The 124,897-nt window shown below is 38.2% G+C and overlaps 2 protein-coding genes across 4 annotated transcripts; both read left to right on the forward strand.

Annotated features, from left to right (window-relative positions):
- The first annotated feature begins 919 nt into the window (after positions 1–919).
- LOC109438087 (uncharacterized) lies at positions 920–83,497 on the forward strand. The gene is given in 7 exon segments (XM_088793421.1): positions 920–1,337; positions 38,837–39,039; positions 39,209–39,346; positions 50,556–50,682; positions 73,128–73,223; positions 79,015–80,965; positions 80,967–83,497. Coding segments are annotated over 7 exon segments (3,024 nt in total). The 3' UTR covers positions 81,058–83,497.
- A 14,912-nt stretch (positions 83,498–98,409) lies between these two features.
- Positions 98,410–119,483, forward strand: LOC109438088 (zinc finger protein 510). Of its 3 annotated transcripts, XM_074330272.2 has the most exons (7): positions 98,410–98,546; positions 100,704–100,994; positions 101,793–101,851; positions 113,895–114,021; positions 114,308–114,403; positions 116,366–116,383; positions 116,598–119,483. In XM_074330272.2, exons 2-7 carry the CDS (start codon positions 100,925–100,927, stop codon positions 118,295–118,297), a joined length of 2,070 nt encoding a protein of 689 aa, XP_074186373.1. In that variant the 5' UTR covers positions 98,410–98,546; positions 100,704–100,924; the 3' UTR covers positions 118,298–119,483. The 3 variants fall into 3 exon arrangements, with proteins under 3 accessions (XP_074186373.1, XP_074186376.1, XP_074186375.1); XM_074330275.2 differs by lacking the exon at positions 116,366–116,383 and having other exon boundaries at positions 113,879–114,021; XM_074330274.2 differs by lacking the exon at positions 116,366–116,383.
- Positions 119,484–124,897: the final 5,414 nt, after the last annotated feature.

Genomic DNA, 124,897 nt, shown 5'->3' on the forward strand with positions numbered 1-124,897 from the left:
ATTTTGAAGATGGATGGAGAGTAAGAGGTGTGTCCACTGTCCCATCAGGCACTGCTTCATTTTGATCATATTAAGCATGTATTTAAATTTTTAAATAAACATTTTTATTTATTTATTTATTTATTTATTTATTTATTGGGGTGACAATTGTTAGTAAAATTACATAGATTTCAGGTGTACAATTCTGTATTACATCATCTATAAATCCCATTGTGTGTTCACCACCCAGAGTCAGTTCTCCTTCCATCACCATATATTTGATCCCCATTACTAAATAAACATTTAAATATATTTTCATCAAAAAAATAAACATGGGGCGGCGGGATGGCTCAGTTAGTTAGACCCCGAACTCTTAACAACAGGGTTGCTGGTGACTGGACTTGGACCTGAGCTGCGCCCTCCACAACTAGATTGAAGGACAATGACTGATGTGTTCTGGAAAAACACACTGCCCCCAACAACAACAAAATTTTCTTTTTAATAAAAACTGAAAAAAAATAAATAAATAAACAGGAACAACTCAAGTGTTTAAAAAATGACAAGGCTTATTTAACAGTCTTGTTCAGCACAGAACTTAAAGGCAATAAAATATCAAGTTGCAAAGCTTATTACAAAACTAACATAGTTGGTTTTACCATTTATTATACAGTCACATTTAGCTTCGCATTATAAATTCAAGGATTTCTATATAGAAAGCTGCATCTAATGAAAAAGAAAGGTATTTTATTATTAATAAACCAATTACGTTTTTTGCCCTTCCGAAAAAGAGCCCACATGCCACAGAATAGAGTCCATTTTTACAAAGATGGAGAATTCAGTCTGATTAAGGAGACATATCCATGATCATCGGGAACTGACCAACACAGAAGACTCCTTTCCCAGCTGGGGCAAACCCAGAATCCTTTCATATTGGCTGGAAATGTGCCCAGGACCGGAGGTAAGGGGGTCGTCTCAAGACTCTGGACCAGGGGAGACGCGCCCAGACCCGGTCGAGCGAGGCGTGAGAACGCTTCGAGACGCGCGCCCCCAAAGCCGCCGAGCTAGGTGGGAGGACGCCCCCAGACTCCGCGGAGTGAGGCGGGAGGACGCCTCCAGATCTGGTCGAGCGAGGTGGGAGGACGCGCCCAAATGCAGGAGTGCGGAGGATGCTCCCAAAGGCGGCGGACCGAGGGTGGAGGGCACGCCACGCGAGCCCCAGCAGCGGGGCTGGAGAGCAGTCTGCAGACCTCGTCACCACCGGCTGAGCTCCGCCAACCGTCCCCTCTGCAGGCTTGGGCCACCGCGTCCACACCCGCAGCACGTGAGCGCAGCGCGCGCCAATGGCGGGGTCCCAAGAGGCGCGGGGGGGCGGGGGGGGGCGGGGGGGGGAGATGAGTGTTTTCTAGGAAAGCTGCCTCAGAGCAAAAAGCTTTACGCGTCTTTTCACGTAGATTGCTCTAACATCTTGATTACTCTATTCCTTTTTTCCCCCCGTATCAATAGGATTCAATTTTAAAATTCATTGTCATAGAAGAAATGATTGCTGCAAAACAATATTGGCCAGATACATGCTTAATATATGTAGTTTAGTAAAAAAAAGATGTTCCCATAATATTATGCCTGTATGTCCCTGATTTGGCTTAAAAGAAAAATCAACAAGGTACTCACGTAAGGTTTAAGTAGTGCCTTCTCTGGGAAATGCGCCATTTGTTTGATAACCATTTTTTTATTTTGCATTGTATTTTCGTATGTTATGTATTTTTGAAACTTGCTTTTTAACCTCTGTTGGTCACAGATACTTTCTTTTATAATACTGTTGTGCTCCTTGTTCACGTGTCTTATTTACATTCCAAGGCCTTATATTCCCAAGAGATATTTGTACCTTGGTTTTTCTCAGCAGCTTTGAGATTAAAAGGCTTTATGATGGAGAGAGAATTCCTATTTTTTTCTTTGTATTACAAAAAACTGACAAACATAGAAAAGTAGAAAATGGTAAAATGAGCATCCACGGGTAGTCATGCCCTCAATTTAAGAGACCTTAGCCTTTTATCATATTTGCTTTGTTAGTTTTTGCCGAAATTTTGTAAAGTTAATTAACAAAGATAATTTCCGTGCAGGGGCAACAGAAGGAACCAGGGTAAGAGTCAAGTTTCTCATTTGACAATGGAGTTGTTTTGAAACTTATCTTAAGTCATCATCTGTCAATCATATAGGCTAGTGCAGGGTACTAAGCCCAGAATAAGTGACAAATGTTATTATATTTAGAAGACACTTTGTTCTTTTCATTAGATGGCTTATGTAAACCTCACAACCATTCTGTGAGGTCCGTATCACCATCTGCATTAAAAATAACCGAATCTGGGGCAACCAAATGGCTCAGTTAGTTACAGCGTGAGCTCTCAACAACAATGTTGTCAATTCAATTCCCACATGAGATGGTGGGCTGTGCCCCCTGCAACTAAAGATTGAAAATGGAGACCGGACTTAGAGCTGAGTTGTGCCTTCCACAGCTAGACTGAAGGACAACAACTTGGAGTTGATGGGCCCTGGAGAAACACACTGTTCCCCAATATTCCCCAATAAAGTTTATAAAATAAATAAAAATAGCCAAAGCTCAGGTTGGTGTAGCTGTGTGCTCAGGTCACAAGCTAGCTGTGAGGGAGTTTAGATTCAAGGGCAGGTATGCTTTACTTCCAATTTCAGGCTTTGTCTAAATATCACACCTACCTAGAACCAGCATCACAGCCTTCACAGCACTTAGCAGAGTAACCTGTTCCCAAGCCCCCAGGGATACAATAGGAAGAGAATGTAGATGGAATCCTGCCAAATGTTACATGTATTCTGGGATTTCTGTTATCTCCAGACACCTAGAGTCAGACAGGATCTAGTCCCCCATGGACTGGCAGGCTGTATTTTCAATCTGAGATTATAGTTGTCCCTTGAACAATGGTGGTTAGTGGTGCCAACCTCACATAGTTAAAAAATCTGTGTATAACTTTTGAGTTCCTCAAAACTTAACTATAGTTGTACCTTAATATCCGCGGGGGATTGGTTCCAGGACCCCTGCAGATACCAAAATCTGCAGATAATCAAGACCCCTGTATAAAAATGATGTAGAACAATGCCTACAGTCAGCCCTCCATATCCACAGATTCCTAACCTGGGATTGAAAATACTGTTGTGATCCACAGTTAGGTGAATCTGGTGATGCAAAACCCAGGGATAGAAAGGGCTGACTGCATTTATTGAAAAAAAATCCATGTATAAATTGACCCATGCAATTCAAACCCACGCTGTTCAAGGATCAACTGTGTAGTGAATTCCAAGAGGGTCAGCTCTGTGGCCTTAAAATTAGTTGCCAAGGCCTGGATCTTAGCTCCTGGGAAATTCATTTGAGAGCAAAGCAGCTCTTGTGACATAGGAAGCAGGGACCTCCAGTAACAGGAATCTTACCTGGAAGAGAACCTTCCCTCACCCCCATCCTAAACCTCTCTTTGGAGCTTCAGAGCAGAGGCAGAAAAGCCTAGGAAGGAGCAGGTCTGCACAGCCAGAAGCAGCTCTTGATCCCCCTGCCCAGAAGGAGCCAAATTGGTGGTGACACCACCACGTTTAGAAGCCACCACACTGTGTGACAGTGGGGAGTTTGAGCCAGCCTTGAGAAGAGTGAGGTGAATTGGGGTGGCCCAAGGTCAGGCTGCCCAAGAAAAGCCACTTCACAGGACAGGTTGTGAGGGCAAGCTCTGTGCATAATGAGGCAGAGGGAGGAAATTCTGTCTCCACTCTCCCTAAACAGCCCCCATGCATTACAGATGGTGTGCAGCTCTTATGTGTCCATCACCACATGTTATCATGACCTCACAGGATCCCTCATTGATGGTTCATGAAGGGTTTCCAAGGTCATCTACTTCTGATTCATTTAAAAACTTTAGAGAAATTGGACCTAAGAATGTCAGTGAATTGTCCAGGGCCAATGGTATGTTTAGAAAATATAAAAGTACATTAGAACCAAAAAACAAACCTTCAATAAATTCCATAGTAGAAACGTCACATTTCCATAAAACTAGAAATTGCAAATAATATGAACAAAATTAAAATCAGATCATTGAAAAACCTTTAAAAATCTGTTCAGATATTTGAGTAAAGTGTGGAGTAGGAATTTCTAAGCTCATGTTTTCTCACAGAAATGTCAAGGAAGAGAAAACACAAAAACACACACACAAGGAGAAACTGTCTGAACCGTCTGAATCAACTTTGCATAGCTGTGGGAAACAGTCAAAGGTTTTTAGCAATAAAGCAAACATCTGACCAAGAAAGAAACCACCTTCGGACTAATAGGAAAGCCTTGTGACATTTTTACTTATTTCTTCCCAAAACCCTCTGGGGCATAATGGGGAGGACTGAATCATCCTTGTGCCCCTGGAATGAACCCCACTTGATCATGATGTATAATCTTTTTAATGTAATGTTGTATTAGATTTGCTAGTATTTTGCATCTGTATTTATTTAGGGTTTTTGCATTTGCAAAAGAGATGTTTTTGCAAAGAGATGTTGGTGTGTAGTTGACTTTTTTGTGTTATCCTTACTATGTTTTGGTATCGGTAATGTTGGCCTCATAAAATGAGTTACAAAATATTGCCTCTTGTTCAATTTTTTGGAAGACTTTGAGAAGGAAAGATATTAAATCATCTTTGAATGTTTGGTAGAATTCACTAGTGATGCCATCTGGTCCTGGACTTTTGCTTTTGGGGAGGTTTTCGATGATTATTTCAATTTTCTTGCTGTTTATTGGTCTATGTAGATTGTATGCCAGTTCTTCATGATTCAATCTAGGAAAGTTATATGTTCCTAAGAACTTATCCATTTCTTCTAGGTTATTGAATTTGGTGGCATATAGTCCTTTATAGTATTCATGTATGATCCTTTGTATTTTTGTGGTATCCATTGTAACCTCCTCTTTCATTTCTGATTTTATTTGTGTCTTTTTTCTTTCTTCCTTAGTGAGTCTAGCCAGGAGTTTTTCAGTTTTATTAATCTTGTCAAAGAACCAGCTCTTTGTTGAATTAATTTTTTTCTACTGTTTTTTGTTCTCTATTTCATTTAATTCTTCTCTAATTTTTATTATTTCCTTCCTTCTGCTGACTTTGGGTTTCATTGGTTCCTATTTTTCTAGTTTTTTAAGATGTAATATTAGGTTGTTTATTTAGGATTTTTCTTGTTTCTTGAGATAGGCCTGTAATAATGTAAACTTCCCTCTTATTACCGCTTTCACAGCATCCCAAAAGTTTTGATATATTGTATATTCATTCTCATTTGTTTCCATGTATCTTTTGATTTCTCCTTTTAGTTCTTCTTTGACCCACTCGTCCTTTAGTAATATGTTGCTCAATCTCCACATATTTGTAGTTTTTCCGTCTTTCTTTTTGCACTTGATCTCTAATTTCAAAGCATTGTGGTTAGAGAATATGGTTGGTATGACTTCAATCTTCTCAAATTTGTTGAGGCTAGTTTTGTGCCCCAACATATGGTCTGTCCTGGAGAATGTTCCATGTGCACTAGAAAAGAATGTATAATCTGGTGTTCTGTGATGAAAGGCTCTGTAAATGTCAATTATGTTCATTTGTTCTAATGTGTCATATAGGACCAATATTTCCTTATTGGTTTTCTGTTTGGATGATCTACCCATAGCTGTCAATGGGATATTTAGGTCCCCTACTATAATTGTGTTTTTGCCCCGACCAGCGGGGCATTCAACAGGGACCGAAGGGAGACACCCTGAAAAGAGAAAATAGGAGGCGCGAAGAAATGGAGGCAAGACAAAGTTCTGATCAAGCCTCAAATTTTTTATTGCAGCTACAAGATTATATGGGTTAGGGTAAACTGGGCGGGGAGTGAATGAGGAAGGAGAGAGCGGAATGAGGAAGGGGCTTTACTTATCAGAGACGTGACCTTCTAAGGGCAAACTGACGGTTCCAGGAATTAGGTCATGTGCTGCCGGATAGCATAGTTTCTCTGAGTCAGGCTCCTACATCTCCTCTCTCTTTATCTTTTTAAGAGAGTGAGCCTTAACCAAGACGGGAACTCAGGGGTCTCAGACGGCCCGAATAACGCGCAAGGCGTAGCCTCTGGTGTCTTTTTGGACCAGGGGTGAGGCAATTGTTTTGACTTAGGCACCAACCCCTATGCAGTCTGGACATGAGTTCAGGGAGAGCTGAAATTGGGTCAATCGGGACCCTCCCTTGCAGTACCCAGTCGCTGCAGCCGTCTGGTGCTCAAGCCCTTTAGATCGGGCCGACACGTTTTCAGCCACCGTGTCTGCTATATGTTTATATAGCTGGAGCCTGTTTGTAACTGGTTGTAATTACCTTCCGGATGGTCCATCGTGGCCAGGCGTTGATAATGAATATGGATAGGTTTGGCCAGAATGTTATCTATTTGTTGTTTGATGAATCCTGTCAGTTTATTAAATGCCCAAGGTCCGAGGGAGACAAGTAGGAGTAATCCTAGAATGGGGCCAAGGATGGGGAGGAGGACAGGCAAGAGACCATTAAAACTGGTTAGAAAGGGGTTGTCAAGAAGTTGTTTTTTGCATTGAAGAAGATCTTCTTGGAGTCTCTTGACCTTGTCTCGCACTATGCCGGATTTGTTGGCATAGAAGCAGCATCGTTCCTGTAAAGCTAAACAGATCCCCCCTTGTTCCGCTGTTAGAAGATCAAGCCCTCGTCTGTTTTGGAGTACTACTTCTGCTAGGGAATCGACCTGGTCTTGAAGGTCATTAATAGTATCTGATAGTGTGGTAACATCATCAATAAGTTGGAGAGAAAGCCGTTGATAAGTGTCTACGGACACTCCTACCCCGGCAGCACCTGTGGCCATAGCGGCGGTTATACCTAGTCCTGCCATAAGGGGAATAAATGCGAGGGCCCGTTTCTGTCGTCCAGGGAAAAGATCAAGGGCTGGTATAGGAAGTGACTGATCTCCGGGTAGAATATCTATATCTGGTAAGAGAAAAGCCAGCGCACAGAGGCCAGTTCAATTGGTGGGGAGGGCCGTGAAGGCCAGGCCGTTGCCGCAGATGAAAACATGATTAGGAGCGGGGCAGGCAGGAGCAGTGGAATTAACAATAGCGGTGCAGTTTAAGGGGAAGAAGCCTACATCAAGGGCATTCCCGGACAAAATGACCAGGCTGTTTACAATTGTAACAGGATTTTTGATTGTCCTGTGTGAAGCTTTTTAGTGCGGCTCCAATGGCTAGACCGATGGCGTGAGACGCCCCGACACCAGAACAAAGTTTAATATAGTCTGAGAGGGAGCCATTGCGATGGGGGCGGATGGCATTTTGGCATGTGGCATTGGCATTTTCAAATGCAAGATGTTTAATAAAGGCGCTATCTGACTCTTCTTTTCCAATTAAACGCTCGGCAGCCTCAGTTAGGCGGCTGATGAAATCGCAATAGGATTTGTCAGGCCCTTGATGGATTTTGGCCAAGGAGGTGCTGGCGGGCCCTTTGGGTGGGAGTTTACGCCAGGCCTTGAGGCCGGCATTTTGGACTTGAGCTAATAAGCCTGGGGGAAAGGCGGCCTGAACCTCATTGGTGTTATAGGGCGGTCGGCCGAGAAGGCGATCTCTAGTCCAGGAGTGGGAGGACTGGCTCTGAGTATTTCGTTCAGCCATTTTTCGTGCGTTTTCCGCATACTCTGTGCGCCATAAAACAAAATCACCGCCAGACAGGGCGGCGTGAGCTAAAGTGAACCAATCATTTGGCGTTAGCCAACGGTCGGTGAGGCTTTCCAGCAAGGCTACCGTGAAGGGAGCCACAGGGCCATAAGCGTGGACCGCAGCCTTTAAGTCTTTTAAATATTTAATGTTTAAAGGGCGGTAGCGCTGTCTGTCTCTTGGGGGTTCCGTTTCTTCCTCTGAGGGGGGGTTATCTTGTTCCTCAGCCTCATTATCGGACTCCTCTGCGGTATCCTCCTCTTGGGGGTCCTCAGGGGTCTGAGTATCGGGACCTACTTCTGCAGCCTGTCTGCGAGTGACCGGAAAGGCGAGGACAGGTTTTTGTTTAGGAGCTCATTTTAGGGGTAGACGGGGGGAAAAGGGCAGCCCAGAGAGTGCAGCGAGTTCAGCCTCGAGGGCACGGAGTTCTTTGAGAAGACTAATGTGTTGGCGTTTTTCCTGGAGGGCCTCTCGAAGAGAGGCAATCTGTTGTGTTAGGGAAGCAGCTGTTTGAGTAGGGGGATTGGAGTGAGGAATAGTAGAAGGGGGACCATGGACGATGGGAGCGAGGAATGGAGGGTGTTGAGGGATGATATAAGGAGGTGGCCGGAAGGGTGGAGGAGACGATACAGAGGGGTCCTCCTGATGGTAATGAGCGGCCGCATCCTTAAGGGTAGCCTGGTCCTCGGGAGGGAGGGTTGTGTCCGAATCTTGGGGAAGGTTTTTAAGGCAGGGATAAAGTCTTAATGAGGGATGACTAGGGGGTTCAGCCGAATTTTAGGTAGGGCCTTCCTCGAGACAGGGTTTGGGCTTAGGGTCAGTAATAGGGATATCTATAGACACGGAGTTATTTTCTGACGGGGGATGGGACGATTCCTTTAAGAGGCTCTCCCCCTTTTTTATAACCTCTCTAACGTCCGGGTCACGAGAGTGAACCCTGAGGACGTCATTTATAAGATTCCAGTAAGTAAAAGTAGAAACGGGGACCTTTTCAGGCCCAAAGGCTTTATAAAAATCTTGGAACGCATCGCCGACGCGCTTCCAAATCCTAATATCAATCGTTCCTTCTTGGGGGAACCAGGGACAAATATCTGTCAGAAACTCGAAAAATTCACGGAGATCCTTTTTTCTAGCCTTAATTCCACGCACCTTGAGGGAACTCTTTAACCCAGAAATGAACAGTTCATGAGAACTTAATGTCTGACCCATGGTCCCCTTCTCGGCCCTTCAATCAACAAGCGAAACAATCAGATGCCCATCTGGCCGTGACCCTCGTGGGACTAAATCTGTCTTAGCTAAGGCGCTTCGGTATAAACCCCCGAACTGGTGGACCGGAGTCCAGTCACCGTTATGCCGTGTGACAGAACCGGAACCACAGATTAGGGCCCAAGCAAGCTCCGTGACGAGAAGTCGTGGAACTATCACTCATTCACACATTCATTCGACCGAGGGGTAATATTACATCTAAATTCATCCCAAAACATCTATTTTCGTATGTCTGCTTACCTCTATCAGATCAGGCTCACGGATCGGCTTGTATCCGCGGAGATCAGGAAACGAGTCAGGCTCGCGCGGTAAAATCGCACGGAGACTCAGCAACGCGTCCGGCCGGACTTAAGGCAGACAGTTTTTCAAGGGGTCTGGGATCTTCGGGCCCCACGTTGGGCGCCAGAAATGCCCCGACCAGCGGGGCATTCAACAGGGACTGAAGGGAGACACCCTGAAAAGAGAAAATAGGAGGCGCGAAGAAATGGAGGCAAGACAAAGTTCTGATCAAGCCTCAAATTTTTTATTGCAGCTACAAGATTATATGGGTTAGGGTAAACTGGGCGGGGAGTGAATGAGGAAGGAGAGAGCGGAATGAGGAAGGGGCTTTACTTATCAGAGACGTGACCTTCTAAGGGCAAACTGACGGTTCCAGGAATTAGGTCATGTGCTGCCGGATAGCATAGTTTCTCTGAGTCAGGCTCCTACATGTTTTGTCAGTTCCTCTCTTTAATTCTGATAGTACCTGTTTCCCCGAAAATAAAATCTAGCAAAACAATCAGCTCTAATGCGTCTTTGGAGCAAAAATTAATATAAGACCTGGTCTTTATAATATAATATAATATAATATAATATAATATAATATAATATAATACCCAGTATAATATAATATAATACAATACCAGGTCTTATATAATATAATGTCAGGCCGGGTCTTATATTAATTTTTGCTCCAAAAGACACATTAGAGCTGATTGTCCAGTTAGGTCTTATTTTTAGGAATACACGGTAGTTGCTTTATATATTTTAGTGCTACCTGATTGGGAGCATATATATATTGATAAGTGCTATGTCTTCTTGATGTATTGTTGTCTTTATGATTATGAAATGTCCATCTTTGTCTCTTTTTTTTTTAATTCTTTCTTTTTTATTTTTTTTATTTTATTATTTTTTTAAATTTTATTAAATTTATTGGGGTGACAATTGTTAGTAAAATTACATAGATTTCAGGTGTACAATTCTGTATTACATCATCTATAAATCCCATTGTGTGTTCATCACCCAGAGTCAGTTCTCCTTCCATCACCATATATTCGATCCCCCTTACCCTCATCTCCCACCCCCCACCCCCCGCCCCCCTTACCCTCTGGCAACCACTAAACTATTGTCTGTGTCTATGAGTTTCTGTTTCTCATTTGTTTGTCTTGTTCTTTTGTTGTTTTTGGTTTATATACCACATATCAGTGAAATCACATGGTTCTCTGCTTTTTCTGTCTGACTTGTTTCGCTCAGCATTACTCTCTCAAGATCCATCCATGTTGTCACAAATGTTCCTATATCATCTTTTCTTACTGCCGAATAGTATTCCATTGTGTATATATACCACAACTTCTTTATCCATTCATCTATCGAAGGACATTTTGGTTGTTTCCATGTCTTGGCCACCGTAATGAACATTGGAGCACACGTGTCTTTATGTATAAATGTTTTCAGATTTTTTGGGTAGATACCCAGAAGAGGGATTGCTGGGTCATATGGCAATTCTATTCGTAATTTTTTGAAAACCTCCACACTGCCTTCCATAATGGCTGCACCACTCTGCATTCCCACCAACAGTGTATGAGGGTTCCTTTTTCTCCACAGCCTCTCCAACATTTGTTACTATTTGTCTTGTTGATGATAGCCATTCTGACTGGGGTGAGGTGATATCTCATTGTGGTTTTGATTTGCATTTCTCTGATGATTAGTGATGTTGAGCATTTTTTCATATGTCTATTTGCCATTTGTATGTCCTCTTTGGAGAAATGTCTCTTCAAGTCCTCTGCCCATTTTTCAATTGGGTTGTTTGTTTTTTTGTTGTTGAGTTGCATGAGTTCCTTGTATATTCTGGATACTAGCCCCTTATCGGAGGCACTGTTTGCAAAAATCTTCTCCCATTCAGTTGGTGGCCTCTTTATTTTGTCAATGGTTTCTTTTGCTGTGCAGAAGCTTTTAAGTTTCATATAGTCCCATTCGTTTATTTTAGCTTTTACTTCCATTGCCTTTGGAGTCAAGTTCATAAAATGCTCTTTGAACCCAAGGTCCATAAGTTTAGTACCTATGTTTTCTTCTATGCAGTTTATTGTGTCAGGTCTTATGCTTAAGTCTTTGATCCATTTTGAATTAACTTTGGTACATGGTGACAAATAGCAGTCCAGTTTCATTCTTTTGCATGTGGCTATCCAATTCTCCCAGCACCATTTATTGAAGAGGCTGTCTTTGCTCCATTGTATGTTTTTGGCTTCTTTGTCGAAAATTATCTGTCCATATTTATGTGGTTTTATTTCTGGGTTCTCAATTCTATTCCATTGGTCTCTGTGTCTGTTTTTCTGCCAATACCATGCTGTTTTGATTATTGTAGCCCTGTAGTACAAGCCAAAGTCAGGAAGTGTGATACCTCCATTATTGTTCTTTTTTCTTAAGATTGCTTTGGCTATTCGGGGTCTTTTGTGGTTCCAAACAAATCTGATGATTTTTTGTTCTATTTCTTTAAAATATGCCATTGGGATTTTGATGGGGATTGCATTGAATCTGTATATTGCTTTGGGTAATATGGCCATTTTAACTATGTTGATTCTTCCAATCCATGAGCACGGAATGTCTTTCCATTTCTTTGTGTCTTCTTCAATTTCTTTCAAAAATGTCTGATAGTTTGCAGCATATAGGTCTTTCACATCCTTGGTTAAGTTTATTCCTAGGTATTTTATTCTTTTTGCTGCAATTGCAAAAGGAATTGTTTTTTTGTATTTCTTTTTCTGAGATTTCATTGTTAGTATATAGGAAGGCAATGGACTTTTGTGCGTTGATTTTGTAGCCGGCAACTTTACTGTATTCGTTGATTGTTTCTAATAGCTTTTTGGTGGAGTCTTTAGGGTTTTCTATATATAGCATCATGTCATCTGCAAAGAGTGATAATTTAACTTCTTCATTCCCAATTTGGATGCCTTTTATTTCTTTCTCTTGCCTGATTGCTCTGGCAAGGACTTCCAACACTATGTTGAAAAGCAGAGGTGATAGGGGACATCCCTGTCGTGTTCCTGAACGTAGAGCAAAGGGCTTAAGTTTTTCTCCATTAATTATGAGATTAGCCGAGGGCTTCTCATATATGGCCTTTATTATGTTAAGGTATTTTCCTTCTATACCCATTTTATTAAGAGTTTTAATCATAAATGGATGTTGTATCTTGTCAAATGCTTTTTCTGCATCTATTGATATAATCATATGATCTTTGTTCTTTATTTTGTTTATGTGATGTATTACATTGATGGATTTGCGTATGTTGAACCATCCTTGTGCCCCGGGGATGAACCCCACTTGGTCGTGATGAATAATCTTTTTAATGCATTGTTGTATTCGATTTGCTAGAATTTTATTTAGGATTTTTGCGTCGGTATTCATCAGAGATATTGGTCTGTAGTTTCTTTTTTTGTGCTGTCCTTACCAGGTTTTGGTATCAGGGTAATGTTGGCCTCATAGAATGAGTTAGGGAGTACTGTCTCTTCTTCAATTTTTTGGAAGAGTTTGTGCAAGATTGGTATTAGATCCTCTTTGAAGGTTTGGTAGAATTCACTAGTGAAGCCATCTGGTCCCGGACTTTTACTTTTGGGAAGGTTTTGGATGACTGATTCAATTTCGTTACTGGTGATTGGTCTGTTTAGATTTTCTAGTTCTTCATGGTTCAGCCTTGGAAGGCTATATGTTTCCAAGAACTTGTCCATTTCATCTAGGTTGTTGAATTTGGTGGCATATAGTCCTTCACAGTATTCTTGGATGATCCTTTGTATTTCTGTGGTGTCCGTGATAACTTCCCCTTTTACGTTTCTGATTTTGTTAATCAGTGTCTTCTCTCTTTTTATCTTAGTAAGTCTAGCCAAGGGTTTGTCAATTTTGTTAATCTTTTCAAAGAACCAGCTCTTTGTCACATTAATTTTTTCTATTGTCTTTTTGTTCTCTATTTCATTAAGTTCTGCTCTAATTTTTGTTATTTCTTTTCTTCTGCTGACCTTGGGTTTCACTTGTTCTTCTTTTTCTAGTTCTTTAAGGTGTAACATGAGGTTATTTATTTGGGAGTTTTCTTGTTTCTTGAGATAGGCCTGTAATGAGATAAATTTCCCTCTTAAAACTGCTTTCGCTGCATCCCAAAAATTTTGGTAGGATGTATTTTCATTGTCATTTGTTTCTATGTATCTTTTGATCTCTCCCTCTAACTTCTTCTTTGACCCAGTCCTTCTTTAAAAGTATGTTGTTTAATCTCCATGTATTTGTGTTTTTCCCTGCTTTCTTTTTACAGTTGATATCCAATTTCAAAGCCTTGTGATCAGAGAATATGCATGGTATGATTTCAATCTTCTTAAATTTGTTGAGACTGATTTTATGTCCCAATATATGGTCTATCCTTGAGAATGTTCCATGTACACTAGAAAAGAATGTGTCGTCTGATGTTTTAGGATGAAGTGCTCTATAAATGTCAATTATGTCCATTTCATCTAATGTGTCATTTAGGGCTACTATTTCGTTATTTATTTTCTGTTTGGATGATCTATCCATAGCTGTCAATGATGTATTTAAGTCCCCTAGTATAATTGTGTTTTGGTCACTTTCTCCCTTTAGTTCTGTTAGTAGTTGCTTGGTGTATTTCGGTGCTCCCTGATTGGGGGCATAAATATTGATGACTGTTATGTCTTCTTGTTGTACAGTCCCCTTCACCATTATGAAATGTCCATCTTTGTCTCTTGTTATCTTTTTCACCTTGAAGTCTGTTTCATCTGATATCATTATGGCTACACCTGATTTTCTCTGGGTACCATTTGCTTGGAGTGTCAATTTCCACCCTTTCACTTTGAGTCTATGCTTGACCTTGTAGCTGAGATGTGTCTCTTGGAGACAGCATATGGTTGGGTTTAGTTTTTTGATCCAATCTGCTACTCTGTGCCTTTTTATTGGTGAGTTCCGTCCATTTACATTTAGGGAGATTATTGATATGTGAGGATTTCCTGTCATTCTATCCTTAGTTTTCTGGTAAGGCTGTGTCTCCATTGTTTCTTTGCCTTTTTGTTGTTGTCTATTATTTCTGTGTGGTGGTATTCTATGATGTTTACCTCTGTTTCTTCTTTTATTTCAGTATATATTTCAGTTCTGGATTTTTTTTGAGTGGTTACCCTTAAGTTATGTAAAAGAAAGTTTGATAATTAGAGTATTCCATTTTCTTCAGCACGCTTACTTTCTCCATTCCCATATTCCGGTTCAGGCCTTTACTCTCCCCCTTTTTGAGTTTTGGTTGCCACAAATTGTCCCTGTTGATGGTGGTCGAATAGCCTCCTTTAGTATTTCTTGTAGTGCAGGTCGTGTATTAGAAAATTCCCTCAGCTTCTGTATGTCTGGAAAGGTCTTTATTCCTCCTTCATATCTAAAGGATATCTTTGCTGGATATATTATTCTTGGCTCATGATTTCTCTCTTTCAATAGTTTGAATATTTGGTTCCACTCCCTCCTGGCTTTTAGAGTTTCTGCTGAAAAATCTGATGATATTCTAATGGGCTTTCCTTTGTAAGTTACCGTCTTCTTTTCCCTGGCTGCCTTGAGGATTCTTTCTTTGCCGTCGATTTTAGACAGCTTCAATACAATGTGCCTTGGAGAAGGCCTGTTGGGATTGAGGTAACTAGGTGTTCTATTTGCTTCTTGGATTCGAGGGTCCAGTTCTGTCCACAAATTTGGGAAGTTCTCATCGACAATTTGTTTGAATATATTCTCTGTTCCCTTCTCTCTTTCTTCTCCTTCTGGTATGCCCATTATTCTTATATTGCTCTTTCTGATGGAGTCAGAAAGTTCTTGTAGAGTTCTTTCATTCCTTTTAAGTCTCAAGTCTCTTTCTTCTTCCATCTGTGTCATTTCCAGGTTTCTATCTTCGATGTCACTGATTCTTACTTCCATCTGGTCAACTCTACTACCTAAGCTGGTTATTTCATTCTTAATTTCTTCTATTGAGTTCTTAATCTCCAGAAATTCTATTTGGTTCTTTTTTAAAATTTCAATCTCTTTCGTAAAATGCTCATGCTGTTCTTTGATTGTGTTTCTGAGTTCATTTAACTGCCTATCTGTGTTTTCTTGTCTCTCGTTGAGTTTTTTCAGAACTGCAATCTTGAATTCTCTGTCACTTAAGTCACATATTTCTGTATCTTTAAGTGCCTTCTCTGGAGATTTTTCACTTTCTTTCTGAGCTATATTGTTACCTTGGTTATTCATGGAGATTACTGGTTTACTATTTCTCTTCCTAGACATCTACAGGAGTGACTTCTGCAACAGGTTGATAGGAAGAGGTCTTTCTTTTGTTTTCCAGTACTTGTTGGTAGAATGTTTTATTATTTCTCCAACTGCAATTTATTTTTCTTTTCCCACACGGTAGTGCTATGTTTTCTCTGCACTATTCCTGCTTCTCACACAATGGGGGGATTCCCTGGGAGACGGGCTTCTCCTCTGTTAATAGTTCGTCTAGGTCACAGGGCGCAGTGTCCCGGTGGGTATGCAGAGAGCTTTTGATGTTCCAAAGCTCTTCCAGCTCCTGATTCAGAGCCCGTATGTTTCAGCAGTTCTGTTTACTCCTGCAGGGATTCGCCCAGATAGGTGGGGTCAGGGGCGGGGTGAGTTGTGAGAGGTGGCCCAGAGCAATGGCAGCGACCACCACCATAGCCGGTCCTGCTTCCACAGCTCCCTCCCCTTTGCCGGAACTAGTTGGGTTGTGAATTTGTGTCTGCGGTCCACAGTTCTCAAAACAGCAAATTTTCTGTTGTTTTAATCTGACACTGCTACTGTTTCGCTTCTAGCACCGGGCAAGTGGGGGCGGGGCGAGCTCTGGGAGGGGAGGGACGGGGCGGCTAGTCTCAGTCCCTAAGGCTCCGAGGTCTCTGCCGTGAGCGTTGGGTTCAGCCATGTTATATGCTGTCCCCTCAGCCCTGTGGGCCATAAGCGGAGCCCTAGCAGTCCGAGTTCTTCCCTCACTCGCAGCTGCGGTAGTTCCGGGAAGCAGCGAGCTCGGAGCACTGAGCCAGGTCTGCGTCCTGCGCCCGCGGGGCTCCGTCTCCGCGCGCTTCTCCCTTTCCTCCTCCCTCCACCCACGTGAATCTTCCACCTGTAGGTGATTTCAGTCGGTAGTGGGCCTCTTCGTCTTGCCTGTCTGCTGTGCAGGGAGTCCTTTGTGGAGTTTTTGTTGTTCGATTCTTTGTAAATTCCCCATCTTTGTCTCTTGTTACCTTTTTTATCTTGAAGTCTATTTCGTCAGATGTGAGTATGGCTACACCCCTTTTCCTCTGGATGCCATTTGTCTGGAGTATCGTTTTCGACCCTTTCACTTCGAGTCTATATTTGTCCTTGCAGCTAAGATGTGTCTCTTATAGGCAGCATATGGTTGGGTTTTTGTTGTTGTTGTTTGTCAATCTGCTACTCTGTGCCTTTTTATTGATGAGTTCAGTCCCTTTACATTTAGAGTGATTATTGATATATGATGATTTCCTATAGTCGTTTTATTTTTTGTTTTTCTGGTAGCTCAGTATCTCCATTGTTTCTTTACTCTTGTGTTTCTGTCTGTTATTTTAATTTGGTGGTATTCTGTGATTTTTTCCCCCTCTGTTTCCTCTTTGTTATGTTATGTGTCTCAGTTTTGGATTTTTTTGAGTGGTTACCATTAACTTTGTGTAAAAGAAAGTTTCATGTATACAGTAGTCCTTTTTCTCTTGCATGTATCTTATCTCCATTCCCCTTTGCATATTCAGACCTTTACCTCCTCCTTTTTTATGTTTTTTGTTGTCACAAATTATTCCTACTTATGCTGTGAGTTCATTTCTGAGTTGCAGTAGCTATTGTCTTCTTCTCTTTTCCTTTTTTATGTTTCTGCCTCCTTAACCTTTATGTTATATTTAAGTATATAGTACCGTATTCTAAATAAGGGTTGCAATTTCTTGCTGTTGTCTTTCGGTTAGTCATCTTACTCATAATTTTTTGTATCCTTTTGCCTTTTTGTTTCAGGTAGAAAACCACCTTCAGTATTTCCTCTAATATAGGCCTTGTGGCGAAAAATTCCCTCAGCTTCTGTATGTCTGGAAAGGTTTTTATTACTCCTTCATACCTTAAGTGTCACTTTACCGGATATATTACTCTTGGCTGGTAATTTGTCTCTTTCAGTAGTTTGAATATTCAATTCCACTTCATCCTCGCTTGTAAAATTTCTGCTGAAAAATCTCATGATAATCTAATGGCTATCCTTTGTAGGTTACAATCTTGTTTTCCTTGGCTGCCTTGAGAAGGGTTTTTTGTGTGTTTTTTTTGTCATTAATTTTTGACAGTTTTATTTTGTTTTGGAGGAGACCTTTTTGGATTGAGATACTTGGGTGTTCTGTTTGCTTTTTGGATTCAATGATCCAGTTCTTTCCATAGGTTTGGGAATTTCTCATTGACTATTTGTTTGAATAGACTCTCTGTTCCATTTTCTCTCTCTTCTCCTTCTGGTTTACCTGTTATTTTTATATTGCTCTTTCTGATGGAGTCAAATAGTTCTTGTAGAGTTCTTTCATTTCTTTTAACACTCAAGTCTCCCTCTTATTCCATTGTGTCATTTCCAGACTTTAATCTTTGATATTACTAACTCCTCCATCTGGTCAGCTCTATTTCCTAAACTTGCTAGTTCATTCTTCTTCTCTTTTAGTGAGTTCTTCAGCTCCAGAATTTCTATTTGGTTCTTTTTAAAAATTTCAGTCTCTTTGGTAAAGTATTCATTTTGTTTGTTGATTTTATTTCTGAGTTAATTAAGCTGCCTATATGAGTTTTCTTGCCTCTCATTGAGTTTTTCCAGAACTGCAATCTTGAATTCTCTATCATTTAAGTCACATATCTCTATGCCTTTAAATCCATTTTCTGGAGATTTTTCATTTTCTTTTTGAGCTGCCTTGTTTTGTTCACGGTATTTGATGGAATCTTTCTCTGCCTAGTGGGAGTGAACTCTGCAGCAGGTTGATAAGAAGAGGTCTTTCTTTTGTTTTCCAGTAGGTGGTGCTGGTGTGTTTTATTTTCTCTTACAGTGCTCAGGCTTCTGGGATCTCTTCTGGGCGGTGAAAAATGCCTTGCATTCCTGGGGGAAGTGGGTGTCTCCTAGGTGACCAGGTCCCCTTGGTCTCAGGGCACCACCCCTGTGGGAGAATGTGGTGGGTGATGGGATTCTGAGCCTCTGAAATCCTGGTGTTGCCCCTGCAGCCAGACTCAGTGCTGTGTTGCATGAGGTGTCTCAGGTTCCCCTGCTGGGATCAGCCAGAAAGGATGGGGGCAGGGTAGACTGCAAAGGATGGGGGTGGGGTAGACTGCAAGAGGCCCCTGGTGTGTTTGTGGCTTTGTTCTCCCAGTAAATGTGACTGCCAGACCTCAGCTGCCTTGCCTCTGTATCTCCACCCTTGTCACTGAGATTAACCACAGTGTGTTTGCTGCTCAGGAACTGTCCTCTCCAGTTCTCAGAGATGTAGGTATTCTGCCTTGTAAGCCAACACTCACTGCTACAGTTTTTTCTGGGGCCTTCTGCTAGCTCTGGGTAGATGCGTGGTGGTGAGGTCTCCGGGTGGGGGGTGGCCACACTCCAAGGCTTTGTTTTCTGCCTGGCAATGATGGCTGCTAGGACACAGCTGTCGCACTTCTCTATTTGGTCTCTACCTCGAGGTCTTTGTCCAGATTCTATCCCTTGGTTCAGCCATGTTATATGCTGATCACTCAGGCAGGAGTGCTGGGGGTCCACAGAGAGTGCACCTGCAGACTCAATCCTTCCCTCTCCCAGAACCAGCAGTGAACTCTGGGCTATGTCCGTGCCACCTTTTCTCTGCTCTTCTCCCTTCCTCTTCCCCTGTTTGCCCCAATTCTCCCACCTTCAGATGATTCCATGCACAGATCTCTCAGATGGTTTTGTGTGTTGCACAGGGAATCCTTTGCTGAAGTATAGCTATTCAAATTCTTGTAACTTCAAGGGGAGAAGTCAAGGGGACCCCTCATGCTGTCATGCTTCTGATGTTCATCCCTCATATTTTGATATATTGTATTTTATTTTTCATTTTAATTCAAAATATTTTTTAATATCCCTTGAAACATCCTCTTTAACCCATAGGTTATTTGAATTTTCAAATATTTACTAATTTCCTGATATCTTTCTGTTATTGACTTCTAGTTTAATTCCATTATAGTTGAATAATATATATTGCATGATTTCTATTCTTTTAAATTATTTAAGGTTTATTTTATGCCCCAAAATACGGTCTGTCTTCATTAATGTTCTATATGCACTTGAGAAGACTGTTCTATATGCACCGTTGTTGATGGAGTGTTCTATGAATATCAATAAACTCACATTAGTCGATAGTGCTGTTCAGATCATTTATATCCTTACTTATTTTCTACTTATTCTATCAATTATTGAGAGAGAGAGGAATGGCAAATTCTGCAACTCTAATTGTGAATTTATCTATTTCCTCTTCAGATCTACTGGTTTGTGCCTCGTGTATTTTGCAATTCTGCTATGTGCATACACGTTTACGATATTTATGTTTTCTTGTAGAAGTGACACTTTACCATTACATAATGTCCCTCTTTATTCCTAAATAATCTTCATTTTCCTCAAGTCTACTTTGTCTAAAATTAATATAATTAGTCCAATTTTCTTTTGGTTAGTGTTTACATGGCATACCTTCCTCCATCTCTTTAATCTATCTGAGTTTCTTACTTATGTCATATTTCTTCTGCCTGAGATCTCCCTTTAAGTATTAGTGTATGCAAGTACCCAGGCAGTTTTTCCTCATTTTCATCTTTTTGGAGTGTGGAGGGATCTAAAGGTATTTATTTCTCCTTTAGTTTCGAAGGATGTTTTTAATGAGCATAGATTTCAAGTTTGATGGATGTCACTCCACTGTCTTCTTGCTTGCTTAGTTTCTGATGAAAAGTCTATGATAATTCTAATACTTGTTAAGTAATGTGCTTTTTCTTCTGGCTGTCTTTAAGATATTTTCATTGTCTGGTTTTTCCCAGTTTGGATATGATATGCATAAGTGTATTGCTTGGGTTAGGGATTTTGTTGTTGTTGTTTTTTATTCTTTATGTTCTCTGAAATTTTTGGATCTGTGGTTTGGTGTAATAAATAATTTTGAAAAATTATTAGCCATTGTTTTTCAAATATGTTTTTTGCCCTCTTCTCTCATTCTTCTCCTTCTGGGATTTTAATTATATGTATATATTAGACCATTTGATATTGCCCTCCAGTTCTTGAATGATCTGTTCTGCTCCGCCCCCGCCAGCTGTTTGTGCTTTTTGTGTTTTAGTTTCTATTCTTTTTAATTTCCAATCTTCAAATTGACAGAAGCTTTTGCTTGGCTGTATGATGAGAACATTGTACTTATTTTTCATCTTTGCTACTGTTTTTTAAAAAACACTTCCAAACATTTTCATTTGCTTTTTTTTTTTTTTTGTAGCTTCATCACTCTGTTGAAATTACCCATTGCAGAGTTGCATGCTGTCTACATTTTCCATTAGAGCTTTTAACATGTTGATCATAGTTATTTTAAATTGAATGTCCAATAGTTCCAACTTCTGAATAATATCTGAGTCTACTTCTGATTATTTTGTCTTCAGGCGGTGTTTTTTCTTTTTCTTTTTTCTTTTTTTGTTTTCTTTTTTTGCTTAAGCAACAAACATTTATTCCTCACAGTCTGGTGTTGGGAATTCTGAGATTAGGCAGCCAGCATGGTCAGATTCTGGTGATGACCCTCTTCCTGGTTTCCAGATAGTTACCTTCTTGCTGTATCCTCACATGGTGGAGAACAGAGAGATGAAGCAAGCTCTCTCATGTCGCTTTTTTTTATATTAAAGTTTATTGGGGTGACAATTGTTAGTAAAGTTACATAAATTTCAGGTGTACAATTCTGTATTGCATCCTCTATAAATCACATTGTATGTTTACCACCTAGAGTCAGTTCTTCTTCCATCACCATATATTTGATCCCCTTTACCCTCGTCTACCACCCCCCAGCCCACTAACACTCTGGTAACCACTAAACTATTGTCTGTGTCTATGAGTTTTTGTTTCTCACTTGCTTGTCTTGTTCTTTTGTTGTTTCTGGTTTATATATCACGTATCAGTGAAATCATATGGTTCTCTACTTTTTCTGTCTGATTTATTTCGCTTAGCTTTATAATCTCAAGATCCATCCATGTTGTCACAAATGGTCCTATTTCATCTTTTCTTACCACCGAATAGTATTCCATTGTGTATATATACCACAACTTCTTTATCCATTCATCTATCGAAGGACATTTTGGTTGTTTCCATGTCTTGGCCACTGTAAACAAAGCTGCAATGAACATTGGAGTACACTTGTCCTTATGGATAATGTTTTCAGATTTTTTTTGGTAAATACCCAGGAGAGGGATTGCTGGGTCATATGGTAATTCTATTCATAATTTTTTGAGGAACATCCACACTGCCTTCCATAGCGGCTGCACCAATCTGCATTCCCACCAACAGTATATGAGGATTCCTTTTTCTCCACAGCCTCTCCAACATTTGTTACTATGTGTCTTGTTGATGATAGCCATTCTAACTGGGGTGAGGTGATATCTCATTGTGGTTTTTATTTGCATTTCTCTAATGATTAGTGATGTTGAGCATTTTTTCATATGTCTATTGGCCATTTGTATGTCCTCTTTGGAGAAATGTCTCTTCAGGTCCTCTGCCAATTTTTCAATTGGGTTGCTTGTTTTTTTGTTCTTGAGTTGTATGAGTTCCTTGTATATTTTGAATTTACCCCTTTATCAGAGGCACTGTTTGCAAAAATCTTCTTCCATTCAGTTGGTTGCCTCTTTATTTTGTCGATGGTTTCTTTTGCTGTGCAGAAGCTTTTAAGTTTGATATAGTCCCATTCATTTATTTCAGCTTTTACTTCCCTTGCCTTTGGAGTCAAATTCATAAAATGCTCTTCGAACCTAAGGTCCATAAGTTTAGTACCTATGTTTTCTTCTATGCAGTTTATTGTTTTAGGTCTTTTGCTTAGGTCTTTGATCCATTTTGAATTAATTTTGGTACATGATGACAGATAGCAGTCCAATTTCATTCTTTTGCACATGACTTTCCAATTCTACCAGCACCATTTATTGAAGAAGCTGTCTTTTCTCAATTGTATGTTTTTTGCTTCTTTGTCAAAAATTATCTGTCCATTTTTATGTGTGTTTATTTCTGTGTTCTCAATTCTATTCCATTGGTCTGTGTGTCTGTTTTTCTGCCAATACCATGCTGTTTTGACTATTGTTGCCCTGTAGTACAAGCTAAAGTCAGGGAGCGTGATACCTCCAGCGTTGTTCTTTTTCCTTAGGATTGCTTTGGCTATTCGGGGTCTTTTGTGGTTCCATACAAATCTGATGATTTTTTGTTTTATTTCTTTAAAAAATGCCATTGGGATTTTGATGAGGATTACATTAAATTTGTATATTGCTTTGGGTAATACAGCCGTTTTAACTATGTTGATTCTTCCAATCCATGAGCATGGAATGTCTTTCCATTTCTTTGTGTTTTCTTCAATTTCTTTTAAAACTGACTTATAGTTTTCAGCATATATGTCTTTCACATCCTTGGTTAAGTTTATTCCTAGGTATTTTACTCTTTTTGTTGCAGTTGCAAAAGGAATTGTGTTTTTTTATATTTCTTTTTCTGAGATTTCATTGTTAGTACATAGGAATGCAACGGACTTTTGTACGTTGATTTTGTAGCTGGCAACTTAACTGTATTTGTTGATTGTTTCTAATAGCTTTTTGGTGGAGTCTTTAGGGTTTTCTATATATCGCATCATGTTACCTACAAAGAGTGACAATTTAACTTCTTCATTCCCAATTTGGATGCCTTTTATTTCTTTGTCTTGCCTGATTGCTCTGGTGAGGACTTCCAACACTATGCTGAAAAGCAGAGGTGGTAGAGGACAGCCCTGCTGTGTGCCTGAACATAGAGCAAAGGGTTTCAGTTTTTCACCATTAATTATGAGATTAGCTGAGGATTTGTCATATATGGCCTTTATTATATTAAGGTATTTTCCTTCTATATCTATTTTATTAAGTGTTTTAATGATAAATGGATGTTGTATCTTGTCAAATGCTTTTTCTGCATCAATTGACATAATCATATGATTTTTGTCCTTTATTTTGTTTATGTGATGTATCACATTGATGGATTTGCATATGTTGAACCATCCTTGTGCCCATGGGATAAACCCCACTTGGTCGTGATGAATAATCTTTTTAATGTATTGTTGCATTCAATGTGTTAAAATTTTGTTTAGGATTTTTGCATCTGTACTCATCAGAGTATTGGTCTATAGTTTTCTTTTTTTGTGTTATCCTTACCAGGTTTTGGTATCAGGGTAATGTTGGCCTCATAAAATGAGTAGGGAGTACTCTCTCTTCTTTAATTTTTCGGAAGAGTTTGAGCAGGGTTGGTATTAGATCCTCTTTGAAAGTTTGGTAGAATTCACCAGTGAAGCCATCTGGTCCTGGACTTTTGCTTTTGGGAAGGTTTTGGATGACTGAGATTCAATTTACACAGAACATTCTCAAGGATACACCATATATTGGGACATAAAACTAGCCTCAGCAAACAGCAAATTTAAGAAGACTGAAATCATACCAAGCATATTCTCTTATCACAAGGCTTTGAAATCGGATATCAACTGCAAAAAGAAAGCAGGGATAACCACAAATACATAGAGATTAAACAACATACTTTTAAAGAATGACTGGGTCAAAGAAGAAAAAAGAGGAGAGATCAAAAGGTACATAGAAACAAATGAGAATGAAAATACATCCTACCAAAATTTTTGGGATGCAGCGAAAGCAGTTTTAAGAGGGAAATTTATATTATTACAGGCCTATCTTAAAAAACAAGAAAAATCCCAGATAAATAACCTCACATTATCCCCTAAAGAACTAGAAAAAGAAGAACAAACGAAACCCAAGCTCAGCAGAAGAAAGGAAATAAGAAAACTCAGAGTAGAACTAAATGAAATAGAGAACAAAAAGACACTAGAAAAAATTAATGTGACAAAGAGCTGATTCTTTGAAAAGATTAACAAATTTGACAAACCCTTGGCTAGACTCACTAAGATAAAAAGAGAAAAGACATTAATAAACAACATCAGAAATGAAAGAGGGAAAGTTATCACAGATGCCACAGAAATACAAAGGATCATCCAAGAATACTATGAAGGACTATATGCCACCAAATTCAATAACCTAGAAGAAATGGACAAGTTCTTAGAAACATATAGCCTTCCTAGGCTGAATCATGAAGAATTGGAAAATCTAAATAGACAGATCACTAGTAAGGAAACAAACTGTGTTTTTCTTGCCTTTTGTTATACCTTTTAATTTTTTGTTGAAAGCCAGACATGTTCCATAGGACAATGGATACTGAGGAAAATATTCTTTAGTGTTAAACTAGGCAGGACTTGGGCCATGTTTGAAATAAGTTGTTACTATTGTTATCTGCATTGTGCTTTGTGGTTACTATGGATCCACCCTCCCATCGCCTGCCCAGGGAGGTCAGATTCCCTATAGTGACTTTGTTTTTCTTTCCTCCCTTGGCTTTTGGTCTTCCTTTTTGTGATACTCTCCCAGAAAAAGTCTGTCACTTGCAGCTCTATCAGTTGTGATCCATTGTTGTTATTACTGGTGTTCTTATGAGCATGGTGGTGGGGTGACAAAGGGGGCATTTTCTAATTTTCTGATTGGCTTTCGGCCTTTGGAATGGACAGTGAGCTTGTGTCTCAGAGGTATGGCCTTCACAAGTGTTCCTGTCCCTCCTCTAGTGGTAGAGTGTACAGTGCATTTCTTTCCCCAGCTGCAGGGAATATCAAATATCAATTAGTCTCATTTGTTAAAGATAAACTGAAGCATATTAAAATTTTTAAGTTTATTTAAGCAAAACGTGATTCAAATCAGGCAGCATCTAATCTAGCAGATAAAAAGGAGTTCTGAGGAGCTACACAAAATGACAGGCAGGAGGGAGCCAGAACAAGGAAGTTATACAAGGTAAAAAATAGGTTGATTATTACAAGGTTACTTTCCTTAGGGGATGGCAGGGGTCTATCAGGCAGATTACCTAACTAGTGCTAATCAGGCAATTTCTGGTCCACTGGCTTATAAGACTTTATTTCTGTGAGAGCCAAAATTAAGTTATGTCTATAATTAAGTTAAATCTCAGTTTGGTGACCTGGGGCTTAGGATAAGCAATTCCATTTTGGGCCTCTTTGAGGTAGAGGGACTAAGTCTGGGCAATTCTCTTCCCCCAGCTGCTATTGTAATACATCTGTTCTCTTAGGCTGTAGGTCAGATGTCATTCCTCTTGCTATTTAATTCTTTTGTTTGGTAAGGGGAATGATCTGGGTGGAGTTCACAGAGATTCTGTTCTCCTTCCCTAGACAGCACATTGAGGATGCTTTCTCCTGATTCTCTTTTATCTTTCCTGTGAAATCCTGATGCAGTTCGTGGAGAGAAAGCCTGTAATGGAAACTTTAATGGCTGCAACCTCAGGAGCTTCAGATTCTCACACCAGCCCACACTCACCCGCCAGCAATTTGTTGAATTTTCTTGTTTAATCAGTCTACCAACTCTGATTTCGCAGTGGCTTTTGTCTCAGTTAAGCAAATATTTGTATGTGTAAGAACTTCCAAACTTCTAGAGAAATGTTTGTAAAAGCTTATTTGAGCCAGAGGATATGCCTGCAAGCAAGATCTCAACAGACTGAGAAAAATGCTTTTAGAATGACAGTTTGCAGTTTCTTTTATGCATTTGGATTATCGAGGGGAGGAAGGAAAATTGAATGAAGGTGGGGATTGGATTATAGGATAGCTAACAAGATTATATGCTCCGTTGAAGGTGGTTTTGCCTCTGAGAGAACTGTATAGAGGCATTTCAAAGATGTATGCCCAAGGCTTGCTTAAGGCAAATATAAACCTTTTACTGGTGACATTATATGCCAGGTCACGACTGTCCACCATGACCTGCCCAGTTAGGAATTTATGATTAAATCACCCAGTGAGGTTACTTTCCATAGATCCCATTTTCATCCACATGTTTGAGTCCAATGTCTCCCTGAAGGTGTCTGTCTCCAGATTTTAAAAAGATGATTGTTTGTCCTTTATTCTCAGTTCTATCACGTATTCATAAAAAGTTGTTAATTTACTGTCTGTCCAGCTTTATCTTGTAAGGGTAGAAAGGAAGTCTTTCCAGCTCTCTACATCCCTGACCTGGAATTAGAAGTATTTATCACTTTTTAATGTGTATCAATCCAGTGGGTGTGATGGCTTATTACTTTAATTAATATCCTTGATTAATAGTGATTAATATCCTTGATTAATAGTGATGATGATTGTGTTTTAATGAGCTTTATTGATAATTTGAATTAGCTCTTTTATGAATTTCCTAGTTACATAATTGTCAATTTTTTTAATGGATCTTTTTTTTTACCTTTTATTTTCAATTTGGAAGAGCTCTTTTCATCTGTCATACATGTGAACTGTGAATTGAATACATTTTTTCAGTCTACCTGAGTTGTTTTAGTCCCTCAAAGGTATATCATTATTGTACAGCTAAATCTTTTTCCTTTTATATTTTTTGTCTTCATATGAAAGTTTCCATGATCTCAACATTGTACATAGGTTTTTATTTTTTATTTTCTTTCTCACTCACTAAAATGTAATCTTCATGTGGAAAGGGACTCCACCTATCTTGTTTATCATTGAATCACCAGTATCTACAAAGGTGTCTAGTATATGGCAACAGCTTAATAAGTATTTTCAAATAAGTAAAATTTTTATTTCTGTAAAGTCTATATATATGTACCATAATGGAGTCAACTAAAATGATCTGAAGTAGAGAAAGGACATTTTCACTTCACAATATGGCATATGACCTTTAACCTAACAGTGTAACAACCACCAGCCATTTAAGTATCTCAAAACGTGAACCTCATGAATAGATCCAATAAGGTCCAGATTTTTTCTTTAATCGGGGAATATTGGGGAACAGTGTGTTTTTCCAGGACCTATCAGCTCCAACTCAAGTCGTTGTCCTTCAATCTAGTTGTGGAGGGCACAGTTCAGCTCCAAGTCCAGTCACCATGTTCAATCTTTAGTTGCAGGGGGCCCAGCCCACCATCCCATGCTGGAATTGAACCGGCAACCTTGTTGAGAGCTCACGTTCTAACCAACTCAGCCATCCGGCCGCCCCAAAGTCCAGATTTTTTTTAATGATTTACTCACTGATGATTGGTCTACTAAAATTTTACATTAGACATCTTCTATATATCACCTGAATATCATCACCCTAAAACTCTTGCTGTCCAAGTGGATGCCTCATCTGGTAATTCTTCACCTGACCAAATTGGCTCCTGCTGGTCTAATAGATTCTTCCATGGATTTATTCCCTGTCTACACTAGATGGACCAATCATGAATACTTCTCCATAAGGGACCAATCAGAATTTTTTTCCTGGGATTTTTAAACATTGTATCATTGGAAAAAATGTGCCAGAAACAAAAATGACAGGAGTAAAGCTAGGGGATAACAATTGATGTCTAGTTCTTCTTTTAGCCAAGCCAAATTTCTACAATATGAATTTTCTGTCCTTTTCCTGATTTTGTTAGTGAACAAATTCATCTTTTCCTCAAGCTACTTCAAGTTGCGTTTCTGACAGTAGAATTAAGATACTGAAATATCACAGAAATAGACTAAAAATTTCATCTCTCTCTCTCTCTCTCTCCTGCCCCCACCCCGACCCCAAGAGTCCTAGTTCTCAAATTCTGAGATTCAATTCTCTAACTCTCAGGCAGCTACCACATCATCTTTTATCCTCTGACTTGGTATGCAAGTATGTGTACAAGATGGAGGGATTGTTTACACAGCAGTTTGGAAACCAAAATTATACAGATATTTTGATGAACCAAGAGCATTTCTATCTTAGTATGATACCAGGACACACTGCTAAATTAAGTTACATGTTCATCACAAATTTTAGCTCAAACTCAATCTCTTCTGTCTCTAGTTGCTGAAATATGACTTCATTTGTGACACTTCCAACTCCTCAGCCATGTTAGTTTTGGAAAGAGTTCAAAGAATTTTTTTTTAAAAACTGGGCTTTGGACAAATGTTTTTGAGTCTGGGAAATTAATTCTTAGAAAGTTTTAGCATATTAAGTAAAAGCCTATATTATTTTTTTCTACATGTTTGAGAGTTTGAATATTTATCCAGAATTTAATTTTGTGTTTATTATTATGTGAAGTGTGTAACACCTCATTTAGTGCTTAGCAAAGAAGGACCTATACACAGATATTTTTTATCAAGCCAGGTATTTTTCTGATCTGAATCTTATTGAAGGGCCAAATTAAAAAAAAAAAAATTATAGATTGCTGTTTGTAACACACAAATACATACTTACGTTTAAATTAGTGCCATAAGATTATAAACATCAAACCTGAGATCTATTCACAGTAGGATCTCAGGTAAATCTTAAAATGTGAGGAACTCATATGTCGTGCAGGGCGGCCTGCGGGGTTTCTGCTCCCGCTCCCCACAAAAGAATGCAGGATATGGCTAGGCCAAAAAGGAACACCCACGGAGCCATAGGTATGGGAGTCATACCACTATGGTCTCACTGGAGGCTGGGTTCACACGACGTGCGACCTGCTGTCCGCTTTGCTGCCAACCGACCGACTCTCCTCCTCTCTCCTCCATAGCCACGGCAGTTATATTAGTGGCCAATGGCTCAATGGCTACAGCTGACGGCCGACTAGCCACAGTTGACGGCCATCTACTACCCGAGCCAGCACCTTTCCACATGAGACCGAGAGCCTGGAAACTGCTCTCTGGGGCTCTGTCTCCACATCATACTTTAGGCAAGGAAAATTTTTCTTTCTTCAAATTTAAGTGAGTATGTTTCCTAACTTCCTTATTTTTAAGTAAACTATTTATTTTAGAACAAGCTTAGATTTACAGAAAAGTTGCAAAGATAATACAGAGAATTTCCATATACCCTACACACAGTTTCTCCCATTTTTCATCTTACATTGCTATGGTACAGTTGTCATAATAAATGAGTCAATATTGATACATTATTATTAAACGTACACTTTTTTTGGATTTCCCTAGTTTTTACTTAATGTCCTTTTTCTGTTCCAGGATCTCACCAAGATACCACATACTCAATCATCTTGCCTCCTTAGGTTCCTCCTGTCTGTGATAGCTTCTCAGACTTTCATTGTTTATAATGACCTTGACAGTTTTGAGGAGTGCTAGTCAGTTAGGTGTTTTGGAAAAATGTCCTTTGACGGCAGTTTGACTGATGTTTTTCTGATGATTAGGCTGGAGTTATAAGTTTGGGGGAGGAAGACTACAGAAGTAAAGTATCATTCCATCATATAGTATCAAGGATATGTGCTATCAACTTGACTTAATCATTATTGATGTTGACCTTGATCACCTGGCTGAAATGGTGTTTTTCAGGTTCCTCCATTGTAAAGTTATTCTTTCCCCCCTCTTTCCATACTAGGCTCTTTAATAGGAAGTCATTGTGCCCACATTTAAGGAATGGAGAGTTATGTTCTGCCTGATTGAGGATCTAATTTGTTTCTGAAATGTGTTTTCATATTGAATGCATAGAAATAATGTGAGGAAAATAAAGGTATTGAGTGATTTGTTGCAAATCCCATCATGACATCTGACATTTAAAAATTATTTATCTATATACATACATGTATATTAAATGATTATGTATATAAATAAAAGCTGTATTAAAAATAATGTATACAATATGATTGTCTTTATTGAGGGTGAAGATTTTTAGATATGTCATGCTGTGGACTAAGAAATATCTTATTTTTGAGAATTAAATCCTATTATTTCTTCTTTTTTTTCTTTTTTTTTTAAAGATTTTTATTGGGGAAGGGGAGCAGGACTTTATTGGGGAACAGTGTGTACTTCCAGGACTTTTCTCCAAGTCAAGTTGTTGTCCTTTCGATCTTAGTTGTGGAGGGTGCCGTTCAGCTTCAAGTTGTTGTCCTTTCAGTCTTAGTTGTGGAGGGTGCAGCTCAGCTCCAGGTCCAGTTGCCGTTGCTAGTTGCAGGGGGCGCAGCCCACCATCCCTTGCAGGACTCGAGGAATCGAACTGGCAACCTTGTGGTTGAAAGCCCACTGGCCCATGTGGGAATCAAACCGGCAGCATTCAGAGTTAGGAGCACAGAGCTCCAACCACGTGAGCCACCGAGCCGGCCCCCCTATGATTTCTTCTGAATGCCAACTCTTCCCAGAAAATTGGGTTTGGAAGAAGAATCTAGGTGAAAGTTTGCTTTGACATGTCTTTGGGATGAGATGACTTTCTGTACTTCATAAAGATAGTTTGGACTCCGAATATGACTTTCTCTACCAATAAGCAAAAATAGACACAAAACAGGGTAACATGAAGAAAACATGTTCAAAATATTCTCCAAAACTCATGCTTTTTCTTCACTGTACTTAAGTAAAGGCTATAGCATGAGTTGCTTAAGTAAAAGACCATGAAAAAGATCATAAGGAGTGAAACGGTTCTAATAGCTCTGAGGCTCTAGATGAAAAGTTACTGCTGTGAAGATGTTCAGTATTTTTCCTGTTTCTGTAAAGGAAAATCACAATGTAGCCTCTGGACCAACTCATGAGAATGAGAAAAATTAAGTCTTGAATTGTGATAACACTCATATTAATGAATGTCATTGTATTTTCTATGTGTAATACAGCTAAACACATTTTTACTGAAACATTTTTGGTGGTAACAACATGTTTGATAGTGTAAATGAATGGCACAAGCCTGACATAGATGAGACTATTGATGACCCAGAATGAAAGAAGAAATGCCATAGTATTCATGTACATTCTGTCTTTCAGACAAGTCCACCTGGATTTGCTGGGGCTGATGGTAAGGGCCTGGACCATGCTTGGGAGACATGTTGTACAAAGTGAAAGTCTCTGAGATACTCTGTATAAAAATTCAAATACTTTACAACCAGTATAATTTAAAAGATTTTTAATACCAAAAGACTTTACTATCAAGGGAAAGACGTTGCTGAAAATTGTCATATTATTAGTAACAGACAAATGAAAGAAAATCATTTCCTTGGGCTTCAAAAAGATGTAAATAGACACCAGAAGTAGCAAGTTCCCCCAAATCCCAATGCCACTATGAGAGAGGAAAAAAATTCCCATAATCATATCATCGGAAAGCGTGGTGTTACAGGTTCTGAAAAAGGTACAAATATTATACAGGTCAGCCTAAAAAGACTTCAAAATTAAAATATAAATTGAAAGCCTTTTTAGAAAGAACGTAACGATGCAGCCTTTTGGTTTTACTATTTTTTAATTTCCCTGTATATTTATAATCAACAGTAGGAGTTGTAAAGTTTTGTGCAAAAATATGTAAATATCACAGAACAATTACAATTTTTCTTATTGATTATTAAGAATGTTTTGCAGTTTCACCTTGCACAATAATTTTTATAATCTTGTACTTCCTTATAAAGCAAAAATTGCCTGTAATTATAGATTAACAAGAAGTTGCAAAAATAGTACAGAAGGCCCTAGTGAACACATCACCCAGCTTCCCTCAATGGTAACATCTTTCATAACATTATATCATCAAACCTTGAAATTGACATTGGTTAATACAGTTAACTAGACTACAGACCTTACTAGTTTTTTCATGCATTCATTTGTGTATAGACTGTGACATTTTTATGACAACTATAATATGACCACCACCAAAATCAAGATGCAGAGCTGTTAATCATCACTAAAGAACTCTTGCTTGCTACTCCTTTTATAGTCGCACTCTTCGCCATCCCTTCCCCCAACCTCTCGCAAACCACTGATCTCTTTTCCATCTTTATAATTTTGTCATTTGAGAAATCTTATAATGTGTGACTCTTTGAGACCAGCTTTTCAAAAATCAGCATAATTCTTTTAAGATACTTCCAAATTATGTGTATCAATAGTTTATTTTTTATAGCCTAGAAGTATTCCATTGTATGAATGTGCTAGTTTGTTTAACCATTTGTGCGTTGAAGCATGGATTTCTAGGATTTTGCAGTAAAGATTTTTATGGGAGTGTGTGTGTGTGTGTGTGTACATAAATTTTATTTCTCTAGCATAAATACCCAGGGTTACTGAGTTGTATGGTGTATGTTTAATTTTTAAGAAACTACCGAACTGTTTTCCAGAGTAGCTGTGTTATTGTACATTCCTGCCAGCAATATAGGAGATCCATTTTCTCCACTGAAGTAACATCAGTACTGTTTTTTATTTTGTCCATTCTAATATATGTGTAATGATACATCTTTTTGAAATTTAAATCTATACTAAAGACAGTACATGTCAGACTGTTATTTCCAGAATTTGCTTGTTAGTTTGAACAAATTTTAAGTTGTATAGTAGTTTTACAAAAATGCTGATGTCATAAAGCACCATGGAAACATTATGTATGTCGTGTGAGTGCCTGACATTAAGCTTTAGACTGCTGAAGAATCCATTTCAAAGACTTCCATCTCAAATAAGCATATTGCCACCTGCATGACAGCTACTAGCAAAACAATTACATAAGAAACCAGCTCGCCCCTACCCAGGAAGTTCCCTTTTTAGAAGACCCTAGATAACTGACTGCCTGAGTGACTCCACTTTTGCTTTCCTGAACCATAATTCCCACTTTTGTGCTTTAAATTAGCCAACAAAATGTGAACCCGCAATACCTTAGGTACCCACCCTGTGGTCCCCAATAAAGGCAGAGCCCGGGGTCTGCACTCCCTCCTTCTTTATCTCTCTACCCAAGACCTAGCTGTGTGGTCCTGAGCATCCTGTGTACCCTGCAGGACCTGTGAATAATAAATCTTGCTCTTCAAAGTTCCCTGATGGTTTTCTGTGAAGTGCGTCTTAAAATCACAATAAGAATTATAAGGGCCAGTCCAGCCATAACATTGGCTCCAGTTGGGGAAATATCTGTGGGTGCTTGCCACAGTAGTATAAGCTCAGGTGAGTGCCTCAGGCATTCCTAACCTATTGCATCACTATCAATAGGCTGCAATCCACAGAACAGTGTATTACTTGAAGTACTTGATTTAGATTTCAGATTTATCAATAACCTAATTCTCTACTCCAGGATATTTGGATGTCATTAATAGTTGCTTTTTAAAATGTGATAAAATATCCATAACATAAAATTTACCTTTTTAACCATTTTTTGTGTGTGTACAGTTCACTGGTATTAAGTACATGCATATTGTTGTGCAACCATCACCACCATCCATCTCCAGTATTTTTTCATCTTCCCAAACTGAAACTCCACATTTGTTCAACAATAATTCCCCTCCTCTTCCCACACAAGCCCCTAGCAACCACTATTGTACTTTTCCATCTCTATGATTTGACTAATATTCTAGGGGTGCCTCATATAAGTAGGATCATACGAGTACAATATTTGTCCTTTTGTGTCTGGCTTATTTCACTTGGCATATGTCTTCAAGGTCCATCAATGTTGTAGCATATATTAGAATCTCATGCTTTCTAAAGAGCTGAATAATATTCCATTGTATGTATATATCATATTTTGTTTACCAATTCATCCACTGATGAACATTTGGGTTGTTTCCACTTTTTTGTCTATCGTGAATAATGCTGCTATTAACATTGATGTACAAATATCTATTTAACTCCCTGATTTCAGTTATTTTGGGTATATACCTAGGAGTAGAATGGCTGGATTATATTCTAATATTTAATTTTTGAGAAACTGCCATATTGTGTTTCATATGGCTTCACAATTTCATATTCCCACCAACAGTGCACAAGGTTTCCAATTTCTCCACATCTTCACCACCACTTTTCTGTTTTGTTTGTTTGTTTTTAATAATAGTCATCCTAATGGATGTGAAGTGGTATTTCCTTGTGCTTTTTATTTATATTTCCTTAATGATTTGTGGTGTTAGGCATCTTTGCATGTATAATTGTACATTTGTATATCTTTTTTTGTGAAATGTCTATTTAAGTCTTTTGTCCATTTTTTGGATTTGGTTGTGTTGTTGCTGAGTTGTAGGAGATCTTTATATATTCTGGATATTAATCCCTTGTCAGAAATAAAATTTGTAAATATTTTCTTCCATTCTGTGGGTTGCCTTTTCAGTGGATAGTGACTTTTGATGCACATAGTTTTTGATTTTGATAAAGTCCAATTTACCTACTTTTTCTTTTGTTACCTATGCTTTTCGTGTCATGTGCATGAAATCATTGTGAAATCCAATATCATGAAGATATACCCCTATGCTTTCTTCTAAGAGTTTTATGGTTTTAGATCTTGTGTTTAGGTTAATTCTGGTATATTGCATGGTAAGTGACTAACTTTTTTTTTTTTAATGTGGATATTATTGTGGTTTGAATTCATGTTTCCCTAATGGCTAGTTATGTTGAATATCTTTTCATGCTCTTATTGCCATCTGTATGTCTTCTTTAATGAAGTGTCTGTTGAAGTCTTTTGTCCATTTTTTAATTAGATTTTTTTTTGTTTTCTTACTGTTTAGTTTAGAGGGTTCAATTCAATTCTGAATATCAGTCCTTTGTTGATTATGCGAATTGCTGATTATTTGAATAGGGCCAAATTTATCAATATGAGTATACGCACCAGGAACTCAGGAGCAGCCATGCTTCATTTCATACCAATGAAATATATTTTTCTCCAATGGGATCCTGACAAATATTTTTTAACTCTTTGGGTGTTTCTGATATGCAGTCATCTTTTGTAGTGACATGAAGGGATCTGTGGTGGTGGCTCTTTGATCATGAAATCCATTGAAATGAAATAGATAGACACCTTACTAAGATACTTCTTGATATATATGTGAAATTCTAGGTCTATCGGTAGAAAACTAACACAATCATCAAAACAAATCATCCTCTTTCCCAGTCCTTGATATATCCTATTTTATAGACAGGAGGCTTTAACTGAAGGGGAGGCTGAGTCCCTTCAACAAAACTTCTAATAACTTAATCACAAGATTATACCACAAGTCCTGCCCATATACTGGTTGAATCTCCAAACTGAATCTACAATGTATGGTGGTATCATTAGAAGTTATGAGTACTGCAATTACAGTCTCACTTAGAGTTGGTTCTGAAATGTATGGTAAAAAGAAATCTTCCCAGTAGACAGAGTTTAAGAAGGTATATTTACTTGTTTACTTTGTGAATAGACATGTTCTGAGTTTAGATCTATACTGATTTGTGTCCAATCGTTTAATGAATTAACCAGAAGTACAGGGATTAATGAGAATAAGACTGGAAAACTGATGACAAAGAGGTCTGGAGGAGACACATATGAATGGTATACTAGGAATAAGTACTGAATGGGGTTTACAAATGCTTAACAGAGGATAGGACATCAGAAGGAAGAAAGGGAGGCTTGGCTCTCTGTGCTAAGCCATGTAATGGCCATTACAATGTTTCTCTTCCTAAATTCTTCTAAGGGTGGTCTTTTCTTACAAGTTCTGGTAATACTCCCTATCCTTACTATAAACCTAGTGGTGATAATGTCTCCTTACCATTGTTAAGGGTGTAGGCTGTGAAAAAGAATAAAAAGCATTTATTTGAGCAAAGGATTGCAATCTGAGAGATTTGAATTCAGTTAGCAACCCATACTGCTGCTCTGGAGAAAACAAAGAAAAACAGGGTTTATAAAGGAAAAGACACAAAGTGTAACTCTTTCATGCAAATGAAGGATTGCTGGCTAGGGTAACAGGGATTGGTTAGTTCCAATATGAAAACACAGGAGACAAAAGCTACAAGGAAGTAAGTAAAGTCCATATATGTCCATGTAGCAGTTGTTGTTCCAGGGTGCTTATGGCCCCAGGATGTCTATAGCTACAGGGTGTTTTGAGGTGAGTTTAGCAATACAGTATAGCAACTTAATAGCAGCTCTGTGAAGTGAGGCATAGGCCCCACTTCCTTAATAGCCTCCTGACTGTTTTAAGTGACTCTCTTAGCAATGCGTATTTCATTTTATTGCCTCCATTATCACATGCCTAGTTACAGGATGCTTCACCAATCCTACTCACGTTTTTAAAGACCCATTTATTAGACTTCCTTCAACTGTCCCATTTTTTCTTTTTTAACAATTGACATCTGTTTCTTGAAGGGTCCCTAATAAGTATACACTACAAGCCGGATGTAAAACTCCACGGGGGTTTAGGGAATTTAATCTTATTTGTTGTTGCTTTCCCAGCATCTAGAATGGTGTTTATTACACAGTGTCGTGCCGGGAGGCCTGCGGGGTCTCTGCTCCCACTCCTCACATAAGAACGCAGGACATGGTGAGGCCAAAAAGGAACACCCACGGAGCCATAGATGGGGGAGTCATACTACTATATTCTCGCTGGCGGCATCCGCCTTTCTGCAGTCCGCTCTTGCTAGCTCACTATATTCTCGCTGGCGGCATCCGCCTCTCTGCAATCTGCTCTTGCTAGCCCAGCCACCATCTTCTTGCTAGCCTCCATTCTTTTCTCTTTCTGCTAGCGTAGCCACAGCAGTTATATTAGTGGCCAATGGCTCACTGGTTACAGCTGACGGCCAACTAGCCACAGCTGATGGCCATGCAATCACAGTTGATGGCCATTTACTACCTGAGCCAGCACCTTTCTATGTGAGGCCAAGAGCCTGGAAACTGCTTTCTGGGGCTCTCCCCACACACACAGCAAGTTTTCAGTAAATGTTTGTTGAATATGTTGCAGAATCCAAGACCGGAAAGAACCCAAGCGGCACTCACAGACTTAGGAGAGTCAGCTTTATGCCAGTGGGCTCAGCGGGATCCTTCCCAAAAGACTGAGCCCCTAGCAAGGTTTTGAGCAGGGTTTTATGGGTTGGGGACTTCTTTGAGTTGGGGAAGGGGTAGGTGTCATCTGGTGATTAGCTCAAGGTGTGGCTTGGAGGGGGTTATGTGGAAGTGGGCTAGGGCTTAGGCTGGGGACTTCTCTCTCCACTCGGGTCACCATTTTAGCTCAGTTCCATGTGGCAGGGAACCATTTTAAGGTCAATTTTCCCATCAAATATACATGCAGTGACCACTTTCTCTCCATTTGTGATCTTTATGTTATAGTTGTCAACGAAAAACATCCAGACTAAGAGAAAGCTTATAAGAGTTTGAGCCAAACTGTTGATAATTGCTGGGAAGCAAAATCTCAATGGATTGAGAAAATGCTCCATAAAATGGCGGTTTGCAGTTTATTTTATACATAGAATCAAAGGAGGAGGGTTACATAAAATCCATTGGTGGTAGATTAAGTGGGTGGGAGAAAGCTGTTGTCTGCCAAAATAATTCTCCGGATGATCCACCAAAAGAAAAAGTTTATTCGGAGAAGAAAAAAAAAGAAAAGAAAACTGAACTGCCAAGAGAAGGCACACACACCTGCACACACACAGGGCAGTCCTCGGTAGCCAGGAAAAAGGAGGGTCGAGCCCAACACTGCTCCCTCCTATAGCGACCTCCCCCCCTACCCCCCACTCCCAGGTTACCAGAGTTCAACAGGAAGTCAAGACTAAAGAGTCAGCAAGGGGCCCAACTCCAACAGCAGTCCTCCCATCTCCATGGTTAAGCATCCCAAGGTGTCAATTTACTTTCAACAAAGAAAAGTGGGAAAATCCCTGCGATTGGATAGAGGTAAATTGGAGAGACTACTTCTTTCACAAAAGTGGGTACAGGATAGTTAATAGTTCACATAGAGATGCTAATCAAGGGACAAGAATAATAATGAAGCATTCTGTACTTTCCTGCCCTGGTCTGGAAAAAAGGATTACTGACATTCCAAGGATGTCATCTTAGGTGCAAAAAGACAATAGACAGGCCCACTTAAAGTGAAGATTGACTTTTTGAAGGAAGCTTCAGGCTAAAGATGTGACTTCCTGCTATGGCCCACCTTGGTTATGGATTTTTTTAATGCTCATGCTGTCTTATGTGGTTATTTTCAGTCTCTTGTCAGGTACAACCTGTGGCTCCTTTTCCGTCTTCAAAGTGTATTATAATTGACTTAATATAGTTTGACCAGCCTCCACGCTGGGCGCCCTGGTCACCAGGATGGTGCTAAGGGATTGGTGGGTCCATGGGTTGTAAAGGAACAGAGTGGCGGTCCCAGATTGAAATATTATAGAATTACAATTTTACAGCTATAAAATTTAAATCCTAAATATTTCCGTCGTTATGCCTGTTTTTACAAAGTCAATTTTTCTAAAACACTGCAGCAGAATTTTTTTCATACTTCACTTAAATAACGGTAATTTTCCTTAATATTTTCAATATCCAATCCTAATTCAAATTTCCCCAATTTTCTTCAAATTACTTGTGGGGCGAAAAATGCTGTTGTTTCAGTAGGGAGCCACTAGAGGACCACCTTTGCATTTGCCAGAAGAGTTCGAGTTTAAAGCTTAACCTCCTCTGGCTCTGAAAGAACCTGGGCAGGAGACTTTTTTAAAAACCATTCTCCCGGCTCTCAAAATGCAGAAAGGCCTTAAGTAACTTCAGAAGTGGACGCGGAGGTCTATGGGAAATGTAGTCTTCAATCATTCTGGTTCACCGCGCGGCACTCTGGGAAGGGAATTCTGGGCTTCTTCTGCGCAAGTGCGGCTGTAGGTCTACCTCTTTGCTCTACTCTGGGCCTTGGGAAGCTTTTTGGTAACCTTTATGTCTCCTCGGAAAGCAAAGGGCCTGCGTTTGGGGTGAGAGCGCGGGGACCAGTTGAGAGGGGAGCGCTTGTGCCTAGGGTTGGAAGAGGGAAGGACCCCACACCCCCAAGCACCAGGTGTATGCGCACGGGCGGGCCCTCGGCCTCGGGGAGGCCGGGTGGGGTGTGGGGGTTACCCCGGCTCTTCAGCTTCCTGGTCACAGGTCGGGCTGAACCCGGTCTGGAGCAGGTGTTCGGTGCGGGCCGGGGTGCAGGGACCTTGTGCCCGGCCCCGACTGCCGCCGGGCCGAAGAAAAGCCCGTGCGGACGGCGGAGGGGAAAGCGCGTTTTTAATATTGGCGGTGAGTCTGCGGTAAGAGCCCCAACTCGAGCCAAAAAAACTTGATATTTGTAAAACCCAGTTCTGTCACCTGTAGGCAGGGGCGACAGAAGGAACCTGGATAAGAGTCAGTTTTCTCACCTGAAAATTAGGATATTGATTGTTTCATGGTTGTTTTGAAACTTAGATCTAAGGCATCACTCGTAAAATATTCAGGCAATTGTCAGGTAGGGAAGTATTGAATAAATGACAACTGCTATTATATTTAGAAGACACTATGCTCTGTTCTTTCATTGGATGACTGAATGTAACCTCACAAACACTTTAACAAAAACCGAGGCTCAGGTTGGTGGAGTGATGTGCTCAAGTCATGAGCCCTGATTGAAGGGATGCTGTGCTTTACAGACATACCTTGGAGATATTGTGGGTTGCTTCCAGATCGCAGCAATAAAGCAAGTGGTAGTCTTTTCGCTGGTGGAGGATCTTGCCTTCATTTATAAAAAACATCTGTGGAGCACAATAAAACAAAGTACTTACAATCTCAGTCTTTATTTGTTTTTTTAATAATTGTCTTATTTTTCAATTAGTTGACATACAATGCAAAGGGTACCAAAAAATGTATACATATTTTAAGAAAGGAAAAATATTAAAATTATAATATTCAATATATACCAATAACAAAAGATGAATACAACTCACGTTTGACTTCTGCAATTACAAGAGGAGCTCAAAGTGGTTACCATCAGCGTCCAGACACTTCTGATTATACGAACTACTGCTTGAGCAGCATTGACCAAAGTGTCCACTTGTATACATTTTTTTGGCGCTCCGGTATTATATATTAATTTCAGGTGTATAACATAGAGATTATACGTTTATATAACTTAGGAAGTGATCACCCTGACAAATCTAGTACCCATCTGACACTCTACATAGTTATTACAATATTATTGATTATATTCCTTAATGCTGTACTTACATCCCCATGACTATTTTGTAACTACCAATTTGTACTTCTTAATCCCTTCCCCTTTTTCACCCACTTCCCAACCTCCCTTCCATTTTGGCAATCATCAAAATATTCTCTGTATCTATAAGCCTGTTTCTGTTTTGTTTGTTTATTTTGTTCTTTAGATTCCACATATAAGTGAAATCATATGGTTATTTATCTTTCTTTGTCTTACTCCGCAGAGCACAGTACCCTCTAGGTCCATCAATGTTGTTGCAGATGGCAAGATTTCATTCTTTTTTGTGGCTGAGTAATATTCCATTGTATATATGTTCCACCTTTTTTTAATCCATTCATCCATTGATGGACACCCAGGATACTTTTGTATCTTGGCCACTGTAAATAATGCTGCAATGAACATATGGATGCACATGTCCCTTTGAGGTAGTGTTTTGGGTTTCTTTAGATACCCAGAAAAGGGATTACTGTGCCCTTTTTTGTTTCTTTTTATAGCCTTTGTTTTAAAGTCTAGTTTGTCTGATAAAAGTATTGTTACCCCAGCTTTTTTTTAATCTCCATTTTCATGAACTATATTTTTTCATCCCTTTATTTTCAATCTGTGTGTGTCTTTTTGATATGAAGTGAGTCTCTTGTAGGCAGCATATGTAAGGGTCTTGTTTTCTTATCAACTCAGCCACCCTATCTTTTGATTGGAGCATTTAATCCACTTACATTTAAGGTAATTGTTGATAGGTATGTAGTTATTGCCATTTTATTATTCATAATTTTGATCTTTTTTTCCTTCTTAAGAAGTCCATCTAACATTTCTTGTAATACTGGTTTGGTGTTGATGAACTCTTTTAGGTCTTTCTTGTCTGGGAGGCTCTTTATCTTTCCTTCGATTCTAAATGATAGCTTTGCTGGGTAGAGTAAACTTGGTTGTAGGTCCTTGCTTTTGATCACTGAAAATTTCCTGCCATTCCTTTCTGGTCTGCAAAATTTCTATTGAGAAATCAGCTGACAGTCTTCTGGGAGCTGTCTTGTAGGTAACTAACTGCTTTTTTCTTGCTTCTTTTAAGATTCTTTGTCTTTAACCTTTGGCATTTTAATTATGACGTGTCTTGGTGTGGGCCTTCTTTGGGTTCATCTTGCTTGGGACTCTGCACTTCCTGGACCTGTATATATTTATTTCCTTTGCCAGCTAGGGAAGTTTTCAATCATTATTTCTTCAAAAAGATTTTCAATTCCTTGCTTTCTCTCCTTTCCTTCTGCTACCCCTATGATGCGAATTTTGGTATGCTTGATGTTGTCCCAAAAGCCCCTTAAACTATCCTCATTTTTTGGATTCTTATTTCTTTTTGCTGTTTTGATTGAGTGTTTTCTGCTACTTTATCTTCTGAATCACTAATTTGATTCTCTGCTTTATGTAATTTGTTGATCCCTTGTACTGTAGTCTTCATTGTATTTTTAATTTCTGAATGGCTCTTTTTGATGTTTTTCTCTCCATTTTTATGTTTCCTATCTCTTTGTTAAAGTTCTCACTGAGTTCACCTACTCTTCTCCTAAGTTCATTGAGCGTCCTTATAACCAGTGTTTTGAACTCTGTCTGGTAGATTGCTTGTCTCCATTTTGTTTAGTTCTTTTCCTGGAGCTTTGTTCTGTTCTTTCATTTGGGACATGTTTCTTTGTTTTCCCATTTTGACTGCCTCCCTGTGTTTGTTTCTGTGTATTAGGTAGGGCTGCTTTGTCTCCCAGTCTGACTAGTGTGGCTTTATGTAGTAGGTATCCTGTGGGGCCCAGTGGTACAGTCTCCCTGATCACCTGAGCCGGGTGTTCCAGGTGTGTTCCTTGTGTGGGTTATGTGTACCCTCCTGTTGTAGTTGAGCCTTGTTTTCTGGTTTCACATCAGTGGGAAGGATTGACCCTTAGGCTGATTAGTTGTGAGGACTGGCTGTGACTACAGTGGAGGAGTTGTGGTGCAGGGGCTGCCCCTACAGAGCAGGCTTCTCTTTAGCAGGGCTCTGCTGCCTGCCCACTCTGCCCTTTGGGTATGTTGCCTGCAGAGGCTGGTGGGTTCCAGCTTGGTCTGAAGCTCGCCACTGGGAGTGCTGGCCATGGAGCCCCTGTGAGGGCCCCCACTGCAGGCCAAGTTCAGCTGCAGCCTGTGCCCTTCCTGGGGCCACCTGGCATGAACTGCAAACCAATCCACAGATGGCAGCCACCCATGCTGGGTTTGGAGTTGACTGAGAGAGACTAAGCCATGAACCAAGACTGACTGCTGCTAGTGCTGGGCTGGGACTGATCATCAAGAGGCATGGAGTACGCTGAGGCCAAATGCTGCTTGTTTGGGTTTTGTGAACCTCTGAGAGATTTTAGGAAAGTCTGCAGCATGTGCCAAGATGGGCCATTTGTATGGAAAAGCCACTGGAAGCCAATGGAGTGGATATGCAAGTTGGGTGGGGCAGGGGTCTCGGAATTACTAGGGCAGAATGAACAGTATTAGCCATGTTGATGGAGACTCAGATATGGTGGTTGTCTGCCCTGCAAGCAGGGAAGGGGAAGGACTCAACAGAGCAATAATGGACTCTGCCAGCACATCTGTTTGAGAGGAAGCTATCCCTCCATCCCTTGCCCTGAACCCAGACAATTCAGTTCCTCATCTTTCTAGTTGCTGCCCCAGCACTGGAGCTCAGCGTGAGTGAGTAAGTATGTGTGCAGGCCCTTTAAGAGGAGCACCGGGGACTGCAGCTGCCCTTGTCTCACTCAGCCACAATCTGCCCTGGTTTTCACAGCCAGAAGTTGTGGGGACTTCTCTTCCTGGCACTGGAACCCTGGATGTGTGGTTGGGACCCCTCACTCCTCTGGGGGGACTTCCACTGTCAAGATATCCCTCTCAAGTTTTAACTGCCACATGTGGGTGTGGGACCAGCTCGTTCTGCATCTGTCCTTCCTACAAGTCTCAAGGTGGCTTCTTCTCTATGTCCTTAGTTGTAGGACTTCTGTTCAGCTAGACTTCAGGCGATTCTCAGTGATGGTTATTCTGTAGTTTAATTGTAATTGATGTGGTCGTGAGAAGAGGCAAGCACAGTGTTTACCTACTCTGTCATCTTGACCAGAAATTCTCAGGCTTTGCTTAGACATTATACTTGCTTAAAACCAACACTGCAGTCTTCATAGGCTCTTAGCAAGTGACCTGTCCTGAAAACCCAAAGATATAAGGGAAAACGAATATGGATGGAATCGTACCATGTGTCAAATGTATTTTGGGGTTTCTAATGTCTCTTCAGATCCCGTGGGTCAGACAGAGATCCCTGGCCCCTTCTGCACTGTCAGGCTGTCTTAAATCTGATAATGTATTCTAAGAGTGATGGTTTTGCCTCTGAAGTGAATTTGTTTCTCAGGTCTATGTCCCAGTTCCCTTGTAGAAAGCAGGACCTCTGTGAACAGGAGTTTAGCCTGGAAGAGAGAACCCCCCCTGATCTCAGACCTCTTTGCAGAGCTTCAGAGCAGAGACAGAAGAGCTCAGAAAGGAGCAGACCCCAGGTTTGCAAGGTCAGAAGCAGCTTTTGATCCCCCTGCCCATAATGAGTTAGTCCTGGTGATGATGCCACCTCCAGAACCCGCCACACCGTGTGACTGGTGGGCGCAGGGGTTGGGGACAGCCTTGAGTGAGGTGAGCTGAGGTAACCCAGGTGTGGGTCACTTAGGACAAGCCACTTCATTGGAGAGCTTGTGAGAGCAAGGTCTGGGGGTAAAAGGGTAACCAGACAGAGGGAGAAAATTCTGTCTTCCTTCTCCCTAAGCAGCCCCCATTCTTTACAGATGCTGCACTACTGTTACATGTGTTCATCACATGTGACACTACTGACATTATCTGGACTTCACAGGATCCCAGAATGATGATACATGAAGGGTTTTCCAAGATCATCAATTTCTGACTCTTTTGAAGGCTTTAAAGACATTGAGCCTGAAAGGTGCATGACTTGTGCAGGGAAATCAAGTTTGTTTGTGACAGAGTCAAGAGGAAAACATTTCTCTTTCCCACAGGTAAGTCACCAAACGCATCTTATCAAAAGGACCTTTTGAGAAATACATCGAAGCTGAAACAAAGAATGAAAAATTCCTGTCCCAATGCATTCCATCTCTTTGACTAGGCTTTCTGTGGATTGTTTATACCAGGAGTAAATAATGTTACTGAGAAAAATAGATAAAATATGCATACTGAGTATTTTCCTGCTGAGTTAATGAAAGAATACTGTCCTATTCTTTGGTGTAATTTATTCAATTAATCCTCTGTATTTATTTCTTTTGTTAGTCAGAAGGACACATGCATTATTGTTACTCAAGAAAAGTTTATGTTCACTCAATAAAAAGCTGCCAGTTTAAGCCCCATTTCATTTTAGAGTCACACAAAGACAGGTGGTGCTGCCTGGTGGTGATCCTTCTTACGCCTCACAGGGAGGCTGGTTCCCAGCTAGAGTGTGACATTTGCAGAGGTGACTCTTGGAGCCAAAAGGCAGCCAAAATCTTGTGACCCCTGTCTTCTTTCTGTCCCCTCAGCTGTATCCCAGTTCTCTACACTCTCCCAAGAGCCACAGAAAATGAACATACCTCAGGTGAGCTGTTTATTCACTCCCCACATTATATTGTAATGGATTCATGAGGTGTCCAAGGGTCCATGCTTTACCTGGGAGAAGAGAAATAGAAATAGATCAAATCAGTCTTCAGGGAAAATATACACCATTTTACCACTAACTGTGATGTTTGCTGTCAGCTCTTGGTAGCTTTTGTCAGGGTAGCTAGGTTCCCTTCAGGTACCATTTTGCTAAAATTTCACATTAGTCATGAATGTGCATTGAATTACATTGAATACCATTTGTGTATCTATTGAAATAAAGTTATAGTTTATTTCCTTTGTAAATACTGTAAACAGTATAATGGGTTTTCTAATATTAACTTGAATTTCTCTATAAGACCCTAGTTCTAATAGGATGGTGAAGTTGCTTCTTACAGATTTTTCTAGGACTTTTTGCTGATACTATATTTGGGATTTTTCTTTTTTCTGTATCCATAAGTTGCAATGGACTACTTTTTTATTAAAATACAATTGACATATGACCATGTAAGTTTAAGGGGTCCGATGTGTTGGGTTGATACATTTGTCTATTGTAGTATGATTATTACAGTAGCATTTGCTAACATCTTTATCATGTCACATAATTATATTTTTGCCTTGCTCAGGATTTTTTTTTCATTTTTTTTTGCCATAAAGTCATTTGATTTTTATGTTGTCAAATTTAGCGGGTTTTTTTTTCTTTCACGATTCCTGGATTTTGTCATAGCTGGGCATTTTCCCACTCCTTAACATTGTAAAAGAAGTGTTCTGTATAGTCTTCTAGGATGTGATTGACTCTTTTTTTTTTTACATTTGGATCTTGAATATATTTTAATTTTATCCTGCTCTGTGCTGTGAGGTTTAGATCTAACTCTCTTTTCCCAGATGGCAATCTAGTTATCCCTATGATATTTATGCCCAGCATTTCTTCATTCATTTGAGATATCACCTGTATTGAGATAGGAAATGTACTCTGCTAATCACTCTTCCCACTACACACTTTGTTGTCGGGCTTGTTCATTTAAGCTTGGATGTCTTTCTGGGCTCTCACCAGTGCCCTGCTCCGTATGCCCACTTCTATGTTTGTATTTGTGGGCAACATTGCCCAGCTTTTGTTATCTAATACTGTCTTATCCTCTGTCTTTCAGAATTTGTTCAAATTTTGGGGCCTTCTGCTGGGACATTTCTCTGTATTCCTCTTCCATCATACATTTATAGTAGGTTCTCTAGTTTACCTGTGTTTTGGGAGGCAGAGCATGTGAATGTGAGTGCTCAGTCAGTTCCCTTGAACTAGAGGAATCGTGTATGCTTGTAATTTTCTCTTAATTTCTAATACTCTAATCTTTCTGATTTCTCTTTCCACTGTTCAGAAATTCTTTCTCAGCCTTTATGGCCTATTCTTTTTCTACTTACCTCTTTAATTTTGCGATTCCCTTGAATTTTATACTTGGTTCTTTTCTCTTCTTGGTTTCTATATCCTTTTTGAGTCAGCTCTTTTTCTCTGATGACTTCAGTTGCCATCTTAATAACTAATTTCTCCTAAATCCTTGTTTTCATTTTAGACCTCCCAATTTTCCTACAGGACCTATTGCAGGCTAGGCTTCACTAAGTTTCCACACTGATTTCTCTCCATTCTATTTTCAATGTAGTCATTGATTTCCATGTGCAGATGGTCCTTTATAGCAATATCAAGAGTCTGTCGAGATAGACAGTCATTCCTGCAGGAATCATTATTTGATCTATTCTTCTCTCTGCAAGGAAGTTCTTCATGTCTTTAGCGCAGTGAGTGCTGGCTGAATACCACACTAGCAGACCTCTTTGGCCACCTCACAAAACAAGTGGCAGCATTCAATTGACCCACTTCCTTATAACTGTCTGTGTGCACCAGGCTTTTTCGGTTTCAAGAACATAAATGCCTGAAACACGTTCAACCTTATCTTTCTTGCCCTTAATGATGATTAGAGGTGGGGCTTTCTTTCCATCCAGACGAATTGCCAAAATACAGGTAACACGTGCACTTTCGTAACCAGTGGAGGGAAAGTAGTATATTGACAAGGCACCCCTTTGATCAATTGTTGTTTGAGATCCTTGGCCCATAAACACTGCACTTTCATCCATAGCAATCATGTTGGAGAGTTGGTATTTAGAAAAGTCAATGCCATCAACAAAGGACTTGAATGCATGTGCACATTTAATAACTTCAGTATCTTCCAGCTTGAACAGTGTTGTTGATCTTCTTAGAGACAGTTCATATCGCTGAAGGAAGCCATCCAGCCAGTGTTAGGATGCTTTGAATTCTTCTGGGGATGTCTAACCGTGGTGCCATTGCAAGGGCAAATGCTTGAATATCAGCCCTGCGTACAACCAAAGCCTTTGCTCTCCTGTCAGCAATCCATTCACAGATGATGTCTTCCAGCTCAGGAAATAATTGTTGCCAACCTGATCCACACTTGTGCTTCTTAGCATTTCCCTCGCCCACCTGTTGACTGAGGTTATCGTGCTCTGCTCGCCATTTTCTGACCATTCGGAGATCCAACTTCTTCTCTTTGTAGAAAATCGTAAGATTCTTGCCCCAGGAGTCCTCCACGATTCTTTTCTTGTACTCAACGGAATAGCTTTTTGCACTCATCTTGTCTGGGGGGTCAAAATATGATTCCCTTTAAATCTACCATTAAATCAAGTGTTAATTGAAGACTTACCAGACGGGAGTGGCAACAAAAATGATGACAGTTAAGAATGATGGTCCACACAAAAGCGACGAAAAATTGCAGGCACCAAAATTCAGAAAACATTTCTTTATTTCACATTAGTGCATTAAGTATGTCCATTACAACACATGACGTATTGAATTATGAAGATTCATATTAGACACAACCACGTCCGTTCGTTATAAAGTGCGCACATTATTCCTGCATTGTGTCTGTACTCCGATTGGTCATTCAGCAATAAGTCTCAAGTTCATCTATTTACATGGGCGTTTACCTCTTGTCCAAAGGTGCCCGCTTGGGTATTTACAAATACTTAATTATAATTTATATTATAATTTATTTTAAGTATTAATGTCAATAATATTTATATTTATATATTAATATTATTATTTTAGAATTCAATACGTCTGTCGTGTGTTGCAACGGACGTACCAGATGCGTCCGTCTGGCTGACGATCTTAATTGGGGCTTATTTTTGGGGTAGGGCTTATATAATGAGCATCCTGAAAAATCATGCTGTGGCTTATTTTCTGGATAGATCTTATTTTCAGGAAGATATGGTACAGAGCAATTGTTCCTAAGTAGGGTCAGTTTTGCTTCCCAGGAGACATTTGGCAGTGTTTGGAGATTTACTTTTTATTGAGCTAGCTATAATTGACATACAGTATTATATTAGTTTGAGGTGTACAACATAGTGATTCAGTATTTTTGTACATTATGAAATGATAATCATGCTACATCTAATTACCATCTGTCACTATAAAAGTTATCACAATGTTATTCCCTATGCAGTACATTATATCCATGACTTACTTATTTTATAACTGCAAGTTTGTATTTCTTAATCCCCTTCACCTATTTCACCCACTGCTCCCTCCCCTCTGGCAGCCAGCAGTTTGTTCTCTTTATCTATGAGTCTGTTTCTGTATTGTTCTATTTGTTCATTTGTTTTGTTTTTTAGATACTACATATAAGTGAACTCACACAGTATTTGTCTTTCTCTGTCTCACTTATTTCACTTAGCATAGTATCCACTAGGTCCATCCATGTTGTCACAGATGGCAAGAGTCTTTTTTATGACTGAGTAATATTCCATTGTGTGTGTGTGTGTGTGTGTGTGTGTGTGTGTGTGTGTGTGTGTATCCCACCTCTTTTTTATCCATTCATCTATCAGTGGACACCAAGGTTGCTTTCATATCTTGGCTATTGTAAACAATGCTGCAATGAACGTAGGAGTACATATATCTTTTCAAATTAGTATTTTCTTTTTATTCGGATAAATACCCAGAAGTAGTATTGCTGGGTCATGTGGTAGTTTTGTTGTTAATTTTTTGAGGAATCTGTGTGAAGATATTTTTTATTGTCACAACTGGGGATGCTACTGGCATCTAATCAGTAGAAGACAGGGATACTGATAAACATCCTAAAGTACACAGGACAGTGTTACTGCAAAATAGAGTTATCTGGTCTACAGTGTTAGTATTACCAGAATGAAGAAAATCTGTTCTAGAGCATTGCTCCTGAAACATAAATCTGGTGATGTGTACGAGGTGTATCCCCAGGCTTGTGAGGTGTGATAAAAAGATATGGTGAATGTTTAAATAAAAATGTTTATTATAGTAAAAGACACATTGCCATTAATCCCCCTCAAAATACTCCCTTTCGATTCAAACACGTTCATTCTTGCCACTTTCTGAAGCAGTTCTGGAAGTTCTCTTTTGTGAGTATCTTTAGTTGTTGTCTTGGCTGCCTCAATATCCTGAATCGATTCAAAACGCTTACCTTTCATGGTCATTTTAACTTTGGGGAAGAGCCAGAAGTCCCATCGTGCCAGATCCCGTGAATCAGGTGGATGAGGACACACCATGATGTTTTCATTTGATAGAAATTGCCATACCAGAAAGGATGTGTGACACTGAGTGTTGTCATGATGGAAGATGAAACTGTTTGCCCATTGCATGTTAATGAGTTGTTCGTGATCCACGATTTATAGCACACTTTAAAACACACCTTTTCTCAACCGTAGCTTACACCTGACTGACTTCACCAAACTAGTTGAAACTTGTCACACACTGTTACTAAGGTTCGACTCTCTGCTTCCCTTTTTGAAGATCCCTGCCTTTCTGTTGGATAGCACTCGGCAGCAGCATTCACCATATTTTGTGATCACAAAGGAAAGGCTCCGTGTCACACATCATTTTCGGTACTGCAATTTCTGTCAAATAAAAACTTTACAGTACGTCCTCATCCACCTTATTCATTGCATCTGGCACCGTGCGACTTGTGACTCTTCCCCAAAGTCAAAATGACCATGAAAGGTAAACATTTTGAGTTGATTCAGGACATTGAGGCAGTCATGACAGCAACTAAAGATCCTCACAAAAGAACTTCCAGAACTGCTTCAGAAAGTGGCAAGAATAATGGGATAAATGTGTTCGAAGCGAGGGGGAGTATTTTGAGGAGGATTAATGGCAATGTGTCTTTTACTGTAATACATTTTGTTTTCATTTAAAAATTCACCATATTGTTTGATCACACCTCATACATGTCTCTTATCATTGGTTCCCCATTACCCCAGCAGAGAACTCCAGGCTGGGGTGTGTTTACTCTCCAGAGTGCTCAGCATTATCCAATGGTATATGGGAAAAATATACAGGAATTCTGTTGTATTAACTTTACCTAAGAATATAAGGTACTAAGCTTTCTCATTATATTAAGTGACAATATGTGTGTATAATTTAAAAATAAATATAGATAAATCAGAGCATGGGAATAATTTTTTACTAATTGTGCACATATCCCCAAAGTATAAGAAAGAGTTAGGGCCATAATAGTCATTTCTTATAGCATTTTTTAAGAAACTCTCTCGATAGTAAATATATTCAGAGTTAGTTTCCAAAACTATTTTCCATGTTCCTGATCCTGGGCCCTGAGATTGATTAGAAATATGCTGTTACAGGCCTCAGTGTCCTTCAAGGACGTGACTGTGGAGTTCACCCAGGAGGAGTGGCAGCACCTGGGCCCTGCTCAGCGGGCCCTCTACAGGGATGTGATGCTGGAGAACTACAGCCACCTCGTCTCCATCGGTGAGCAGACCTGACCACCTCAGTCCCTCTAGAATGCAATTCTGGTTTTCATTTTTAAATATTAATCATTTTTGTTGAGGTGTATTTAACAGAAAATAAAATTCAGCACTTTTCATTGTATAAGTCAGTGAGTTTTACCATCATCAAAATCATGATTTGGAATATTTTCATCATTCCAGAAAGATATTTTATAGCCCTTTGCAGTGAGTCTCCTCCCTCCATCCCCACCTTTCAGGCCTCTAGCAATCACTGATCTGCTTTCTACTGCAATGGTTTTGCCTTTTCTCAAATTTTATGTAAATGGGATCATAAAGTATATAGTTACCGTTTTTTGTCTGGCTTCTTTCATTTAGCATAATGCTTTTTTGATACTTGTGCATGTGTGTGTGTATCACTATTTTATTCTTTTTATCACAATTTGTTATCCTTTCACTTGATAGACACATGGTTTTTTTGTTTGTTTTTGTTTTTCCAGTTTGGGGCTATTATGAATAAAGCTGCTGTGAATGTTTCATATACAAGTCTTTGTGTCGTTATGTTTTCATTTCTCTTGTGTAAATACCTAAGAGTGGACTTGCTGGGTCTTCCAGTAACTTTATATGTAATTTTATAAGGAGCTGCCAAATGTTTAAAGTTGGCTGTACTGTTTCTCAGGCCTATATGCAATGTCGGAGAGTTCTCATTGCTCTTTGATTACCAACATTTGGTTTCGTAAGTCTTGTTCTTTTTAACCATTGTAGTTATATCTTATTGGGTTTTAATTTGCATTTCCCTGGTGACTAACAATGCTGAACCATTTTTCATGTGCTTTTTAACCATTCATATCTCCTTTGCTGAAGTGTCTGATGAAATCTTTAGCCCATTTTCTGTTCAGTTTAGTTATTTTCCCCTTCTTCCGCCTCCCCCCACACTCCGGTGTGACGGGCCAGCCGCCACGAGTCGATCAGTACCTGAATGGGGGAGTGGGAATGAAATAAAAGACACACACAAATGCTAATGCGGCCGGTCTTCAGCCATGCTGAAGCCCTGAGTTTATTATCTCTAACCAATATATACAATTTGAGTACGTGCAGTTAAACGAAGAAGATATGCATTATCTCAGTGAAAGTAAATCTTTCCAGCCTCAACCTTACTTTGACATAGAAGATACAAGGTCACTGAAACTCACAAAAGTAAATATCTCAAGGAGACAGAACCTACCAATTGTCCAGAAAGCCCTTAGTTTTCTGTGTCTGGGAACTGGCCGTTTTCACCACATTCCTCAGCAGCCGTTAGGCGCTTCTCAGATAAGGCAGAGACAATGTTATGGGGGCAGAAACCGAGCCAGTCTGCAAGGTTCAGGACTGCAAGAAACCATGGCTCCCCACACTCCGGTTCAAGCCATTGTTTCTCAGTCTAGTTGTGTAGGACACAGCTCCCTGGCCCATGGTGGTATTATGAGCCTTGCTCTCCCTCCCCGGCTGAGACAGTCAGTTGCCAGCCAGCTCACAGCAGCTTACGGCTGCTCTCGCTGGATTCTGGCCACTCATGTTGGACACTGGCCGCTCATGGCAGCACACAGTAGCCCACGGCAGCACATGGCATCCCACGGCCCCTCACGCTGGCTGACGGCCACTTACGCTGGCTGCTGGCCACTCATGCTGGCCACTGGCAGCTCCTGGCAGCACATGGTAGCCTACAGCAGCTCACGCCGAGCTCTGGCTGTTCAAGGAAGCCCAGTCCAGGGAGAGCCGTTGTTTACAATCTTAGCTGTAGAAGGCGCAGCTCACTGGCCCAAGTGGGAATCAAACAGGCTACCTCAGTGTTGGGAGCGCGGCGCTCCAACCACGTGAGCTACCGAGCTGGCCTAGTTTAGTTTTTATTGTTTTGTTTGTTTGTTTTTGGTATTGTGGAGTTGAAGGCATCCAGACCTTTAGCAAATAATGTTTTGCAAACCCTTTTTTCTCCATCTCTGGCTTGCCTTTTTAAGAAGAAAATGTTTTCACATTGTTTCTGGTTTTCACATGTACTTATGAAACAACTTTTTATATGACATAATTATAGATTCACAGGAATTAGCACAATTGTATTCTTCACAAGTTTTTCCCAATGGTTATATCGTACATGAGTATAATATAGTCTCAATACCATTTGTAAGTAGATATTTGTGTAATGTGTGTGAATAGCTCTATGCCATTTTATCACATGTGGAGATTCATGTAACCACCCCATAATAAAGATACAGAACTATTGTATCACCACAAAGCTTTCTCTTGTACTACCGCTTTACAATCATACCCATACCCTCTCCCACACCATCCTTAATCTCTGACAACTACTGATATGCCCTTCATCTGATAATTTTGCCATTTCAAGAACATTATGTAAATGGGACCATACAGTATTTAATGTCTTGAGTTTGACATCCATCCAAGTTATAATGTATATCAATAGTTTATTTCTTTTATTGCTACATGGTATTTTATTGTGGGTATTTTAATGTGTCATAATTTGTTTAACCATTCACCTATTGAAGGATATTTTGGTTGTTTCTAATTTTTGGCTACTTTAAGTAAGCTGCTATGAAATTCATGTTCAGGTTTTTCCTGTGAGCATAAATTAGTATTTCTGAGGTAAATGCCCAGGAGTGTGCTTGTGGTTGTTTGGTAAGTATATGTTTTCATTTTTGTATTACAATTTATTGGGATGACAATGATTAACAAAATTACATAGGTTTCAAGTGTACAATTCTATAATACATCTTCTACGTATTGCATTATGTGTTCATCACCCAGAGTCAGTTCTCCTTCCATTACCATATATTTGACCTTGTTTACCCTCTTCTAAAACTCCCCTTCCCCCTTACCTTCTGGTAACCACTAAACAGTTGTCTGTGTATATGAGTTTTTGTTTATTTGCTTGTCTTGCTCCTTTGTTGCCTTAAGTTTTATATCCTACATATGAGTGAAGTCATATGGTTCTCAACTTTTTCCGTCTGACTTATTTCACTTAGCATAATGATCTCAAGATCTATACATGTTGTCACAAATGGCAGTATTTCATCGTATTGCAGAGTAGTATCCTATTGTGTATATATACCACATCATCTTTATCCAATCATCTCTTGAAGGACACTTTGGTTGTTTCCATGTCTTGGCCACCGTAAATAATGCTGCAGTGAACGTCGGAGTATATACATCTTTATGGATAAATGTTTTCATTTTACTTCCCTTGCCTTTGAGGTCAAATTCATAAATCCTCTATGAACCCAACATCCATAAGTTTAGTACCTATGTTTTCTTGGGTAGATACCCAAGAGAAGGATTGCTGGGTCATATGGTAATTCTATTCTTAATTTTTTGAGGAACCTCCACGCTGCCTAGCATAACAGCTGCACCAGTCTGCATTCCCACCAACAGTGTATGAGGGTTCCTTTTTCTCCACAGCCTCTCTAACACTTGTTACTATTTGTCTTGTTGATGATAGCCATTCTGACTGGGGTGAGGTGATATCTCATTGTGGTTTTTATTTGTATTTTTCTGATGATTAGTGATGTTGAGCATCTTTTCATATATATGTCTTATTGGGAGAAGTTTCTGTTCATGTCCTTTGCCCATTTTTTAATTGGATTGTTTGTCTTTTCGTTGAGTTGTATGAGTTCTTGATATATTTTAGATATTAGCCCCTTATCGGAGGCATTCTTTGCAAATATCTTCTCCCATTTGGTGGTTGCCTCTTTGTTTTGTTGATGGTTTCTCTTGCTGTGCAGAAGCTTTTTAGTTTGATTTAGTCCCATTCCTTTACTTTAGCTTTTACTTCCCTTACCTTTGAGGTCAAATTCATAAAATGCTCTTTGAACCCAAGGTCCATTAGTTTAGTACCTATGTTCTCTTCTATGCAGTTTATTGTTTCATGTTTTATGTTTAGATATTTGATCCATTTTGAGTTAATTTTGGTATGTGATGACAGATAGCAGTCTAGTTTCATTGTTCTGCATGTGGCTTTCCAATTTTCCCAGCACCATTTATTGAAGAGGCTTTCTTTTCTCCATTATATACATGTTTTTGGCTCCTTTGTCGAAAATTATCTGTCCCTATTTATGTGGGTTTATTTCTGGGTTTTCAGTTCTTTTCCATTGGTCTGTGTGTCTGTTTTTCTGCCAGTACCATGCTGTTTTGATTATTGTTGCTCTATAGTACAAGCTAAAGTCAGGGCATGTGATACATCCAGCATTATTCTTTTTTCTTAGGATTGCTTTGGCTATTCGGGGTGTTTTGTGGTTCCATACAAATCTGATGATTCTTTTGTTGTATTTCTTTTAAAAATGCCATTGGGATTTTCATGGGGATTGCATTAAATCTGTATATTGCTTTGGGCAATATGGCCATTTTAACTATGTTGATTGTTCCAATCCATGAACACAGAACGTCTTTCCATTTCTTTGTGTCTTCTTCAATTTCTTTAAAAAATGTCTTATATTTTTCAGTGTATAGTTCATATACTTTGTTAAATTTATTCCTAGGTATTTTCTTCTTTTTGTTGCAATTGCAAAAGGAATTGTTTTTTTCATTTCTTTTTCTGAAATTTCATTGTTTATATAGGAATGCAGTGGATTTTTTGTATGTTGATTTTGTAGCCAGCAACTTTATTGTATTTATTGTTTCTAATAGCTTTTTGGTAGTCTTGAGTGTTTTCTAAATAAAGAATCATGTCTGCAAAAAGTGACAATTTAACTTCTTCATTCCCAATTCGGATGCTTTTTGGTTCTTTCTCTTGCCCGATTGCTCTGGCAAGGACTTCCAATACTATGTTGAAAAGCAGTGGTGATAGGGGACAGCCCGGTGTTGTTCCTGAACATAGAGCGAAGGACTTCAGTTTTTCACTGTTAATTACAACATTAGCTGAAGGTTTGTTATATATGGCCTTTATTATGTTAAGGTATTTTCCTTCTATACCCATTTTATTGAGTGTTTTAATCATAAATTGATGTTGTATCTGGTCAAATGCTTTTTCTGCATCTATTGATATAATCATATGATTTTGGTCCTTTATTTTGTTTATGTGATGTATCACATTGATGGATTTGCGGATGTTGAATCATCCTTGTGCCCCGGGCATGAATCCCACTTGGTCGTGATGAATAATCTTTTTAATGTATTGTTGTATTCGATTTGCTGGAATTTTATTTAGGATTTTTGCATCTGTATTCATCAGAGATATTGCTCTGTAATTTTCTTTTTTTGTGTTATACTTACTGGGTTTTGGTGTCAGGGTAATATTGGCCTCATAAAATGAGTTAGGAAATATTGCCTGTTCTTCAATTTTTTGGAAGAGTTTGAGGAGGACAGGTGTTAGATCCTATTTGAATGTTTGGTAGAATTCACTAGTGAAGCTATCTGGTCCTGGACTTTTGCTTTTGGCAATGTTTTGGATGACTCATTCAATTTCTTTACTGTTGATCAGTCTATTTAGAATTTCCAGTTCTTCATTATTCAGTCTTGGAAGGCTATATGTTTCTTAGAACCTGTCCACTTCTTCTAGGTTTTTGAATTTAGAACATGTAGTCCTTCATAGTATTCTTGCATGATCCTTTGTAATTCTGTGGTATCCATGATAACCTCCTCTTTAATTTCTGATTTTGTTTATTTGCGCCTTTTTGTCTTCGTGAATGTAGCCAAGGGATTGTCAGTATTATTAATCTTTTCGAAGAACCAGTTCTTGCATTAATTTTTTCCTACTGCCTTTTTGTTCTCGATTTCTTTTAGCTCTTCTCTGATTTTTATTATTTCCTTCCTCCTGCTGACTTTGGGTTTCATTTGTTTTTGTTTTTTTCTAGTTCTTTAAGGTGTAATGTGAGGTTGTTTATCTGGGGTTTTTTTTGTTTGTTTGTTTCTTGAGATAGGCCTGTAATGATTAAATTTCCCTCTTATTACTGCTTTCCCTGTATCCCAATAATTTTGATAAGATGTATTTTCATTCTCATTTGTTTCTATGTGTCTTTTGTTCTCTCCTCTTATTTCTTCTTTGACCCAGTACTTTAAAAACATGTTGTTTAATCTCCACGTATTTGTGGTTTTTCTTGCTTTCTTTTTGCACTTGATATCCAGTTTCAAAGTTTTGTGATCAGAGAATGTGCTTGGTATGATTTCAATCTTCTCAAATTTGCTAAGGCTAATTTTGTGTCCCAATATATGGTCTATCCTTGAGAATGTTCCATGTACACTAGAAAAGAATGTATAGTCTGATGTTATAGGATGAAGGACTCTGTAAATGTCAATTATGTCCATTTGGTCTAAAGTGTCATTTAAGGCTGATACTTCCTTACTTATTTTCTGTTTGGATGATCTATCCATAATAGTTAATAATGTATTTAGGTCTCCTACCGTAATTTTCATTTGGTCAATTTCTCCATTTAGTTCTATTAGTAGTTGCTTTGTATATTTTGGTGCCCCCTGATGGGGGCATATATATTGATAAGCATTATGTTTTCTTGTTGTGTGAAGTGTCTGTCTTTGTCTTGTTACCTTTTTTATCTTGAAGTCTCTTTCATCTGATGTAAGTATAGCTACACCTGATGTTGTCTGTACACCATTTGCTTGGAGTATTTGATTTCCACTCTTTCAGTTTGAATCTATATTTGTCCTTGTAGCTGAGATGCATCTCTTGGAGGCATCATATGGTTGGGTTTTGTTTTTTGATCCAGTCTGCTACTCTGTGCCTTTTTATTGGTGAGTTCAGTCCATTTACATTTAGGGTGATTATTCATATATGAGGATTTCCTATGTCCGTTTTGTCTTTTGTTTTCTGGTACCTTGGTGTCTCCACTGTTTCTTTTCCTTTTTGTTGTTCTCATTTCAGTGTGGTGATATTCTATGATTTCCCCCCCACACCCATTTCTATTTTTATTTTGTTGTATATCTCAATTCTGGATTTTTTTTTTTTTTTGAGTGGTTACCATTAAGTTTATGTAAAACAAAGTTTCATATATACAGTAGTTCTTTTTCTTCAGCATGCTTCTTATCTCCATACCCCTTTGTAGGTTCAGACCTTTACTCTCTCTCCTTTCGTGTTTTTGTTGTCACAAGTTATCCCTACTTATGCTGTGAGTTGATTTCTGCATTGCAGTAGTGAGTTGTCTTTTTCCTTTTTTTTTAAATATATTTTTTTTCTTCTTTACCCTTTATGTTATGTTTAAGTTTATAATGCCCAATTTGGGCAGGTTGCCGTTTCCTGCTTCTCTCTGTTTGTACTATTGTTCATGGTTTTATATTCTTTTGGTTTTTGTGTCAGGTCGAATAACCTCCTTCAGTATTTCCTGTAATGCGGTCATGTGTTAGAAAATTCCCTCAGCTTCTGTATGTCTGGAAAGGTGTTTATTCCTCCTTCATATCTATCTTTGCTGGATATATTATGGTTGGCTCATAATTTTTCTCTTTCAATAGTTTGAATATTTGATTCTACTCCCTCCTGGCTTGTAGTTTCTGCTGAAAAGTCTGATGATAGTGTAATTGGATTTCCCTTATAGGTTACTGGGTTTTTTTTCCCCTTGCTGCCTTGAGAATTCTTTCTTTTTCATTGATTTTTGATAGCTTCAATGCAATGTGCCTTGAAGACCTGTTGGGCTTGAGGTAATTAGGTGTTCCTATTTGCTTCCTGGATTCAAGGATCCAGTTCTTTCCACAAGTTTGGGAAGTTCTCGTCAACTTTTTGTTTGACTATACGTGCTGTTCCCTTCTCTTTCTCTTCTCCTTCTGACATGCCTATTATTCTCATGTTGCTCATTCTAATGGAATCAGAAAGTTCTTGGAGAGTTCTCTGATTTCTTTTAACACTCAAGTCTCTCTCTTCTTCCATCTGTGTCATTTCCAGATTTCTATCTTTGATATCACTAATTCTTTCTTCCGTTTGGTCAGCTCTACTATCTAAGCTGCCTATTTCATTCATTTCTTTTATTGAGTTCTTCATCTCCAAAAGTTTTATTTGGGTCTTCTTAAAACTTTCAGTCTCTTTGGTAAAATGTTCATTTTTGTTCTTTGATTGTGTTTCTGAGTTCATTAAACTGCTTATCTGTGTTTTTTTTGCATTTTGTTGATTTCTTTCTGAATTGCAATCTTGAATTCTCTGTTATTAAGTTACATATTTCCATCTATGTCTTTACATTCATTTTCTGGAGAGTTTTCATTTTCTTTCTGAGCTGTCTTGTTACCTTGGTTATTCTTGGCATGAAGAAATGAATTATTTCTCTTTCCTGGGCATCTACAGGAGTGGGTTCTACAGCGGGTTAATATGAAGAGGACTTTCTTTTGCTTTCCAGTATGTGTTGCTGGAATGTTTTATTTCCTCTCCCACTGCAGCCTTTTATTTTCTCTCACACTGTAACGTTTTCTTTTGCACTCTTGCTTCTCGGGATGGGGTTTCCGAAGGTGGGCTTTTTTTCTGTGAGCAGGTTGCCTGCGTCTCAGAGCACCACCTCCATGGGAAGATGTGGAGGGTGATAGAATTCTGAGCTTCTGAAAACCCAATGCTGCCTTTGCAGCCCAATGCAGAGCCTATGTGTCTCAGCAGCTCTCGTTGCCCCAAAGGGATCTGCCCAGAGAGGTGGGGGTGGGGTGGGCTGTGAGAGGATGCCGGTGCGTTTGTGGCTCTGAGCAGTGGGGACTACCAGCCTGCAGCTGTCTGGCCCCTACGGCTCTTTCCCTATGACTGGAATTAGTCACGCACTGTGCATCTGAGCCTGTGGGAATGTCACTCCAGTTCTTAGGGCTGTAGATATTCTGTTCTTTAATCTGACACTGCTACCACTTTTTCTGGAGCCCACTTCTAACACTGGGAGGGTTGGGGTGGGGATGAGCTCTGGGAGGGTTGGGGGAGTCATCCAGGCTCTGTGTCTTTGTTTTCTGTTTTCTGTCTAGCACTGAGGGCTTAAACCACAGTTCTCACCCGAGGTCTTTGCCTCGAATGCTGGGTTCAGCTATATTATATGCTGATCTCTCAGGTAGGACTCTGGGCTACAGGGAGGGAGCCCGCAGCCTGGATTCTTCCCTCACCCAAGGCTGCAGCGAGCTCCAGTCTGTGTCCCGTAGCCCTGCGTCCTGCATCTCTGCAGTTAACCTCTTCCCTCCTGTCCTCGGTCGCCCTATTTGCCCACCTTCTGGTGATGCGGTGCTCGGGTTTCAGGCATGCTTGTGTTTCTTAAGTCATCCTTTGTTGAATTATAGTTGTTCAGTTTGTTGTAACTTCCAGGGGAGATTTCAAGAGAAACTCCTCGCACCACAATTTCTGTGCTGTAATCTTGAGATGAAATTTTTTTAAGTGCTGTGGTAGCAATACTTATATTAGACCAAACTGAAACAAAGGGTATTAAAAGGGACCAAGAAAGACCCAGCAATTCCACTTCTGGGTATTTATCTAAAGAAACCCAAAACACTAATTTGAAAAGACATATGCATTCCTGTGTTCATTGCAGGATTGTTTACAAGGCCAGCATAGAGAAGCAACCTAAGTGTCCAGTGAGGGACAAATGGATAAAAAAGAGGTGATACACACACACACACACACACACACACACACACACACACACAGGAATATTATTCAGCCATAAAAAAGAGAATGAAATCTTGCCACCTGCAACAACATGGATGGACCTAAAGGGTATTATGCTAACTGAAATGTCAGATAGAGAGAGACAAATGCCATGTGATTTCACTCTTACGTGGAATCTAAAAAACAAAATAAATGAACAAATAAAACAGAAAAAAAGTCATAGATAACAGAGAAGAAACTTAGATGGGAGGGGGGGGTTAGGGGAATGGGTTAAAAAGGGGAAGGAATTAAGATGTACAAATTGCCAGTTATGAAAGCAGTCATGGGATGTAAGGTACAGTATGAGGAATATAGTTAATAATACTGTAATAAGTATGGTGTCAAATGGTGTACTATACTTATTGGGGTGTTCACTCCATAAGTTATATAAATGTTATCACTATGTTGTACACCAGAAACTAATAAAATATTGTATGTCAACTGTAATTGAAAAAAAAATAAATAAATAAATAAAATAAAAGATCCAGAGTTTCATAATATAATCCTAGAATGTCCAGGATACAATTGAAAACAATATCAAAGTATTAGGTGATTATAGCATATGGCTAAGTTAATCACAGCAGGACAACAAGGACCACAGGGAGCACTCTAGTATAAGGTGCCTACACTACATGCAAGTTGGTATTATTATGTCACTGTAAGATGGACATAGATTACTTTAAAATGTATAGTATAAATACTAGGGAACCACTTCAAAAATTTTAAAAGAAGTATGAGTGATAAACCAAGAGAAGAAATAAAATGGATTTATGTAAAATGCTCCTCAAAAGCAGAGAAGGCAAAAAAAAATAAAATAAAATAATTGGTGGGGAAAAACAAAGAACAAACCCAATGAATAGAAAAGTTACCAAAATTCAATCCAGTTCTGTTAGTAAATCATTTTAAGTATGAATGGTCTAAAAACATCATGTAAAAGACAGAGATTGTAGGATTGGATGAAAAAGTAAGGCCCAACTCTATGATGTCTACAAGAAATACAGTATAAATACAAAGACCCAGGTTAAAAGTAAAGAGGTAGAGAAAAATATGCCATTCTCATACTAATCAAAAGAAAACTGAAGTAATACTAATTTCAAAGTATACCTGAAAACATGTATAAACCAAGGATAAAGGAAAATTACAAAGGGGTCAGTTCTCTAAGAAGATATAACAATTCTAAACATTTATGCATCTAACAACAGAGCATCAAAACACGCATGGCACAAATCTGATAGTACTGAACAGAGAAATATACCATTCCACTATTAGAGTTGGAGCTTTAAACTTTCGTCTTTCAATACTGATAGATCACGAAGACAGAAAATTAGTAAGGATGAAGGCATGAACAGTATTATCAGCCAACTTGTATCTACTGACATACATAGACTATTCCAACAGCAGGAGAGTACACATTCTTCTCGAGTATACATGAAACATTCATCAAAATAGAACATATTTTAGGCCATAGAGCACACTTTAACAGATTAACAAGTGTAGAAATTAAAAATACATCCTCAGATAACAGCAGAAGTAGACAAGAAATCAAGTACAAACAGATACCTGGAGTACTCCCAAATATTTCAAAATTAACCGACACACTCTACATAATGCATGGTTCAGTAAGTCAGAAGAGAAAAACTTTTGAAATGAAAATGTATTTATGAGATACAGCTAAAGCAGTACTCAGGTTAGTTTATAGCATTAAGTACACATAATAGAAAAGAAGAACGAAAGTCAGTAACCTAAGTTTCCACCTTAGGAAACTAGAAAAAGTGAAAAACAAAACAAAACAAAAAAACCTAAAGCAAGCAGCAAAATGAAATAAAAATTAGAGCAAAAATTACTGAAATTGAAAATAGGAAAACAATAGATAAAAATCAAAACAAGATAGATTCTTTGAAAAGATCGATAAGTTGATTAACCTCTAGCCATGCTAACAGAGAAAAGAGGAAAGACACAAGTTACCAATATCAAATATGAAAGAGGGGTCATCACTCCTGAGCCCACAGACACTAATTGTAGAATAAGGAAATGCTGCAAAAACTCTATGCCCCAGGCATCTGTGGACTAGCAGTCTGCCTTGTGCCTTTCTCACTGCTTTTCCTGCCTGCATTCTTTATTATGTGAAACAGATGAGTACTTTGAGTCAGTCCTTGAGGTACCTCCATACAGGTCAGTACAGACCAAAAAAAAAAAAAAAAAAAAAAAAAAAAAAAAAATGGGGAAAAAGGTGTGTTCTGCTGCATTTGGGTCAAGGGAAGACCTGGAAAATGGAGGCTGTATGGATATAATATGGCCTGGGGTCCAGTAACAGTAATCGAGGTCATGATACTCGATTTTTACTCACCCTCTACCCCTCATGCACTCTCAAGAAATTAGGAATACAAGGGTATGACTTAATAAAGGATATATATGAAAGACCTGAGACAAACATCAGACTTTTTGGGAGACAGAATACTCTCCCTCTAAGTTAGGGAATAAGGAAAGGATGTCATGTTTCATCACTCTTATTCAATGTCTTACTCCTAGCTAATACAACAAGACAAGAAACAAAAAGCATATAAATTGAAAAGGAAGAAATAAAATTGTCTATATTTGCAGAAGACATTCTATATGGAAAACCCCCCAAAATGTACTGAAACATTCCTGGAAATAGTAAGTGAATATCGTAACTGTAGGATTCAAAGTCAATTTACAAAAGTTATTGTTTTTCTATATATCAGAAATGAACAATTGGAATTTGACATTTAAAAAAACACCTCATAATTGCCATTAAAAAGGAAGTACTTAGGGATATATCTAACAAAATAGTAGATGTGTATGCAGAAAACTACAAGACAATGATGAAAGAAATAAACAAATCTAAAAAATGAAGAGATGTTTCATATTCATTTGATTGGACAAGTTAATATTGTTAAGATGTCAGTTTTCTCAAACTTGATGTGTAAATTCAAGACAATCTCAATCATGATCCAAGGAAGTTTTAATCACCAAACTGATTCTAAAAATTATATGGAAAATCAAAGGACTTGTAATAGCCAAAATAAATCTGAAAGAGAACAAAGGTAGAAAACTAATATTTTCCAGTTTCAAGGTGTATGATATTGGCAAAAGAATACTCTTGTTATTTAGTAAAACAGAGTGGAGGACCCAGAGAGACCCACACAAATATAATCAAGTGAATTTTGACAAAAGGACAAAGGCAGTTTAAGGGGGAAAGGATAACCTTTCATCAAATAGTGCTGTAACAATTGGATGTCCATATGTTTTTAAAAAAATCATTTAGGCCTCATACCTTACATAGAAATTAACTTAAAATGGATCACAGACCGAAGTGCAAAATGTTACACAAACTCTTCCAGAAGCTAGAAACATGGGGGGCGGGGGAGTCTGTGAGCTGGGCTTGTCAGTGAGTTTATCCACACAACACCAAAAGATAATCCATGAAAGAAAAAAAAAATCGATATGTTGGACATCATTAAAATTAAAAGACATTGTTAAAGGAATGAAAACACAAGCCACAGACTGGGATAAAATAATTTGCTAATCAAATACCTTTAAAGGACTTGAACTAAGAATATATTAGCTTGGTGCAGAAGTAATTGAGGTTTTTGCAATTTTTTTTTAACCTTTTAAACCGCAATTACTTTTGCACCAACATAATATGAAGAACTCTTAAAACACAATAGTAAGCGAGAGTGATGTCAGCAAAATGATGGACTAGGAAACTCCAGGGTCTCCTAACCCTATAGGAAAACAGAAAAGAAACCTATCTGACCCAATTTTGTCAGACCTCTGGAAAACAAATATTTATAGCAACAAAACGAACACACCATCAAGAAACAGCCATGTTCAAAATGATAGGAAAAATTTGTAATGTTTACTCACCCCCTATCCCTCACACACACCAGTACAATGGTGGTCTTAGGCTTGAGCAGGTGGCAGCCCAGTTCCCATGTCCTCCCTTAAACCAGATGCAGCAGAACACACTTTTTGCAAATTACTGTGTTTGTTCTGACCTGTGTGGAGGTACCTGAAGGACTGAATCAGAGTGCTCATCTGTTTCACATAATAAAGAATGCAGTCAGGAAAAGTAGTGAGAAAGGCACAAGAGAGACTGCTAATCCACAGAGGCCTGGGCAAGAAATTATGAGTGGAAATATACAATAGACCATGTAAGACCCAGAGGAAAAGCTGAGATAAGACACTTGAAAATTAGGACATTCAAAAGCATCTGAGTCCATAGGAAAATTTAGAAAGCCACACATATACTTAGGCAAGACATTCTCAGAAAAAAACTAAGCAGACCTTACGCTTTCCCCTCTGACTGATTCCTATGCTCAGAGCAAACCTAGATAATTGGTGAAGTTCCCCAGAATAGAGTCAGTTTGCAAAGACTGGAAGAGTTTTTTGTTCTCTTTTTGTATTGTTTCATGTTTGAGGGGTTTGTTTGTTTTAGCTCCTAACAATCAAGGAAATCTGTGTCAAAACATTAGCTGAATATGAACTAAAGGAGCAGCGACTTCAGGAATCATACACCACAAGCAATTGACTTTGTAAAAATGTTTGGAAAAGTCTCAAAACAAAAAGACTACCACAGCCTTCAACAGTTTTTGAAAAAGCAGCAAACCCTGGTAAAGAGGAGAATCTGATTTACGAGTTAGCACATTATAATAATCAAATACCCAATTTTCAAAAAAAGTCACAAGGCATACAAAGAAACAGGAAAACATGGCTCATTGAAGGAATAGAATACACTGACAGAAACTGTCTCTGAAGAAGCTCAGACATCAGACTTACTAGACAGAACTTTAACTCTTATATATGATAGAAAAGCTAAGAAAAGAACATTGAAGAAGTAAAAGATATCAGGAAAATTATATATGAATAAAATTAGAATACTAACAAAGGGAAAGTAATAATAAAAAGAAACCAAACAAATTATGCAGTTTAAAAATACAATTTCTGGAGTGAAAAGTTTACTGCAGGGCATCAACAGCAGATATCAGCAGGCAGAAATAACAATCAGTGAACTTGGAGATAGGACAACTGAAATTACTGAATCTGAGGGAGCACAAAGAAAAATGATTCAAGAAGACTTAGGAATTTGTAGAATACCATCAAAGGAACTATGAAAGCTTTATAGGAGTCCCAAAAGGAGAAGAGAAGAAAGAAGCAGAAAATTATTTCAAGAAGTAATGGGTAAAAACTTTCCAAATTTGATGTAATACGTGAATCTACAAATCTAACAAGCTCAACGAACTCCAAGTAGGATAAACCCCAAAGAGACCCAAATTGAAACAGATAATCTGTCATAAGACAGAGAATCATGAAAGCAATAAGACAAGTGACTTATCACATACAAAGGATCCTTGATACAATTTTCACCTGATTTCTTCCCCAGACACTTTGGAGACCGGTAGGCAGTAGGATGATGTACATAAAGTGCAAAAAGAAACTGTAAAGTAAGAATTCTATATCTATAAAACTCTCCTTTGAAGTTGAGGGAAAAATTAAGACATTCCCAGATAACCAAAATTAAAAGTTTATTACCACTGGAGCTGCCCTATAAAAAAATGTTAAAGGTTGAACATACAGATGGCAAACAGACATATGAAAAAATGCTCAACATCACTAATCATTAGAGAAATGCAAATTAAAACCACAATGAGATACCACCTCACCCCAGTCAAAATGGCTGTCATCAATAAATCAACAAACAACAAGTGCAGGTAAGGATGTGGAGAAAAGAGAACACTTGTTCACTGTTGGTGGGATTGCAGATTGGTGCAGTCACTATGGAAAACAGTGTGGAGATATCTCAAAAATATTAAAATGGAACTACCTTATGACCCAGCAATTCCATTCCTAGTTACCCGGAGAAATCCAAAACTCTTAATTCGAAAAAATGTATGCACCCTTGTGTTTATTGCACCACTATACACAATAGCCAAGACATAAAAACAACCAAAATGCTCATCAGTAGACGACTGGATTAAGAAACTGTGGTACATTTATACAATGGAGTATTACACAGCCATAAAGAAGAATGAAATCTTACCATTTGCAACAATATGGATGGACCTAGAGAACATTATGCTAAGTGAAATAAGTCAAACAGAGAAAGACAAATACCATATGGTCTCACTTATATGTGGAATCTAAAGAAAAGAATAAATGAGTGAACTAATCAGAAACAGTCTCAGAGACATGGAGGAAAAACGGAGGGTTGCTAGATGGGGGAGGTAAGGATAAGGGGGAAGGTGAGGGGATTAGAAAGCACAATCAGTAACCACAAGATTGCATGGGGATATGAAAGTCAATTTGGGGAATGTAATCAATAATGTTGTAAAGATTTTGTAGGGTATCTGATGGACACTCGTCTCATTAGGGAGACCAGCTCAGGGATGATGTAGATGCCTGATCACTACACTGTACACCTGAAGCTGAAGCTGAACAATAATGAATGTCAACTACAATTTTATATATATATATATATATATATATATATATATATATATATATATATATATACAAGACGTGGAGTACAGCATTAGGAATAGAGACAGCAGAAATGTAATAGCTGTATGCGATGTCAGAGGGGTAATAGATGGGGGAGGGTGTTATCACTGTGTGAGGGATATAAATGATAAATGTCTAACTATTACATTGTTTTGTACATCTGAAACTAATTTAAAAACTTTTTTAAATTTAAAAATGTTAAAGGTTGAAATGAAAGGATGCTGGATAGTAACTTGAAGCCATATGAAGATATAAAAATTTCCAGTAAAGGTAAATGCATGGATAAGTACATAAGACAAGTATTATTTAATTTTGGTTTATAGCTCCACTTTTTAGTCTACAAAATTTAATGGACAAATGCGTAAAAATAATTATAAATATATGTTATTGGGCTCACAGTGTATTCAGATGTAATTTGTGACATCGATAGCAAAGGTAAGGGGATGGAGTTTACATGATTGAAGTTGTAGGTAAAATTTAGATTGTTATAATTTTATGTGTTATATATAATTTCCATAACTACAAAGAAAATATCTATAGAATATACACAAAAAGAAATGAGAGGGGAATTAAAATGTACTAGTACAATATCAACACAAATGGTCCAGTAATGGAGGAAATGAGGGCAAAGAAGCCGTAAAAATTAATAGCAGAAAATCAGTAGCAAAATTGCCAAAATACATTTTTCCTTGCTAGTAAATACTTTAAATGTAAATGGATTAAATTCTGGCAAAAGGCAGAGATTAACAGAATGCATTTTAAAAATATGCTCTAACTCTGCTATACATGAGAGATTTATTTTAGATCTAAAGACACAAATATGTTTAAAATGAAAGCTGGGGAAAAGATATTTTGTGCAAACAGTAACCAAAAGACGCTTGGGGTAGCTATACTAATATCAGACAAAATAGACTTTAGTCAGAAACTGTTACAAGAGACCCCCAAAAAAGAACAATACATATTGATAAAAGGGTCAGTTCACTATGAAGATATAATTAGAAACATATATGCACCAAACATCAGAGCCCCCAAAACACATGAAGCGAACATTGACAGAGTTGAAGGGAGAAATAAGACAGTTCTGCAATAATACATAGTCACCTCAGCACTTTCTTTTAATAATGGATTGAACAACCAGACAAAAGTAAAGGAAATAAAAGACTTGAGCAACACCATAAACCAACTGAACCTAACAGATAAATAGAAGACTCCACCAAACTACAGCAGAATGCACAATTTTTCTCATGTGCACATGGATCATTGTCCAGGATAGACCACAAAACAAGTCTTAAATAACATTTTAAAAGATTAAAGGAATATGTACCATGTTTTCCAGTCACAATTAATGAAACTAAGAAATCAATAACAGGGAAAATGAAATGTCACAAATATGTGGAAAACAAACACCACACTCTTAACCAATGAGTCAAGAAATAACAAGCAAAATTAGAAAATACCCTGAGAATGAAAATGGAAACACAACATACCAAAACTCATAGGATGTGATGAAAGTAAGAATAAGATAGAAATTTGTAGCTGTAAACACATACATTAAACAAGAAGAAAGAACTCAAATCAATAACCTAACTTTACACTTTAAGGAGCTAGGGAAAGAAGAGCAAACTAAACTTAAACGTAGATGAAAGGAAATAACAGAGGTTAGAAAAGAGATAAATAAAATCAAGACTAGAAAAAAAATCAATGAAACCTAAAGTTGCTTCTTTGAAAACAAAATTCAGAAACGTTAACTAGATTGAGTAAGAAAAAAAGAATACTCGAATCAATAAAATCAGAAATGAATGTGGGAACAGTACTACCAATTCTAGAGAAATAAAAATAATTATGAGAATACTATGAGCAATAGTATACCAACAAATTGGACAACCTAGTGAAATAGACAAATTCCTAGAAACACATAATTATCCAAAACTCAATTATAAAGAAATGGGAAGTCTATAAATATTAATAAATCTATAAGTAGTTTCTAGTACCATTCTCCAATAAAAGGAATCACAGTTCCTTGGAGAAATGACTGATTCTAGGGCTAGAGCATGGAACATACAAGATGAGTGTGGAGGAACCTAAGGAAATCCTCAAAAAACGATGGAGGTATGTCAAACTTAAAGAGCTCACAATAGCCAAAGTTGCAACAATTTGAGCAGTAAAATAACATAGTATTGGTTTATAACCCAAAGTATAAAGTAGCCATGAGTCCAAATTGATATAAGTGATTGAATAAGTAAATAAATAAATGGGAGAAAACAAAAATCTTCAATACAGAAGATTTCCTAATAATTTATGTAGTTACTCTACTTTCCAAGAGGTTGAGCATAATTCTCTACCTCTCTAGTGGGATATGCCTAGTGACTTCCTTCTAAAAAATACACGCCTGGGGGGTGGGTAGTAATTTTATTGTGGAGAACCCTGGCATACACCACCTCAGCCAGGTAATCCGGGTTACGATCAGTGATATGTTGAGAGCATGTTCCCTTGATGAGATGGGATAAGAATGGCAGCCACTTTACCTCCGGTCTTCATTTCAATACAAACCCAATTTTTATGAGAAAAGCATCAGACAAACCCAAACTGAAGGACCTTCTACAATGTCCTCTAAACTGTCAATGTTATAAACAAGGCAAGTCATTTACAGTCTAGAGGAGCGTAAGGAGACAAATAAATGCAATGTGGTATCCTGGATGGAATTTTGAACAGAAAAAAAAATAGATTTAAAAAATTAAAACAGAAGAAACAACCAAAACAAGCACATCTGAATAAAGTGTAGGTTTTATTTAACAATAATGTATCAGTATTATTACTACAAATCTGCTAGTAATATAAGGTGTTAAGTGTAGGGTAAATTGTGTGCAGGGTATACAAGAATTTTTTCTATCCATGCAATTTTTCTGTGAATTTAAAGCTATTCTAAAATAAAACATTTATTAAAAAAAAAACAAAAAAAAAAAACCTCAGTGCAGGATCACAGCAGGATCATGGAGGGGACAGAGGGAAAAAACATTGAACTGTATGATAGAACAATCGAAATGCCTCAGTCATTACAGACAAGAAAATACCCTGAAAAAAATGAACAGAGTCTCAGGGAACTATGGATTTACAACAAAATCTCTAACATTTGTGTCTTTGGAATCACAGAACGAAAGGCTAAAAAAAATTCAAAGAAATGTCTGAAAATTTCCCACATTTGGCAAAAGACATAAACCTACAGATTTAAGAAGCTAGACAAACACCGTGCAGGATAAACCTAAAGGAATTCATGCCAAGAACTCCTTGACTTTCAAACTTCTGAAGACAAGAAAAATCTTAAAGAGAAAAATGATACCTTACTTATAAGGGAAAAATAATTTGACTATATTTATGAAGTGAGTTTATTGTGGACAGCATATAGTTGGGTCATTTTTAAAAACCATGTACCACTGTTTTATAGATGGGAAATGAGTCATGTTGGTTAACAGTATTGGTCAAGTCTTCTATGTTTTATTTTTCATCTACATCTATCAAATTGAGAAAGTGCTGTTACTGTTCACCTATAATTATAGATGTGGTTATTCTTTCAGTTTTATTAGGATTTGCTTTGCATATTTTGAAGTAGTGTTAAAAGATGGAAAAACATGTAGGATTGTTTTGTCATCTTGATGAATTATTCCCTTTATTATTGTGCAGTATTTCTCTTTATCCCAGATAATATTCCTTTCTTTTGAATTTTACTTTGATATTAATGTAGCCACTCAGACTTTCTTTTTATTATGTTTGCATGGTATCTTTTCTGTGTTTTTATATTATTTTTAGATTGGATTTCTTGTAGACATCATTATATACTTGAGTCTTGATTTTATATCCAATCTGTTCACCTCTGCCTTTTTATTGCAATAACTAGACCATTTTTGTTTAATGTTATTAATATAGTTGGGTTTAAATGTACTGGGTGGCTATTTGTCATCTATTTTCCCAACCTGTTTTTTCCTTTTTTTTTCACTTTTGCTGCTTTCTTTAGACTAATTATTTTTAGTGATTCCATTGCATCTACTTTAGTGGTTTATTATCAGTGCTCTTTTCTGTCTGTGGGTATGTGGTTGCTTTAGCATTTACAAGATACACCTTTAACTCATCACAGTCTACTTTAAAACAATACTTTTTACTTCATATATATTATAAGAATCTTATAATAATTTTCCATTTTTCACCTTCCATCTTTTGTGGTGTTGTCATCATATATTATAAATCTCACAGTATACTGTTGTTGTTTTAAAAGATAATTTGGCCCTTTTTGTTTTTTAAGAAGAGTTCTGAAAATAAGAAAAGTGTTTTATTTTTATCCTCATGTTTCAAGGTTGTGCTGTTTGTTTCTGCATATAAATCCATTAATCCATTCCCACCTGATAACATTTTTCTTCTGTCTAAAGAATTTCTTTTAACTTTGCCTGTAACACAAGTCAGTTGGTGATTAATTCTATCAGCTTTGTCAGAAATGTCTTATATTTGCTAAGTATGGACTTCTAGGTTGACTTTTTTCTTTCAGTACTTTAAAATTGTCACTTCATTGTCTTCTGGCTCATATAATTTCTGACCAGAAGTAGGCATTCATTCTTATTCCTCTGTACATATTATATTTTTTTCTGTCTACTTAAGATGTTCTCTTTATCAGTGGTTTTCAGCAATTTGATTATAATGTACCTTGATGTGGTTTTCTTCATGCTTCTCCTTGGCATTCATTTAGTTTCTTGGATATGAGGGTTTATAGAATTCATCAAAATTTGAACATTTTGCTCATTATTTCTTTAAATGTTTTTTTCTTCTTCCTTTTTTTCTTCTGAAATGCTAATTACACATGTATTAGATACTTGATGTTATGCCACGGGTCACAGATTACTCTCATTATTTTCCAGTCTTCATTCATTGTGGGGTTTTTTTCTGTTATAGTTTTAACTTATCATAGTTTATGCCTTAAAGTCTCAATCTGTTTTATGCCATTTATCCTTGCTTATGTGGTATCTATACTTATATTAATCCTGTCCATTGTTTTCTGTTTTGTTATTTGGTTGATTTGTTTTCTTATTTCAGATATTTTTCATATTTAGATTTTCAGTTTGGAACTTTTTTGTAAATTCCCTTTTTTTTCTCATCATGTTCATGCTTCTCTTTCTCTTCTTAAACATATGGAGTATATGTGCTGTTTTAATGGCTTTGATTATTAATTTTATATGTGTCATTTCTTACTCTGTTGCTATTGATTGATTTTTTTCCTTGATAAGAGTCATGTATCCCTGCTTGTATTCATTCTTACTAATTCTTTTTGTTGGGCTCTAGATGTTATGAATTTTATATTAGTATGTGATAGTCTTGTCATATTATTTTAAATCTTTGGGGGCCTTTTCTGGAATGTAGTTAAGTTGTTTGGAATTAATCTGATCCTTTCAAGGTTTACTTTAAGCTTTGTTATGTTGGATTCAGACTTCACTTGACTCTCAGACTAACTTGGCTCCTTTAAGGCAATAAATACCCTCTGGTTATTCTCCCCAGTTGGTCATAAATTAGGAGGTTTTTCTATCCTGACTTCTGGGAATAGAAACTTCCTACTTCTGTGCATGCTTTGGTGATTTTTCAGCCTCCGCTTTTTCAGGTCTTTCCCCAACCTGCAGTGTTTTTCTTACATGCTTCTACAAGTTAGTACTCAGAAGACCTTTCTTCAGGTCTCCAAGACTCTGTATCAGTACATCTCTTATCCTACAAATACTAGTTGCCAAGGCTTCCTTAAAATCCAATTCTGGGGAGCATTTTCTCAATTGTTGAGATTTTGCTTCCCTGCAATTGTCGTCAGTTTGACTCAAATAAACTCTTATAAACTTTCAAAAAAAAATCCAATTCTGTCACCTCATCTTACTGTGTCAGCCAGGCTCTGGTTTGGTCTCTTTTTATGCTGTAAGTTGGAAACTCTTTCAGCAGTAAGCTGTGAGAATCATACAGCTCACCTCATTTATTTTCCTGCCTGTTGTCTGAAGTATACAAACCATCTCATATAGTTTGTATGGTTTTTTAGATGTCTAATATGAAGGGGTAAATCAGTTTCTTTTTCTCTATTATAGCCAGATTTGGAAGTCCTTATGAAATCTCTTGCTCAAAATATGGAAATTGACCATTTTAGAATTTAGTGTTATGTAGTCTTGTGATTTAAAGAGAGTGGTCTATTATGAGTGTAATAAAATGTTTTTTTGTTGTGTCACTTCCCCCAAAAAAATTTCTAGTGAGCAACGTCAGTGTGCCACTTCTGAAGCTATACCTTTCTTCACATTCAGGAAGAGTGAAACCTATGCAGCTAACTCAAGTTCTAAATTATTTCCCATTTACAGGGTACTACTTTACAAAACCAGAACTAATCTTCAGGTTGGAACAAGGTGAAGATCCGTGGTTACTAGAGAAAGAATTTCTAAGTAGAAACTCCCCAGGTAAGTTACTGAATATGGGTAGAAGGCCTCCAAGAAAATTAGATCCAAATGACCAGCTATAAATGAGCAGTTTGAAATGTTTGTGTTTTTTTTTAAAGATTTTATTGGGGGAGGGGAACAGGACTTTGTTGGGGAACAGTGTGTACTTCCAGGACTTTTTTCCAAGTCAAGTTGTTGTCCTTTCAATCTTAGTTGTGGAAGGTGCTCTTCAGCTTCAAGTTGTTGTCCTTTCAGTCTTAGTTGTGGAGGGCGCAGCTCAGCTCCAGGTCCAGTTGCCATTGCTAGTTGCAGGGGGCGCTGCCCACCATCCCTTGTGGGAATAGAACTGCCAACCTTGTGGTTGAGAGGATGCGCTCCAACCAACTGAGCCATCCGGGAGCTCAGTGGCAGCTCAGCTCAAGGTGCCCTGTTCAATTTTAGTTGCAGGGGGCGCTGCCCACCATCCCTTGTGGGAGTCGAGGAATTGAACTGGCAACCTTGTGGTTGAGAGCACGTGCTCCAACCAACTGTGCCATCCGGGAGGCAGCTCAGCTCAAGGTGCCGTGTTCAATCTTAGTTGCAGGGGGCAGAGCCCACCATCCCTTGTGGGATTCGAGGAATTGAATTGGCAACCTTGTGGTTGAGAGCCCACTGGACCATGTGGGAATGAAACCGGCAGCCTTCGGAGTTAGGAGCACGGAGCTCTAACCGCCTGAGCCACTGGGCTGGCCCGAAATGTTTTTTAGCACTCTGCTTTAGAGGCCTTTACATTTGAAATTTTAGAAATAATAGGTCTAAAGTGGAAGATAGACTGATAACAAAGGGAATGGATTGTAAGCATATTGATATTCTTATCTTTAAAAGATAGGAGATTTTGAAATGAAAAACTGAATAATGGATGTATATTTAACGATAAAAAGATAAAAACTAAGAAAGGTCAGTAAAGCTAAAATTGGGAGTGAACAGATCAGAAGAGAGGAACCATTGATTTTATCATATAATAATGAATTGCTTGATACCATCTAAATAAATAGATGATTAAGGAATTACATAATACAATTAGGAAGGACAACTATTAGAGCAAACTGCAACCTTCCTAATTATTAGAAGTTAAATACATTTAACTGCAAAGAAAACAGACCTGTTACTAGAAAAGTTTCCTATAAAGGTATATCAAGGTTACCCAGGACCACCACCAGGTTCATTGATTCTCTAGGACACCTCAGCATATAGTCATACTCATAGCTAAGATTTATACAGTGAAATGATACAAAGCAAAATTAGTAAAGAGACAAGTTGCATGGGTTGAAGTCCAGAAGAAACCAGGTGTAAGCTTCCAGGACCCCAGCAATGAATTGTGACAATAACACATGTGAAGTGTCTATCAGGAAAGTTCATTAGGTACTAGGTTCTTGGGAATCGTTTCAAAATCTAAGTTCCCACATGCCAGCCAATCTTGCAAGCAGGGCTTTCTAATGGTAGCAGTCTCAGGCCTGCTGTGTTAACTCCTTTCTGCACAAAAACTATACAAACACGCTACATAACAGAGTAAAACAAACATATCTACCATATCAACTAATGTAAATGGATTACATTCACCTATTAAGAGAAAATGCTATCAAAGTGTATCAAAAAGAAACACCTGAAAAAAATTTGGGAAGTTCAAAATATAGTCATAAACTGTTAAGGCAGTAAACATAAAAATAACTCAATGTTTATGTAACTAGTATTTAAGGTTCAATTCAAGTCAAAAAAGGACATTCTAATAATGTGAAAAGATAATTTTTATAAGACATATAAAAGTTTTGAATATTAGTATACCAAATAAATTATCATCAAGAGACATAAAACAAAAAGCTGCAAGAGTTGTAAGGAGAAATAGGAACACATTTGATGTTATAGACCATACTACGTCTCTCTGACTTTATACAGCGCCAGTGGACTCTAGAATATTGTTCAGCAAACTATGGCCTTTTGGTCAAATGCTGCCTGCTGCTTGTTTGAGTAAAGAAATATTTACTGGAACATAGCCATATCCATTTGTTTATGTATTTATACTACAAAGCAGAGTTGAGTGGTTGTAATAGAGACTGCGTGGCAAGCAAAGCCTAAAACATTTACTCTCGTCTTTTTACGTAAGAAGTCTACCGACCTCTGGTCTAGAAATTACAAATAGGATGTTTTATAAAATGAAACTATTATGTGTCTTTCAAAACTCTATCCTGAAAACAAAGAATAAACCTTTTAAATGACCTTGGAACATTGATAAAATGTAAAAGTATTTTCGGCAACGTCAGTAAGTTCCACAAAGTAGAGATATTATTGTTCAATAACACTATAAATTGCAAACAATATGAGAAAAATTAAAATTCCTTTATCTTAAAATCAGTAATGAGTATATATCTTTTAAAAACCTATTTTATCAAAGAGTACATCAATATTGTACAATATCCGGAAATTTTTTTAAATGGAAAATGTATTTATTAGAACCTCGGGGCTATAGATAAAGAGCAGTGCCTAGAGGGAAATTTTTAGTCTCATGTGCTTATTTTAAAAAGCAAGATATTTTTAAAAGAAAACTAAGTGAAACAAAAGATGTAATAAAGATAAACTTATAATGGTAAAAATTATAAAACTAAAGACAAGTTCTCGGAAAAAAAATAATTAAAATAGCTAACCTCACCTAGAAAAAAGAACAAAAGCACTATTACTCATGTTAAGTTTTGCTTCAGATTCCTACTTCTATAATACCGTGTTTCCCCGAAAATAAGACCTAGCCGGACCATCAGCTCTACTGCATCTTTTGGAGCAAAAATTAATAAGACCAGGTCGTACATTAATTTTTGCTCTAAAAGGCACATTAGAGCTGATGGTCCGGCTAGGTCTTATTTTCAGGGAAACATGGTATATCCTTGAATACTTTAGGCTATATTTTATCTCTTTTGTAAAAACTCTTTAACCCATTAGAGTGTGTCAAAAGAAAATGAGACTCTGTGCCAGAGCACATACAGTTACTGAATGAATGCCTTTCCTCAACTGGATTATAATCTTCAAAACAAAAGTAGTCTCAGTTTTACTCTTCCTTACTCTGGTATGTATTTAATAACATTGTAGGTTGATTCCAAAGCCAGGTGGAGAGAGGTATTTCATATTGATTCACTCAGAAAACACTACATCCACAAAGGCAAATGCCCAAGTCAAATTTCTGGGACTTTTGAGTCATCAGCACTGGATCTGAACCCTTGTGCTCAGTGACAGAGCTCACTAGGGAATTCTGAGGCACACTGCTTTTTATGGACCACTGACTTCATTTATATTATAGAAGTGAGTGAAGACTATCACAGTGAGGGTTTTATTTTGGAAAGGTGAGCAAAGCTGCGTAAAGTATAGTTTATATCATATAAACTATATGTTGTTGATTAAAAGGTGAACCATTAACTAGGTACAACCAAGAAAGAGTTGCCCAATTAACTATGGATTTGCCATCAATTTGAAGATACCTCCTAATTTTAGTGATTGTAATTACTTTAAAAATCATGAGTAATACATGGATGCTCTCCATGTATTACTTGTTAAAATGAATGATTCAGGCAGTAACCTCTGTCAGATTTTAAAAGAAATGTTGCTGAAATTCGTGAGAAGATACTAGAATCCTTTGTTTTTTTGACTAAGATTTGGGAGAATAGTTTTGCCCTGCCTGAAGGGGCATCTAGATTCTAAATAATTCTAAAGCTAGAATGGAGGATAATTTAGGGAAAGAATGTGAGTATAAAGTTATTGCTGGAAATGAATCATGTAATGGGAACTAATATCCTGTCAAGATTAAAGCAGAAGATACTGTGGACTGATAGAATAGTAGCTAGAACATGTAATGAGCATGTAGTTAGTGTAACACTTTTTTTTCCTGAATCACATCACTTAAATCTTTCATATGCTGGTACCTAGGGCAATGTATTCAAATCCTTCAAATATTTTTAGCATAGGTAGGCCTGACACTTTTTGCATGGAGTGTGGATAGCAGCAGAGCAACAGCAGTCAACTATGCACAAGAAACTTACGGTAAATGAATATAAAGGATACTTGTAAAAGTTCTAGGGCCTGTTTGAAACCTATGATCCTTAAAATTCTCACAGTCTATAAAAACTAGATAGATATGTTAAAAAGTAGATGGAAAATAGAATTAAGGATTGAACAGGGACTGGTTTGGGAGAAATGAGGGAGCAAAAAGAGAAAAGAGAAAATTTGATAGTTAAGAGACATTCCCTATTGAACAACCTTGATATAATACTAAGGTCAGAACCAGGATATAGTGGTGACTCCAATATAGGTGGAAAAATTACTTTAACTCTCATCAATTTTTTTCACTTCCACTGATACATTTATGTTCCTGTGACTTATACTACAGAGAGAATTAAAGAGTGGCCAGTAAAACTATTTCTTTGAACACGAGAAAGTTGATGCCACTATAAATTTATTTTCGTGTTGATGTGTAGAATGGGAAAAATGGAACTCTGTCACGTAAACTAATAATTATCCTACCATTGTAATCTGTGTTTTACTAAGATCTAGACTCTTGTACTATTCCCTAATGCAAACTCTATCTCAGATAAATCTAATGAAAGCCATTCTCCATTGATTTTTTTTAATCTACTTACTGCCATAATCCTTGTTGAATTCATTCCATTCTCTACTTTTTCTGTTCCCAGGATCCAACTTTCTTAAATATATTCTCTACTCTCAATTGTTCCTTTCCTTTATATCTTCTTCTTTACCCAGTTTTGAAAATTATACCTTAATGTTGTGTCCAGCGCAACACGGGCGCTGAGGGTACGACAAGGGGTGGCTTTGGGTTAAGTTTTTAAGAAAGAAACAAACAGAGACTTAACGCAGTTTAAATCTCAGAAGGCCAGGGGGCCTCCAGTCATGAAATACTGGAGCCTAGAATGAAGCCAACTGATGATTTTTATTGGTAAGTACACAAGGGAATGTTATTGTTTTTGAACACGGTCTGTGAGACTCGTTTATCACGTTATAGAAATAACCCAAACAAATTATGTTGATCTTCAAACAGCCAAAGCAGAAGGTCCTTGAGGAGAGTTATGTGACTCTTTTAAGGGATAAATATCACATGTTGAAATTGTTTTACAGAGCTGAGCAGAGACAGCTTAATCGTATCGCTCTAAAGACTCTTCTCACAATTAAGTGAGAGGGGAAAGCCAGAACCAGCAGCAGCTTTTCCCAGGAAAGGGGAAGGGGGGGGGGGGCAAGGCCCCTTTCCAGATCTTTCTAAGGCAGCTCTTTTTGGGGGTCCCCGCTCGGTTCCACCTGGCTGAAGTTGTTTCCCACATGGAAATCTTACTTGTCTTTGGCTGCAAACCATCTTTTGGGGACCCGACAGAGAGACATGAGGTATAAAACATTGAGATAAGCAAAGTCCCAAAGACAGTCTCACAGACTCTTCTCTCCTCAAGGAAAGACACGGGGCGGGGGCGGGGGGGGGGGGGGGGACAATCGGCTAGGCTGTTGTGTGATAGCACCTTAAGATGCCAGATAGATAGGTAGGTAGGTAGATAGATACAGATACAGTTATAGATATAGATATTCATTTCTAGTTTCCTCTCTTTCCACTACAAAAGGTTTGTTTTTAACAAAACAAAGTGAAAAAGAGTGACTATACACTTGGAATTACTTTATATTGTTGGGAAACTTAGCCAGAAACCAAGGAATCAAATACATAATAAGGCATATGTATATAAGTCCATGAGAAGTGTGTTAAATATTCATAAAGTATTTTTAATTTTCTCATTTTTAGAAGCATCCCAACTTGATGAACTCTCAGAGACGAGCCCAGAAAACCATGGCAAACATTTGTGGCAAGTTTTGTTCACCAAAAATTCATTGATTACAGAGCAGGAAATTTCAGGAAAACTGTATAATCTGGACATAAACATTTTTCCTGCAAGAACAATACCATATATATTTGATGCTACAGTGCCTACTTACTTGCATTTCAGCTCGTTGAACTCACATTGTCAATATTCAAGAAAGACTGCTCACGAGCTTAATGCATGTGAGAAATGGCTCCTCGGTATTAAGGATGCCAGAACTAATCCTGGAGAGAAATCTTTCATTTACAGTAAAAATGTAAAAGCCTTTGCTCATAAAGAGGAAATTATTGAGCATCAGACAGTTCGGACTTTACAGCAAGCTTTTAAATATAATGAATGTGGAAAAGCTTTCCTTGAAAAGAGTGCCCTGATTACATCTAATGTCACTGACCTAAAAGTGAAATCTTATGAACTTAGTAAGTTTGGGGAATACCAATGTGATAAATCAACCTTTGCAGTTTCTCAGAGCAGTCATCCAGAGAAGAATCACTATACATTTAATGGATATGAATGTACTAAAAACAGAAATAATTTCAATAGGATCACTCAGAGAACTAACATAGAAGGGAAATCTTACAGGCCAAAATCACATATTAAAGAACATCAGAAAATTCATATAGGGGTGAGACCCTTTGAATATGGAAAGAATTTCAGCCATAATTCTGCCTTCTCGGTGCTTCAGAGGACTGACACAACAGACAGACCCTCTGATTATGACACATGGACAGACACATTGAGTTACCAGTCAGCTTTCAACATACATCATAGAACTCACAAAACAGTGAAACCCTATGAGTGTAATGAATGTGGAAAATCCTGCTCTGTGAAGTCTTGCCTGATTCAGCCTCAGAAAAGTCACACAGGGGAGAAACGCTATGAATGTCTTGAATGTGGGAAAGCTTTCAGTGAGAAATCACACCTAAGAAAACATCAGAGAACTCACACAGGAGAGAAACCCTATAAATGTGATGGGTGTGAGAAAGCTTTCAGTGCAAAGTCAGGCCTAAGAATACATCAGACAACTCACACAGGGGAGAAACCCTACAAATGTGATGGGTGTGAGAAAGCTTTCAGTGCAAAGTCAGGCCTAAGAATACATCAGAGGACTCACACAGGGGAGAAGCCCTTTGAATGTAATGAATGTGGGAAATCTTTCAACTATAAGTCAATCCTTATAGTACATCAGAGAACTCACACGGGGGAGAAACCCTTTGAATGTAATGAGTGTGGAAAATCTTTTAGCCACATGTCAGGCCTAAGGAATCATCGGAGAACTCACACAGGTGAAAGACCATATAAATGTGATGAATGTGGGAAAGCTTTCAAACTGAAGTCAGGTCTAAGAAAACATCACAGAACTCACACAGGGGAGAAGCCCTATAAATGTAATCAGTGTGGGAAAGCTTTTGGTCAGAAATCACAACTCAGAGGACATCATAGAATCCACACAGGAGAGAAACCCTATAAATGTAATCATTGTGGGGAAGCTTTCAGCCAGAAGTCAAACCTTAGAGTACATCACAGAACTCACACTGGGGAGAAACCCTATCAATGTGATGATTGTGGGAAAACATTCAGGAAGAAATCAAATCTCAGAGGACACCAAAGAACTCACACAGGTGAGAAACCCTATGAATGTGATGAATGTGGAAAAGCTTTCGGCGAGAAGTCAGTCCTAAGAAAACATCAGAGAACTCACACAGGAGAGAAACCTTATAGTTGTAACCACTGTAAAGAAGCTTTCAGCCAGAAATCAAACCTCAGAGTACATCAGAGAATTCACACAGGGGAGAAACCCTATAAATGTGATAAGTGTGGGAAAACTTTCAGCCAGAAATCAAGCCTTAGAGAACATCAGAAAGCCCATACAGGGAATTAAACATGAATGTAAAGAATATGGAAAAACTCTGAGCCAGAAATCAAATCTAACAATACAAAATGGAACACATAAGGAGAGACCCCCATGAGTATAATGAACACTTAAAAGTACCTCTACAAGATACCAACCTTCACTAAACATCAGAGAACTTACACAGGAGACAAATTCTTGGAATATATTTTATATGGATAGTCTTTTGTCCAGAGTACAGATTTCATTGTAGATCACAGAACTCACCAAGCAAAAAAACTCTATAAGGATAATGAATATAAGAAATACCCAGTGCACTCAATTCTCAGAAAACTCGCAATACAGAAAAAATTCTAGGAATGTAATAAAAATATGAAAACTTTGTGCCAGCAATAAAAACTCATTCATCATTGGAGAAATCACACAGTGAGAAAACTGAGAATGAAATAAATGTTTGATAACCTTTAGCCAAAAACCAGCTTTCTGAGGACAGCAAAAATATAGAGAGAGGGTAGAGCCCTCATATTATATTAACACAGACAAGAAATGAGGTAATGGATGTGGAAAATCCTTCTACAGTAAGTCACCCCTCAATTTGACTTACACAGGAGTAATCCTCTATATGTCATATAATGACTATTAATTGTTCACCAATGACCATTTCCTCTTCTCCCTCATGCCACACCTAGTCGAAATTTCTCTATCGTCCTATCATCCAACCACTCTATCATCCTAATGGGGTCATGTTATTAACCTCTGGCTAGTGGAATGTGAGAGTAAATGACAAATCCCATTAGATACATCCCTCAAATTCAGAGTGTTTTTCTCCTATCCCGTACCAGAATGGAATGGCGATTACCCTCAGTGAAACTGTGGGGCTCATGCACTGAAGATGGAAGAATACATGATGGAAGGAAATACAGTCAAAGAAAGACTGTGGAATGGTGTTTTCTTCATTTACACTATAATACTTTTTGCAGTGACAAAATAAACTTGACCTCCTATAGGTTTGGGTATACTTAACACTGACATATATTTGCCAACCCTCAGTTAACAAAGCTTATGAGTATGATTTCTGTGAACCTCAGAACTCAGTATATATCGGAAACATCACATAGGAGAAACCCTTGACAATACACTATATGAGCATAGTTTTTATCTACAACTATTCCTCATAAGTCAGGTAAATATCAGGAGAATAAATCCAACACTTCAACATATGTAGGAAATCCTTTACCAAAAAATGCTATGTCATTAAATATCTGATAATTGAGTTGTGAATATGTGAAAGTTTTAAACAAGTCATCAAACTTGAATATCTCTCAGAGTATATTACAAGGGGGGAATCTATTAATTTGAAAAGGGAGGTAATAGCCTTTACTTAGAAATTCTTATCTCAAAATTATTGTTTCAGGGGGCGGCCAGATGGCTCAGTTGGTTAGAGCGCGAGCTCTGGACAACAGTGTCGCCGGTTCGATTCCCACATGGGCCAGTGAGCTGTGCCCTCCACAACTAGATTGAAGACAACCAGCTGCCACTGAGCTGCTGGAGGAGTGGCCGAATGGCTCAGTTGGTTATAGCACAAGCTCTTAACAACGAGGTTACCGGTTCAATTCTCCCATGGGATGGTGGGCTGTGCACCCCGCAACTAAGATTGAAAACGGTGACTGGACTTGGAGCTGAGCTGCTCTCTCCACAGCTAGATTGAAGGACAACGACTTGGATCTGATGGACCCTGGAGAAACACACTGTTCCCAATATTCCCCAATACAAAAACAAAAACAAGGGGCTGGCCCTGTGGCTCAGGCGGTTAGAGCTCTATGCTCCGAAGGCTGCCGGTTCGATTCCCACATGGGCCAGTGGGCTCTCAACCACAAGGTTGCCAGTTCAATCCCTGGAGTCCCACAAGGGATGGTGGGCTCCGCCCCCTGCAACTAAGATTGAACACAGCACCTTGAGCTGAGCTGCCTCCCGATGGCTCAGTTGGTTGGAGCGCATCCTCTCAACCACAAGGTTGCCGGTTCGACTCCCGCAAGGGATGGTGGGCTGGTGGGCTGTGCCCTCTGCAACTAGAAAACGGCAACTGGACCTGGAGCTGAGCTGCGCCCTCCACAACTAAGATTGAAAGGACAACTTGACTTGGAAAAAAACAGGCCTGGAAGTACACACTGTTCCCCAATAAAGTCCCGTTCCCCTTCCCCAATAAAATCTTTAAAAAAAAAAACACCAAAACAAAACAATTGTTTCGTGTTTAATATTAAAACATTTGATGATATATAACAATATTGATTCATAGACATTCACTAGAATAAGATTTAAAAGAACAAGAAATAAATTCCATAAATTGAACAGCATTGAAGTATGTGACTATTTTCTATTGTTTATCTGTGAGTTTATATACATGCATGCCACTTAAGACATATTTGTTTTATATTTGTATTGGAACTCAACATTGTAATGGAATTATGTACCCTTGTGTAGTAACTATGCTGACATCAACTACAATTTGCCAATGTATATTAATAATAAATAAACCTTTTATATGAAGTGTCTGAAAATTCAGAATCAATCATACCTCATTCCCTTTCTCATGCTGCCCTCTGACTTGAGCATATACGAAAGGCCATTGTTAAGTAAACTGTCTCTTTTCAAAAAAGCTGAACAATTAAAACATACATTTAAGCATATACAGAATATATATATGTATATTAGACCTGACATTAAATTCAGGAACTCATCCTAGAAAAAGTGCTACATACCTCATTGCCGAATATCACTACAATCACTTTTGAAGTACTCCCCGTGGGAAGCTATGCACTGATGCCAGTGCCTAGTCCACGCTTCAAAGCAATTTTGGAACTCTTTCTGGAATGGCCATCAGAGCTGTCGTCGTATTACCCTTAATGTCTTGAATGTCATTAAAATGTCTTCTTTTCAATGTTTCCTTTATCTTTGGGTAAATAAAGAAGTCATTGGGGGCCAGATCAGGTAAGTAGGGAGGGTGTTCCAATACAGTTATTTGTCTACTGGTTATACACTCCCTCATAGACGGTGCCATGTAAGCTGGTGCATTGTTGTGATGCAAGAGCCATGAGTTATTGGTGAAAAGTTCAGGTCTAACTTTCACTCAGCCTTTTCAGCACGTCCAAATAGTAAACTTGGTTAACTGTCCAGTTTGGTACAAATTCATAATGAATAATCCCTCTGGTATAAAAAAGAAAAGTTAGCAGCATTGTTGCAACAAGTTTGCGAGCTTAATTGTCAGACCTTGTGTGTGTGTGTGTGTGTGTACATTCTTTCCCCAGAGCTATCAAGTATACTGATGAGCACTTTGAAGATATTATTTATGGTACTTTTTTATTCCTTGCTTTTTAAAGTGTATTATACTTTCCATCTCTGCTGAAATAACCTATCTGATCTTACATGTTATCTGTTTTCTCCATTAGAGTCATTTTACAAGGCATTTGGCATCCTATGTCTCACTTAACCAACTGCTTATGTCCTTTTTTCTCAGCCACCTAGCTCTCCAAATTTTTGGTTAGGTTTTTGCCCTGCAATCTCATATATATGATGCATTCAAGAAAAGTTAATTTACGTCTGTCAGCTGTTTTCTTGTCTTATGCTGAGGAGCAATGGTCTTTCCTGCTCTCTACTTATCTGAGCTATAACTGAAAGTTGTCAGTTGATTTTTAATAAATGTTCCAAGGTAATTTGATGGGAAAAGGAGGATTGTTTTCAAAAGTGGTGATAAAATAACTGGATATTCATATATTTAAAATGCACCTTTGTGTTCATACAAAATTAAATATTTAAATATTTAATTTATTTAAATATTTGTTGAAAATAAATCATAGACAAATAAAATAGCTAACAGTACAAAATTTGTTAGAAAACAGAAGAAACTAATTGTACTTTGAGGCATGCAGAGATTTTTAAGGTGTAACACAAAACATGAAACATAAAAGCAAAAAAGATAAGTTGTAATTTATTAAAATTTGAAGTGCTTTTCAAGATTTTATTATCGAACTGAAAAAAATCACAGATTGAGAGAAAATGTCTCTAATAGATATATCTGAGAAAGGACTTGCATCCACAGTATATAAAGACTGTTCATAATGTTACATTAATACAGACAACACAGTTAAAATGGGCAAAATAGGAGGTAGATTAAAACAGGCATTTCACAAAAGAAGATCTATAGATTGCCAATAAGTTGGAAAGGTTGGTAATAAGGTGGCCAATAACTAGAAAAGATTTCAAAGCTTTAGTCATCAAGTAAGTGCAAATTAAAACTATAATAGTATCACAAATCCATTTAATAGTTACGTACCTATAACCAACAATTTCAATTCTGGTTATTTACCCCCAGAGAAACAAAGAATTGTACCAAAAAAAGAAAAAAATTATTTTTAATTTTTATTGGGGAATATTAGGGCACAGTGTCTTTTTCCAAGATCCGTCAGCTCCATGTCAAGTCATTTTCAATCTAGTTGTGGAGGGCTCAGCTCACGGTGGCCCATATGGGAATCGAACTGGCGACCTTGGTGTTATGAGCACTGAGCTCTAACCACTGAGCAAACTGGCCGCCCCCCAAAAAATTTGTAATAAAATAATTTTTAAAGAATTATACCAAAATGTTTATAGAATTTTATTCATAGTAGTACTGAGTAGAAAGAACCAAAATGTCCATCAACAGATAAATGTATAAACTGTGATATTACTTAATGGAACCCCACTCAGCAACAAAAAAGGAAGTGCTAATGCACGAAACAACATTGATGAATCTCAATAAGATTATGCTGAGCAAAAGAAAACAGGCACAAGACGGTAGAGCTGATTACATTTCTATGAAATTCTAGGAAAGACATCTAATCTAGAGTGATAGGAAGCAGACCATTTGTTGCTTAAGGTGAGGACTGGGTAGGGGAACAGAACGGGAATGTGTGATTGTGATGGAATGTTCTATATCTAAAGTGGCATTTACAAAGCTATAAATTTTCACATGAAACTATACCAAAAAATGTGTATAATATAAAGTACACCTCAAAACAGTTTATTTTAAAAATTATGTAAAAGTGAATTTTGGAACCCCAGTATGATATGAGTCCCAGATTCTGAATTTGCCAAGTGGCTTATTGCCTTAAGTACTTGGGTATTTATTCTCTTTCCCCTCCTGTATGGCTATGTGACCTTGGGGATATCAGTTCTCATTTATGTTCCATCATTTCCTCATTTGTGAAAGACAGGTAATGATTGTTGCGTCCAGCGCAACACGGGCAGTGAGGGTGCGAGAAGGGGCGGTTTGGGTTAAGTTTTTTAGAAAGAAACAAACAGAGACTTAATGCAGCTAAATCTCTCCGAAGGCCATGGGTCTCTCAGTCTCAGAGGACTGGAGCCCAGAATATGGCCGACTGGGGGTTTTTATTGAAGAGATATGCAAAAACAAGAGAGAGCAACATTGTTTCATACACGGTCTCTGAAATTCACACATCATAGCAGAAAAATATTTATCTCAATCACCCTTTGTCAGTCAACAGCTGAAGCACAAGGTCCCACAATGTCCTAATTAAGGTATGTACCTTCTCAGGGTCAGAAGGGTCAAGTCTTATTTTGTAAGTTCCGTTGAGCTAAGTGGAGAGAACTGATCTTTGTTGTTTTTGTAACTTCTCTCACAAACAGGTGCCAGGGAAAAGGCAGAGCCGGCAACAGCTTTTCCCAGGCAAGGGGAAGGGGAGGCAAGGCCCCTTCCCATATTTTTCTAAGGCAGCTCATTGGGGTCCCCACTCGGTTCCGCCTGGCTTAGGTTGTATCTCCCGTGAGATATCTTATCCGTCTTTGGCTGCAAACCATCTTTTGGGGACTAGACAGACATAAGGTGTAAACATAAGGATGAACAAAGACCCAGAAAGGCACAGTCTCACAGACTCTTTTTTCCTTAAGGAAAGACACGGGGGGACAGTTGGCTAGGCTGTTGTGTGACTACAAATGATGATAATTACTACAATTTTTTTGGGAGGCATTTTCTCAGTTAACCTGTGTCAGTCACTTAAAACAATGCCTGGCACAGAGTAAATGAGCAATAGTAATAACTATCATACTATTATTTAAGTAAAGGTTTGTTCCTTAAAAGAGTTTGAAGCAAGAGTATAGTTCCTAATTTTTAAAAAAAGAATAAATTAGGCCTAAGATTCAGACATGATGTGATGGGTAGGTGGGAGTTAGCACAATGGTGGCATCAATTTTTCTATCTGATGCCATTCCTGAAATTTTTGAAGCCTCGGGGCTATTAACCGGCTCATGTGAATTAGTCCAAAACATTTTCTAAGTGTCCTGTTACCGGAAATTGCTTTAATACAAAGACAAATCCCCTTTCCCATCTCTCTACCTTCCCTCCACCCCCCAGAACTTCTTTCTGATGGAAGATTTTAGAAGCCAGAATTAAGCTAGGGCATTGCCACTTGGGTTCTCTGTCACAGTCCAGGGTAGAAGTTACGCACGAGATGTGTAAATATTCTAGAGAGCAGTCACACTTTAGGATAGTGCTTACAATACACACACACACACACACACACACACACACACACACACACACATTAACTGCTTTTGGCATATAATGCCACTGCTGCCCTAAGTTCTGATTCTCCTAGACTGGAAGTGATTTCAGGTGAGACTCATGATGCCTTTCAGCACAGGAACTGCATCCTGTGTGCACTTGAGTAATAGAATCACATCTTGGTGACCTCCATAAGAAAAGAGGACTCACAACTTAGCTGATTTGCCTAATCATGGGCAAAAGGCGTGATGTTTCACTTCTTCACCACAAGTGTGTCAGAACCAAAACCAAAAACATTTCAAGAAGTAGATGGTCCCTTGCCAGTGTATAGAGTCCCTGGGGTCATGACTTGGGCCAGAGTTTTAGAACTCATCTTCTGGTTCAGTAGAGAATTTTGACAGGACCTTGAGTGAAGATTGAGATCAATTCTCAGAGGCCCTCCCATATTCATAAGGGAAACTTACCTCTCATCAGTGGTTTGGGCATGGCTGAGCGGTTTGGGCATGGCTGAAGCATAGCCATGCCCAAACCACTGATGAGAGGTTCTTTTCTTTCCTTCCTTTACTCTGGCATTAGCCTGGAAAGATAGTACCATCACCTGTATCTGTCAGGCCATTGCTAAAGGAATGAGGGTTGAGGTGACTCTGGAATTCAGAACAACTTATATTTCAGGATAAGAGGAAACCTAATTGGTAGCTGGCTTGAACGAGAAAATGCAACAATCACTGCAAATGAATCCATCAACACTGCCACATTAGTGGAAGTGGTTTGTGCCCAACAGTATTTTTGTCTGTGGTTGTTGTCATTCTCCTTGGGCCTATGAATGCTTAGATGGCTGATGCATAACCAGGCATTGCCTTTTAGGTTTTCTAACTGTGCCCCTAACTATTCTAGAAAGGACCGACTAGGAAGTGTCCCCTACTTTCCTGGTTAGGAATGCATTTTTGTAGCCACTAATCAAGCAAATGATCTCCCTAAGACTGGAATATCAAAAAAGGAACAAAAAGAATGACCAACTAAAATATTGTGAGCCTGTAGTCATGACCTCAGAATACGACAAAAGTTCAGCCCCAAAACAAAAGCTGTGAGAACTACAGAGCAATAGCTGAGAGTGGTGCTAATGCCTTAAATTTTGATTACATCTCTCAGGCTAAGAGTTTAATAAAAAAGAGAGACTTGTTCAAAAGAAACAACAACAAACCCAAAGCGGAGTCAACCAAGACTAAGTACCTAACTTAATTGCAGTGTCAGCCTCTCCCAGAAGTGGAATTTTAAACCAATCAGTCTAGAAGATGCTGGTCAGCACTAGTGAGGTAACTGCCCAATAAGACCCCCCTGGCTTCCTCCAAGGGAAAGTGACCTTACCTTAAATAAGCCATTTTTTAAACTTTCTTGTCCAGCCCAGTTTCTGCCTATAAAAACATTCCATTATGTACAACTCCTGAGAACACTTTTCTATTTACTGGATGGGATGCTGCTTGATTCATGAGTCATTCAATAAAGTCAATTAGATCTTTATATTTACTCAGTTGCATTTTTGTACTTTAACACCCTATGCTACCATGTTTCCCTGAAAATAAGACCTAGCTGGACAATCAGCTCTAATGCATCTTTTGGAGCAAAACAAAATAAGACCCAGTCTTATTTTACTGTAATTAATATAAGACCCAGTCTTATTTTACTATAAGACCGGATCTTATATAATATAAGACTGGGTCTTATATCAATTTTTGCTCCAAAAGACGCATTAAAGCTGATTGTCCAGCTAGGTCGTATTTTCGGGGAAATACAGTAGCAGCCTAGGAAAAGGAAAGGTGTTCTCATCTCATCAATGATTGAAATGACCATCCTTAAATAAAAAAGTATGAAACATTCAAAAGAAAGATAAACAGTCTGAAAATATAAAGCAATGATCAGAATAAGATTCAAATGATGTTGGGACTGTCAAACAGAAAATTTTAATTGTGATTGATATTAAAGGCACTATTGGAAAAAGGTATACAGCATATAATATCAGACAATTTCAGGAGAGAAAAAGCTATAAGAACAAACTGAATGGAAATACTAGAAATAAAAAATAACAGAGATAAAGAATATAGCAGTAGACTCAACAAAACTGAGGAAAGAATCAGTGAACTGGAGAAAAGAGAGTGAAAAAGAGAACTATGAGGCAATGTCAAATGGTCTAATAAACACTTATTTGGAATCCCAGGAGAAGAGAGAGAAAACAAGGTAAAAGAAATATACAGAGCAAGTGCCTGATAATTAGGTTTTTTGATTATAATGTGGGTGCGTGACATTCAGCTTTTGATTGCTCAGGCATCCATTTCAAAGACATATATCTCAAATAAACACATTGGTAACTACACAACTAGATAACAAGCCAGGCCAGCACACCCATAAAGCCTTTTTAGGAAGCTCTGAGTAACCTAGATAACTGACCACTTCAATTGCCCTGCTTTTCCTTTCTTGTGCCCTAGTTCTAACACATGCTACAACATGGATGAACCTTAAGGACATTATGCTAAGTGAAATCAGACAGACACAGAAAGACAAATATTGTATGATTCCACTTACATGAGGTCCTAGAGTGGTGAAATTCATAGTGACAGAAAGTAGAATAGTGGTTACAAAGGTCTGGGATAAAGAGGAATGAATCGGGTGTTATTGTTTTATGGGTACAGAGTTTCTGTTTGAGATGATGAGAGGTTCTAGAGACGGACAGTGTTGATGGTTATACAACAATGTGAATATACTATTGCCACTGAATTTTACACTTAAAAATGGTTAAAATGGTAAATTTTATGTTTTGTACACCTTACCACAACAACAACAAAAATACTTTTAATCATTGAATGAAATTCACAATGTGAACAGACTAGTTAAGAGTAGCCATATGATCATATCAATAGCTGCAGGACAGGTATTTGACATGTCAACATCCATTTATGATTTAAAACCCTTAGCAAACTAAGAATACAAGGGAACTTCTAATGTAGGTTATTTACAACAACTTACAGTTCACATCACACTCAATGGTGAAAGGTTGAATACTAAGGTTGAATACTAAGATTAGAGATAAGACAGTGATCGTTCAATACTACTGTTTAACATCATCCTCCAAGTCCTAACCAATAAAGGCAAGAGAAATAAATAAAAGCCACACAGTTTGGAGAAGAAGGTATAAAATGGTCTTTATTTGCAGATGAAACGATTGAGTGTATAGAAAATGCCAAATCTAAAAAAGAAAAAGAAAAAAGCTGCTTAGCAATTTTGCAGAATAAAAAGTTTGTATATAAAAGTTAATGTTATTCATATATACCAGCAATGAACAAGAAGAATTTGATTTTTTTACAAGTGTATTTACAGTAACAGGAAAAAAGAAAATGCTTATATACAAATCTATTCAAATATGTGCAGAATCTGTATGCTGAAAACTACAAAACACAGATGAAAGAAATCAAATATCTAAATGAGATATACCATTTTCATGAATTAAGAGATTAAGGTACCAATTGTTCCCAAATCTCAAGTCTTTTTTGTAGATATTGACATGCTGATACTAAAATGTACTTGGAAAGGCAAAGGAAAGTGAATAACCAAAACTATCCTGCAAAAGAGGAACAAAATTCAAAGATGAACACTAATAGAGTAAAAGACTATATAAAGTCAGAGTAATCCAAAAAGTACAGCTAATCACCGGATTTCAGAACACTTCCCCTCCCCCGACATCACACTACAACACAACTAAAGGTCTAAGTACCAGAGCTCTTTATATTCAGTACATCATGTCTGGCTTTCAACAAAAATTTACAAGGCATACTAGAAGAAAAAAAAAGTTTGAAGAGACAAAGCAAGTATTAGAAGTGGAGTCAGGGTCAGGTATGGGAGGAGTATTGGAATTACCAGGCCAGCAATTTAACTATGATTAATATGATAAGGGCTCTACTGGGAAAAGAGTGTACAACATGCAAGACCATATTAGTAATGTAAGCAGAGAGTTGTAAATTCTAAGAAAGAATAAAAGAGAAATGCTAGAGACAAAAAACACTATAACAGAAAAGGATACCTCTGATGAACTCAGTATACTAGACATGGCTCAGGATATAATCCCTGAGTCTGAGGATATATCAGTAGAAACCACCAGGACTAAAAATAATTTTTGAAAAAATGGAATGCAATATTTAAGAAGTGTGGGGCTTTTTCAGTAGTTGTAACATACGGATAATGGAATACCAGAAGGAAGAGAAAAAAGAGCAAAATATTTGAAGTAATAATGACTGATAATTTCCTCAAATTAATGTCAGGTCCAAACTACAGGCCCAGGAAGCTCAGAGAACATAAAGCAAGATACCCAAAGAAACTACACCTAGGCATATTATAGTAAAGCTGCAAAAAATAAAAGATAAAGAAAAATTTTTTGAAAGAACCCAGAGGATAAAAATACCTTACCTATAGAGGAGCAAAGGTAAGAATTACATCTTACTTCTTAGGAACAATGCAAGTAAGAAAAGAGTGGAATGAAATATTTACAGTATTGAGAGAGAAAAAAAACCTCACAAACCTAGAATTTTGTATCCAGAAAAATTATTTTTTAAAAGTGGAGAAGTGATTTCAAACAAACAAACAATGAGGAAATGTGTTGCCAGGAAACCTGACTTACAAGAAATGCTAAAGTTCTTCAGAGAAAAGGAAATTTATATAGGTCAGAAACTCTTATCTACATAGAGAAAGGAAGAGTATTAGAAAAGAAATACATGATAGTAAAATAAAAACTTTTATTTTTCTTATTTTTAATTGACCTAACAGATAATAGTTTGGTCAACATAATAGTAGCAACAATGTATTCAATAATTATAGCTTGTACATAAGAGAAATAAATGATAGTAATATTACAAGGGCCAGGAGGGAGGAATAAGGAATATTTTGTTATTATAGGTACTTGAACTATATGTGAAGTGATGTAGTGCTACTTGACAGTGGACTTGGGTTAGCTGTAAATGTATATTGCAAACTCTAGGGCAACCACTAAGAAAAGTACAAAAGGAAGTGTAATTGATATGCTATAAAGGAGAGAAACTAGAATGGTATAAAAATTCTCAATTAAAACCTCAAAAGGCATTATTGGGGTGATAGATGGGAGAGAGTTGGGGGGCAGGGTGAAAAAAGTGAAGGCATTAAGAAGCACAAACTGGTAATGACAAAATAGTCATGGGGGTGTAAAGTAAAGCATAAGGATTATAGTCAATATGGTAATAACTATGTATAGTGCCAGGTGGGTACTATGCATAGACTAGTCAGTGGGGATCACTTCTTAAATTATATAAATGTCTAACCACTATGCTGTACACCTGAAATTAATATAAAATAATATTGAGTGTCAACTATAATTGAAACATTTAAAAAGGGCGGAAGGTGAAGGGAGATAAGAGGTTCCAATTTCCAGGTAAAAAACAAATAAGTCACGGGGATGTAATATACAGCATGGGAGATATAGTTAATAATATTGTGACAGCATGGTATGGTGTCAGATGGTTGCTGGACTTATGGTGACCACTTCTTTAGTTATATAAATGTTGAACAACTATGGTGTACACCTGAAACTGATATAATGTTGTATGTTAGCTACATTTTTTAATAAAAATATATTTTTTTAAAAGCTAGGGTGGCTAAGTGGATAAGAAAACAAGACCCTTACATATGCTGCCTACAAGAGACTCATTTCAGATCAAAAGACACACACAGGCTGAAAGTAAAGGGATGGAAAAGATATTTCATAAAAATGGAAACAAACAAACCAAAAAAATCTGTGGTAGCAATACTTATACCAGACAAAATAGACTTTAAAACAAAGGTGGTAATAAGAGATAAACAAGGAAACTGTAATCCCACTTCTGGGTATTTATCTGAAAAAACCTAAAATGCTACTTTGAAGGGACTTGTGCATCATATGTTCTTTGCAGCATTATTTACAGTAGTCAGTTATTTACAGGAGGGAACCTGCGTGTCCATCATGGATGAATGGATAAAAAAGAGGTGGTACATATATACAATGGGATATTACTCAGCCATAAAAAGGAATGAAATCTTTCCATCACAAAATGGGTGGACCTAGGGTGTATTGTGCTGAATTAAGTCAGACAGAGAAAGACAAATGCCATCTGATTTCACTTATATGTAGACTCTAAAGGACAAAATAAATGAACAAGTAAAACAGAAACAGACTAATAGATACAGAGAACATTTTGATAGTTTCCAGATGTGAGGGGTATTGGGGGGGATGGGTGAAAATGGGGAAGGGATTGAGAATTGCAAATTGGTAGTTACAGAATAGTCATGGGGATGTAAAGTATAGCATAAGGAATATAGTCAATAGTATTATAGTAACTATGTATGTTGTCCGATGAGTACTAGATTTATCAGGATGATCACTTCATAAGTTATATAAATGTCAAATCATGATGCTGTACACCCGAAACTAATATAATATTGTATGTCAACTCTAATTACAAAATAAAAAAATATTTTTTAAAAACAAACACCGTCAAGAGGATGAGGAGACAAGCTGCAGAGTAGGAGAAAATATTGTGTGATATATCTGATAAAGAACTGTTCAAAAGTATACAAAGAACTCTTAAAACTTAACGAAAAGAAAACAAATAACCCGATTAAACAATTGGCAAAAGATCTGAGTAGACACCTCACCAAAGAAGACATACAGATGGCAAATAATCATAGGAAAAGATGCTCCACATCATACGTATGTATGTCACTAGGGAATTGCATATAACATAACAATGAGATACCACAGCACTCTTATTAGAAAGGCCAAAATCCAAAACACTGAGAACACCCAATGGTGACAAGGATATGGAGCAATAGGAACTCTCATTCATTGCTGAAGAGAATGCAAAATGGTTCAGCCACTTTGGAAGACAGTGTGGCAATTTCTTACAGAATTATACGTACTCATATCACAAGATCCAGCAATCATGCTCCTTGGTATTTACTCAAATTAGTCAAACAGTCATTCCCACACAAAAACCTGCACATGGATGTTTATAGCGGCCTTATTCATAATTTCCAAAACTTGGAAATAACCAAGAGGTCTTTTAGTAGGTGAATGGATAGATAAATTGGGGTACATCCACACAACAGAATATTATTCAGCAGCAAAAAGAAACGAGCTATCAAGCCAAGAAGGAACCTTAAATGCATATTACTTAGTCAAAGAAGCCAACCTGAAAAGGCTATATATTGTATGATTTGAACTATAATGACATTCTAAGAGCAGCGAAACTAAAATATCAGTAAAATATCAGTGGTTACCCGGGGTTAAAGGGGAGGGAGGGATGAACAGGCAGAGCACAGAGGATTTTCAGGGCAGTGAAACTAATCTGTATGATACTGTAATGGTGCATACATTTGTCAAAACCCATAGAATGTATAACACCAAGAGTGACTCTAATATTAACTGTAGATTTGGGGTGATGATGATATATCATTGTAGGTTCACTGAATGTAACAAATGTACCACTCTGGTGCAGAATGTTCTGGGGGGAGGCTGTACAAGTGAGGGCACAAAAAATGTATAGGAACACTGCACTTTCTGTTCAATTTTGCTGTGAATGTAAAACTGCTCTAAAAATAAAGTATATTAAAAGAAAAATAAGTATAGTGAGCCATCATGAAAGAGCTCCCAAAGACCAAAGCTGGAACATATTTAGCACAGTAATAAATGCAATAATTGATTATAGCCCAAAGATTGAAATAAATCTCCATGTGTGTATATAGATCAAAACAAATGATAAATAAAAGGGAAAATGGGACAAATGTTCCTTACAGAACTTCCAATTAATAACTGTAGAAGATGTCAGTGTACTTCAGCCAAATACCACCAGCAACAAACACACTTGTAGTTGAGCAATTTAGATTTTAACAGTAGTTGCAATGAGGTAGCGTGCACACTCATACAGGAACCATAAAGTGTTTTAGTAAGAGGGTGTTGGAAAGGAATTACAAGATTTGAGCTGTGGTTCGTTCGTTTTGCAGAGGTTCCAAGGCAACTGAGTTTGGTCAGGAGTGGGTGTTGCAAAAAATACACAAATAAAAAATAAAATGCAGCAGTCACTCATATCAGCTGAGAGAGGGATATTTGGTATTTTTGAGAGTGACAGCGCAAGCTTGCTTTTTTGTCTTTACTGATACCAATTTATAAAGTGGTCTTTTTTGTCTTACATCGCATGGTCACAGAATGGGTTTGTTTGATTGGTGTTCAGTGAGATTGTTTACATCCAAAAGGAAAACACCACTGTTTTAGCTATAAGCACCAGGACAGCTTTCATCAGCAGCCAGGCTCTAAGTGTCAGGTCAGTTCCCAGATGTCGGCGGCTGCTTTATACTCAGACAAAGGAGGAGGATTGAAAATCTCCATCAGAAGACAAGAGTAATAACTGATGCAGGTAATTGATCCACTGATGAATGCTAAATTGGTGAGTGATACTTTAAGGAAAAAAGATTATTTTATAGCCTCAAAGTATCTCTCTGGAAGTCTATTAGTTACTTGTTAGTTACAGTAGTGGTGCCACATCTATGCTAGCAGCACTGGACTCGGAAAAGGTGGGGTGCAGTGAGGGTCTGAAGCCCCTCTCAGCACACCAAGGCCAGGCTCCTCAGGTGAAGGGCAGGGTCCCGGGCATGGGAGAGAAGTGAAGGGCGAGAGTTTCCTAGGCCTTATATTTTTAAAAACATTTGTGCTCTTTAAGGACTTAAGAAATTTAGAAATTGAAATTTAAAAACTTAGAAATTGTCTTTTAATTGCTTTAGCTTATGGAAGTTATTTATTGTAATACGAATGCCATGGACATGGCCCTTGTCCCAGCACCTACCTGGTTGTTCTAATAAGGTTATTGAATGTTCTCTTTCCACTTCTTTAAATGCCAGCTCTGATACACACTACGTTCTCACTTTCTTTTTTTCCTGGATTTCACTTTTATTGCACCAGGATCAGTTTTTAACTATTTTAGCAATAGCATACATATTAATATAGACACATTACTATGCATTTGCAATTCTTTTCTAATTATTACTAAAAGTTTTTATTGGAATGAAAGTTGGAATTGTTCCTTTAGGTTTAACAAACAAAATATATAAATGTCAAAGAGAAAAAACACAGAGCAAATTTTTTTAGAATTCTGACTGGAACTTTAATTTGTTCTTTGCTTCTAGGAAACTGATATTTATTAAAGTTTTTAAGTGTCAACAAAATAAAGTTTTATACCTCTATTCACATAAATTGCACTAACTTACTGTAACATTAATCCTTTTTTTCTTGCTAATAAAAACTTACTCTGTCTTTTATCATTGCCATATAAATAATCTGTTACAAAATATCAACCAAGAAAAGTGCGTGTGTTTATATAAGTGTGTATGTACACATCTACAGAAGGTGCCAAAAAAATGTATATGCATTTTAAGAAAGGAAAAAACTCTTATTAAAATTGTAATACTCAATATATACTGATAACAAAAGATGAATGCAAGTCACATTTGACTTCTGCAATTACAAGAGGTGCTCAAAGTGGTTACTATCAGCGCAATTTTAATACAGTTTTTCCTTTCTTAAAATGTGTATACTTTTTTTTGGCACCCGCTGTATATGTAAAAAGATAGTCATAAAATATGTTGAGAGTTTCCTAATTTGGTCCCTGATTTTAGAAGTGTGCACACAAATTTTAAGCAAGTTCATCCCTAGGAAATGCATAATTTGCATGATAATTGTTTTCTTATTGAATTGCATGTACTTTCAGGTATTTTTTATTACTTAAGACTGAACAGTTTACTTGCTTCCCCCTGCCCCCGAGTTAAATTCCAAGGATTACAGATATTATTCTTTTATGTTAATGATAATAATATTCGTTACATTTTACAGTTTTATTCACAAAAGCTGCTTACATATGATAAAGTTAATGGTTATGTCAGGACCCACAAAATGGGGACCCATTGTCACAAATCTACCTAAATCATGCGGAACATCTCACTATCAAGGACACCTAGCATACACCAATCATGATCCTTCAACTCAGCTTTAGCTAGCTTACTTTACTCTAGAAAATAGGACCTGCCTTATGAGGAAATCTCTGACCTCCTAGCCAATCAGGTCCTGTTTCCATGTTGCCTCCTCTAATCTCTATAAATTTGCTCTTGGCACAAAAATCCCTCGGAAGAGTGCTCCGCAGCTTGTTAGGCACTGTAAGCCCCCATTCCATGGATTGTTTCTCCTTGAATAAAGGGCATCAAACTCGTTAACTAAATTGTTTTAATTTTGACATATGACTGTTATATCTTTACTTCTCTCGGCAGTTCTGAGTTAAAAGGCACGCTTTTGAACAGTTCAAAAATTTCCCTTTATAAACTTTACACTACAAAATTTCCAAACACAAAGAAAAGTAGAAAATAGTAAAATGAGCTTGGCAAATATTCCAGAGGTACAAATTCTTAACATTTTGCTATATTTGCCTTTCCTAGTTATTTTTAAAATTACAAATATATAATACAACACTAAGTACTTTAATATGCATCTCCTAAAAAAGCAAATTTGCCTGCATAATCTCAATGTTGTTATCACAATTAACAAAAATAACGATAACTTCCTTTAATACCAGTCCACATACAAATTTCCCAAATTGTTCCCAAATGTCTTCTTTTCTCCAACCGGGATCCGATCGAGGACCACACATTGTATTTGTTGGCATGTCCAAGTTTAACCTATAACCTCTCGGGCTGTGGTAGATCTTGCGCTCCAGTTGATAGTACAGATCGTTAATAACATTTTATAACCCTCTAATTTTCCCCAGCCCTTACCACTCCCGACAAACACACAATTTGCAAGCGGTCGCGGTGTTTTATGGGAACTGTAGTCTTGAATGTTACGGGTTATCGCACAGCATTCTGGGACTGGATAGCCTGGGCTTTTCTCTGCGCATGTGCAGCGAGTTCCACTTTCCTGATCCGGCACTGTCCAGCCTCGCGGTTGCCGACGATTCGCAGGTCAGGTGAGCTCATTGCGGATCCCGGACTCCGCGCGCTGCTGTGGGGCCAACACGGAGGTCTGGGGTTGTGTCCGGGGAAGGGAACTGGAAGTCCCGGAATCTCACTCCGAAAGCGGGACCCCCACTGCCTATCCCGGAGCCAGGCTTGGACGTAGACCTGGGGAAAGCGGGTGGGGGCGGGCCTTAGCCCCGCGGTCTCCAGAGGCGCAGAAGGGGCTGAGTCCTGGTCGGAAGATGCTCGGTGCGGGAGGGTGTGGGAGCTGACTGTAGGCGGCCGGGGTCGGGGAGTGGGGTGGGGGAACCCTTGCTGGCGGTGGGAGGGGAATGCGCGTTTATAAGACTGACCACGAACCTGACACAAAGCGCGCCCGGGCCTTTGGTCTGCAGTAAGAGGCCGAACTTAGGAGCCAGAAGGACCGAATAAATTCCGCCTTTGTCACTTGGTCGTGTGTCAGGTTTCCCATTTGAAAATAAGGCTATTAGACAAAACTGCTTTGTGGCGTTGTTCAGAGAGAGAGAAGTCATAACCTGCAAAGCGTTTATTGAATCAAGTGCTAGTATTAATGAGCACTAATAAGTACTAGTTAATAAGCCAACGTGTAATGTTGGCTCCCATCATTTGTGGAAGACAACTTTGTTCATTTCCTCACAACCAACCTACTTATAGGTATAATCGTATAAAAATAAGAAAATGGGCTCAGAGAAGTGAAATTACAGACCCAAACTCACAAAGGTGAGCAACCTAGGATGCAAATACAGATATGCTTTACTCCCAAATTCAGACTATTCCTAAATCCTACCTACCTAAAACCCAGTGTTGCAGCTTTCACAGCAATAGCAGAGTGATTTGCACCAAATTCCCAGGACTATGGTTGTCGAGTGTGAACTGAATCTCATTCTGTGACAAGTGTATTTATTCTGGGATTTCTGACATGTCTGCAAAGCCTCTGGGTAAGACTAAGGCTCCTGGCACCACCTGCACTGTCCAGGTTCCATGTCTTCAAGGGATTCGGTATGATATTCTAGTCCAGTGCTGTCCAAAAGAAAGGTAAGGTGAGCCACATATGTAATTTTAAATGTTCTAGTAGCCACATTAAAACTAAAAAGAAACACGTGAAATTAATTTTAAGAACATACAGTAGGTCCTTGAATAGCAGTGTTTCATTCAACAGTGTTTCTTTTTAATGTTGATGAGGACCAAAATACCGGTTCCTGGCAGGGCTGCTGTGTGGAGTTTGCACGATGGGGTTCTCCCCATCTCTGCTTGGGTTTTCTCTGGGGACTCTGGTTTTCCCCTGCATCCCAAAGATGTGCACATTAGGTTAATTGATGTATCTATATTGTCCCTGTTTGAGTGAGTGTGGGTGTGTGTGAGTGCGACCTGCAATGGAAGGGTGTCCTGTTCAGGGTGGGTGCCTGTCTTGCACCCTGAGCTGCCAGGAGAGGCTCTGGACAGTTGATACCCTAAACCAGAATAAGTGGGTTAGAAAATCATTGCGTTGTTTTTATTAATCTTTCTTAAATATGTCTATAGCTCACATTTATTTCAGTGTTTAGTATTAGAAGTGTTTTGGGTCCTTATGTTGAAGTTTGGTGATGTTTTTATGACTAGAAATATGCTGTAGGAACTTAACTCTTGTGTCTATCAATTAGCCTGTGATAAAATTGGTTTTGTTATATGTCATTTCACTTAAAGCTGAAGTTTCCAAGAACCTATGGATGACATTAAGTGAGGACTTACCGCATTGTGTTTATCTTAGTATATCCAAAATGTTATTTCAACATGTGGCACGAGTCACATTTCAAGTGCTCAATAGTGGGATGTGGCTCGGGGTTACAGTAATTAATAGAACAGTTCTAATAAATTCCAAGAGAATCAGGTTTAACACCCTACACCAGTGGTTCTCAACTAGGGAGATTTTGCTCCCTAGAGGACTTTCAGAAATGTCTAGAGATGTTTTTGGTTGTCACAACTGGAAGGAGGATTGCTACTAACACCTGGTGGTAGGGGCCAGAAATGCTGCTAGATATCCTACAATGCACAGGACAACCCCCCCCATGATAAAGAGTTGTCCAGCCCAAAATGTCAGTACTGTACGGTTGAAATTGAGAAGCACTGCTCTCAATGAAAGTTTCAACTAAAATGAATTTGTTTCCTAGGCCTAAATCTCAGCATCTCTGGAACAAAGCAGCTCTTGTGTGGCAGGAAGGAGAGAGCCCTACAGACAGGGCTCCCACCTGGAAGAACAGCCTATCTGACAGGGACCACCCTCACCAGCGCTTCCGAACAGATGCAGGAGAACCCAGAAAGGAACAGGTCCTGATTTGCTCCAACAGAAGCAGTTCTGAATCACCTTGTCCAGAGAGAGCCAGACTTGGGGATGTCACCACACCCAGAAGCCATCACAGGCTGTGTGACAGTGGAAACTGTGGACCAGCTTGCTGAAGGCGGTGAGCTGGGGTTGAAAGGCCTGGGTGGCTGTCAGGCTACACAGATAAAGCCAGAGCCAGAGCCAAGGAAATCCTGTCTTCAGTCCTTCTTAAATAGCCCCTTATTTTCTTCATTCTTCCCTCTTTCCAGATTCTGAGCTATTCTCATACCATGTCCATCACAAGTGGCATTTAGAGATATGTTAAAGCTTCCTGTGTCTTGAATATATAGCATCAGTAGCATGATAGTATGTATAGGAAGGGACTTCTATTTCCAACTCTTGAAACCCTGAAAAAAAAATTGAATCTTAGATGTATGTCCCCTGGTCACCCAGGATAGAGCTAGGAGCACAGCACAGGACTATTCATTCTGTCACAGGTTAAGTCACTAGAAGTATCTTATTAAAAGTCTTTTTGAGAAATTACAACAAATTAGAACAAAAAAATTTGAACATATTTAATCATAAAGCATCTTAACTTCTTTTGGTCAGATTTCTTTTGATTTTCTCAAGGTGTAAATGTTAATGCTGTCTTAATTTTTTGTTAGTCAGAGGGTATATACATTTTTAAACGAATAGGAAAGTAATTTACAATCACCCAATGAAAAACAGCAAGGTTACATCCGTGCAGTCATGTCAGAGATGTACATATTCACAAATGCTGTCTCTATGTGGTGCTTTGTGCCCCTTCTCAAGGGTCAACAGAACATTGTCACATAGGGAGGCCTTTTCCCCAGCTGGTGGGATGAGGTTTTTAGACAAGTGAATACAGAAGCTGTGTTCAGACCTCTCATGACTGTTCCTCTTTCCTTACCCCCAGCTTATCCATCACAGTTCTCTACGCTCTCCCAAGAGCAGCAGAAAATGAATATATCCCAGGTGAGTTATTTATTAACACCTTTTTTTATAACAGATTTCATAGATAGTTAAGGAACCATACATTGACATGGAAAAATAGAAATGTGCTAGCATCATTCAAGGAAGATGGAGAAAAGCAGATGAATAGCACAGCAGAGTTGTCACGTGGGTAGATGCAGGTCCTGTGATGTTTACAGATTTTCCAAAGTGCAGCTGCAAATTTCTTCCTGACTTTTCTGATGCCATGGCAGAGTCAGATGGATAAAATTAGTTTAAAGGTTTGCATTGATGAGAAGTTGAACTAAACATTCTTTATGGAATCTGTAAAGTCATCAAAGTCAGGAAAAATGTCTTTGTTGGTATTCATGTAGGTGATAGTATAAATCTTTCCAATAACCACTCTTTCCAGTAAGTGCGGGATGTTTGCACTTTTTCCTCAGTGGAAGTAGAGGGCATATTGCCAAAGCAGACTTTTGTTAATACAGTTGTTTGGGTAACTAAAACAGAAGTGGAGGTAGACATTTTTCTGATCCTGCTGATTTCAGGAATAATACTTAGACTAACTGGAGGTCGGCATGAATGACCTATATGTTCATGTCCTTAAAAATATCTCTCCATAAATATTTCTCTCAAGTACCTGTCATAAACAAGGTGTTCAGCAGATAGTTTAAAGTTCTGTTCTCTGGCAGACGTTACCACATTCCATTTACACTTGAGTCTACTGCATGAGGCCTTGATATCTCATATGCCTGTCACCTGTACTCACCAGTGACCTGATTGGGTCAAGTCCAGTGGGTCTTGCCTAGTCCTTCCTTCATTAGACCTGTGTGCAGCGCCTGACGGCCCCAGCCATTCCCTCTGGAAGGTCTCCTATGTGAGTGTCTGTGACCCTCCTCTGCTGTGGCCCTGCCTCTTGTTTCTTACGTGGAGTCCTCTTCCTTCTCTTGCCCTTTCACATGTCTCATCCACAAGTTCCTATTCCTTCTCACTATTCTTCTAACTAGTCTTCTTGAGTCATTTCATCCATCTCTGGTTTTAACAATGAGGCCTTTGCTAGTTCTCCCATATGTGGCTCTGCAGCCCACCCTGACCAATGACACTTTTTGTGATGATGGAAATGAGCTGTATCTGTACTGTCCAAAGCAGTGACCACTGGACACATGTGCCTGTTTGGCATTTGAAATGTGGCTTGTGTAACTGAGGAGCTGAATTTTTAGTTTAGGTTTTAAATAGTCATATGTGCTTACGGCTACCTTATTGGACGTAGTTGGCTCACCATCTCTCTGTAGGTGTCTCTAGCTCAAGGGATTCAAAGCAAAAGTAACATTTATAGCCCTTCCCAAACTCCTCCTCCTCATCTCCCCCTGTTCGTTGATAAACCCCATTCAGCCAGATACCTGAGCCACAGAAGTGGGATGTATCCTTGCCTCTTCTTGCTCTCACACTCAACTTCTGCCACATCTGGTCGGTAATCACGTCTTGCTACTTTTCCATTTGTGTTGTCACTTTTACATGGCCCAACCTAATGTATTTTAAATGCATTTCTTTACTTGATTCCTCCCCCTTCTTTCATGGTCTCACGACTGCACTGTTGGAACAGCTCCTTTACGAGTCCACCCACCTGTTTCTCAAGCACATCTTCCCCAGGGGTTATTATCTAAATGCTAATGAGGTAATGTCTCATCCGTGTGTAAGTCATCTTAGTGGCTCCTTACCCCATACAATAAAATTCCCAATTTCTCATGATCAGTTCAGGCTTTGGAGGCATCACCCCTTCCCATTTCTTCCTTTTGCATTATTGCCACTCTGACTTTTTTGGTATCTGTTTGTTGAACAGCCAAGATGTTTGAGGAAATTGACGTGCTATAATTATGGCTTAAACAATACAGATACTTTTCTTTCTTAATAGTGTTCACTATCTACTGGGAAATACGACATTAAAAAATTCAGTATATAACTTTATTCTAAAGCAAAACCAAATCTCGTTTAGTTTCTTAAATACATCCTACTGTTCCAGCCTCTGCCTCATATCACATTCTCATTGTCGTCTCCAGACTGACCTTTAGAATCATACCCTCATTCTGTTCACCTGATGGTATGGACTCATTTGTGTCCGCCTTTCTTCCCCCTCAAATTCATATGTTGGAGTCCTAACCCTTAATGTTACTATATTTGGAGATAGGGCTAAGTAGTTAAGGTTAAATGAGATCATAAGGCACCGAGGCAAAGGCCACTTGAGGACACAGTGAGAAGGTGGTCATCTAAGCCAGGCAGAGAGCCTCACTAGAACCCACCCATGCTGACAGCCTGGTGTGGACTTCCAGCCTGTACAGCTGTGAGGACATAAATTTCTGTTGTTTAAGCTGTGGTATTTGGTTATGGCAGCCCCTGCATGTAAGACACCAGGTTCTTTTCTTTTTTCTTTTTCTTTTTAATTGTGGTAAAATACAGATAGCATAGTTTACCATCTTACCCATTTTTGAGTGTGCAGTTCAGTAGTGTAAAGTACATTCTTATTGTTGTGCACCCAATCTCCAGAACTGTTTTCATCTTGCGGAAATAAAGATCTGTACCCATTAAATAGCAACTCCCTATTCTTCCCTCCCTTCAGCCCTTGGCAGACACCATTTTACTTTCTGTCTGAATTTCATTAACATAAATAGAATCATATAGTATTTGTCTTTTTGTGACTGGCTTATTTCATTAGCATAAAGTCCTCCAAAAGTTCATCCATGTGGTAGCAAGTATCAGAATTTACTTCCTTTCTAAGGCTGAATAATACTGTTGTAGGTATATACCACGTTCTATTTATCCATTCATTTGGTGATGGACACCTAGATTGCTTCCCCCTTTTGGGTATTATGAAAAACGTTGCTATGAACATAGGTTTACAAATATCTCTTCAAGACTGCCTTTAATCCTTGTGGATTGTCTTGATTCTGTTGATTCATAGTTAAATGATTGATGCATGGGTTTATTTCTATACTCCCATTTCTATTCTGTGGATCCATATGTCTGTCTTTATGCCAGTACTACACTGTCTTGATTGCTCTTACTTTATATAGTTACGTTTTGAAACCAAAAAGTACAAGTCCTCAAACTATGTTATTTTTTAAGATTGTTTTGACTATTCACGGTCCCTTGTAATTTCATAGGAATTTTAGGATCGACATTTCTACAAAAAAACCCATTGGGATTTTTATACAGATTTCACTGTATCTGTAGATCACTTTGGAGAGTATTACTGTCATAACAGTATTAAATCTTCCAATCCATGAACATTGGATTCCTTTCATTTGTAGGTCATCTTTAATTCCTTTCAGCAATGTTTTCTAGTGTTGAATGTACAGGTCACTCATCTTCTTGGTTAAACTTACACCTATTTTTTTTTTAATTCTATTGTCAATGGAATTGTTTTCTTAATGTTTTTATTGTTCATTGCTAGTGTATAGAAATACAAATGGTTTTTGTGTGTTCATCCTGGAAGTTTGCTGAATTTATTTATTAGCTCTAACAGTTTTTTGTGGATTTTTTAGTATTCATATATTATATGTATTTGTATATTGGATCATATAGTTTATGACAAGAGATGGTTTTACTTTTTTCCTTTCCAATTTTGATGCTTTTTTTTTTTCTTTTTGTTGTCTATTTGCTGTGACTAGAACTTCCAGTACAATGAATGGAATTGGTTAAAGCGGGTATCCTTGTCTTATTCCTGATCTTTGGAGTAAAAATTCTTGTCCTGTAGTGTTGTATAGATGTTAGCTATGGATTTCTCGTAAGTGCTTTTTATTGTGGTGAGGAAGTTCACTTCTATTCCTAGTTTAAATTTGAGTGCTTTTATCATGAAAGGGTATTGGATTTTGTTAGATACTTTTTCTACATCAATTGAGATCATCATGTGATTAATTTCTTTCATTCTATTACTATAGTGTGTTACACTGATTGAGTTTTCCTTTGATGAACCGTCTTTCATTCCTGGGATACATCCAACCAGGTTATGGTAAATAATTATTTTAATATTCTGCTAGATTCAGTTTGCTAGTATTTTGTTGAGGAGTTTTACATCTATATTCATAAGGAATATTGATCCTTAGTCACCTTGTGATTTCTTTGTCTGGCTTTGCTTCAGAGTAACTCATAGGATGAGTTAGAAAGTATTCCCTTTTCTATTTTGGGGAGAGTTAGAGAAGGATTTGTGTTAATTCTTAAATGCTTGGTAGAATTCACCAGTGAAGCCATCTGATTCTGGGCTTTTCATTGATGGAGAGGTTTTTAATTATAGATTCAGTCTCCTTTATATGGATCTATTCAGATTTTCTTTTTTTAAATCAATTTTAGTAGTTTGTATGTTTCTAGGAATTTGTCCCTTTCATCTAGGTTACCTACTTTGTTGGTGTACAGTTGTTTATAGTACTCACTTATAGTCCTTTTTATTTCTGGAAGATCAGTAGTAATGTCCTCACTTTCATTTCTGATTTTAGCAAATTTGAGTCCTCTTTTATCTTAGTCTCCCTAAAGATTCATCAATTGTGTTGATCTTTTCAAAGAACCAACTGTCAGTTTTGTTGATTCTATTGTTTCCTATTTTTTATTTTGTTTTTCTCTGCTCTGATCTTTTTTATTTCCTTCCTTCGCTAGTTTTGGGTTTAGTTCACATTTTTCTAGTTCCTTAACATATACAGTTAGGTTATTGATTTGAGATCTTTTTAAATGTAGGTGTTATAGGTATAAATTTCCTTCTAAGCCCTGCTTTATCTGTATCTCATAATTTTTGGTATGTTGTTTTCATGTTTAGTGTCTCAAAGTATTTTCTAATTTCCCTTGTTATTTTTCTTTGATCTTTTGGGTGTCTTAAGAGTGTGTTGTTTCATTTTCACATATTTTTTAATTTTCCGGTTTCCCTTCTCTCACTGATTTCTGGTTTCATTCTGTTATGGTCATAGAAGATACTTTGTATGATTTTAACCTTTAAAATGTATTGAATTGAGGTGATGACTTCGAAAGTTATGTAAATGTGTAATCAGTATGTTGTACAACTGAAACTAATATAGTACTGTATGTCAACTATTATACAATTGAAAAATTAAAAAATTTTTAATTTAAAATAATAAAACTTAAGATAAAATAAAATGTATTGAGACTTGTTTTGTGGCCTAACAAATGGTCTATACTGGAGAATGTTCCATGTATACTTGAGAAAAATGTTTATGCTGCTGGTGTTGGCCTAAATGTTCTTGTAGATATCTTCTTGGTCTAGTTGATATAGTGTTGTTCAAGTGTGCTCTTCCAATGTTAATCTTCTGTCTACTAGTGCTGTCCATCATGAGAGTAGAGTATTAAAATCTCTAAGTATTAGTGTTGAATTATTATTATTATTATTAATTTTTTTTTTTTTTAACGGGGGAATATTGGGGAACAGTATGTTTTTCCAGGACCCATCAGCTCCATGCCAAGTTGTTGTTCTCAATCTAGTTGTGGAGAGCGCAGCTCAGCTCCAGGTCAAGTCGTCGTTTTCAATCTAGTGGAGGGTGCAGCTCACTGGCCCATGTGGGAATCGAACCGGCAACCTTGGTATTATGAGCACTGCGTTCTAACTACTGAGCTAACTGGCCGCCCAAAATTTTTTTTTTTTTTTTTATCTTTTCAAGTCAGTTCTGCTAGTTTTATTTTTATTCTTTTTAAAGATTTTATTGGGGAAGGGGAGCAGGACTTTATTGGGGAACAGTGTGTACTTCCAGTCCTTTTTTCCAAGTCAAGTTGTTGTCCTTTCAATCTTAGTTGTGGAGGGTGCTGTTCAGCTTCAAGTTGTCCTTTCAGTCTTAGCTGTGGAGGGCGCAGCTCAGCTCCAGGTCCAGTTGCCGTTGCTAGTTGCAGGGGGCATAGCCCACCATCCCTTGCGGAAGTCGAACAGGCAACCCTGTGGTTGAGAGGACTCACTCCAACCAACTGAGCCAACCGGGAGCTTAGCGGCAGCTCAGCTCAAGGTGCCGTGTTCAATTTTAGTTGCAGGGGGCGCTGCCCACCATCCCTTGCAGGACTCGAGGAATTGAACTGGCAACCTTGTGGTTGAGAGCCTGTGCTCCAACCAACTGAGCCATCCGGGAGGCAGCTCAGCTCAAGGTGCTGTGTTCAATCTTAGTTGCAGGGGACGGAGCCCACCATCCCTTGCGGGACTCCAGGAGTTGAGCCAGCAACCTTGTGGTTGAGAGCCCACTGGCCCACGTGGGAATCGAACCGGCAGCCTTCGGAGTTAGGAGCATGGAGCTCTAACCGCCTGAGCCACTGGGCCGGCCCAATTCTGCTAGTTTTGCTTCATGTGTTTTAAAGCTCTACTGTTAGGTACATGTATGTTTATAACTGTTTTATATCTTCTTGATGTATTGTTTCTTTTACCATTATAAAGTATCCTTCTTTCCATTCTTTTGTGTGTGTCTCTCTCTGTCTATTTTTGGTCTTAAAGTCTATTTTGCCCAATACTAGTACAGGCAATCCTGGTCTCTTTTGGTTACTATCTACATGGTGTATATATTTTTCCAGTCTTTTACTTTCAAATTATGGTGTCTTTGAATGTAAAGTATCTATTGCAGACAGAATACAAGTATAAGTAGATCACATTTTTTTGATTGATTTGCTAATCTCTGTCTTTTAATTCAAGTATTTAACTGTTAACATTTAATGCACTGATAAGTAGCATTTACCTTCCATTTAGACATTTGTTTTCAGTATGTGATTTTTTTTCTACTTTACCATTTTTGCCTCTTTTGTGTTAGCTCAATATTTCCTAGTGTACCATTTTAAATACCTTGTTCCTTTACAAGTTTTTTTTTTTTGTTATTAGTGGTTACCTTGTTGATTACAGTGAACATCTTAACTCTAACAGTCTTATTCAGATGAATACCATCTTAATTTCAATAGCATACTAAAACTTTGCTCTTTTATAGCTGCATTCCCTCCTGAGTCCTTTGTGCTGTTATTATTATCCAAATGTTTTCATCCATTGTGTGTATACCAACAGATTTCTAATTACTGCTTTATGCCGTTGTCTTGAAATCATAAGGAGAAAAATAAATACAAACAAATACATTTATAGTGCCTTTTGTATTTTTACCTGTGTAGTTGCTTTTACCTACATAGGTTTCTTCTCCATATGGATTTGAGTTATTATCTAATGTACTTTCATTACAGCCTAAATGACTCCTTTATTAATAGTGTACTACTGGCATGTTTTCCCAGTCCTTGTTTATCTGTGAATGTCATAATTACTTCTTCATTTTAGAAGGATGGTTTTGCTGAATAGTGAAGTCTTGTTTAACAGGTTTTATTTTCAGCACTTTAAGTATGTTTCTTAAAGTGCTGAAAATAAAGTTGATGAGAAATCAGCTATTAATCTTATTTGGGAACCTTTGGAAGTGATGAGTCACTATTCTTGCTGCTTTTAAGATTCATTCTGTCTTTCAGTGTCTTTTGCTTTCTCCTCTCCACCTACTCCTGTTATGTGAATGTTGCTACGTTGATTGTGTCGCACAGGTTACTGAAGATTTTTGTTCATTTTCCTTCATTTTTTTTAATGTTCTGTTCTCAGATGGGATCATCTCAGTAGATTTATCAAATTGGCTGATTCTCCTGCCTACTCATATCTGCTATTGAGCCCCCTAGGGAATTTTTCATTTCAATTATTATACTTTCAACACCAGAATTTCAGTTTGCTTTTCTATCACATACATAATTTCTGTCTCTTTATGGATGCTGTTTATTTGGTGAGACGTTGTTCCCTTACTTTATTTTGCTTCTTTAGATATGGTTTCCTTTAGTTCTTTCTACATATTTAAAATAGTTGATGAAAAGTACTTGTCTAGTAAGTCCAATGTCTGGACCTCCTCGAGGTCAGTTTCTACTGTTTCATACAATAAAAAAAAATTTTTTCTTGTGTATGGTTCTTGTATGAACCATATTTTCTCATTCGTTTGCATATCTCAAATTTTAGTTCATAACTAGACATTTAAAATATAATGTAGCAATTTGTAATCAGAATCTCTCCCACCTCAGCTGTTACATGTTTGTTCAATGACTCTTTTGAACTAATTCTGTAGAGTCTGTATTCTTTGTAATGTTTGGCCACTGACGTCTGCTCTATTAGCTAAGTAAGTCTGGTAGTAATCGGACAATGATTTCCTTAAATACCTGTAATCAATAAGTCTCCAAACTTTGCCAAGTTGCTCTGTGTGTATGAAGGCATGCCTTCACCAGTTAGCTTGGCATTTTACTACTCTGTATTAAGCCTTCACTTTTCTTGCAGTCTCAAGGTTAATGAGAGGTGAGCATGTAGTGCCTTCTCAGATCTTTCCTGAATATACACAAAGCCCAGAGCATGTGTGTCACCTTCCAAATTGCCAGTGATATGTCTGAGCTTTTCAAAGTCCCTTCTGGATAGCTCACTCTCCAGCTTTTCCTTTTAAGCTTTTTGTTAGAATGTTGTTTTCCTTAACTGCATAAATTACCTGACATAGCCATGATTGTAAACAATATCCTGTGATTTTTTTTCTTTTTTTTTTTTAAATAATGACATGCTATTTGCAGTGGGTGAACTTTGAGTCAAGTCAGATGAAGATAACCTTATGAGTGAGGTCTTCCAGGGAACCACCAGATAGGTCAAATAATGACAGTTCTCTGGAAGTGGGGCTTATCTTCTAATTTAACGTGTCTTAGGCCTGAGGACTTGGGTCTCAGCAGCATTTTGGTAGTATCTGCTCTTGCTCTTCTCCTACGGCAATGGCATCCCACCATTGGCTTCAAGCTATGTGCTTTGATGCCTTTTCTCTTACATGTTAAGTATTCTGTAGTGGAGATATACAAGGTGGCTGTGAGTGGATTTAAGCAGTGACAGTTCTTCCTCTTCACTAGCCAGCACCACATGGGGCAGAAAGGGACTTCCTCTGAATTCTCCCCTAATCATCTCTGTGACAGGATGGTTTCCTGGAGAAAAATCCCACAAGAAGGCAGAGATCACCCATCTGTGATACATACCACCTCCCCAAGAACTTGACACTCACATTTGCACACACACGGGCTTTAGCAGGTTGCTCAAATTTTTCTAGCTTTATCTTCCTATTGTTTTATATGGAGTTTGGTAGCATTGAGCAAATGAGTGGGATCCTGATTCTCCCTAGAGGTACCTATGTCTTCTGATTTCAGATTGTATGTTTTTTTAATTAAAGCTTATTGGGGTGACAATTGTTATTAAATTACATAGATTTCAGGTGTACAAGTCTGTATTACATCATCTGTAAATCACATTGTGTGTTCACCACCCAGAGTCAGTTCTCCTTCCATCACCATATATTTGATCCTCTTTACCCTCGTCTGCCACCATCCTCCCCCCTTACCCTCTGGTAACCACTAAACTATTGTCTGTGTCTATTCAGATTGTATGTTTGCCATGCAATTTCATTTCTCTGATGAGTTCAAAAAGACATTAATTTACAATTTTCCCAGCTTTGTTCTTGTTATAAGGCTGTTAATACATGTACCACATAATAATGTTTTTGGTCAATGACAGACTGTATATATGATGGTAGTATACCACACAACCTAGGTGTATAGACTATACCGTCTAGGTTGTGTAAATGCTCTCTGTGATGTTCACACAATGATGAAATCACCTCACAATGCATTTCTCAGAACATCTCTCCAGTGTTAAGTAGTGCATGTTTGCATTGTTCTTTCAGTTCTCTACATCTCTGAGTAAAACTTCAAAGCCATACTGTATGATTGTAATTTTTTCTAATTTGGTGACACTGTTTATGTTTTTTAATAATGTAAAGTGTACAATAAAATAATTTATATTTCAATTAAGTTGGTTAATTACATCTTCTGTATCAGTGGTCACCAAACTTTTTATGTCAATGTCAGATAGTAGGCTTTGTGGGAGATAAAAGTCTCTGTTGGAACTACCAAACTCTATAGTTGTAGTGCTATAGTAACCATAAATAATACATAAACAAATGAATATAACTGTGTTCTAATAAAATTTTATTTATAAAAAATCCAGTAGTGGGCCACATTTGGCCTCTGGGCTGTAGTCTGTCTGCTAACTCCTGTTCTAAATCCCTTTTGGTTTTTTTTTCATTCTGCTTGTCCTGTGAGTTACTGAGAGAGTTGTGTTAAAATCATTAATTACAACTGTGTATCTATCTCATTTCTGTTAACTTATGTTTATATATAGTCAATTCTTATTATTCTTAGTCACCACGAACACTGAAATTAGCAAATACTGAGTCCTTCCTCTAGGGGAAATAATAGGGTTAGGTTCCTGCAAGCCTATTTTGAACAACTAATCAGTACAGAACATTGTTTAAATGTGGTTTTGTTTAAAACACCTTATTTAATATTGTTGATGTATAATCGAACAGTCAACAGTACCATAATTAATGTTTCAATACAGCTTATCTAACACCCCTGTTTTTTCCATAAGGCATAACATAACCTTGCACTTAGGAACTTAACAGCACTTCTGCATTACACGGGAGCCATTTTAAGAAGTGAAATCACAAGAAAAGTGCAAAAAAAGTGTGCTAAATAGACTGCAAAGGGACACTTGTTTACAGTATGACAGCTGAAAGAAGAAAGCAAGGAATTATCTTGTTCAACCTCAGCTAGGAAAATGTGTATTGGGCAAATTTTTTACCATTCTGTGAATGTCCGCAAAATCATGAGTATTGATTTTGAAGTTACAAGTAAATTTTAGTGAGTAGGTGAATTTGCAAATACAGAATCTGAATAAAGAAGATTAACTGTGTTTGGAAGGTACCATGTTTCCCTGAAAATAAGACCTAGCCAGACCATCAGCTCTAATGCGTCTCTTGGAGCAAAAATTAAATTCTTATAGTAAAATAAGACCAGGTCTTATGCATTATAATGTAAAACTGGGGTCTTATATTAATTTTGCTCCAAAAGACGCATTAGAGCTGATGGTCTGGCTAGGTCTTATTTTCGGGGAAATGGTATATTTTCAAGTGCATACCAATTTGTGTTATCTTCTGTTAAAAGGACCATTTTATCATATTGTTATTCATTATGTTTTATCATTCTTACCTTCAAAATGTTTTTCATGTTCATCTTAACATAACCACATCAACTTTCTTTTGGTTAGTGACTATGTATGTATCTTTTTCATCCTTTTACTTTGAATCTGCACATATCCCTCTCTTTAAATTGTGTTTTCCGTGTTGTTTTTATGCTGTCAATCTTTAATTGGATCGGTTAGTCCAGAAGTTGACAAACTTTTTTCTGTAATGGGTCAGGTAGTACATATTTTCAATTTTGATAGTTTTAAGATCTCTTATGGAAGTACTAGGCTGTGCTTTTCGGCAGAAAAGTAACTATGGACAATACAAAATGATTGAGTATGTGTAGTTGTGTTCCAATAAAACTTCATTTTAAAGTGGCAAGCTGGATTTGGCCACATGTCATAATTTTCTGAGCCCTAGCCTAGAGTATGCCTAGGGTAGTATATTTGGGTATGGGATAAAAATTGTAGGAAATTTATTTATTTGCTAAAAAAAAATTAAGCAACAAAAGCTTTACTAATGTGCTTATTTATAGTACATGTATATAACTCATAAATATATACAAATTAATTTACAAACATTTTTACTAATTGAGTAACTCCAAAGTATAAAAAAATGGGACTGCTGGTTAGCTCAGTTGGTTAGAGCGTGAGCTCTCAACAAAAAGGTTGTCGGCTCAATTTCCACATTGGATGGTGGGCTGTGCCCCCTGCAACTAAAGACTGAAAACGGCGACTGGACTTGGAGCTGAGCTGCGCCCTCCACAACTAGATTGAAGGACAATGACTTGACCTGGAGCTGATGGGTCCTGGAAAAAACACACTGTTCCCCAATAATTTTTTTTTTTTTTAAAGTAAAATTAGATCCAAAATAGGCATACTTATTTTCATTTGTTGTTTTAAGCTCTTTACAGTAAACAAGAATTGTTATCTTAGGTATTTTCTGTGTCACCTAATTCTAAACCCTTCAAATTGAACAGAAATGTGCTGTTACAGGCCTCAGTGTCCTTCAAGGACGTGACTGTGGAGTTCACCCAGGAGGAGTGGCAGCAGCTGGGCCCTGCTCAGAGGGCCCTCTACAGGGATGTGATGCTGGAGAACTACAGGCACCTCGTCTCCGTGGGTGAGCAAATAAGCATTTACCTTTGTAAATAAGAAGGCATTTCCTTTTAACATCCCAGTACACGTGAATACTTTAGATTTTAATGTTATTTACTTTTTAACTCAGGAGTATAATAAATTAACTAAGTCCTGTTGAGGAATAGAAAGAATGTTTGTGTTGTCAACTCCCAGTGATAAATTCAAATGAGGACCTTTAGGTTACTGTTCCTGAAGCTGTATTTTTTTCCATTTTTGGAGATCAAAAAGCTTATCATCTGGTCTAAGTATGCCATTGTTCGTATTTACAGGAAACTGCATTTACAAACCAGGGGTGATTTTGAAGTTGGAGCAAGGAGAAGACCCTTGGTTCTTAGAGGAAGAAGTCTCAAACCAGAGCCACCAAGGTGAGTTATTGAGCACTAGCAGACAGAATTCTGAGGGGGTTGTTAGACTCCAGAAGGGCAGGTTTGAGGTGAACACTTCTGTATTTCAAGACTTTTCTTAAAAGGCCCAAAGGCACAAAAGTACCAATCAAAAGCAAATGATTAATAAACTTGACTAAATTAAAATTGAGAACTTTGTTCATAAAAGATACCATTAAAAGGATGAAAAGACAAGCCACAGAGTAGCAGAATATGTATACAGTACAAGTGACCTAGGAAGGATAAGCTTCCTGAAAATGTAAGAACTTTGGCAAGTCAATGTAGGAAAAGGTAGCAACCCAGGTGAAAAATAGGTGAAAGACTTTGAACAGGAACTTTCAAATGGCCATTAAATCTTTGAAAATGTGTTTAATCACTTTAGTTTCTACAGGGTGCAAAAAATATGTAAATTGAGATAAAGAGATAATGTATGATATGTGGTGAGATTAACAAATAGAGCAATGCCAAGTCCTGGTGCAGATGTGACATATTAAAGACCCTCATTCACTGACTGAAAATGTAAACTGGTAAAACCACTGTGGAATCTGGAGAATGTTATCAAATCAAGTTGAAGTTTTACATACTTTGTAACCAAGTGATCCTTTTCCTAACTGTATTCACTATAGAAAGCCATGATTGTGTTCTCTAAAAGAATAATTTGGCAATATTATTTTTGCCCCAAATTGTGCTCATTGGCAGTAGAATAAATAAATAGTTGTATTCCTTAAGGGAGAATTATAAAGTTACATAAAATCTTATACAGTGATTGTATAATATTAAGCAAATGAAATAAACATATTAAGCAAATGAAATAAAAAATATAAATATGCATGTATAATTACATACATCAGAAACAGGCAAAACTCAGTTACATTTTTAGGAATTTATATATTGGTGATAAAACTACAATGAAAGTCAAGGGAGTGATTACATAAATATTAAGAGAGTGGTGAACTCATAAGCATGAAGGAGTTGTAAACTGGCAGGGCTGAATAGGGATTTTTGCAGAGTTATTTGTGTTCTATTTCTTGGCCTGGTTTCTAATTCCATGAGTGTTTACTCTATACTGTTATATTACACATAAGTTTTAATGGAGATATAAATTGTTTCATGCTTAACAAAGAGTTAAGAGATGATCCAAAGTGGATGATATTTACAACTCATATAACCCGTAAAGGATGGGCATCCAGAATACATAAAAATTTGTACCTTTCTTAAGTGTCATGTTCGCAGTAAGGCTTTCCATGATACCCCATGTAAAACTGCATCACTCATACCAGATTGAAACGTGGAAATTTAGGATGAGGTGATCAGGGTCACTTACTATTCAGTTTTGAAAAATGGAATAAATCAATGGTACCACAGCCAGAATTAGGCAGTGATTATAATTTATTTGCAAGAATGGATTTTTCTTTCATCAGTTTTACACTGTAAGGTGGGTTAGATCCTGAGCTATAAATGTCTTCATTTAATCATGATGCAGTTAGTGATATCAATTTGATGTTGAATGCAAACAAGGGATGATGTCAAATTGGATGCAGACTCTTGAATATTCTACCACTATAGCCTAGATAATGTAGGATCTATCCTGCAATTTATTTCACAAACCAAACCCGTCCCATTGGGCCTAGTCCATAATGCTCATTATCTCCTAATTTATTTTATTATTCTACATAAGTTTATAGTCCTTTTTGTATTCATCCCATTATCTGGTTTTCCTGCTTCTCCTAAAATACCACTCCTATAAAAGTTTAATTTCTATTAATTTGGGGAACGTACAGAGGGATAGTGGATGGGGGGAGGGGGGTTCACACAGTGTGAGGGATATAAATGATAAACGTCTAAGTTTTGCTTTGTCTTGTGCATCTGAAACTAATTAAAAAAAATAATTAAAAAAAAAAAAGTTTAATTTCTATTTTCCTTTTCTTTCACTTCTCCATCCAGGTAGGAAATTATCACAATGTAAGTACAGATAGATATTTATTACCAGTTTACCCTCTCCTTTTTGCTATATCAATATTTTTTAAAGGAGAGTGACTGTGTATATGTTCACACACAGACATAAGGTATTTAATCTTGAGCAGCAAAAAAACAAATGCAACATAGGCTATATGTCTATAAGCCTGACTCTTATAAGAAATGTAAAGATTCATAAGATGTTTACAATTTTTCCCAGTTTTAGAACATTACAGAGATGATGGCCTGATCAAGGGGAACAAGAAAATCAAAGACAAACACTTGCAGCAAGTTACATTCATCAATAAAAAACCTTTGACTAGAGAAGAGGAAGTTTTGGGGAAACCATTTAATTTGCACATAGCTCCTGTTTCTTCACCAAAAATGTCCTGTAAATGTGACTCATGGGGAGTGAATTTACAAAGTATTTCTCAATTCATCATTAATAATAGAACCTATTCAAGAAAAAAAACAGGTTGCTGTAATGTCTGTGAAAATTTGCCTTTCAAAATTAACTTTGAGAGAACTCATATTGGAGAGAAATGTTGTGAATGTAATAGAAATTGGAAAACCTTCAGTTATAAGGAAAATCTTCCTGAGCATCAAAAGTGTCAAAGTTTGGAACAATCTTTTGAATATAATGTAATTGGAAAAGCCCATGATGAAGCTGCCTGTGTTATACATAAGAGTACTCACACCAGACAAAAATCCTGTAAAGATGATGAATCTAGGGAAAACTGTGGTAAGACAAATTTCTTTGGCCACAAAAGAACTGGGACAAGGGAGAAACATTCTCATTTTAATCAGTGTGGGAAATCCTGTGAGAAATCAGCTGTCAAGGAATACAGTAAATTTAACATGGCTATGAAACACTATGAATGTAATGCAAGAGGGAATAATTTCAACAGGTATTCACGTCTCACTCAACCTCAGAGAATTGTCACAGAAGAGAATCCATTGGTATGTAATGACAGAACACAAACTGGGGATAAAGCATTTGACTATCATGAAAATAGGAAATCCTACCAGACATCAACTGGCAAAGTACACCAGAGAACTCACTCTGAGGTAAAACCCTACAAATGTAATGAATGTGGGAAATCCTTCTGTCAAAAAGGACATCTCATTCAACATCAGAGAACCCACACAGGAGAGAAACCATTTGAATGTAATGAATGTGGAAAAACTTTCTCCCAGAAGTCACACCTCAATACACATCAGAGAATTCACACAGCAGAGAAACCCTATAAATGTAATGACTGTGGGAAAACGTTTGTCCAGAAATCAACCCTCAGGGGACATCAGAGAATTCATACAGGAGAGAAGCCCTATAAATGTAGTGAATGTGGGAAAACTTTTGTTCAAAAGTCAACTCTCAGAGTTCATCATAGAATTCACACAGGGGAGAAATCCTTTCAATGTAATGAATGTGGGAAAACTTTTGGCCAGAAGTCAAACCTCAGAATACATCAGAGAACTCACAGTGGTGAGAAAACTTATCAGTGTAATGAATGTGAAAAATCCTTCTGGCGAAAAGACCATCTCATTCAACATCAGAAAACGCACACAGGAGAGAAACCGTTTAAATGTAATGAATGTGAGAAAACTTTCGCCCGGACATCAACCCTCAGAGTGCATCAGAGAATTCACACTGGGGAGAAACCATTTAAATGTAATGAATGTGGGAAAAAATTTGTCCGGAAGGCAATACTTAGTGATCATCACAGAATTCATACAGGGGAGAAACCCTTTCAGTGTAATAAATGTGGGAAAACTTTTGGCCAGAAATCAAACCTCAGAATACATCTGAGAACTCACAGTGGGGAGAAATCACATGAATGTAATGAATATGGAAAATTGTATAAGAAATCAACCCTAAATATATGCCAGAGAATTCAGGGAGGGAGAAAACCCTGTTGATATAACAACTAAAGGAAATCCTTCTGGCTAAAAGACTAACCCAATTGACATCAGAAAATTCACACAGGAGAGAAACCATACAAATATGAATATACAAAGAATTTTGTCCAAAAGGCAACCCTGAGAGTATATGAGAGAATGGGTGCAGGTTTCTGTTTCTTTCAAGGTACTATGGAAAGCCCTTTTGAATGATGTCATGCCTATTAGATAACACACATATCACACAGGCTGGTAGTCCGTTAGCTAGGAAGAATTTCATTTTTCCTGTAGGCACATAGCTAATCTAATTTCCCAGTCTCCCTTTCATCTAAGTGGGACTTTGTGACTGGCTAGTGGAATGTGAATGCTCATATTGTATGCCACATCCAGTTCTAAGAAAAGACTCCCCTGACTACAGGCTGCTGTCAGGGTAAAATGGAGATGACTTTCGAGACAACCCTGGGTACCACGCTTTAACATGGCACAGCACAGGGTGCCTGAAATATGTGAAACAAAATTCTCTTCCACATCTTTATTATTTGAACATTTTGTGAGCAAGAATTAAGCTTGTATTCTGTTGAGCTCTTACATGTTTGGGTGTATTTCTGCACATAAAAGCCTTCCCTCTGCTAGGGAGTCAGAATACTACTGGATAAGCCAAGCTTTTATCAGCCACAGGGTACAAACCTTATTAGACGGTTGCTATGTGAAAGAGTCCCTCAAAGCTCATTGGAGAATTCCTACAAAAGACATCCTTTCAATATAATGAAGTAGGTGGTACCACCTGATACAGGGCTTTGGGTGAACCTAAAAAGTTAGGTTTTGTGGGGTTTTTTTGGATGAATGGTGAGCAGCCATCATGCAACTAAAATAAATGTGGCTTAATGTCATGAAGCCACTCTCCCTCCACACCTCATGTTACCTCCATGTACCCCAATCTCAGCTGCTTTAAGGGGAAAGAAGTTTTCCTGTCTCCAGAGGGTATCCAGAGCCTTTACCACAGACCCAAATATTCTGGGAGACTTCAAGGAAGGGAGGGACTCAAGCTTTTATGATTCTGTGGGATACAGATACCCAAGTTAACATCTTATCAGTTTCCATAGAGGTACGGGGCACTAGATTTAGCTAATGTTAGGGCAGGGTTTACAATAGGGAAGAGAAATGGATGTGACCTTATGAATAAATGGAGGCTCTTTCTACCAGTGAACTGTGTTGTGGTTACTTCTACATCTGAAAGTATAGAAGTTAATGTTTTATGCTATACTCCCTCTTCCCAAAAGTCACAGAATTGTCCCAGTAAGGAAGAGTTACATGTAAAGAAGATAACTTTGAGGTCCCACAGCCCTTAATGACTATTTTTGACTTTGAATGTGTGACTGATTTTGTTGAATGGAATTTATGGCAAAAGGAGGCGCCCTTGGGAGTGGAGAGGAAGGATGGTTTGACTGTATGCCCTGACTTGGCTACCAAGTATAGCCCTTTTTAGCTTACTCAAGCTCTTTTATACTAGACACCTGACTCACACCTCTGACTTGATTTGGAGGTGTGTCATCTTAGACTTAACCAACTAACAAGGTGGAAAAGCCCTCATGTGTGAAATGCACATGGTATATTCAATAATACAGCTGTCCTGGTCCCAGCAGTATCTCAGCTATACATGAAATAATAGCAGCTATCCTTTAGGAAAGTTATCCCCCATTTTGTTGCATAAAGCAAAGCTGCTGGCTCAGTAGGGCCCTAAATTCATAGAGGTTGCTCTTACTGGGCCTGGTTTCATTGATGGTTTAGCTAGTTGAGATTACTCAGATGCTGTGAGTACCGTGTTTCCCCGAAAATAAGACTAAGTGGAAAATAAGCCCTAGCATGATTTTTCAGGATGCTCATAATATAAAATAAGCCCTACCATATTTCCCCGAAAATCAGACCGGGTCTTATATTAATCTTTGGTCCAAAAGACACATTAGGGCTTATTTTATATTATGAGCATCCTGAAAAATCATTCTAGGGCTTATTTTCCGGTTAGGTCTTATTTTCGGGGAAACATGGTTTTCAACCTCAATGCCATTAAACAGACCCAAAAATTGATGTGTTCTCAACTCTAGCCAGTATTCCCTTTTGTCGCGTCCTGCACCAGGAGAGCTGTGGGGAGCGAGAAGGGCGGTGCAGGGTTAAGAAAAACAGCAGCCAAGAAGAGAGTGCAAGCGGGGCCAAGGGACTCAAGCCTCAAGGGTTGAGCCCTGAGTCAATGCATAGCTTTTATTAGTTAACTGAGTAAGTAAAGTTTGTTAATCTGAAGATCTGTGAATCTCATGCATCATACTAGGAAACTGATTTAAGCCAATCACCCTTGCCCGAAGGCAGCTGAAACCTGAGAGCCCCAGGATGTCTTTGTAATGGTGATATGTGTCTCCCAAGGGACAAAACCTTTATGCAGAAATAGATGGAGAGCACATCATTGAGTCACTTCCCCTGCAGGTTGTGGGAAGGAATGCAGCCACAAAGGCAGAGGCTCTCCTTAGACGGGGAAGGTGGGGGGGCGCTTTACCCACCTCTGTCGACCCATGAGTTCTCCAGATGGCCCCCATGCTACTGTGCCTGGCTTAGGTCGTTTCCCCCGTGGGGAATCTTACCCATCATTGACTGACCAGCCATCCTTTGGGGCCAAACAGGGAGACATAAGGTGTAAGCACAAAGGTGAAGCAATGTCCCTGAAAGGATTAGTCTCACAGACTCTTCTTTCTTTTTAGGGGTAGGCACAAGGGGACAGACCAGTAGGCTGCTGCATGGCAACACCGTTTGATGAAATTTGGTGTGTTTTTATTGATTCTTGGGCTCTTACTGTGCCTGTTTGACATGCCACTTGTAACACTACAAAATGACAAAAGCACCCCTCTTTGGTGCTGCAAACTGGGGAAAGTAATAGCTGCTGAGCACAAAATCTGGGTTGTTTAACTAGATGTCCATGGTAAGAAACACTTATTCTCTGACAAAACTGACTGGTATCACCGTACTGATCAAGCCTTCATTACCCTGACTGCTACTATTGCTGCCTGGATCAACTGTCATACTGACACAGCAAAACCTCCACCATCATACATTGGATATAAAGTAAAGGTCTCTATTCAATGCTTCATTTGATGTAATTTGATTTTAGAAGCTATATTTTTTCTGGATTAATAGCTAATGCTCAATATACCATTTGATTAATTCACCCCCTTTTCTACTGATTTTAAATATCTTCATATGCTAAATTGTCATTTGTGAAGATACTGCATATGGCTGCTCATGACTCGTTCCCTACATTCTGTTACATTAGGAACAGATCCTCCTTTTGTGAACAGGCTGGCACATACCTTGTATGAGCCAAAATACTCTATCTTTTTGGCCTGACACTCAATGTTTCACTGAGGGGTATTTGAATAAAGTTTAAAAAATGAAAATACCTATTCTGGTGTTGCAACTGAAACATCACAGAACTCTATATACTCTATAGCTGTCAGCTGCCTTGCCAAGAAGATGCATCTGCAATAAGAGAAGATAATGTCAGTGTGATGTTCCCTGATAATCAAGAGATTAGTGTTTACTCCTTTTATGAGAAAATAAAAAAAGTCTCCTGATTTTTTTCTTGGATTCTTAAGATATTTAAAATCATTTCCCACACATTCCCTTTTACATATAATAGTTGAGCATTATGATTCGATTTGCTATCAAGTTCAGGATCATCTACCTTCCAGGATGGAATCAATTCACCCAAGTGGTCTGAGTCATTCATTGGGAGGCCAGGTGACAAAGTTCCGTGACTGGGCACTCAGGCTTTACCTGCTGTCTCTCTTTTTTTTTTTTTTTTTTTTAAGATTTTATTGGGGAAGGGGAACAGTGTGTACTTCCAGGCCTTTTTTCCAAGTCAAGTTGTCCTTTCAATCTTAGTTATGGAGGGTGCCGTTCAGCTTCAAGTTGTTATCCTTTCAGTCTTAGTTGTGGAGGGCGCAGCTCAGCTCCAGGTCCAGTTGCCGTTGCTAGTTGCAGGGGGCACAGCCCACCATCCCTTGTGGGAGTCGAACCGGCAACCTTGTGGTTGAGAGGACACACTCCAAACAACTGAGCCGTCCGGGAGTTCAGTGGCAGCTCAGCTCAAGGTGCCATATTCAATTTTAGTTGCAGGGGGTGCTGCCCACCATCCCTTGCGGGACTCGAGGAGTTGAACTGGCAACCTTGTGGTTGAGAGCCCATGCTCCAACCAACTGAGCCATCCGGCAGGCAGCTCAGCTCAAGGTGCCGTGTTCAATCTTAGTTGCAGGGGGCGGAGCCCACCAAGGAGTTGAACTGGCAACCTTGTGGTTGAGCGCCCACTGGCCCATGTGGGAATCGAACCGGCAGCCTTCGGAGTTAGGAGCATGGAGCTCTAAACACCTGAGCCACCAGGCCGGCCCACCTGCTGTCCTCTTGATGAGGTAGACCCCAGGGCATCTGACCATACAATACATTATCAACTGGAGACCTTGTCTATGCTGTAGTCATAACTTCTCCCTTCTCCCCCCAAGTTGATCTCCTTTCCAGGTTATGGACTTTTATTCCAACAGATGAGTGCCTCATCTAGAGACTCTGGAGGAGCCTACCTGTCTATTAAGGGTCTTCAAGCTAATAAAAGAAGCCTCCATGCAGGCAGGGATTTTTACCTGTTTGCTTCATAATGTATCACAAGTGTCTGAAACAGTTCCTGTACATACTGGACACTCAAATACTTCTTGAAGATAGAATTATCAAAATGAAAACCAAACATGTTCTTTTGATACTGCAAATTCCCTTTTGAGGTTATTCATCATTTATTATGAATAGTTAAGGAAAATTATTACTGTAAGCTCCCACTCAAAGACTTCTTTTTCAGATATTTTCTAAACTTGCTATAAGAATCTTGTTCTTAATATTCAGATGTGTACAGTACTGTTCTTCAGATCTTTGTCAGACAAAACTATTTTCAATAAACACGTATTTCCATTTCAAAATATGTCTACATATCTATCTCGTATTAGCATTGTAAAGTTCATGCTTTTTTTGTAAGCACCAATTCAAGTAATTTTGCAAAACAACAGTAATAGTAAATTGTGATGTCCAGCGCAACACAGGCAGTGAGAGACCGAGAAGGGGCAGTGAAGGGTTAAGAAAGAAACAGAAGTCAAGAGATTTATGTAATAGGGGCCAAGGGTCTCACAGCCTCAAAGGACAGAAAGCCCCAAATCGGGCCACCTTGTGGCTTTTATTGATGTACACACAAGGAAGTAACATTGTTTTCTCCACGGTTTGTGACTTTCATACATCATGCCAGGAAACTGATTCAAACCAATCACCCTTGTCTGCGAGCAGCCAGAACCGAGAGTCCCAGGATGTCTTAGTAATTGTTGTATGTACCTCCCCAAGGGACAAAACCTTTATGCTGAAACTTACTGATATGAATAGATGGAGAACTGATGTTATCACATCATTGAATCTCTTCCCAAGCAGGTTGTGGGAAGGAATGTAGCCACAGAGGCAGAAGCTCACCTTAGCCGGGGGAAGGTGGGGATCTATGCCCACCTCTATCAAGCCCATGAGTTCTCCAGATGGCCCCTATGTGACTGTGCCTGTCTTAGGTTGTTCCTCCCTTGAGGAATCTTACCTGTCATTGACTAACCAGCCATTCTTTGGGGCCAAACAGGGAGACATAAGGTGTAAGCACAAAGGTGAAGCAAAGTCCCTGAAAGGATCCGTCTCACAGACTCTTCTTTCTTTAGGGGTAGGTACGAGGGGACAGACAGGTAGGCTGCTGCGTGACAACAGAAAATAAGACATTCAATACCAACCAAATGGGAAGGCAAAGAAATTGGTTCTTGGGATCATCCATTTAATCCACTGTACTAGTAGTTACTCCCATTTTTACTTCCAAATCATCATACTGCCAACTTCAAGAAGTTTCTTATTTTCTGAGTTTCAAGAAATCTATTTCCTACAAGAGACATCTGACCTCTAAAGAAGGGGCATAACACCTCTTCTGACCTACCTCTATATTTGTCTTTCCTTGCCAGATACATAATACCTTTTCTCTCATAGGTCTCCCTGGAAGACCAGGAGACATACAAGGTCTGATGAGTTCTGACAAGTAAGTTCACAAATTCATCCTAGAAAAAGTGCTACATACCTCATTGCTGAATATCAATATGGTCACCTTTGAAGTACTCCCCTTGGGAAGCTATGCACTGACGCCAGCACCTAGTCCACCCTTCAGAGCAATTTTGGAACTTTTTCTGGAATGGCCATCAGAGCTGTTAGTGTATTATCCTTGATGTCCTGGATGTCATCAAAATGTCTTCCTTTTAATATTTCCTTTATCTTCGGGTAAAGAAAGAAATCATTGGGGACCAGATCAGGTGAGTAGTGTGGGTATTCCAATACAGTTCTTTGATTACTGGCTAAAAACTCCATCACAGACAGTGCTGTGTGAGCTGGTGCATTGTCATGATGCAAGAGCCATGAATTGTTGGTGAAAAGTTCAGGTCGTCTAACTTTCATACAGCCTTTTCAGCATTTCCAAATAGTAAATTCATTAACTGTCCAGTTGGTACAAATTCATAATAAATAAACCCTCTG

Source organism: Rhinolophus sinicus, chromosome 16 (genome assembly GCF_057876585.1).
Source record: "Rhinolophus sinicus isolate RSI-liver-muscle chromosome 16, RSI-T2T, whole genome shotgun sequence".
Classification (NCBI taxonomy): domain Eukaryota; kingdom Metazoa; phylum Chordata; class Mammalia; order Chiroptera; family Rhinolophidae; genus Rhinolophus; species Rhinolophus sinicus.

Excerpts from the sequence above, each read along its gene's own strand:
- LOC109438088 (XM_074330272.2), top strand. The coding sequence starts at position 100,925 with ATGTCACCACACCCAGAAGCCATCACAGGCTGTGTGACAGTGGAAACT. Across the intron at positions 100,995-101,792 it reads GGACCAGCTTGCTGAAGGCG|CTTATCCATCACAGTTCTCT; the intron begins GTGAGCTGGGGT and ends CCTTACCCCCAG. Across the intron at positions 101,852-113,894 it reads AGAAAATGAATATATCCCAG|GCCTCAGTGTCCTTCAAGGA; the intron begins GTGAGTTATTTA and ends GTGCTGTTACAG.